Source organism: Leptodactylus fuscus, chromosome 7 (assembly GCF_031893055.1).
Source record: "Leptodactylus fuscus isolate aLepFus1 chromosome 7, aLepFus1.hap2, whole genome shotgun sequence".
NCBI lineage: Eukaryota > Metazoa > Chordata > Amphibia > Anura > Leptodactylidae > Leptodactylus > Leptodactylus fuscus.
This window is the reverse complement of record NC_134271.1, coordinates 97,024,518-97,168,696: the sequence shown is the minus strand read 5'-3', so window position 1 is coordinate 97,168,696 and position 144,179 is coordinate 97,024,518. Positions and strand designations below refer to the sequence as shown.

Below are 144,179 nucleotides of genomic sequence, written 5' to 3'. Positions count from 1 at the left end.
CTCAACACTTTACTTCCATCATCTATACTGTGAGATAATGCTAGGTAAAGACAAGGAGGGAAGATATATTGCCCCTAGGTTTCTCCCATATGTGCTCTAGGGACATGGTGTTGGTAGTGAGGAGCTATGAAAAACAATTTCACTACTGTTTTTTTTTGGCAAAAGCCAAAAAGGCCCCAATCTCTAGTCCATTTTGATCATGGACTAGGTCACCATGTTGGTGAATCTGCTGCACTTGCAGTATTTGCATAAAATGACGCATACACAGAGCTTAGTGTTGGATAAACTCTGGGGTTCTGTATTGTGTCTGCTCAACCCACTCCTGACATTGGCACAAAAAAATGCAACAAAATCTGCAACAAAAAAAGCTGTGTTTCCGCAATGTGGGACCTCAGGAGGATTGTCTATTTTGTTAGTTAGAACTCAGCCGAGCATATTTGTTTTCTTTTTTTGCCAAAGATGGCTGTTTCTACTTATCTTATACTGTAAAATAAAATATAGGCACCCCCTGTTTGCACCCTATCAGCAGTGTCACTGTCTCCATCAATTGTAAACCGACTTTGCCTCTCACTACTGACACTAATCTCTACAAAATGTATATACCAGGATCCCCTTCCAGGCTAAATATGGAGTATCACGAATTCCTGCAGCTTAGCGTAGGTTCACACTAATGTTATTTCATATACGTTGCTCTCATCCGACACAGAATGAGAGCAATGAACATTAAATGAGAGGTGCAGACAGAGCCTCCTATGTCTGGTGTGTCCATCTATGATGGGTGACAACAACAGACATTAATAACGATAGTGTAAACGTAGCCTAACTCTGTATGAATTGTATTGAGGAAAAATTCCACCTTATGATGCTGAAAATAGCCTACTCTAACGCGTTTGTGCACCAGTCCTTGTTCTAGTACTATGTCCAAGTATTTGGATAAGTGTATTTACACTGTGGTAAGTAGCATTAGACTCATTTCCCTACTCCCTGATGGCACTAATGTATTTTAATATTATATAACAAACTACTTGGCTTTAGTGTAGTTTGAGCTACAGGCAACAACACCAGTAGTAAGAAAATACCATTATCACATAACATTATTATCACGTACAGTAAACTGTAAAAAAAACCCATTTGCTTCCAAAGTTTTGTCTGATGCAACGTTGTCTGCAGAGTAATAGATGATATCAAGGTTCATCTGACCGTTGTACATAGAGCACAGATTAGAAGATATAGAACAGGGTACAGCAAACAATCCTTGTATCACCTGTGTGAAGGTTGTAACTATATGAATCACAAAACATTGTTATTCTTACAACTAAATGCAGTGTAATTATATATATGTTTCAAGCTGAATATGATATTACGTGACAAAATGACACCAGCAATATCTGGATATAGCTATGATATGCCTTTATCTTCCAGGTTGAAACTAAAATCATATGTCCATGCTGGCATCTTGCAATCCATTGTTGTCTGGGGAGACAATAGTCCCACTCCAGCTAACTTAAGACGTATCCTGTTGGCTGGAGACAAAGACAATGGACATGGAGGTGTTGGTGCCAAAGTGGTTAAGTATTTCAAAAGATCCAATACAATAGACCAGATCAATGAACAGACAATTCAAGAGAACATCTCTAAGCAATGGTGGAAAAATCAGCTAGGCTGTCATAAAGCATGAACAGATAAATTCAATTAATCCCCAGTACCTTACACACCTAGTGGCTGGGGTGGATGGAGTTCAGAGCTAAGCAAAAGGCTTTTGACAGTGTACCAAACATCATAACAAGGTTGGTGTGCTCAGGTGTAGGCCTGACCATGTGGACACAAGGAGAATCTACAGGGTCTCCCATGCTCTCATGGAATGGCCTGGCACTCCCACAGAAAGTGACATCACAGGAAGTGACATCACAGAAAGCGTCATTACAGGAAGCCACATCACAGGAAGGGGCGTCACAGAAGGTCACTGCCTTCCTGGACGTAGTGCCCTGGAGCTGATGTCACAGGAGGCGGATATCCCAACCAGCCAATCAGACTCATCATTACTTCCTGTAACTGGATTTAAAAAATCTGCACATGTGGAATAAAGGTCTTTTTGTGCACTGCTCTGCTGAGGCTAAAACAGGAGCTTGTACCAACTCTCGTGTGGTTTGAAATCGTCATTGCTAGCACTTAGTCTTTGAATTTGGCCAGCCATAGAGATGAGCGAACACTAAAATGTTCGAGGTTCGAAATTCGATTCGAACAGCCGCTCAATGTTCGTGTGTTCGAACGGGTTTCGAACCCCATTATAGTCTATGGGGAACAGATACTCGTTAAGGGGGAAACCCAAATCCGTGTCTGGAGGGTCACCAAGTCCACTATGACACCCCAGGAAATGATGCCAACACCTCTGGAATGACACTGGGACAGCAGGGGAAGCATGTCTGGGGGCATCTAACACACCAAAGACCCTCTATTACCCCAACATCACAGCCTAACAACTACACACTTTACACACTCAATACCACCTCTCTGACAGTAGGAAAACACCTTGAAACATGTGTATTTGGCACTTGCAGTGAGGAGAGCTTGTCACCAGCAGTGAATTTGGCCATTGTAGTAAGTTGAGGTTGGCACCAACATTTGTTTTGAAAATCAGGGTGGATTGAGCCTCTAACCAGCAGAGTTTGGGCAAATTCATGGTGGAGGGAGCCTCTAAACACCCCAGTTTGGGCAAATTCATGGTGGAGGGAGCCTCTAAAAACCCCAGTTTGGACCAATTCATGGTAAAGGGAGCCTCTAACCAGCCCAGTTTGGGCAAATTCATGGTGGAGGGAGCCTCTAACCAGCCCAGTTTGGACCAATTAATGGTGGAGGGAGCCTCTAACCAGCCCAGTTTGGACCAATTAATGGTGGAGGGAGCCTCTAACCAGCCCAGTTTGGACCAATTAATGGTGGAGGGAGCCTCTAACCAGCCCAGTTTGGACCAATTAATGGTGGAGGGAGCCTCTAAACAGCCAAGTTTGGACCAATTCATGGTGGAGGGAGCCTCTAAAAACCCCAGTTTGGACCAATTCATGGTGGAGGGAGCCTCTAAAAACCCCAGTTTGGACCAATTCATGGTGGAGGGAGCCTCTAACCAGCCCAGTTTGGGCAAATTCATGGTGGAGGGAGCCTCTAAACAGCCCAGTTTGGGCAAATTCATGGTGGAGGGAGCCTCTAACCAGCCCAGTTTGGACCAATTAATGGTGGAGGGAGCCGCTAAACAGCCCAGTTTGGGCAAATTCATGGTGGAGGGAGCCTCTAAACAGCCCAGTTTGGACCAATTCATGGTGGAGGGAGCCTCTAAAAAACCCAGTTTGGACCAATTCATGGTGGAGGGAGCCTCTAAACAGCCCAGTTTGGGCAAATTCATGGTGGAGGGAGCCTCTAAACAGCCCAGTTTGGGCAAATTCATGGTGGAGGGAGCCTCTAAACAGCCCAGTTTGGGCAAATTCATGGTGGAGGGAGCCTCTAACCAGCCCAGTTTGGACCAATTAATGGTGGAGGGAGCCTCTAAACAGCCAAGTTTTGGGAAATTCATGGTGGAGGGAGCCTCTAACCAGCCCAGTTTGGACCAATTCATGGTGGAGGGAGCCTCTAAACAGCCCAGTTTGGACCAATTAATGGTGGAGGGAGCCTCTAACCACCCCAGTTTGGACCAATTCATGGTGGAGGGAGCCTCTAAACAGCCAAGTTTGGACCAATTCATGGTGGAGGGAGCCTCTAAAAACCCCAGTTTGGACCAATTCATGGTGGAGGGAGCCTCTAACCAGCCCAGTTTGGGCAAATTCATGGTGGAGGGAGCCTCTAAACAGCCCAGTTTGGGCAAATTCATGGTGGAGGGAGCCTCTAAAAAACCCAGTTTGGACCAATTCATGGTGGAGGGAGCCTCTAAAAACCCCAGTTTGGACCAATTCATGGTGGAGGGAGCCTCTAACCAGCCCAGTTTGGACCAATTAATGGTGGAGGGAGCCTCTAACCAGCCCAGTTTGGACCAATTAATGGTGGAGGGAGCCTCTAACCACCCCAGTTTGGACCAATTCATGGTGGAGGGAGCCTCTACACAGCCAAGTTTGGACCAATTCATGGTGGAGGGAGCCGCTAAACAGCCCAGTTTGGGCAAATTCATGGTGGAGGGAGCCTCTAAACAGCCCAGTTTGGACCAATTCATGGTGGAGGGAGCCTCTAAAAAACCCAGTTTGGACCAATTCATGGTGGAGGGAGCCTCTAAAAAACCCAGTTTGGACCAATTCATGGTGGAGGGAGCCTCTAACCAGCCCAGTTTGGACCAATTAATGGTGGAGGGAGCCGCTAAACAGCCCAGTTTGGACCAATTCATGGTGGAGGGAGCCTCTAAAAACCCCAGTTTGGACCAATTCATGGTGGAGGGAGCCTCTAAAAAACCCAGTTTGGACCAATTCATGGTGGAGGGAGCCTCTAACCAGCCCAGTTTGGACCAATTAATGGTGGAGGGAGCCTCTAAACAGCCAAGTTTGGACCAATTCATGGTGGAGGGAGCCTCTAAAAACCCCAGTTTGGACCAATTCATGGTGGAGGGAGCCTCTAACCAGCCCAGTTTGGACCAATTAATGGTGGAGGGAGCCTCTAACCAGCCCAGTTTGGACCAATTAATGGTGGAGGGAGCCTCTAACCACCCCAGTTTGGACCAATTCATGGTGGAGGGAGCCTCTAAACAGCCAAGTTTGGACCAATTCATGGTGGAGGGAGCCTCTAAAAACCCCAGTTTGGACCAATTCATGGTGGAGGGAGCCTCTAACCAGCCCAGTTTGGGCAAATTCATGGTGGAGGGAGCCTCTAAACAGCCCAGTTTGGGCAAATTCATGGTGGAGGGAGCCTCTAAAAAACCCAGTTTGGACCAATTCATGGTGGAGGGAGCCTCTAACCAGCCCAGTTTGGACCAATTAATGGTGGAGGGAGCCTCTAAACAGCCAAGTTTGGACCAATTCATGGTGGAGGGAGCCTCTAAAAACCCCAGTTTGGACCAATTCATGGTGGAGGGAGCCTCTAACCAGCCCAGTTTGGACCAATTAATGGTGGAGGGAGCCTCTAAACAGCCAAGTTTTGGGAAATTCATGGTGGAGGGAGCCTCTAACCAGCCCAGTTTGGACCAATTCATGGTGGAGGGAGCCTCTAAACAGCCCAGTTTGGGCAAATTCATGGTGGAGGGAGCCTCTAAAAAACCCAGTTTGGACCAATTCATGGTGGAGGGAGCCTCTAAAAAACCCAGTTTGGACCAATTCATGGTGGAGGGAGCCTCTAACCAGCCCAGTTTGGACCAATTAATGGTGGAGGGAGCCGCTAAACAGCCCAGTTTGGACCAATTCATGGTGGAGGGAGCCTCTAAAAACCCCAGTTTGGACCAATTCATGGTGGAGGGAGCCTCTAAAAAACCCAGTTTGGACCAATTCATGGTGGAGGGAGCCTCTAACCAGCCCAGTTTGGACCAATTAATGGTGGAGGGAGCCTCTAAACAGCCAAGTTTGGACCAATTCATGGTGGAGGGAGCCTCTAAAAACCCCAGTTTGGACCAATTCATGGTGGAGGGAGCCTCTAACCAGCCCAGTTTGGACCAATTAATGGTGGAGGGAGCCTCTAACCAGCCCAGTTTGGACCAATTAATGGTGGAGGGAGCCTCTAACCACCCCAGTTTGGAACAATTCATGGTGGAGGGAGCCTCTAAACAGCCAAGTTTGGACCAATTCATGGTGGAGGGAGCCTCTAAAAACCCCAGTTTGGACCAATTCATGGTGGAGGGAGCCTCTAAACAGCCCAGTTTGGGCAAATTCATGGTGGAGGGAGCCTCTAAACAGCCCAGTTTGGGCAAATTCATGGTGGAGGGAGCCTCTAACCAGCCCAGTTTGGACCAATTCATGGTGGAGGGAGCCGCTAAACAGCCCAGTTTGGGCAAATTCATGGTGGAGGGAGCCTCTAAACAGCCCAGTTTGGACCAATTCATGGTGGAGGGAGCCTCTAAAAACCCCAGTTTGGACCAATTCATGGTGGAGGGAGCCTCTAACCAGCCCAGTTTGGGCAAATTCATGGTGGAGGGAGCCTCTAAACAGCCCAGTTTGGGCAAATTCATGGTGGAGGGAGCCTCTAACCAGCCCAGTTTGGACCAATTAATGGTGGAGGGAGCCGCTAAACAGCCCAGTTTGGGCAAATTCATGGTGGAGGGAGCCTCTAAACAGCCCAGTTTGGACCAATTCATGGTGGAGGGAGCCTCTAAAAAACCCAGTTTGGACCAATTCATGGTGGAGGGAGCCTCTAAACAGCCCAGTTTGGGCAAATTCATGGTGGAGGGAGCCTCTAAACAGCCCAGTTTGGGCAAATTCATGGTGGAGGGAGCCTCTAACCAGCCCAGTTTGGACCAATTAATGGTGGAGGGAGCCGCTAAACAGCCCAGTTTGGGCAAATTCATGGTGGAGGGAGCCTCTAAACAGCCCAGTTTGGACCAATTCATGGTGGAGGGAGCCTCTAAAAAACCCAGTTTGGACCAATTCATGGTGGAGGGAGCCTCTAAACAGCCCAGTTTGGACCAATTCATGGTGGAGGGAGCCTCTAAACAGCCCAGTTTGGGCAAATTCATGGTGGAGGGAGCCTCTAACCAGCCCAGTTTGGACCAATTAATGGTGGAGGGAGCCGCTAAACAGCCCAGTTTGGGCAAATTCATGGTGGAGGGAGCCTCTAAACAGCCCAGTTTGGACCAATTCATGGTGGAGGGAGCCTCTAAAAAACCCAGTTTGGACCAATTCATGGTGGAGGGAGCCTCTAAACAGCCCAGTTTGGGCAAATTCATGGTGGAGGGAGCCTCTAACCAGCAGAGTTGTGGGAAAGCAGGGTAGAGGGAGCCTCTAACCAGCAGAGTTGGTGGAAATCAGGGTGGAGGGAGCCTCTAACCAGCAGAGTTGGGGGAAATCATGTTGGAGGGAGCTTAGTATTAGCAGAATTGTGCAACGCTTATGGTGGATGAGTATGAGGATGCGGAGGAATTGGAGAGGTTGAGTACAGACATGGAGTTTCATGTTGGGGTGCTTTACACAGGTGGGCACAAAAATGAAGGCTCTATCCAGTGGTGGTTCATTTTTATCAAAGTGAGCCGGTCGGCACTCTCAGCTGACAGACGGGTGCGCTTGTCAGTGATGATGCCACCGGCTGCACTGAACACCCTCTCAGATAGGACGCTGGCGGCAGGACAGGACAGCACCTCCAAGGCATATAGGGCAAGTTCAAGCCACAGGTCCAACTTCGACACCCAATACGTGTAGGGCGCAGAGGGGTCGGAGAGGACAGGGCTGTGGTCGGAAAGGTATTCCCGCAACATGCGCCTATACTTCTCACGCCTGGTGACACTAGGACCCTCCGTGGCGGCACTTTGGCGAGGGGGTGCCATCAAGGTGTCCCAGACCTTAGACAGTGTGCCCCTCGTTTGTGTGGACCGGTGAGAACTTGGTTGCCTACTGGAGGAACTGCCCTCCCTGCCGCCAACGTCACATGCTGGAAACATCTCCATCATATTCTGCACCAATTGCCTGTGGCAAGCATTGATGCGATTGGCCCTCCCCTCTACCGGAATAAAAGACGAGATGTTGTTTTTATACCGGGGGTCAAGGATAGCAAAGATCCAGTACTGGTTGTCCTCCATGATTTTGACAATACGCTTGTCGGTTGTAAAGCACCCCAACATGAACTCAGCCATGTCTGCCACAGTGTTAGTTGGCATGACTCCTCTGGCCCCACCGGAAAGTTCAATCTCCATTTCCTCCTCATCCTCCATGTCTACCCATCCGCGCTGCAACAATGGGACGATTCGAAGTTGCCCGGAAGCCTCCTGTATCACCATCACATCATCGGACAACTCTTCTTCCTCCTCCTCCTCCTCCTCCTCCTCCATTAAACGCAGTGAAGCGGACAGATGTGTGGACCTACTCTCCAGCTGTGACGGATCGGATGCTATCCCTAACTCCTCTGTGTGATCTGAGTTATCCCTGATGTCAATCAGGGATTCTCTCAGAACACACAAGAGCGGGATTGTAAGGCTCACCATCGCATCCTCAGAGCTCACCCTCCTTGTGGACTCCTCAAAGACCCGTAGGATGTCACAAAGGTCTCTCATCCATGGCCACTCATGGATGTGAAACTGAGGCAGCTGACTTTGTGGCACCCTAGGGTTTTGTAGCTGGTATTCCATCAAAGGTCTCTGCTGCTCAACCACTCTATTCAACATCTGAAACGTTGAGTTCCAGCGTGTGGGGACGTCGCACAAAAGCCGGTGTTGTGGCACATGCAGGCGTTGCTGGAGAGATTTTAAGCTAGCAGCGGCTACTGTCGACTTGCGAAAGTGGGCGCACATGCGCCGCACTTTCACCAGTAGCTCTGGAACATTGGGGTAGCTCTTTAGGAAACGTTGCACCACTAGGTTGAAGACGTGGGCCAGGCATGGAACATGTTGGAGTCCGGCAAGCTCCAGAGCTGCTACCAGGTTCCGGCCGTTATCACAAACGACCATGCCTGGGCCCAGGTGCAGCGGCTCAAACCATATTGCCGTCTCATCGAGGAGGGCATCCCTCACCTCGGAGGCAGTGTGCTGTCTGTCCCCCAAGCTGATCAGCTTCAGCACAGCCTGCTGACGTCTACCAACGCCAGTGCTGCAACGTTTCCAACTCGTAGCTGGGGTCAATCTAACAGCGGAGGAGGAGGCGGTGGCGGAGGAGGAGGCGGTGGCGGAGGAGGAGGCGGTAGAGGAGGAGGAGGAGGGGGGTGTTCTTCTCGTGTCCCTGCCAGGAATGTTAGGCGGGGAGACGAGGTACACCGGGCCAGTTTGGGAAGCAGTCCCAGCCTCAACTACATTCACCCAGTGTGCCGTCAGTGAAATGTAGCGTCCCTGTCCGCATGCACTTGTCCACGCGTCGGTGGTCAAGTGGACCTTTGTGCAAAGCGCGGAACTAAGGGCCCGCCTGATGTTGAGTGACACGTGCTGGTGCAAGGCGGGGACGGCACACCGGGAGAAGTAGTGACGGCTAGGGACGGCATAGCGAGGTGCCGCAGTTGCCATCAGGTCCAGGAAGGCGGGAGTTTCAACAAGCCGGAACGCCAACATCTCCTGGGCCAGCAGTTTAGCGATGTTGGCGTTCAAGGCTTGCGCGTGTGGGTGGTTAGCAGTGTATTTCTGCCGCCGCTCCAATGTCTGAGAGATGGTGGGTTGTTGTAAAGAAACGCCTGATGGTGCCTTTGATGGTGCAGGAGAAGGAGATAAGACAGGACCAGGGGAGGATGAGGTAGAAGTCAACAAAGTGGCGGAGGCAGATGAAGTGGTGTCCTGGCTCGTCCTCTGGAGTGCATCGCCAGCACAGTCAGCAGTGGCAGTGGCAGAGGCAGAGGCAGTGGCAGAGGCAGTGGCAGTGGCGTGAACGGCAGGCGGCCTTTGTCCTGCCGTTGCTGCCTGCCACTGATTCCAGTGCTTGGATTCCAAATGACGGCGCATTGAAGTGGTGGACAGGTTGCTCTTCTCAGAGCCCCTAATCAATTTCGAGAGGCAAATTGTGCAGACAACACTATATCTGTCCTCGGCGCATTCCTTGAAAAAACTCCACACCTTCGAGAAACGTGCCCTCGAGGTGGGAGTTTTTCGGGGCTGGGTACGAACTGGAACATCTTGGGAGATTCCGGGTGTGGCCTGGCTTCGCCTAAGCTGCTGACCTCTGCCTCTGCCTCTAGCTACCCTTTTTGGTGCTGCACTTGCCTCAACATCCACACTACTTTCCCCGCTTGACATCCCCCCTGTCCAGGTCGGGTCAGTGTCCTCATCATCCACCACTTCCTCTTCCAACTCCTGTCTCATCTCCTCCTCCCGCACAATGCGCCGGTCAACTGGATGCCCTGACGGCAACTGCGTCACATCATCGTCGATGAGGGTGGGTTGCTGGTCATCCACCAACAAATCGAACGGAGATGGAGGAGACTCTAGTGTTTGAGCATCTGGACACAGATGCTCCTCTGTTAGGTTCGTGGAATCGTGACGTGGAGAGGCAGGTTGAGGGACAATGAAAGGAGCGGAGAACAGCTCTGGGGAGCAGGGACAGTTTGGGTTATTGTTCTGTAAAGCTTCGGAATTTTGGGAGGAAGGAAGACAAGACTGTTGGGTAATAGGAGGAGAGGAGGCAGAGTCTGACTGGCTGCTGGACAATGTGCTGTAAGCGTTCTCTGACAGCCATTGCAAGACCTGTTCCTGGTTCTCGGGCCTACTAAGGTTTGTACCCTGCAGTTTAGTTAATGTGGCAAGCAACCCTGGCACTGTGGAGTGGCGCAATGCTTGCTGCCCCACAGGAGTAGGCACGGGACGCCCTGTGGCTTCACTGCTACCTTGCTCCCCAGAACCATTCCCCCGACCTCGCCCACGGCCTCGTCCACGTCCCTTTCCGGGAGCCTTGCGCATTTTGAATTCCTAGTTAGAAATTGGCACTTTATACCAGTAGTAAAAATTGTGGGTGCACGTAACCCCAATATATTCTTTGAATTACCAGTCAGAAACTGGCACTATATGGCAGTAGCAAGAAATGAGGGTATTTGTATTCCCAATATATTCTTTGAATTCCCAGTCAGACAATGGCACTGTATACCAGTAGTAAAAATTGTGGGTGCACGTAACCCCAATATATTCTTTGAATTCCCAGTCAGACACTGGCACTATATGGCAGTAGCAAGAAATGAGGGTATTTGTATTCCCAATATATTCTTTGAATTCCCAGTCAGACAATGGCACTGTATACCAGTAGTAAAAATTGTGGGTGCACGTAACCACAATATATTCTTTGAATTACCAGTCAGAAACTGGCACTATATGGCAGTAGCAAGAAATGAGGGTATTTATAACCCCAATATATTCTTTGAATTCCCAGTCAGACAATGGCACTGTATACCAGTAGTAAAAATTGTGGGTGCACGTAACCCCAATATATTCTTTGAATTCCCAGTCAGACACTGGCACTATATGGCAGTAGCAAGAAATGAGGGTATTTGTATTCCCAATATATTCTTTGAATTCCCAGTCAGACAATGGCACTGTATACCAGTAGTAAAAATTGTGGGTGCACGTAACCCCAATATATTCTTTGAATTCCCAGTCAGACACTGGCACTATATGGCAGTAGCAAGAAATGAGGGTATTTGTATTCCCAATATATTCTTTGAATTCCCAGTCAGACAATGGCACTGTATACCAGTAGTAAAAATTGTGGGTGCACGTAACCCCAATATATTCTTTGAATTACCAGTCAGAAACTGGCACTATATGGCAGTAGCAAGAAATGAGGGTATTTGTATTCCCAATATATTCTTTGAATTCCCAGTCAGACAATGGCACTGTATACCAGTAGTAAAAATTGTGGGTGCACGTAACCCCAATATATTCTTTGAATTACCAGTCAGAAACTGGCACTATATGGCAGTAGCAAGAAATGAGGGTATTTGTATTCCCAATATATTCTTTGAATTCCCAGTCAGACAATGGCACTGTATACCAGTAGTAAAAATTGTGGGTGCACGTAACCCCAATATATTCTTTGAATTCCCAGTCAGACACTGGCACTATATGGCAGTAGCAAGAAATGAGGGTATTTGTATTCCCAATATATTCTTTGAATTCCCAGTCAGACAATGGCACTGTATACCAGTAGTAAAAATTGTGGGTGCACGTAACCCCAATATATTCTTTGAATTCCCAGTCAGACACTGGCACTATATGGCAGTAGCAAGAAATGAGGGTATTTGTATTCCCAATATATTCTTTGAATTCCCAGTCAGACAATGGCACTGTATACCAGTAGTAAAAATTGTGGGTGCACGTAACCACAATATATTCTTTGAATTACCAGTCAGAAACTGGCACTATATGGCAGTAGCAAGAAATGAGGGTATTTATAACCCCAATATATTCTTTGAATTCCCAGTCAGACAATGGCACTGTATACCAGTAGTAAAAATTGTGGGTGCACGTAACCCCAATATATTCTTTGAATTCCCAGTCAGACACTGGCACTATATGGCAGTAGCAAGAAATGAGGGTATTTATAACCCCAATATATTCTTTGAATTCCCAGTCAGACAATGGCACTGTATACCAGTAGTAAAAATTGTGGGTGCACGTAACCCCAATATATTCTTTGAATTCCCAGTCAGACACTGGCACTATATGGCAGTAGCAAGAAATGAGGGTATTTGTATTCCCAATATATTCTTTGAATTCCCAGTCAGACAATGGCACTGTATACCAGTAGTAAAAATTGTGGGTGCACGTAACCCCAATATATTCTTTGAATTCCCAGTCAGACACTGGCACTATATGGCAGTAGCAAGAAATGAGGGTATTTGTATTCCCAATATATTCTTTGAATTCCCAGTCAGACAATGGCCCTGTATACCAGTAGTAAAAATTGTGGGTGCACGTAACCCCAATATATTCTTTGAATTACCAGTCAGAAACTGGCACTATATGGCAGTAGCAAGAAATGAGGGTATTTGTATTCCCAATATATTCTTTGAATTCCCAGTCAGACAATGGCACTGTATACCAGTAGTAAAAATTGTGGGTGCACGTAACCCCAATATATTCTTTGAATTACCAGTCAGAAACTGGCACTATATGGCAGTAGCAAGAAATGAGGGTATTTGTATTCCCAATATATTCTTTGAATTCCCAGTCAGACAATGGCACTGTATACCAGTAGTAAAAATTGTGGGTGCACGTAACCCCAATATATTCTTTGAATTCCCAGTCAGACACTGGCACTATATGGCAGTAGCAAGAAATGAGGGTATTTGTATTCCCAATATATTCTTTGAATTCCCAGTCAGACAATGGCACTGTATACCAGTAGTAAAAATTGTGGGTGCACGTAACCACAATATATTCTTTGAATTACCAGTCAGAAACTGGCACTATATGGCAGTAGCAAGAAATGAGGGTATTTATAACCCCAATATATTCTTTGAATTCCCAGTCAGACAATGGCACTGTATACCAGTAGTAAAAATTGTGGGTGCACGTAACCACAATATATTCTTTGAATTACCAGTCAGAAACTGGCACTATATGGCAGTAGCAAGAAATGAGGGTATTTATAACCCCAATATATTCTTTGAATTCCCAGTCAGACAATGGCACTGTATACCAGTAGTAAAAATTGTGGGTGCACGTAACCCCAATATATTCTTTGAATTACCAGTCAGAAACTGGCACTATATGGCAGTAGCAAGAAATGAGGGTATTTGTATTCCCAATATATTCTTTGAATTCCCAGTCAGACAATGGCACTGTATACCAGTAGTAAAAATTGTGGGTGCACGTAACCCCAATATATTCTTTGAATTCCCAGTCAGACACTGGCACTATATGGCAGTAGCAAGAAATGAGGGTATTTGTATTCCCAATATATTCTTTGAATTCCCAGTCAGACAATGGCACTGTATACCAGTAGTAAAAATTGTGGGTGCACGTAACCCCAATATATTCTTTGAATTCCCAGTCAGAAACTGGCACTATATGGCAGTAGCAAGAAATGAGGGTATTTGTATTCCCAATATATTCTTTGAATTCCCAGTCAGACAATGGCACTGTATACCAGTAGTAAAAATTGTGGGTGCACGTAACCCCAATATATTCTTTGAATTCCCAGTCAGACACTGGCACTATATGGCAGTAGCAAGAAATGAGGGTATTTGTATTCCCAATATATTCTTTGAATTCCCAGTCAGACAATGGCACTGTATACCAGTAGTAAAAATTGTGGGTGCACGTAACCCCAATATATTCTTTGAATTCCCAGTCAGACACTGGCACTATATGGCAGTAGCAAGAAATGAGGGTATTTGTATTCCCAATATATTCTTTGAATTCCCAGTCAGACAATGGCACTGTATACCAGTAGTAAAAATTGTGGGTGCACGTAACCCCAATATATTCTTTGAATTCCCAGTCAGACACTGGCACTATATGGCAGTAGCAAGAAATGAGGGTATTTATAACCCCAATATATTCTTTGAATTCCCAGTCAGACAATGGCACTGTATACCAGTAGTAAAAATTGTGGGTGCACGTAACCCCAATATATTCTTTGAATTCCCAGTCAGACACTGGCACTATATGGCAGTAGCAAGAAATGAGGGTATTTGTATTCCCAATATATTCTTTGAATTCCCAGTCAGACAATGGCACTGTATACCAGTAGTAAAAATTGTGGGTGCACGTAACCCCAATATATTCTTTGAATTACCAGTCAGAAACTGGCACTATATGGCAGTAGCAAGAAATGAGGGTATTTATAACCCCAATATATTCTTTGAATTCCCAGTCAGACAATGGCACTGTATACCAGTAGTAAAAATTGTGGGTGCACGTAACCCCAATATATTCTTTGAATTCCCAGTCAGACACTGGCACTATATGGCAGTAGCAAGAAATGAGGGTATTTGTATTCCCAATATATTCTTTGAATTCCCAGTCAGACAATGGCACTGTATACCAGTAGTAAAAATTGTGGGTGCACGTAACCCCAATATATTCTTTGAATTACCAGTCAGAAACTGGCACTATATGGCAGTAGCAAGAAATGAGGGTATTTGTATTCCCAATATATTCTTTGAATTCCCAGTGAGACAATGGCACTATATGGCAGTAGTAAAAATTGTGGGTGTATATAGCCCCAATTCTATTGCTAGGGGACTTGCAGGGTATTTCTGGGGTGAAGGTGGGGGGGCACACCGTTGGAACGGGTATCGGGGTATATATCGGGTATACGGGAATACACTGACAGTGTATTCCATTCAGGATCCTGGGAAAGCTGGGTTGCGGCGATTGAGCCCGTCAGTGCCATGTTACACTGACAAGCTTCTCCCTGGAATTTAGCTCTTACAAGAGCTGTTGTGGTTGTCTTCTCCTTCCTATCCTAGCCTGTCCCTGCCTACCCAGAATCTAAGCCCTAGCTAGCTGGACGGAAACCTCCGTCCTCGGTGAATTGCAAGCTCAGAATGACGCGAACCTGGGCGTCGCTGTTCTTTTAAATTAGAGGTCACATGTTTTCGGCAGCCAATGGGTTTTGCCTACTTTTCTCAACGTCACCGGTGTCGTAGTTCCTGTCCCACCTACCCTGCGCTGTTATTGGAGCAAAAAAGGCGCCAGGGAAGGTGGGAGGGGAATCGAGTAATGGCGCACTTTACCACGCGGTGTTCGATTCGATTCGAACATGCCGAACAGCCTAATATCCGATCGAACATGAGTTCGATAGAACACTGTTCGCTCATCTCTAGCCAGCCATAGTCACTCACAGTTACTGGACAGGCGAACACAAACGCCCCTGTTTCTGACACCTGCACCAAATAAACATGTTTAGACATAGGGGTGCAACGTGTTTGGCTATTGTGGAAATGCATTTCACAGTACAAAAAAAGTGAATGAGATTTTATTTAACCTCATCCACACACTGTGGGAGAAGAAGCTGCGGAAAATCTGCATTTTAAAAAACACATGCGATTTTTTTTCACTTTTATTCGTGTGATCGCCATGGTTTTCCCTACAGATTCAATAGGAGAAAAACCCACAAAGTTAAACAAAGTAAAACTTGATTAAAAATGCTGCGACAAAAAACACAACTCATTTTCGCTGCTTTTTTTTCTGCATCGTTTTTTAGCTGTGTTTTACTACTTGGTGCCTTAGATTGGGTTTGATGCAGTTTATTTAGGCAAAGCTGGGAATGGAGTGAAAATGAGAAGTTTATAAATTCCCTCCATTTATAATCTGCATATAATGCTCAAAAACTGCATAAAAATCCATAGTCTCAAAAAATATAGGAAGGCATCACTTGTTCCTCTTTTTATCCCTTTGTAATATGCTGATGTGCATAGGGACAACGCATCAAGGGACCTTACATAACCGTAGACGAAAGGTGATGGTGACCAGTTATTGACTGCCACTGGATGTGTCACTGCACCATTTTGTACGGAGGAACAGTAGTAGTGGTGGGAAGACAGTACGTCTTTGGAGTGTGGGAGGAAATACACACAAACACAGGGACAACATACAAGTTCCTTACAGATGTTGCCCTAGACGGGATTCGAACTCAGGTTTCCAGAGCTGCAGTGCTAACCACTGAGCCACCGTGCTACCATGGGCCTTTCCATTTTGATCTATGAGAAATAAACATCCACCACCTCATCAACGTAAACACATCCTTAATAAAGGTGAAAGTGGGCCTAGATATTTATGCTATAACACTTCTGAGACTGGACCCTCTTGTTATACTCTGCTCCTATAATGCAGACCCTAACCTCCGATGTTAGGGGGTATTGTTTGTGTACACATGTCTTCATCTTTGATTATATAGGTAAAGCTGGTGACAATCTTATGAGTACAGTGGCCCCAGGAATGGTGTCTGGCAGTGGCCTATTCCCTTCTGACTAATGAAATAGGCATGCATGCTTGGTCGAGCTATTTATGAACCAGGCGGCCCATACTAAACACATCCCCCTTATAAGTCTGTACCACAGTGCACAAATACAACCTTTCTCTAATATAAAGCATGTTATTACCATACATACACCTGTAATTGATAGACACCTCCTTGAATTACTCCATACCACTTAGTCTATATGATAGGTCTGGTGATTTCAGGCTTTTTATTTTATTTTTTGACGATTTTACACTAACTTGAGTAGAGAAATGAGGATTGTTCTGACATCTGGTTGTAATTTACTTATATGAAGGATTTGTGGGGAAAAAAAAAGACGCAGCTAAAACTGAATCAGATAAGTTTCCAGGACTTTTCGTGCTATGGAAGGAGGGGAGAGGGGGTTGTGGTATTGAATTTACACAGTAATGAGAATAGTGACCTGTATTGGCAGGTTATGTGCTATTTTACTGCCCTATCACTTTCATGGCATTTGTCTATCAATGGGCCATTATATGTTGAGCTGTTATAATGTCTCTTCAGTCTGTTTAGCCTCTGGTGGTTGAGTGCGTTTATGATGTAACATTATATAAACTGTTCCTCTCTCAGGGTCCATACACAAGACATGGTTGTATGCATGAATCCCCTGAGTTAGTGTCAGTGACAGCACCCAGCAAACCAGGGCAGATGCTACCAACACTGGTCTCTAGAGGGCCCACTGTTTAACGGAGAAGTGAAAACATCAGCTTTATGAATAAAACAGCCTTATAGTCAGTCTCTTTCCTTTCTAAACTTGCAGACATCTGGATGCAGCCCCTTGTCTACCCTCTCTGACCCAAGTGATACAGTACTTCTGTGACTGACCTGCACAGAGGCTGGACAGTTGATATGTGAGTGTCTGGCAGACAAGAGATAGATAAACTGTGAAAGTTATACTCAGGTTATTTTGTTTAAAGTTCATAAGTCATTCCATTGTGTGTTTTCTCTGCCCTGAGACTTCTAGTACCGTATTTTACGGACTATAAGGCGCACTGGACTATAAGCCGCATTGCCCATGAGCGCCTTATAGTCCGTCTCGGTTCATATATAAGGCGCACCGGACTATAAGCCGCAGTCCGGTGCGCATTATATCTTATTGAAAGCGGCGGCAGGCAGACTTTGCCAGCGGCCGCTTAACCCCCCGCGTGCCAGCCGCTTCTATTGGAAGCGCTCGGCAGGCGAGGAGGGGCTCTATCAGCAAAATCATGCTGATAGAGCCCAACCGTAAACGTTAGGTTAAACTACCCCCCCCCCGTTTTAAAATAAAAGCCTGAAACAGAATGTCAAACTTACCGAGCGGTGTAGGGTGGGCGGGCCCTCTTCCTCCGATGTTCCGTCCTCCTCCGGCTCGCATGCCGGCTCCCATAGAAATGAATAGGAAGTGTCCGGCAGCCCTGCTGTAACGCCGGCGTGTACGGCTGTGATACACGCCAGCGTTCGGTAGTGTGAATGCACCCTTACGGTGCCTTTTATGTATGTATGGAAGCGGCACGCAGTCTTTGCCGCCGCTTCCATCCATATATAAGCCGCACCGGACTATAAGCCGCACTTACGATTTCTGAGGAAATCGTAGGTTTTTATGTGCGGCTTATAGTCCGGAAAATACGGTACCTCACCTTTGTTATACAGCTGTCTAATGATAGTAAGTTTGTATATATGTAGTTGTAATGTGGTATATTTGCAATAAATGTCCAGATGTCTAAATTGTCACAATGGGATGTGTTGGGTAAAGGTGGCTTCTGTCATGAGACAAAGCCAACACTATGCCATAGTGCCATGGTTAACATTTTTTAACAGAAGTCATAATGCAGATGTGAATATTGTTGAATATTAAAGAGGACCTTTCATGAGTTGGGGCACATGAATTCAGCGCACTGTTGGCTTTCACGATCTGTGCCTCAGGTGAAGAGCTTTCGGTACCATAGCTCTTCACTGTCAGAAGGGCGTTCCCGACAGTCTGTCAGGAACGTCCTGCTTCACAGCAGCGCCTATAGTGGTGCACTGTGAGAGCGGAGAGGAACGTCTCCTCCTTCTCCTGAGAGGTGTTCCTCCCTGGTCTAACAGTGCAGCGCTATAGGCGCTGCTGTAAAGAAGGACGTTCCTGACAGACTGTTAGGAACGCCCTTCTGACTGTGAAGAGCTACGGTACCGGTACCGATAGCTCTTCACCTGAGGCACAGATCGTGAAAGCCGACATCGCGCTGAATTCAGTGCACTGTCGGCTTTCCAGCGGTATATAAAACCGCATGTGCCCCAACTCATGAAAGGTCCTCTTTAAATTGTGTTTTTTTGTGTTAAAGGTTTGCTAGAAAGTGTATTGAGACTACAAATTATAAATGTATAGTAATGTAACAGTATGCAAACATTACCACATTGTCTCAGTACACTTGGGACCCCCACAGATCTAATATTGATGGCGTATCCTAAGCAATTCCATTACTCAAGAAAGGGTTAGGAGGCAACTCCATTACACTCACTTTCCAAATCCCCTGAGGTCCTATTCTGATGGGCCTCCTGTGATCCCCAATCTTTGTTCTTGTCAACAATTACTGCTATGCTGACCTCACCCTTGTGATTAGTAACAGGCTGCTATGGTCACATGTCTACGGCTGTTGTGTATCTGGTTCTTACCAAGAAAGACCCTGTACATGTGAATTCTTGACTTTTTCTGTTGTTTTTGCTGGAGTTTCCCATTTCACTCTGTCACATCAGGTCATTTATCCATTGCATACAATATTGTAACAGATTAAAAGAAAATCCTTTATATGTAACTTAGATAACTGGATGTTCCCGAAAAGGACGAAGTGATCCGACAAACACCTGGAGGCCAGTGACTTTTACCCTGGTATTTCAATCTGGACTCCAAAGTCCACTATAGCTGGGTGAGAGCTGTCACTGTAAATATATCATACAATATCTTCAGGATCGCAATGTACTAAAGAACTTTCCCCTGCCAAGTTTTTTAAGTCAGTGGGAAAAAATGGTGGGAGAAAAAAGAGAGAACATTAAGTATAAAAAGATAGGTGGTCTGATGTTATCTAAGCCCCAATTATAGACAAACAACATGTAACTAAACTAATAATACACAGTTGTACTGTTCATGTCTTCTATTTAGCATATTTTGGAAGACATCCACAGTGCAGAACAAGAATTTAATGAGAACCCATTAACAGGATTGGGACATAAAAGGGGTTGTCCAAGATAACATTAAATTCCTACACTAATCTAAACACCCTCCCCCCTCCTTCATTTTAAATGACATAATTAAGCAAAAATGTATATTTACCCTCATGGGACTACCTAGGGACATTTTCTGATTATTTGGTGATGATCTGTTTCCCCGTTTATGGATACGGAACGTCACTACTCCCCAGCCTCGGTCATACTTACCTTCTTCTTGTCCAGGCTTCCTTCTGCAGGGAACGGCTCTTCCTTCTTCTGTTACGTCTGGCTAAGCATGTGTCAAAGAGCCCAAGTCCCAGCTTTGCGCTGAAGCCGACTCTCCATCTCTATTGCTCAAGCATGGGAGCCCGAAGTAGTTTAGAGATATAGTGAAGGCTACAGCACAGTGCCGGGACTGCTGCACGCTGGCAGAGTACAAAAGAGGAGGAGATGTTCCCTGCAGAAGAAAGCCTGGACAGAAAGAAGACAGGTAAAATATAATAAGGTACGGGGGGTGGGCTGAGTATGTTGGGAATGGCTAGTAGTGGGCGGGATAGCTAGGGAGACAGGGAGGGAGTGTTAGAGAGAGAGGGGGGAGGAGTGAGAGGAAGATAGTATGAGAGCCTACAACTATCATAATGCATTGCATTAGGTAAAACAAGCATGAAGCTACACCTTGTAAACAAAGGCGCTCTCAGAGAAACCCAGAAATCACTCAAAACACTGCTAAAGGTATTTTGGTGCACTTATTAATGCATTAATAGCACTAACATACCTTTTATTTATTTATTTTTTTCCGGAAAACCCCTTTAAGCCACCACTGCAGAAAGACATACTGATTGTGTCATGTCTGTCTTCGTGGGGACAGTGTCTGACTGGGATGTCTAGGGCACATCAATGGAATTGTTTGTATGGGCATGAGGGGCCCCAAAACATTATGCTCCATCTACCATGCTTCACAGTTGGCATGAGATTTTGGCGTTGGCGTGCAGTGTTTTTTTTTTCTTCAAACAGATAGTCATGTATTTCTGCTAAAAGATTCTGCTTTTGAGTAATATACTCACAGGATATATTCCGAGAGGCATTGTGGAATATCTAAATAGTCTCAGACAAACTTGTGACAGCAGCTGTGGCCTTCAATGAGCACCATTCCTGTTTAGTATGTTTTTTTTTTTTTTTTTTTTTTTTAAATAATGGACACATAAATAGACGTGTTTGCAATTTGTAGTGTCTTCAGTTATTATTTTGCTGCAATCCTTAGGTTCTTTCTCAACTATTTCACAATTGCCCCGTGTGCTTGTTGAGTAATCTTAACAGGATTCCCACTCCTAGGTAATGTAGCAACACTCTTGGATTTTGTCCAGTTGGAGACAGTTTGACTAACCATGGATTGATGTACATGAAGATTGTTAGCAATTCTTTATTTAGTAGCCTTTTCTAGGGCTTCTAAAAGTTCTTTGCCACAAGACATGATTCTCTTTAGCCAATCTTACTTAAGAAAACCATATTTGTCAGTAATTAGGTTTATTGTGCCTTTATTTAATTGGCAGAACATCTGTAGAAAAAATGTTTCTTACTTTAACTTATAGAAACACCTTTTCACATACTGTTTCTTCCTGCACGGTGGGTGCCTGATTTTTTGATGGACCTTAAAAATCATACAGAGTCTACCTGAGGATAGCGCTCAGTAGATGTCTGACCCTTCAAGAGTGTTCATGTTTTTTTTTTGTGGGGATAAAAACCCCATATTGCTTGTACCTTGATCTTCAGTTCACTCAGAGCATAGTGTGGATCTCTGGCAGTAGTTTGATGCACAACACTTCCCATAAGGCTCAAGAATGTGTACAGAGCCTCTCCCCAAACTGTTTATATATTATATACTCTCATGCTAGTTATGGCATCAGGACATGTCTTATATATGCAATGTATATACAAAATAATGTCTATGGTTCTGCTCGTCTCTCATCGCATCCCCATGTTAAGTCAAAAGAGTTAACTAATATGCATGTCTTTTCCCTGCTTCATCTATTATGACATACACAGATGTCTGCACTGATACACATACCTCACTTTGTCCAATGAAGCCAGCGAATAGATACACAGAGCTGTGCATGAGCTGAGAGGAGAGAAGTGCCTTTGCAGAGATTATGCTTATGAAGAAGTCGCCAGACCCACTCACCTATTTCTTAAATTCCCATCTCAGCAGCCTCTGTAGCTAAAGACATATTTTACTTAGTAACAGGTAGTGGACAGATTTAAAAGATAGCAGCCCCCTAGTGGCAGGACTTTCAAAATAGTTTTAGGGTGCATTCACCCTAAGTATACGCTAATCTCATTCTGAGTGTAAAACACGTTCAGAATCAGCGCATACAAAGCAGATCCCATTCATTTCTATGGGAGCCGGCATATGTGCACTCCCCATAGAAATGAATGGGCTGCTTTTTTCCCTATTGCTTTCAATGTGATACGCGCCTATAGGGTGGAAGAAGAGATTTGCAAGTCTGTTCAGGATGGGTTATTCTATGAATTGAGCATAAGTTGTGTGAAAAGTTAGTTGTGCTCAACAATAGAGATCTTACTACATTGGTAAGTGTATTACAGTTTTTCTATTTTTTTTTCCAAGATACCAGTTTTGATGAAAATGTCCCAAAATCTGGTGAGCTGAATGACAATGAATCTTACTGCATTCATTTAAGATGAGCTGGTCTTTCCATTGCTTTCAATTGTGTACCGTATCCTTTCATGCCTGACCCCTTGACTGACAACCCAATATTTTAATAATACTAAAATATAATAGAATGAAGGTATGAATGTTCCCATATATGTTCAGCCTTAGGGTTTATGCATAGTGGCACGGAGACTATATGGCTGTGTATATGCTCTGTATAGGTGCCATATGTAAAGAGAGATTTTCCCTAGAAATAATGTTTCCTTATTCCTGTGAACACATGGCGCCAAAAAGGAACATAGAACCATTTAAAATCTGTACGGAATCTGCTGAAAAAAACTCTATATACATCTGTATGAAATCCAAGGCATACAAGAATACAGTAGAGGCTCCATGCACCTCTATAGAATCCCTGTTACATCCTTGTAGAAAAGAGCCATAATATAGCCGTGTGCATGAGCCCTTAGAAATGTTTTTCTTTCTTACACAAAGATCCTTCTCACCTTTCCAGTCCTTGACGACTTATTTTCCTTGCATTGCATCTTCCAACACTTATCGTGGGTGGAAACCGTTGACATTTGTGCTTCCTCTGAAAAGCTCAGATTTTGTATGTAAGAATAGAATTTTTTTTGTGTCTATATAAAGACATTTCCAAATATCGCAGCCTGTGGTGTCTGAATCACTGAGCACCGGCAAGAGGATGTTATTGTGGAAAGTGACAATGTAACTCCCTGGTTTCCACGGCAACATGTTTTTGACCTAGTAATAATAATTTACCTATGTATTTATTTAGTCAATTTCCCTATTTTTATTTCAAGGTCATAACTTGGCCCTGGGCATTCAGCTTTCTGTCTTGTATAATTCCATGTCATCCGTAAACTGATGAGGTTTTAGGATTTTGTTTTTTCAAATTTATTCTAGACACAGTCTGCACTTGTTTCCCATTATTTGCCTGTCATTGGGAATGGACAATAGGGCAGATGCTGTTTCAGAGTCTAAAGCTGCATGCTGAAATTTGCAGGCTTCGGCACTGAAATCTTCAAGCATTCTTTGCTGTTTCCATCCTGATTTTCTGGTGAGACAGTGCTTTTACCAGCTTTTTATGGTGAGAAAGCACTACATAGATGTGCAGTCTTCACATCAGACTTTATTGCACAACTAGCTTGCTGACTGTTTCCAGACTTTAAAGGGTACCTAAGTTTTCACGAAAAGTTCACATTTCTGCAGACATTTGCATTGCAAACAAATACCTGTGAAAAGCCCAAGTGACATAGGAGATCCAACACAGTGCCAGACTGGGGTGTCTAGGGCCCATCGATAGAATTATTACTAGGGGCCCACCGCCAGAACCACTGCAGATCAGCTGTACCGACACAGTGCACCTACAGGTAATAACAATACCATGCTGCTCACCCACCATATGATGTGCACCACTGCACTACCTAAACTGTCCTTACACTATATATGGAAAGTGAGTAGCATGGCTTTGGGAATTGTTAGCATCAACATGACCCATACAACTATAGTACCCAAAACTGCGGTTATGGAGAATATGGTAAGTGAGCAGCACAGTACCCAACATGGAAACAATACAGGGAGCTGCATGTTCTGGTAAACACCTGATCTGCAGGGTCCTAACAGTCTAAGAGCTCTAAGAGATCAGTGGGGGGTCTAACACCTAAGGCCTCTACTGTTCAACTGTTTGAAGGGACCGTGGTGCTTTTGTGAGTGCCCTCACCTTGTTGCTATTTACATCACACAGTGACAGTTATAGTGATATGCTCCACAGTGGCCCCCTAAACAGTATAATATGCTCCACAGTGGCCTACACACAGTATAATAGGCTTTAAAGTGGCCCTCACACAGTATAATATGCTTCACTGTAGCCCCACATGGTATAATATGCTTCACAGTGGCCCCTACACTGTATAATGTGCTCCACAGTGTCCCCCACACAGTATAATATGCTCCACAGTAGCTACCACACATAATATACTCCACTGTGGATCCTACACAGTATAATATGCTCCACTGTGAGTCACACATGGTGTAATATGCGCCACAATGGCCCCACACGGCATAATATGCTCCACAGTGGCCAAACACAATATAATATGCTTCCTATACTGGCCCCAAACAATATAAAATTCTCCTAAGAATCCCCCTTAAGCCGCTTTAGGTGAACCTCACAAAATTCAAAGAATATTCGTGGAGTTCAGCACTCCGATTAGTTTTAGTGCTATTATTATACCCCAGAATATTAGAGGCCCCGGGGAGGTGATGAAAAATAAAAAACACTTTTACTCACCTTACATCATGGGCATTCTCGCTCTAGCTGGCATTCTTCTGCATTAACTTTAGATAGCCTGTCTACCTTAGCAGGCCGTCCCAGCAGTTCATAAGTGCAATGAACACTTCCATCAGGACTGATATCACAACTGATGAGGACACTCTTTTGCACTACAGACACTTCTGGGAGAGATTGATAAATATGGATTCATTATATGGATTCATTATTCACCACTGGATACTGAGCGGTAGTGGCACATCAGACCTGGAAGCAGAGTAAAATTGGGGAACAAAACTGCAAAACATCCAGCTGGGGTGCATTATGTACTGTGTGGACACTGAGGGGGTATTATACTGTGTGGGGGTATTAGGAGGCAATATATTGGGGGTGTTTCTAAGGGGTAGTATTGTGTGGGTGAGCACTAGGAGGCATTACATTGTGGGGAAACATTTTACTGTATGACAGCATATTATGTGATGGTTATAAGGGGCTTTCTACTGTGTCGGGTATATAAAGGAGTGGTATACTGTGTGGGGGTGGCACAACCTGCAAGCTGCTCCATTGCTTGCTATAGTAGTGGTTTTGTACATTTTTTAGCACTTTTTTTTATACTTTAGGGTCTCTAATCGATACATATATAAGACTGACATGTCTATTATTATTGTAGAGGGGTTATCATCACTCCATAAGGAGAGAACCACCATTTAAGTGTGTGGAGTCTTATTAAGCCATGAGCGCTCCACTGTGCAAAGGAACATGGGAAGAATATACTAATCTGACTTCCATGATGTAATTAGGATGCCAGTGCCTCAAGTATGCACACCAATAGAGGGCGCTGACTGAGAATGTGCAAGTCTATCTTCCATGATGTAATTAGGAAGACAGAGTCTCAGTCAAGCAAACCAATAGAGGGCGCTCCCTTTAACATCATGCCGACCTTCTCAGAGGCCTTTGTTTGCAATGATGTTGGGATTATACCAGATACAGTCTCTCAGCCAAGGGCAGCTGTTTCGATGTATTTGCATCTCATCAGCTTGGCGCAAAGAGGACACTTGAGGCACTAGCATCCTAATTACATCATGGAAGTTAGATTTGCATATTCTTCCCATAATATTATTGTAGTAATGATGATATGATTATTTCCCTTTATTTTTAGGGTAACAAGGAAGACGTTAGTTCTCTTATTTGCCGTCACTCTGTTACATATCTTCTGTGAAGGTTTTCAATGATTTTAGTCTTTTTGTACTTGATCTGTTATTTTTTTTGTGATAGAGAAGTAGAAGATTTGGTTGTCTTGACTATTTTATGGTATTTCAACATTTTGTCTTTCTAGAATCTCTCGCCTGACACCTGTCAGTTGGTGAACTAGCACCCACAAATTTGCACCCTGACCAAAAGATGCTACATGCATATGTAAATGAGGTCACGTAAGCCTCTCCCAAGCCCACTGACTCTTCTTGACAAAGAACCCTCACACACCTGAGATCGAGCAAGAAAGTTATACCCAACAATTCACACATACAGTCACCATCTGCTTCTCTTCTGCTGCACTGGATGGGTTTTCTGCTGCCTGTCAATTCCAGAAATCTTCCCTTTATCTATGAATAATGCAGCGAGGACTGGATAAGAATAAAAAACGCTGGTGGAGCAGAATTATAGGAAGTAATCGTATGACTCACTCTGCTTCTATACAGCTCATATATCACTTTGATTTACAAACCTACAAGTGTCATGTATCTAAACTAGAATAAAAAAGCCAATGACGCTGAACATATTGTATGCGTTGGAGTTGACAATGCAATTGCTATACTTAGTATGGCCAGAAAGGAAAACAAAAGAACAAATCCCATTTCAGCCTAGTTGATCTAGAAGAAGGCGCACAATTTCTCAAACACATGGTTCTGTTTAGCCCAATAACAGAAGAAGTTCATTCCTAACCACTTGCGTCGATGAGACTGACTCTGTGTCTCCATGTCTGACACTATTAGGGGGAATTCATCAAATGTGTTTTTACACCACAAAAAAGTTGAAAATCGTTTATTTGCAGGTATTTGATGCCACTCGCGGGTATAATAGTCTCAGGAGGCATTTATGTTCTGGCCTTGTCACTTTTTCAAAAGGGGGCAGGGTGAAGATGGGGACACTGCTTACACCAACCATATTCATCATCACAAAAGGGTGGTAAATGTTAGCAAAATGTATAGATTTATGCATAGGAGCAAGGAAACCAGGAGTCAGCATCTATTTCCTGAGTAGGTGCAGCCTCATCATGAATTAAGATCGCCCTCTGCTGGCACAGGAGACATTAGGAGCAACATAATATGTAGGCTTTAAAGGGGCTCTATCAGCAAAATCATGCTAGGCTATTCAGGCATCGGTAATGTTATATTAAACTACCCCCCCGTTCTAAAAAAATAACCTAAAAAATAATGTGCTCTACTTACGGATCGTGCACGCTGGGTGGGCATTCAGGGTGTGTCTTCATCTTCTTCCCCGCCTCTTCTTCCTCCGATGTCCTCCAGTCCCGTCTTCTTCCAGCGCTCGCTCGCGGACACTGATATGAAAAAACGGCCTGGGCGCATGTGCAGTAGCATGTGGCTTCTACTACAGCTACTGCGCATGCGCTCCGGCTATCACTGTCCGTTCGCGAGTGCCGGAGGAGGACGGGACCCGAAGACATCGGAGGAAGAAGAGGCGGGGATGAAGATGAAGACACACCCTGAATGCACGTTCGGTAAGTAGAGCACATTCTTTTTTAGGTTATTATTTTAAAACGGGGGGGGGGGGGGGGGGGTAGCTTAATATAACTTTTACGGTGCCTGAATAGCCTTTTTAAAGGCTATTCATGCATATGTGGGGCTCTAGCAGCATGATTTTGCTGATAGAGCCCCTTTAATGGATCCCACATTCTGTGTTACATCACATTGGACTCTGCAATAGGCTTATCAGTAGAGCAATACCTTCTCTGTTAGGCTGCATGCACACGGAGTTACGCCGGGCTTGTAAAAATACTCATTCACAGCCGTACACGCAAGCGCTGCGGACGGCTCCCGAACACTTCCCATTCACTTCAATGGGAGCGATCGTAACGCCAGCTCTTTTCTCTATGCATTTTTCAAGCGGAAACTGAACGGAAACCATACAGACCCCATTATAGTCTATGAGGTCCGCGGGTTTCCTTAGGTAACCGCTTTTATGCGGATAATTTTCAGTTCAGGTGGTGCCCAAGTAGACTACCTGAATGCAGAAGTGAACAGGGCCTAAAGCGGAATGAGGAATGGACTCCCCGAGCAGAGACCGAGCGCTAATGTGAACTTAGTGTTCCTATCAAGAGCTTTTCCTTTAATGATAAACCTTTCATACTCTTGTTCTTGAGTCTTCCACATCTGCGAATCTGCTTATAGCCAAATATGAGTCTCTGACACTCCCCCACTCAGTTGTGACTTTTACCTCTGTACCCCTTATAGCCTCACCCTTGACTGGACCTTCATGGTACATTACGACTCAAAGTTCACCTCTGATATCTACATTAACTTAACTATGTCTCAAAGGCATCTAATGGGTATTATTGGCAAATGCTTATAATAGCTTTCCCATCGTGGCACAGTATGGCCTGGCATGGGAATCTAGTTGCCTATTGATTTATATAAAGAAGGATGACATAACATACAAATGAAATAAGCCTGTACAGTAGTGCTTTGCCACCTACATATGACTATCCAGTTCAGGGGCGTAACCAGGGGTGAACCATGGCTTTCTGCTGCCTGAAGCGGACATCAGAAAGCGGACATCAGGGAGGCCGCTGCTCCAGCGGCCTCCCCAATCCACCGCTCGGTGCTAAGCCAGTCCAGGACAGCTTGGCAGTATTCACATACTGCCTGCACGCCCATGGACCCTTCTTGTAGGGGGCCCCATGTGAAAAGTTCGCCACGGGGCCCTACCATTCCAAGTTACGCCACTGATCCAGTTGGAAACTATAACTCTTACTATGGGTATTGGAGAATATGAGGATGATAGTTTCACAAAAGCTGTAGCTCCTCACTGTTGTACTATGTCTGATATAAGTATGTGCTCACGATCAAGTGATTTCCCAACAGTTGGCTCCTTACCAATCACACATTTATAGCGTAGCCTAAGGAAAGGCCATCTGTCTTTAAGGCCAGGGGCACATTGGGCGAGTTCACAGCGGGTTAGCTGCAACAACTTTGCTAGCAGCTAACCCATAGCTGTGTATATTAAGAGAAGAGAGGATGGGACTAACAAATCGCACCACACACTGCAGAAGACAATCTGCAAGTGTAAAAGTATTTTCAGCAATGCAGTGGTTAAAAGTTTGGCCAGCTATGGAGGAATCACTACTGGAAGCCACCGTAAAAACAGCCGATTTCAGCCTTCGCTCACATTTTTGCAAATCACAGCCTCTCAATTACACCTACGGAAATGCTGGCGTTTTCCATATAGATATAATAGAAGCAGAAAGACCACCGAGGAAAACTTTGAGGATTTCCTGTAAAAAGCCCTGCAGAAAAAAATGTGGCGCGTTTCTGCAGCAATCTGACCCACTGCGTTTTTTGGCAACGATTTGAAGCCTGGAGAGTCTAAGGCAGGGGTAGGGAACCTTTGGCTCTCCAGCTGTTGCAAAACTACAACTCCCAGCATGCATACTTGATCTGCTGTTCTCGGATCTCCGATGGAAGTGAATGGAGCATGCTGGGAGTTGTAGTTTCACAGCAGCTGGAGAGCCGAAGGTTCCCTACCCCTGGTCTAAGGGTTCACTAGCAAGGGTTAGTAATAAAAGCTGGTTATAGGATTCCCCCCTCCATTGTAAATGTAACACATATGTGTTCACAATTACTACCTCTCTATTGTTTTTACCATTTGGTTTTTATCCCCATTGGCCAAATGTGCCAGGATAAGTGAACTGAATATTATAAAACTACAGGTAAATTTGCCAGTCATGTTGTAAATCTGAATGAAAAACCCTGTGATATTGTTTGTCACCCAACTTTCCTATAAACAGATAAAAGAAAGACTCAGATAAAAGGAATTTTTACAGCCTAGATATTTTAATCAGGTAGTGCCCTATTTCTACCCAGTGCTGCAGTTGTCAATTTTGTTTTGTCCAGCCATAACCACCCCCTGACCCCATCATACTTATCTGTCTTCATTCTTCCAGGAACGAAGCATCTCATCCTTCTTTTATACCAGTGCCTGCACAATAGAGCCTATTGCACAATTACTGTCAGATGTGTAAAGAAGTCTGTCTCCCACGCATCTGCAATAGTGCTCTGTTGGCTCTATTGTGCAGGCGCCGCAGAAGTCCACAGAGCTGGCGGGACAGAAGAAACTGATCTCCTCCAGCACACAAAAGACAGGTAAGTGTGATGAGATGGGGTGGGGGTGGACTGAGTTAGTTAGGTAAGTAGGGTTAATAGTCTGTGTTTTAGCTAGGGAAACAGGGAGGGGGTATAAGAGAGGAAGGGGGAGGGAGTGAAAGGGGGATCTGGGTGGACAGTTATGGATCATGGTAGTTGTAGGCTAAGACAGCAGGAAGCTACTCATGTAAACAAATGCACAGGATGTCAGGAGCTCCCAGAAAAACTCAGGAATCACTCAAAACACCGCTAAAGGTATTTTGGTACACTTATTAACCCATTAATAGCACTAAAATAGCACTTTTTCACCTGAAGAACCCCTTTAAGGTTCTAAAAGCATTTAACTTGATTTCTCAGCAACAGAGAGCATAGTGAGGGGCACCATAGGGCACTTCTTAGGGCCTTCTTCAACTCTGTGGTTGCCTCAGCCATCTTTTTCGGTGTGGCCTGCTGGGGAAGCAGTATATCAACCAGGGACAGAAATAGACTTGACAGGCTGATCAGGAGGGCCAGCTCTGTCCTGGGGAGCCCCTTGGACCCAGTACAGGTGGTGGGTGACAGAAGGATACTGTCTGTGGTGACCTCCATGCGGGGGAACAAATCCCACCCCATGTATGGGACCCTGATGGGACTTGGCAGCACTGTAAGCGACCGTCTGCTTCACCCCAAGTGTGAGAAGGAGCGCTATCGCAGGTCCTTCCTTCCAATAATAATCTACATCAGACCAAACGAAGAGCTCTCCGCACAGAGAACTAATGATTATGAGGATGACCATGAGGTCTTCCTCTTTCTCTTCTGTTTTTTCCTTAGCTGCCATGGACTCCTAGTATATCTTCTCTTCTCAGCTTATCTGTGTCTACGTCTGTAACATATTACTCTGTATTATCCTGTATCTGTATTACTATGCTGCTGTAACACGCTGAAATTTCCCCAAGGTGGGACTATTAAAGGATTATCTTATCTTATCTTATCTTATAGCAAAGGTCATTACTTGATGCTACACATGCTGGGAACAGTTTAGGGTCTGAATAAAAACACAACAGGTTACCTTTACATCCACTATATGACCTTGCGAAGACTGTAAAAATACATGTCACAGATGCTGTTGACTTCATGTAATGTCTCCGCTGCATGAGCCCTCTCAGACTATTTTCATGGAATAGCCCTCCTACTTATACCCCATTCTTCTCCATCACAGAGCAGAGTGTCTTGGGGATCTTCCTTTCTTGGTTTAGTGTTGCAGTGTTTGTTGGACGACTATAAATGTAGATAAATAGGTAAACTAGAGGGCTGAATAGGAAGGATGTCAGTGATTTCCCTTTCTCTGCCATTCCCATTATGTCACGTCTTTTTCCCCTTATCTCCACAATCCTCACATTACTGTCCCAGTCCTTTAAATCTCACTTTACAGATCAGTTTCTGTGGGACAGCTATTCATTAGTCTTTGTATGGAGACAATGCCTGTTAAATGCTGAGATTTACTTTATCTCACTGTCCTATCTAGAAAAAAAGCCAAATATCTTGGATTCCCCCACCCGAGGAGTGTCCTGCTCTACCAGCCGTACAATCTCATTTAGAGACCATAGCAAATCACAGCATGTACAGTCAGCTGAACTGACATAAACCATGTGATCTTATAGGTTTTAGTAGGAAAAATATAGCTTGTATAAATTTACTATTTTTGTGGTCAATCCCTAACTTGTAATAGGACCAAGTGTAGAGTTCGAATCTCTTCAGGTTTTTCGTTCCACTACAATATTTTTAGAGCAAGTCCTATTTAAATCTGTTGGAATGGAAGATGAAATATTGGAACGGAACAGAACATCAGAACAGACTTGGGCTGCACACTCGGTTGTGTGCATGATGCTGTAAAGAGAATATCCATCATTGTGCACCATTTTTTTTTTTTAATCTTTTTGAATATTTTATCTTTTTTTATTTTTAATACAGCATTCCCTCAAATTACAATATTAATTGCTTCCAGAAGTACTATTGTAAGATGACACCATTGTAAGTTGAGACCAATAGTATATGGAGAACTAGTCATTTGTTCCAAAGACTCAGAAACATCACAATATATTCACTATATATACACTATATAACAATTCCTTACACATACAAGTCTACCAGCTACGCCCACAGTTTAATGTCCTACTCCAGTTGCCCCTAGTTTAATGTCCCCTTCCAGTTACCCCAAGTTTAATGTCCCAGTCCAGTGACAACCACTGTTTAATGTCCCCCTCCAGCTTCTCCCAGTTTAATGTCCCCTCCATCTGCCCCCCCAGTTTGATGTCCCTCTTCATATCCCCCAGTTTAATGCCCCCTTCCATCTGTCCACAGTTTAATGCCCCCTTCATCTTTCCCCAGTTTAATGCCCCCTCCATATGCCCCAAGTTTAATGCTTCCCTCCATCTGCTCCCAGTTTAATGCCCCCATTCCATCTTCCCCGGTTTAATACTCCCCTTCATCTGCCACCAGTTTAATGTCCCCCCTCCATCTGCAACCAGTTTAATGTCCCCCCTTCGTCTGCCCCCTGTTTAATGCCCCCCTCCATCTGCCCCCAGTTCCCTCTCTATTTCCCCCAGTTTAACATAATAAAAACACTGATACTCTGATACTCACCTTTCCTCGTTCCCCTGCCACTCTGTAGAAGTTTCTTCTGAAGTGTTCAGGGAGCTTCAGGTGACATCACATTGTGCATCAGCTCACAAGACTGGAGCACACAGGGGCACAGTGGTGAGACAGGAGCTGTCTACGGACAAAGGACGTGGATGAGTTGAAACCGGGACATACCTCCCGCTGACTGGGAAAGCAGGACAGGACATGGAATCTGGGACTGTCCCACTGAATCTGGGACAGTTGCGAGGTATGGTTTAGCCACATTATTTTATTAATAATAATAATAATAAAAATAATAATAATAATAATATAATAAATTTTATTTCTATAGAATATTTCTATACAATATTTTATTAGAATTTGTTCAAAACTTCTGTGGTGGATTAAAAATAATAGCACAATTTTTTACTTGCACATGACATACTCCACTTATTTAATACACTTTGTAGCAAAATTTGCTCTGATTCATGATGTATATAGATGGCACCAGAGATGTATCTTAAAGCTCCTGGGTCCTAATGCATACCTTCAACGTACCTATTATACTGGTATCCTCTTATGTGGAAGATGGAACTTTGGGCACCCCTTACGACCAAGTGTAAAATGAGAGTGCTACATATAGTTCTAGTTACCTCCCTGCATGGTACAAATCCTGGCAGACAATGCAACCCACAGCCATTTCTGTTCCTATCAGCCAAGGATTGTGCCCCACAGATGTGGTTGAATGAATGTGTATTTAATGCCAACACTAGGTGGCAGTGTTTCCTTAGAGTGTTAGTATAATTGAATTGTGTCCATAGGAAATTGTACATGATGAGTATACCATTGCTATACAGTCAGTAGAAACTGTATGCAACCAAAACCTTACACACCATGTAGAACAAACATTGTGTTGATACCTTTCTAGCAAAAAAATAAATTAAAAATAAAGAAATAAATTGACTTTTTATAGCTTCCCCCAATCTACGTATTTTCTATGAAAGAGCCTTCTAAGCAAATATCAAATAATTCTAATTTATAAGCCATAAATCCCAGGACAGTGATAACATTGTGTTGGAATAAGCTCTATTTGCAGTGGATTTTAACTTCAGAGCAGAAAGCCCAGGTGGCCAGAGGAGAGCTGCAGAAATAAAAGCAACTTCATGTTATCTTTCCCACTGGGGGATGAGAAAAGACCACCCCCCACTGAACATGAATTCAGACTTCACAAAGAGCTCACATGAAGGCGCTACTCTCATTCACCAGAAACTGCTGGAATTTACACTCTCCAGAGGTGAAAAAATACTTCGCAAACTTGTGGAACTTACACATTCATTCCAAAGTGCTAAGTATTGATTGAAAATAATATTGTCATAAACATAGTAATAATAAATAATAATAATGAAAAAATAATAATACTAAAACTAACAATATAATAGCTTAGTGTGGAGGATAATATAATACAAATAGCTATACTAAAATAATAATAATAATAATAATAATAATAATAATAATACTGATTTGCATATTCTGCAGTACTGTACAGATTGTTATTACACACATCACATCAGTTCTTGCCCCGTAATGGGGCTCACAGTATAAATATCCTAATTCTGATAAGAATAATGATAATCTCAGTCAGCTGTTTACAATTTTGGCAATTACAATATCTATGGTATTTATCTATGTATCCACAGTATATATCATATTTATCTACAATATTTACACCTATGTTCCTACAGTATTTCTAGCTCTCCATATTTTTGAGCTATCTATCTATCTATCTATCTATCTATCTATCTATCTATCTATCTATCTGTCTATTTATTTATCTATCTACAGTATCTATCTATCTATCTATCTATCTATCTATCTATCTATCTATCTATCTATCTATCTAGCTACAGTATGTATGTATGTATGTATGTATCTATCTATCTATCTGTCTGTCTGTCTGTCTATCTATCTACAGTATCTATCTATCATCTATCTATCTATCTATCTATCTATCTATCTATCTATCTATCTATCTATCTATCTATCTGTCTATCTACAGTATCTATTGATCTATCTAGAATCTACAATATATAACTAATCTATCATCCGTCTACAGTATCTATGCATAATCTTTCCTATCTATCTATCTATCTATCTATCTATCTATCTATCTATCTATCTATCTATTTATCTATCTACAGTATCTATCGATCTATCTAGAATCTGCAATATCACATCTACCATCCATTTACAGTAAATATGTGGTTACATGATCAATTTTACATATATTTCTCCATCTCCCTATTTTGGGCTATCCATCTATCTACAGTATCTATTGATCTATCTAGAATCTACAATATCACATGTATCATCCATCCACAGTATCTATGTGGTTACATGATCTATTTCATATCCTCTCTCTCTCCCTATATATCCTATGTAATATTTGCAGCTATTAGTACATTTATCCATGCAATCTTGCTGTCCAGTCCAGACACCGCTCTCTATCTGTGGTGTGACTGTCTCCTGGGCTTCCTCTCCGGGTTAGTCAGTGACTAGCCGGCCCCTCACTACCTCTGCTTGCTGCCGCAGGTACTCTTGTTATTTTTTAATCAAGCCTAGAAGAACGTTGACCTAGTTTGAATTGTGTTGTCAAGCCATGTGCTTGTCAATAAAGCTGGTTTGATTCGGCAAAAAAAGCGAGCAGTAAGTGGAGGATAGGCAGGATAGGCAGGACGGCAGGACGGGAGGAGGGAGGAGGAGGCTTCAGAGGAGCTGGAGACAGCAGAGCTGTGAGATCGAGCCCGGGCTCGGCAGGAGGATCGCAGGGAGGATATCCTAATACAAATGACTGCCTGGAACACCTCTGTGAGGGGATTGTGAGGCTGGACACCTCTGGATTACACATTACTCTTCTGCACAAGTTCCCACCTGCAATGCATGAGCCCTCTGCACCATGGGTGATGCAGGAATCTGCTGTATAGCAGCTGCTCAGGGATGGTAGTTTTGCAGAAATAGGGAGTTTGATTGAATTCTGATTCCCTCTTTTTGCATCCCTCAAGATTTGTCATGGCAAAGCTGTCCCAAGGAGCAGGGTCTGCTGAAGACCTCAACAAGATCTCAGATGAAGACCTTCTCAGGTGGAGCAAGGAGGACCTGATCAAGAAGCTGAGGAAAGTGGAGATTGAGAAGATGAATCTGATGGTGGAGCATGGCAATCTAATGAAGGATGTAAACAGGAGGCTGCAGGTCCACCTTCATGAGATCAGGGGCTTGAAGGAAGTCAACCAGAAACTTCAAGATGACAACCAGGAGCTCAGGGAGCTGTGTTGCTTTTTGGATGATGATAGGCAAAAGGGGAAAAAACTGTCCAGGGAATGGCAGAGGTTTGGGAGACACACAGCCAGTGTGATGTGGAAGGAGGTAGGGTCGTATCAGCAAAAACTCAAGGAGCTGGAGTCCAAGCAGGAGGCTCTGGTTAGAGATAACCTGGAGCTCAAGGAGATAGTCCTCATGTTGGATGAGGAGAGGAATGGGGCAGGTTCTAGGAGCTCCATTGATAGCCAAAACAGTTTGACCAATCTAAATGGCGGGTCTGGGGCAAGGGATGTAGGGGATGGCAGCAGTACTTCAAGTACAGGCAGCGCAGGCAGCCCAGACCATCATCATCATCATCATCACCCCAAACCAGTGGAGAATAAAACTGGCACCATCAGGAGATCTGCAGATGACCTTTCTACCCTTCCCCACCACAGAAGTATTCCTAATGGGTTGAATGGTAAGTCCCCAAGCTTCCCATTCAGAGCTGACTGCGTGATTTGTGTTACTCTGGTGATTTGTGTTTGAAGTCTTCAGGATAATATGCATTTCAATGAGAAGCCGCACTTGTATTCTCAGACCTAGTGGGGAAAAATGCAGAAAACAAATATTTTGTCTTTATGTATTTCTAGGCTGTTCTTTCAATAAGGAACAATTGCTGCTCTGTGTTTTACTAAGTTAGGTAACTTGAATTTGTTGACATGTAGGATTCTGAACCCATTGTCGGTAACAAGGAATTATTAGAGATATTAGTCTTCAGAAATTTCATGCTATTTAAAGTTGATACAGCTAAAATCTAATATACGCTCAAAAGTCAGTATATCAGACAGACTTGAGGAGTGTCTAAATTTCGCTGAATCCTAGGCTTAGTATAGACATCTTGTGACTGTATGCATGTTTTTTCAGAACGTCCTGTCTAAGGTTCTTCAGGCTTCTTAATAATATGATGCTGGTCATCCTTGCACCCTTATTTTTAGCTGGGTGTTTGTGTAATATGGCAGGTAGAATCAAAAACCCCTAATTTATCATGCCCTTACTGTAGCTGAATATGTGCACCATATGGATGCAAAAGGTGCCAAACCTAATGAGCAAGCACACATCTCTCTATGGTATCTATAATGGGTCCATGTTTATTCTGTTGCTGGAATTGAGACCTCCTAATTTATAAGCTACAGCCAACAGAGCTGGAGAACCACCAATAATTTCCTTGAGGTTCTCTATTGGTCACCAGATGATCCCTGCAACCGTCCCAAGCGTGACATTGGTGGACCTTGAAGATGAAAAGGTATTGGTCCAAGCCATTTTAATGTTCTCTTATGTGGTTACATTGGACCAGTACATTCTAAATAAATTGTGTGTAGGAAAATTATATTTTAGTGAAGCAGATGTCAGGAAGCAATACTAATATTGAGATGGGTATGGTCATCATAGTTGTCCATTGTCTTGTCATACAGCTAGGGTGACAGGTCTAAAGAGTGATGTAGAGTCATGATGCTGTATTCATGAGAATGAACCATAAATCAGTCATGTAAGAAACATATTACACCCAGGAAACAGCTCATATACAATTAAAGGAGGATGACAATAGGATTTATGTAGAAGATAATGTAGAGTTCATGGCTTAGTCAACCTAAATTCGGAGTTGGCATGAAGTTTTGGTTCCATTGACGTCAATAGTAATGACTTCCTAAACTTAGGAACTGGCAGTCATTTCTCTTAGATTAGTTGTATCCAGATATGTATTCAAGTGTATGCTTGCCTAGATCAGTGACTACAGGGGTGCTTTATGGTGTAGGGGAGATATGTCATAGAGACTTCTCGCGAGTGAGGCAAAGTCATTGGCCTGTCTTTGTTTCTCCTTAGTCCCAAGAGAGGGCGACATAAGCGAAAAGGGGAACTGCAGGCCCTTTGTTCTTGCAGATATTGGGGGTGACCCAGCTGAGACCATTTTAGAAGATGGTGTTGGAGGCTTATGAGCTGCCAAGATTACCTAATAATTGTTAGAATGAAGCTGCCAAAATTCAATTTCATGGTCATGCTCCTTATTTTTAATGGCTTCACGCTGACAGCAGTTCCATCGATTACACTTGGCTCTCCATCAGCTTCAGTGAAGTGGACTACGTGTCCACTCCATTCTAAGACTTAGTGAAGGTCTTGACTTGAAGACCCCACCAATTATCTGCTAGAAGATAACCAATGGTGCTTATTCTGTAAAGCATGTAATGGTAAATCTATTTCTGGTGCCCTGGTTGTCTCAGGCTTTTTAAGTTCCCACAATCAAACACTTTATGACTTGTCATCCCTGAAAAGCCAATGTTTTGTTAGCAGTTGCAAAAGTTCACCAGTTACTACTGTGACCCCACCTTATCAGGTCTCCATAGAGCATCTGTATAGTTTGAGGACCACATTGCTCGGACCCCCTTTACACTAGTGTTATTGGAGCAGTGAAATATCGAGGCATACTACCATCACACCTGATGTTTTAGGATTTTTATAAAGAGTTGGACTTTAAAAAATCAACATTTGAGGAGGTCAGTGTCAAACATGCCATCAACCATATTACTACAGCGGTTGTCGTCTGTGACAAAAGACAGCCTTTTATGTATGTTACTGTAGATTTGGTGTCATGGGATGAGCGCTCTAACTCTATGAAGGTCCTTTCCAAGAGTCTGTTTATATTTGCTTGGTGTCAATACAGAAGATAAGTAGTATACTATGTACATACACACAAGGAAGTAGAGAAGCCTCTGTGAATTCTTCTCTAGGGTGCATTCGTTTTTGTTGCGCAATCCGATTAAAAAGGTCTTATGGGAGTCTAGATATTGAATCTGTGTTGTACCCATACATATGCACCTCTGATTTTAATGTATTGTGTTCCAATGTATGTTGTTCCATGGAATCATGCTTCTAGGTGACAATGCCATGCCTTACTGAAAAAGCATATGGTAGCATGGGGGGGGGGGGTTCTATAATAGGAACCCTGAGTTCTGACCGCCTTTACTGATAACTGCTGTAAGTAAATGAAATATACAACTATTTGCAGCTATCTTATTGGAAGTGAATTAGTCTGTTTCAGTCATTCTCATATTATCAGGTCCCCATTACAGCTCCAACATGAGTTGTCACCCTGCCTTTATAGACAAATTTGCCTAGTTATACATACAGTATCCATTTGCAGTGAAGTTTATCAGATATGTCACCCAACTTTCCCGGAACTGATGTAAATGAGGAATGACTTAGTATAGTTACTGGGAGGAGATTTAGTCATATGGGGGAATAATGGTTTATATTCAATCCATAGCATCTTATTTATCACGTGATGCACAGTACATTTGAAAATCCATTGTATCTTCGCTGTGTGCTGTATATTTCACTACGTGTCAAATAAAACCTTTACAAAAGAGACTGAATTTACCTGCCCGGTCATGTTCCATCTCCACAGGCTTGGCTTTTCACTTGCAGCTGTAAAATACAGTACATCCTGAATCTCAATGACTATCTGTAGAGGTACCATTACCACCGGGATGTTTGCTGACTGGATACTAACCAGCAGTAAACACACATCTTGAAATATGTAGCTGTGATCACTGGAGCAAGTTTCAACACAATGGAGAACATTTTGGAAAAATGCTAAAAAAAAAGTAGCCTCTTCTATGCCATAGTCCTTGCACTTATTGACATTCCTAATACATCAGTATTACTAGTTTTTGGGGAAGTCGGTGGTATTCACTTGGGATTTTTTTACTTGCACAAATATAAATTCCCTATTATAATATGACTAGCAGAAATGCTTTCTTTGCTTGGGCTAGGTTAACTCTCTCCATCTCACATCATCGCAGTGCCAGCCTGAAAATAGGTCCTGGACTCTTTCCTCCACTAGTTTCAGTTTTAAAACAATGGTCATCCAATGCACCCCATTAAAGTCAAAGGGATTCTTCGGACTCCGTGTGTTACAGCTATTTTAGCAGTCCACCTCTTTGTTGTTCTGGTCCTCCAATGGACCAGAGCAACAGAGAGGTCTTCTAGTGTGAACCTCCCATCACATGGTACAACTAAAGCTCAGTTCCTTTCAAGTGAATGAGGCTAAGCTGTAATACTAAGCACAAACTCTATGCAATGTGTGGCGCTGTGTTTGTAATTCCATTCACACATAGTTATTGGGTGAGGATTTTGACGCTGAATCCATGTCAGAATCCAGGTGGAAAAACCGCTAGCGTTTTTTTCAAGGTCCATACACTGTGCTGGAGGAAAAAAACATTTCCTAATTCCTGAAGCGGATTTTTTCTTCGCCAAAATCCTCGCTAAAAAAACTCTGTGTGATTGGACCCATTGGTGTGGAATTTCAGCGCTACAAAAAAAGCCTCCCATTGACTTCAATTGGTTCCTTTTTCTGCTAGCATATTCTGCTAGCAGAAAAAGGAACCCATTGAAGTCAATGGGAGGCTTTTTTTTCAGCACTGAATCTGACACAGCTTCCACACCAAGTTCAGCGCCATTTTCCTCCGAAAATTCCTCTAGTGGAATGCACCCTTAGGCTAAGGCCGAACGGGCCGTATCCTAATCATTGCGGTTCTTTCCGCAGCGCTTTTAAGAGAAAGTTCACAGAGTTTTCCTCTGCGGACTTTCTCTTAACATTATATCTATGGGAAAGCTGCCGGCGTTTCCATAGATATATTTGACATGCTGCGATTTGCAAAGCCGCAACGGCTTTGCAAATCACAGCGTGTCCGCGCTGCGATCTTTTCCGCAAAGTGGGGATGGGATTCGCATGAATCCTTACACATCTGATCTGTGGCGATCACAATTGTTGGATTTGTTGTGGGGGTTAACCTCTACAGCCACAGTGGTTTTCAGCCATGGCATTACAAAAGTTGAAAACCACAGTGGTATCCGCAGCAATAATTCTATACCCGCAGTACAAAACACTTTGCATCGCAAGTGTTTTGGCAGTGTGTGGACGGGAGTTGTTTAAATCCCATCCACTACACTGTGAATGTAATTTGCTGTGGATAACTCGCAACGTGTGACCACGGAATTGAATGAAAGCTTTGGTAGTGGGCTGAGAATCCAGCGCTAATTATACATTGCAGATCTTTCTCAGTGATTCTAAATTACAGAAATTCACAAAATGTACCAATTTGTCGTGCCCTGTTGCTGCATTTTTTTTGAGCCAAAGCCAAGAATGGCTACAGAAGGAATAGAAAATATATAGGAAGCTCTAATACTTCTACCTTCTGTTCAATTAATTTATGGGTTTGGCTTAAGAAAACGCAGCAAAATCTGCATAAAAAAATGTGTTTCTGCAACGTGGGACCTCAGCTTTTAAGGTAGTAAACCATGCAATACAAATGGTCTGGTCCAAAGTTATGGTCTGATCAGGAAGTTTGTACCATATATGTATTAAATGGGGCGACCACCTTCTTTGAGAACAATGCAAACTACACTCAGATTTTTAATTTAAAAAAAAAGGTCTAAGGAAATTTCAATTCACAAAAATGACCATAAAAGTAGAGTATTTAGTCAAAATCCTCACTGCTTTGTGGGAAGACACAAGGTTCCTTCATTGGGGATTGGAGGTCGGTGTTGAGGTGGATAGTATGCGAGCGTTATCTGATTGACACAGGATTCCTGGGGACAGTAGAGTCAGTGTCACCGGTTTGTGTAGGGCTGCAGGTGTCATTCCTGGAATCCAGAAAGTCAAGTTTCCTCCATTGTTTCAAGACCTGCATTGTGTTCCTCAAGGAAGTATTTTATTTTTTTTTAAATAAACACAACAATAGGACTTTATGTGTTTACCTGAGACTCATAGTGTGCTCACTTCCTTCTCTTGTACACCAGCATCTACTACTGTAGTTATGACCTTATATTGCCATGAGGTTGGTGCGTTGTGCAACTTTGCATGTTAGTTTTATTTGTTCCAGGTCCTGCTGTTATTACTGGTACTTGTAGTTAAAGAGTAAAGTAGAATATGACTACTATAACACTGCTTGTGTGTCCAAGAATGTAATTTTTGGGCACATTCACACTACCCATATAAATGTTCATTGCTCTCATCTGCCATAGGATGAGAGCAACAGGTATTAATAGCAATAGAAACATGAAGGAAACTTCTTCTGTTACGTGTTTACTTTGGTAACAGAAGAAAACGTTTTTTACATTATAATGAATGCGGACAGATGATTCTCTATAGGTATTAGTCACTCTTTTGCCATTAATGTTCATCGCTCTGATCCTATTACGGATGAGAGGAATGGAAATTTATATCGGTAGACTGAACTTACTCTTATAATATTGCCCCATATGTATAAGAATAGAACTACTAGTATAAGAATAGAATTACTATAACTCCGCATGCACACAAGCAGGTTTCAGCTGTGAAACCCAGCTGTGTTGGCCGAATTTACCTGCCTGAACAGTAAGTCAGATGAGGGACTCCTAGTATGATAGTTATCTATGCTGCTAGGAGACCCTTCCCCTCAGCGACATACTATCCTGTGCTATCAGTACACGACACTATGTTGCTGGGAGCTAGGGACGCCTAGTACCATAGATTATTATACTGCTAGGAGTCTCTGTCCCAGCGTATTGTTCAGGCCAATAAATCTGGCCAACACACGGACGGCACTGCAAAGCTGTGTTCACATGGTGTTTTAATGGTCAGGATTTTGAGGTGGAATCCACCTAAAAATCATCCTCCAAACAATGCCTCACCATACAGTCCTATGTAATCCGCTTGTAATTGTTTTCCACTAGTGGTATTTTCCGCTAGCAGAAAAAAGAATTGACATATCCATTCTTCAAGCGGATTCTGCCTGAAAAAAACAATGCAATTCAATGGGAGGCGGAAAATCCGTTTTTAAGAAGATAATGCGTGGCCACATTCAAAAAACGTGCCAGAAAATGTAAGGCTCCATGGCTCTTACAGCCTTAGGCCGGGTTCACACAGAGTATTCTGGCTCGTCATTTGGTACGTAGACGCTGCGGGAGGATTTGCGAGCCGTATATGCTCCCATTGTTTTCAATGGGAACCGGTACCGTACACGTGGCGCTATTTTGCAGCCGTGATTTTGCGGTGGCCGCAAAATAGCGCCGTGTGTATGGTACCGGCTCCCATTGAAAACAATGGGAACGTATACGGCCCGCAAATCCTCCCGCGGCGTCTACGTACCAAATGACGAGCCAGAATACTCCGTGTGAACCCGGCCTCAGAGTCCGTGGCGAAATGGCGGAAAGTTGGAGCGTTCGGTCCCAGGGAGCCAAAGGGCCAGGAAACGAAAAGGAATCGAGGCGCTTGTCTAGCTCAAATTCCTACTAGTTTCCTAATGTTGTTCTCTATGCATAATTATTTAACTGCTATACTACCCCTTATCTAAAAGAATATATCTACTATAATACTGCTTCCTATGTAAAAGTATATAACTGCTATAATACTGCCCATTATGTACAAGAATATAGCTACTGTAATACTGCCCTTATGCATATATGGCTACTATACACATGTATAAGAATATGGTTACCATAATAGTGCCCAATATGTCAAAGAATATGACCACTATAATGCTGCACCCAATGGTCAACATTGGGAAGAATTATTGGGACAAGAATTTTCATCTCTTGCTGAAACTGACTGTAAGTCAATAAAAATAAGTGAAATCCAGAAATTCTGGACAGGAACAGTTCTGATGCTGTGACCTAGACTAGGCCTCTGGCTACAGTCCGTCACTCACACGTTGGACCGGTATTACTGATGTCAGTACCTGGTTATAGTAGAGCTACCCCCTCCTCTTGAATATTCTTCTCATTGGTTGCATAACTGTATCGACCTTTGGAATGCAGAGATCAAATACAGCTGAAAGGTAGATAAGTTACAGGACGTGGGGAACATTAGTGAGAAGTAACCTTGAATATATCATAGAATTTGACAGGCTATCCAGTTATGTGCAAATAAGGAAAAAGGAAAGAGAACTATGTGTATTCCAGATCCTCCCCGAAACACTGAAAATCCAGGACACATCTGAGCTGTATTCATGCTACAGTAGATATTGTAGTTAAATGTACCCTAAGGATATGTTCACACAAGTAAAAAATCTGACGTGGAATCCACAGTAGAAATTGGATTTGTTCTTTGAATTTGCAGTCTGAACGGATACGGATCTGCATGTGTATAACACCCATATATGGGGGCTTATCTATACAGGGCTAAACGCATGTCACTTCTTTTATCTCCGCAATGCAGATCTTATATATGCGGCACTACAGAGTCCCCCGACATGGCTATATTATTAAATATTTACATTCTCCATAAACTAAAAATTCTGAAGACTCATCTCTTAGAATGGTGTACCGGTACTCTGTTAGTGTATGTATAATTGTCCGCATTCCTCGTGCCAAACTGTCCAATCAGTGCTATAGGGACACATCCTATTTGCAAAAAGAATGGCAACACCCGATTTGTCATTTTACTCATACATTTCCAGGAGGAATAACAGAGGAACACCACAAAGAAGAATTCTAAGGATCCTCTGGTATTTTTATTTCTTGGGCATTTATTATAACTTGATAGGAGAGAGTACAGGTTCTCTTAGGCCAAAAATCTACCCCAGGTACCCACCCTATATAAACAAATTGAAATGAGGGACAAAACACTGCAACAATTTGATCATACAAATATTTGTGGGAGTTCTCCTTTAAGATAGAAGGGTTAATGAATAATCCACAGTAATTGATTCTCCTTCATTTGCTATAATTCATGCTTCTCTAGACATCAGTATAGCTGGAAGTCTCCCTGCTGAGGCCACAGATTTACGCCTCCCGGAGCTGGCTGCTCTATGTGCGTGCTAGAGACGGACAGACATCCCCTGTGGATTTTACTGATCTAATTTAAGGCTCCATTGTTTTAATCTTGATCCTCTAACCTGCGGAGCATTTGACTCCATTCACTGCGCTATTTACACATTATACACTTGGTGTCAGGATAGGAGGACAAATCCTATAGATCCTTCTCCTTAGCTATGGATCAAACCGTCTTGTGATGTGTGCTTCATAGCTGCTTCCTGATGGCAAGGCATGCAGTGTTGGCTCGATATGTGAGCGGCATCGCCCATGTGAAGGAGTGCAAGAATTTCTAATGTTTCAGCTTGCATGATCCCATACTCATATGAAGGAATTGCATGTGTAACAATTCGCTGATACAGACTTATGACCCAGACCATAGTGATGGTTACTCATCCTTGTTGGTAATTTATCACCATTTTCAATATTTCTGCTTGCTGTCAGTGAATGGGATTATCTTTATTTATTTCAGAAGACTTAGACCCCATGCACACGACTGAGTGTTCATTCAAGGTGGGGTCTATTTTCATTGGATTGTAGAGGACCCTCAAATGCCCACTCAGATGGCACACTTTGATGTAAAGCCTTACACTAGGTTTACACTAGTGTTGCATGGCTATTGTTCTGGTCTATCGGATGACCAATGCAATGGACACTCGGACTCTTAAAATCGTGGTTACATATGTAGCCTGCGTGGATCCCATTTACTTCGTCTGCCAGTTTCATATTGAGATTGCAACAGAGTCTCTGAAAACGTAATACTTTTCAAAGCGGGGGTTTGCTTCAACTATATCCAGTCTCAATTCATCCTTAGCACAAGTCTCTCTACTCATAGTTTGCTATTCTCTATTGGTGCAGCTAAGGCTGGATTCACACCAGCACTTGGATTCCGTTTGGGGATTCTGTCCCCAAATCTGCTTGAAAAATGCACGCAGGACTTTTCTCTCTGCATTTTCCAGGCGAAAACCCCGGCAGCGCAAATGTGAATCTAGAGTAAAATATATCAGACTGTTTAGTTCACATAAGATTACTTGTAGCAACCCTTAGCCACTGTTAGGTTTCATTCACTTGACTTAGGCTTTTCGTCACCCATTGATTTCATTGGGGGTTTCTATTCCCTTCCAATGTCATGGAGCAGTATAGGACCTGCTGTATAATCATTGGAATGGATCAGAGAGTCTCTCAGATGGCGCATTCATCCATGTGCATGGGGCTTAAGGTTTGAATTGGTTGTAAGGGCTCGTTCATATCTGCGCCCGGTCTCCATTCTGCAGGTTTCCATTTCCTGCACAAAACAGAGGTAGGAGACGGAAAGCTGCAGGACTCTTTCTCACCCATTCATTTGAATGGGTGAGAAAGCTGTCCAGCAGTGAGCGTTTTATGCTCTCCACTGCAAAACCGTCTTTTTAAAACCGGACACAGAGTCGGACATGCAGTACTCTGTGTCCGATTTAAAAAAAACTGGTTTCGCGGGGGAGAGCATAAAACGCTCACCGCCGCTCACGGCCGGACCCGGTCTGACAGGTTTCCATCTTCTGCATGCAGAAGACGGAAAAAACAGAACGGACTCCCGGCACTAGTGTGAACCTAGCGTCAGTCTCCCAGTGTAACCCAGAAAATTTCTGTTTATATGTAGCAAACCAGGATCTTAAAATGTGTAAGGAGCTGGAAAGAATGTCTGAAACTTGCATAGTCATAGCCACCACTAGAGGGGGGGCTTCAGACAGCTAGAATTTTATCACTATGGTCTATGTCTATGCAGGGGATTTGGAGCACTGTATTAGAAAAAGTGTATAAATAAGAAATGAATCAGCACAGAATTTAGTATCTCGTGAGCACTTTCACTTCAAGAGTCTTGTAATAGTTGTCTGCAATGAAAAGTTTTGGCAGTTGTCACAGACTATCTTCTCCGCCAGGTGCCATGGATCTGTACTCTTGAGATGTGATGTCTAAGGGAATTTAGGTTTTGGAGAACATTTCCTCATGGCTGATGATATGTACGCTGTCTTCTTCCAGTTTCCTGCATAGCAACAGGATTCTTCTTGTGAGAGTGTCTACGCTCAGTCCCTGCTCTGTGCGGAGAACACCCAGACTTGTCTCTTTTCATTACTGTTTTATGCTATGCCTGCCATAGAAAACACAATGTACTATGTATAGCGTGATCACATCTCCACCTTATCACTCCATGCTCTGCATTCTGCTGCCATGCTGTAGCGAAAAAGACTTTGACCTAAATTTGATGCCCTCCGGTCAAATGGGGCGTGCTTGGAAAATGTGGAATATTAAACAAATATAGTTATATACCAAGTGCTCCTATGAATATTGACAATTGTAAGTACAATGAGGATTTACTATTCTCCCTGAGATTGTCAGACAGCTTTCCTAGAACCCTGAAAGGTAGGTCTGCCTAGGAACATGCTAGGAAGAACTGATCTTTAGAAATCTAGGATAGCTGTGTAGCAAACTTATGTGGTAGCTGTAGTGAAGGACATATTGGTGGACACCTAGCTTACCCAGAAGCAGACACAATCCAGCCAGGATTTGTTGTGGTCAGCTGGCTGTGAAGGTCCGACAACTGGGATTAAGGAGACTATAGTGTTCCTGGGTGCTCATATATAGTGTCACAGCTATATAGGTCCTGTGCATTTAGTCTAGATGGCAGATGCACTCTGCTGATAAAAACCCTTCATCGGTGGCCGGTGAGGGTCCCAGTGGTGAGGCCCCAAACAATAATCCTCTATGAGTTGAACACCTTACATATTTTTCTTCTGTATTGTTAGTTTGCTGCAATGTATTGGGGAAGGGGGGGGGGGGTATTCTTCTGTCCATTTACTAGCAGCAAGCAAAGCTCTTACAAGTGAAACACAAAAGGGCAGATTTATGAAGACCCCAATCTTCATATATCCTTCATTGACGGAGGCCATACATCATCTGGGATAAAGTGATCATATATCTGGTGGGACTGCTATACCCCCTTACAGGAAGGTGTTGGGGTAGTGCAAATGTGAAATTATAAATCTCCCTCAATGTATATTAGAAAGGTGCAGAACTTTTTATTACACATTGATTGAACTTCATGTACAGTAGAGAAGGTGCAGCCTTTTACATGCCAGTGCATCACTCACCATTGAGAATAGATTTACCTGATATCTCGGCCATGCGATCTCTGGGAAACAAGACCCCTTCTTGTCATTCAGTCCATTGCACAGGTTTATTTGGGGCCTCTGGCCCCCTGATCTGAATCATCTATTTGTTCACAAGACAGATGGACAGAGGGAACTTCTAGGAAAACCAAGGATAGTTCAACTGTCTGCTGCAGTGATAGATCCCCTCCGCCGCTGTATCGCTATCATTGCTCGCTTGTTTCACAGATATCATTTTAGAAGGCAGAGAATACGAGTCTTTGTCTTTGCTTTCTTTGCTCGCTCAGATAGCTGGAATGGAGATGAAACAGGAAGCCAGTACATTCTTACTACCTTGTCACTCCATAGAGAGTGTAGCTATGCGTTACAGGTCATACACGATGCAACATAGGCCATTGTCTATTGTATCCAAAGGGAGTTACAAGCCTTTGTCCCTTGGCACCCTGAGTCACAGCTTTACAGTATTTGCATAGAAATGAGGCCATATTTTGAGTTTTCTTTCATCATCCTAATTGCCCTGATGATGGCTTCTTGGCCAGACAAGGACCCGGGCCCCGGCTTTCATCTACCTGTATAAAGCCTTGATTGTGTTAAGGCTGGGTATAGACTGGAAGGGGTACTACACGAGCTCTCAGTCTTGTGGCATTTCCTTCCATATTTTGGATGCTGTACAGCACACTACAGTGCTCATAGGGTCTCCTACCCTGCTTTCCACAGATCCTGACTGGTATATCATTTATCATTGCAGATATATATTCTCAACCAATGCAGACGCTAGTATGGGTTTGTGAAAAGCTGGGTGATAAATTCTGTTGCCACTTTAGTGAAAAACCTTCTTTTATGTTAATATATTAATGACACCTCTTTTTAGGGGTGCGAAGGGTAGCAGCAAAGAAGCTGAATTTGCCACTTTGCTTTGCTAACTACATTGCCCTCCTACATGGCGCAGTTCAGGCGCTTGCTTCAGGCTCCAACAGTGTAAAGGCTTCCACCCATCATTCCCCACCATGTCCAGCCCGATCTTTCTGTGGTGGCTTATTGCACACGTCATTTTATAAAGTGCTGCAGAATATTTGGCGCCGTATAAATAAAATGTATTATTATTTTTATATATTATTATTTGTGGAACTGATCGTTGTGTTGCATATGCTACCTTCTAAAAGGTGGCGCTACAGCAAGCTCTCCTGTTCCACCAAGGAGGAATTATTTGCATATTTTTTTCCCAGAATTCATAGGGTATGCCGGGTCTAAGAAGTTCCTGTACATCTATACAGGAGGCTATGTCTCCTTAATGACCCATTGCAACTCTTCTCACCCATATGCAAGCTATTGCTCTGTCATGGGTTCAGTGTATGGTAATTTATGTCAGAGTATGGCAGCATAATGTAAGCAGTATATGGCAATGTTAGTGTTCACTGTATGGCAATGATATGTAATCAGTATATGGCACTTTTATATCTTTAGTGTGGTAGAATTATGTAAGCCAGACTATGGCAGTGTTATGTATTCAGTGTATAGCAGTATTATACACTCACAGGCCACTTTATTAGGTACACCATGCTAGTAACGGGTTGGACCCCCTTTTGCCTTCAGAACTGCCTCAATTCTTCGTGGCATAGATTCAACAAGGTGCTGGAAGCATTCCTCAGAGATTTTGGTCCATATTGACATGATGGCATCACACAGTTGCCGCAGATTTGTCGGCTGCACATCCATGATGCGAATCTCCCGTTCCACCACATCCCAAAGATGCTCTATTGGGTTGAGATCTGGTGACTGTGGAGGCCATTGGAGTACAGTGAACTCATTGTCATGTTCAAGAAACCAGTCTGAGATGATTCCAGCTTTATGACATGGCGCATTATCCTGCTGAAAGTAGCCATCAGATGTTGGGTACATTGTGGTCATAAAGGGATGGACATGGTCAGCAACAATACTCAGGTAGGCTTTGGCGTTGCAACGATGCTCAATTGGTACCAAGGGGCCCAAAGAGTGCCAAGAAAATATTCCCCACACCATGACACCACCACCACCAGCCTGAACCGTTGATACAAGGCAGGATGGATCCATGCTTTCATGTTGTTGACGCCAAATTCTGACCCTACCATCCGAATGTCGCAGCAGAAATCGAGACTCCTCAGACCAGGCAACGTTTTTCCAATCTTCAATTGTCCAATTTCGATGAGCTTGTGCAAATTGTAGCCTCAGTTTCCTGTTCTTAGCTGAAAGGAGTGGCACCCGGTGTGGTCTTCTGCTGCTGTAGCCCATCTGCCTCAAAGTTCGACGTACTGTGCGTTCAGAGATGCTCTTCTGGCTACCTTGGTTGTAACGGGTGGCTATTTGAGTCACTGTTGCCTTTCTATCAGCTCGAACCAGTCTGGCCATTCTCCTCTGACCTCTGGCATCAACAACGCATTTCCGCCCACAGAACTGCCGCTCACTGGATGTTTTTTCTTTTTCGGACCATTCTCTGTAAACCCTAGAGATGGTTGTGCGTGAAAATCCCAGTAGATCAGCAGTTTCTGAAATACTCAGACCAGCCCTTCTGGCACCAACAACCATGCCACATTCAAAGGCACTCAAATCACCTTTCTTCCCCATACTGATGCTCGGTTTGAACTGCAGGAGATTGTCTTGACCATGTCTACATGCCTAAATGCACTGAGTTGCCGCCATGTGATTGGCTGATTAGAAATTAAGTGTTAACGAGCAGTTGGACAGGTGTACCTAATAAAGTGGCCGGTGAGTGTATAAGCAGTGTATTTCAATGTTGTGTGTTCAGTATATGGAAGATTGTATAAGCATTGCATGGCAACCTTATTTCTACACTTTACAGCATTTTTAATGCACAATTTGTGGCACTGTTATGCGTTCCTCCTACAATGCTTATGTGAGAGCGATGTGCTGGTATTATGTGTTAATGTAAGTCTTGTATGGCACTGTGATTTCTTCACTTTTATATAATCTATATATCAGTATGTTGGCATTATATGATGCTGTTATTTGACAGTAAGTCATGTTGGAGGGGCCCACATGTTTTACATTTGGCCTCAAAAAGATTATTCATTGATCCTTCTCATTATGGTAGCCTTGATCTGTTTTTGGAGGGAACTAGTCATTGCAACCAGAGAGATTTCATCTTTACCTATTGACAGGTTATATATGGGAATGTTTACATACAATCTAATGAACAATTTAAAGATATAGGTCAAGATGGATGGGCTGAAATTCCTTTTTTAGTGCTTCCCTCTCCCCTACTAAGCATATATAATGATAAATTGCAAAGCTGTCAATCTAGATGGATGGTGAGTGACATCTTTATTAGCCAACTAGGGCTATCTTAGTGATGGAGAATGTAGATCTGAGATCAGTCGTGGTCATAAAATTGTATTTAGGAATTTAAATGGATATTGCAAATTGGTCATTTCTAATAAAGCGAGTGTTGTCACAGCTCCAACTACATTACCAGCATTACTCAGAAGCAATTTTGCTTATAAGCAGTAAAATATTTATTTATATCATTTAAAAATACTTGTCGGCAAATATTTTTAAAGCATCTTATTTGGGGGAAAGTGAATCTGTGGCTAAGGCCTCACATATGGAGCTTTCCGTAGCACTTTTCACAGAATGTTGCAGTGTCATACCACAGGCTGTGAGTTTGGTAGGGCAAAATCTTCTGACATATAATCCCAGATTTTGGGAAAATCATACTCACCTCTTTCTCTTTAGCCAGTACTATTCTAAAATTGTGCATTTGTTACGTGCAGATTTTACTCATTGCATTGTGATGAATGATGCTTGCAGTGAAAATCCATCTTATGCTGTAAGTAAATGGAGTATATGGATTTATGGTGAAATCTTGTGAAAAAATGTGTGAACCCAGCCTTACATTGCAATGTTTTGTTCTGGTACATAAAGGGGTTATCCCTTTTATCTAATATGTCTACCTGTCCTAACAGGGTATATAGGATGTTGGTGTGAGTTATCCTCTGTTAATAATATCTTATACATGCTTCATTTCCGAGTACCTTTAAATGATGACGGTCTACTCCACCCAGTGGTGGGAGATATTGTGTGGGAGACAATTTGTGAGTGTACAAACTTGGATCTCTTGTATGAAAACTACCAAGCATGAATAAAATAGTGATTCACACCTCTATGGGAGACATGACTGATTTTCACATAGAGCTTAACGTGTTAATCATTTATTAGGCTCGAAAAGGGTTAAAGAAAAGAATGACAAACTGGTCAGATGTTTATTTGTGTAACGCAGTTAGGTGCGAGGTAGTGAATCATTCTTCCGTATCTGCCACTCTGTATACTTATAGCACTGTGTGACTAATAGGCCACTGGATATTGCTGTGATATATCTTTATTATGACATGCCTAGCAGGTATATTGTGGGAATACAAGGTTGGATAGTACACTACTTTCCAGTCTTGCGTTCCTACCATATTCCTGGGCCTTCATGCCCTGTGCTCCTATATGTTCCTTTATCTCCCCAGTAAAGTGCACACCTCTATCTCTCCAGCCCAGTTCACCCACATTTTTCCAGGTCTACACACCCCTGATATAACTGTTTTGGAGCACCATACGTCCCTCCAGCCCTGTGCACTCCCATTTTCCTAGATTAGTGAACCATCTTCACAGTACTGTGCTCCCCTTCTCTTTTATTGTGTGCTTATCCCTCCCCTGTCCTGTGCACTCACAACTTTTCTCCAATAAAATCGTACAGGCCTGACCATTCTTCTCTCCAGTCTTTTACATTCCCCCCCCCCCCATTACTATGGCACTTAGAAATGTCACCTCTGTAGGTTACTCTCCACCCGCACTTCCTGCTCACATCATTCGCATCCCCTGCAGAAATGATTCCGATATCCACGTGAAACACTTCTATTTTCGTTCACTGGTGAACTTCTCACATCATTCTCATTTCAGCTGAAAACTAATGAGTCATTTCTTTTCATGCCCAACTTTAAAGGGAATGGATCAGGGAGACGGTAAAAAATTAATGCCACGTTCTCATTAGTTACTTCTGCCCATTGATCTGTTTGTGGATTTACTGTTTTCTGCACCTCTGTAATATCAGGTTTGTAAACCCTCCTCTGAATTATTCACTGGTGGAATGTGATTTGGTTTAGTGACTTGCTCTCCACCTTCAGGCAACTTTAACTAGATTAGGGAATTGCATTATGGAAGTGGTATTATCGTTTTATTATTGCATTTCTCCCCATTTACAGATAGGAGCAAAGCCAATAATTCTACTACAGGACATCGGGCTCATACCTGCCATGCAAGGAATGCCAGCTTCGTGTTAACGCTGTTCCCTCTAGGGATAAGATAAAATAAGATAATCCTTTAATAGTTCCACCATGGGGAAATTCAGTGTGTTACAGCAGCATAGATAATGCAATAATAATACAAAATACAAAAGTTCCACAAATAGAGGCATTACAGTGACTACCTTATATTCTAACACTGGAGACTGTAAGAGTGTAGCTATGGGTGCTACACATTCTTCTGGGACGTGGTGGGTTTTGCAGGTCCAGGTAGCCTCACTGTACACTTCACTGACAATATCTAAATGAAGAATTGTATCTACTGCAACCTTTAGCACTGGAGGATTACAAGGTCTACTTTTGTATGGAGATCCATTTATTACAGTAGTTATGTTGGGGGTGGTCACTAGTGAGTCTGCCAGCTGGTGGAAGAGGATAGGCCTTGTTCACATCTGCGTTCGAGTTTCTGCTTGGACACCCCCCCTTCCCGAACGGAAACCTATATGCATAAAAGAGCAGTTACCTGGGAAACCTGCGGACCCCATAGACTTTGATGGGGTCCGTGTGATTTCCGCTCAGTTTCCGCATGAAACATACAGAGAGAAAAGTCTTGCAAAGCTAAAGCCCCATATTGCGGAAATGCAGCTTGTTTTTTTTTGCAGATTTTGCTGCGGTTTTTTTGAGCCAAAGCCAGGAATGGATTGAGCATAAGGTAGACGTATAAGATCTTCATATGTATTTACCAATTCTTTTGTAGTCATTCTTGGCTTCGGCCCTAAAAAAAAAAACACAACAAAATCTGCAACAAAAAGAGTTGCGTTTCACAATGTGGGGTCTTAGCCCAAGCAACATTTTTCTCTCCGCATGTTTTGTGCAAAACCAAGTGGAAACCACACTGTCGCGGAGCAAAGGTATACGTCTTCCTCCGGATGGTCTTTTGAATCAACACGGACGCAAGAGGTCGGGAGACAACAGCAATTTATTGTAATCCACAAAGTTAGTAGCCGGCGGCGGTCACATCAACCGTAATAACAATAAGTCCACAGAAGTCACAATCCAATGATAGCTTTGGCTCCTTGGTCCTGTAACTAAATCCTGGCTCTCTGCAGAGCTGTGCACAGGCCGGCTAACACATACTAACTGCTAGCTACAACTATATACTAAGACTGTTACTTCCTATATCTGTGGGTGGGAAGGGCTGAGTCACAGATCCTTCCCGCCTCACCTATACCAAGGAGAGCAGACTCCCTGTCTACTATGGACAATGCACCATCCAACATCTTCTTGGAGACACTGATCAGATTATCTCCACCCATTGTCCTCACTGGTCCTCACTAGTTAGAGGTATTTGCATACAATGTGCTAACACACTAGACCCTAATCAGCCAACTACACATTGATGTATATAACAGGTTAGAGAATACATTCCACATGAAATATATATTACACATTGCCTATAGTATAGACTCTAACCATCCCGTGACACACACGGACCCAATTAATAGTCTATGGGGTCTGCGGGTTTCCTTAGGTAACCACTTTTTAATACGTGTAGGTTTCCGTTTAGGGGTTCACCAAGCGGACTCTCTGAACGGAAACTCGAACGCAGATGTGAACCAGGCCTTATATGGCAAAATGTCATAGTTATGTATTAGGTTTAGCATGCATAAAATCTACAAACCTGCTTCAAACATGTAAGAAAATTCATTGAGTTTTCAGAATTGCTTCCAATTTACTGTCTCCGTCTCTTGTGTTATTTTTGCTCCTGTAAGCTATGTCTGGCAGGGAATTGTCATTGTTATGGGTAAACAGTCTGCTCTGTCCTCCGCTTCCATGCTGCTTGCATAGAAAAGCTATTGATTCTACACAGAAACCATCTACAATATAGTGAGCGTCAACCTCCCCTGCTGAAGAGGGTGCAACTTCTGACCTGGCACATGAGCCTTTCGACCATCAATAATCTTAATATTTATTTTATAGAATCTGATGTGGACATTTACATAACACTTTTATTATATTCCTTTATGTATGGGTTATATATAGGGTTGTTGGTCACTGTATGTTAGTATTTGGGTACTTTATGGCACCATTTACATGAGCATTGGCTTAAGCTGCTACTCACACACTATACAGTATTTCTGCATTGTATTGTGGTTGTGGTACTATGTTATTTAGGCAACTCTTGAAAGGTATTATGTCAGTAATGAAGCACTGTATGGTGGTTTTGTACATTGTATGTATTTTGTACACTATTTGTGAGGAAGAACAATAGAACAAATAAGACCAAGACGTTTCAAAGTAAGAATTCTCCTCCTTATTCTCTTTCACTTGCGTGTATAATATGACTTTTGCCTCTTCTGCATTTTGGCTTGCTTTAATGACTTCCTATTCGGAAAGTGTGAACAAAGACAGGATTCAGAAGGTGGCCAACTCCTAACCCATGACAGTAACGTAGATAAATACACTGTCATTCAAGAGGGTTATTCTTTTGAGGGATGAAAATAGAAGTAAAAGGACAACTCCAGTTATGACCAAAGGGCAATATGCAATGTCCCTTGAGTTTTTCAGGTTCATTTTGTGGCTTTTTTCTGCCCATAAGTCCACTTAATTCCAATCATATGGGTCAATAAAGCTCAGAAGCTCAGACATGAGGAGCTATTTGGGGGTGACCTTACACTAGGTAGCTGCTGTAACGTGTCTGCCTGTGACATGGAGGGAAAACTATACTTTTACTAACAAAATTACATCTCAGCAGGGATAAAAGGCAAATTTTTTGTTGTCCGGCCAGAGCTGTTTTTTTTTTCTTCCAGAAAAGAAGATGATGGCTTTGATGATTTTGTCTGCCTTGTCTCATATAATAGTCCCTCATGCCACAAAGGTAGAATTGCAGAACAGAAATGTTCAGTAAAATATTTTATTTTATCCATGATGTTCACCTGTACACAGATTGTGTGAGGTATTGTGGTAAATGGGCTGATATACAATACCACATACAAACTGTGCACAGGTGCTGAGCAGCCATGTTTTTCTAATCCTGGAGAGCCCCATTAAGAACAACAGGTAGGCCTGCTTCTTATACAGTAGGGTGGCCAGATCTGTATAAAAAGTGTGGCAATTTTGGAGGTGGCACCAATGAACCAGAACCCAGCAGAGAGATAGGTTAGGGTCATCCTGAATCAAACCATATTTTCTCCTTGTGAATTGGTGCCTTAGTTCCTGTGATATTACTGTTTTTTGGACATATGGAAGTGAGCTCTTTGGAGCAACAGGGGTGTTGCCATTGCTCAATATAGGTGAGTGGTTACTTTCTCATTTCTTCACACAGCTCATTTGCATATAGACAAAAATGGTGATATCTTGGCAATGGAGGCACAATGCAAATTCGTCCTTTGGGGGTATAGTTTAGATTTAGTTGATGGTAATGTACATAACACAACATTTCCAACAAATAAATTACTACTTTTGAGCAAAAAGATTGATAAAGGTACATTTTTTTTTATTGCTGGGCTACTAAAATGGCATTTAGAGACTGTATCCCACTGTATTCTGTCTTTCTATGTTCAAAAAAGCTATAATAAGTTATATTTGCAAACTACAGATCTGACTGATATAGTGGGTTACATCCCGGTGAGCAGTCAGTTGTGGTCAGCAACCATGTGGCGAATGCTGAGCTGGAACAGGAGGTATTAGGGGTGAGAGGGAGGTCACTTGTTAAATTATTGCACCAGAGAGAACAGGTTTCCAAATGACTGAGCAGAGTAGCTAGTCCTGGCCACTGAATTATACAGGAGCACAGAGAGTGCAAGTTACCTGTCTGCAGCACATAGCATTGTGGGAAACTGCTGCCAGTACGCTGTTACATGTGCCAGCTTCACCTACTGCTGCCATTATCTGGGCGCTGACATCGTGACCACTCTGGGTTTTTTTAACATATCAAATCCATCTGGGGTGCAACAGGACGTTGGAAGGGGGGAGGTGCGTAATAAGTTAGGTATGTCATTCAGGACCTTGAGAAAGCTGGGTAACAATTCGTATGTGACCGGTCATGGAGACTTTCCCAGAAACAAATATGACGGGAGGGACAGGACTCTTTTAACATTCAATGCATGTAACATTTCACTGAAGCGAGATTAATAAATCTTTGGCTCGGAGATATGTTAGACAATTGTCATTTGTTTATGGATGGGAAGCCCTTGATGGAGAGACAGTGTTCTCATTGTGGTCTGGAAACGTGATGTTTTTAGCATATATTGCTTGTATAATTCCACTCTGTGGGGAAATTTACATGTAGGTTAGGGGCATTTGGGGTCTTCTGCAATATGGGGTAAAATTACAACATTATTGAATGAATAAGATCACAAAGAGCTATTTTACCATCCCATTTCCTTCCATAAACTCTATCTCTGAACTAAGAACTCAGGTAACATGGCGTGCCTCCTAGTTTTTGGAATTTCAGTCGGTTCCAATCTCTTCTTGAAGCTTAGTCAGTAACTGGGTTCTGCAGCCATTCTAAGTTCTTCTGTCGGTATTATTTAGTCACAGAGTAACCCAGGTTTGACAGAAATAGCCCCTGAATTAAAAACATCTCCTAATACATATAGGAACTCTCTTTGAAATTTACTTTTTACCTTTGGAAAACCATTGCATTCTGTATGACATATTCAGGATTTTTGTTAAAATTTCCTTTTTTTTATACCCAACTTATTCCTCAGCTTTTGTACATGTCTAGGATTGTATGTCTCAATATGCTTGGTGATCTATGGACGACAACAAAATGATCCCAGTTTCTCACATCACTTACTACTGGGCTACCATCATAGCTTCACGCCTTGTCCCTTAGAATATTAAAGGGATTTTCTTAATTTTTCATTTTATTTATGGTAGAAAATATAGCCCCAACAATTAGTCAGAGGCGTAACTTGAAGCCAATGGACCCCAATGCAAAATATGTAATAGGACCCCCAGTTACCATGTGCTATCTATAATACTGATGTGTTCTTATATTATAGAGAGGCTTTTGGCCCCCCTGAGGATCCAGGGCCTGGTAGGGATTGCTATCTCTATACACTATAGCTACCCTGATTGTGTTCTAAGGACAAAGTTGTCAGCAAGTCGTCAGTTCTTCTACAGAGTCACTATAAAGGAGATGAAGCATTACATGGTGATTGCAAATCAAAAGAATATCATTGCAATGCATGGACAAGTTGGGTTCCAAGATGAGCCCCATAGTTACTACCTACCTTTCCCTGGTTCCTTAATACAAGTTTATACATCACTGCTTCACTATTGTGCAGTATATCCAATATTTTGGCTCAGTGTATCATGTGACTCCCTCTATTTTGTAGACATTTGTTGTTTATCATAATGGTGGATACACCTGGATGCGGAGACATTCTCCTAATTTCCTTTGAATAAAACACACCCAGATCACTCAGCCATTTACAAGCAATGGTCGCCCACAGGAAGCTATTTCTCCACATTGTTATTGTGTACAATGGTTTAATTGCCATCTTTGCTTCTTCCCATCATCTTATTTAGTGCTGTCTTGTTCTTGTTTGAAGTTCTCTACTTAGCGTGAATTGCAGGAGGTGACCCATGTCAGTCACATGACCTTGCCGAATGTATGTGCAAACTTTATGGCGCATCTCCTGTAGAGGCTACTGATCAATGCGGTTAGATTCACATAGATTAAAAGGGGTTCTTTGGGACTGGGAAAAAGGTAAAGGGAGGGAAAGCAAAAAATAACAAAAAACTATTACTCACCTGACAAATTCCTCACTACCCCGCTTGTCTTCTTCTATATATCACCACTGAGGTCAATGACTGGGTGTACGGCACATCACTGCAGTAGGAAAATGACCAACAGCGTGGTGACACTTTAGCAGCGGGTAGTTTATGAGGATGGCAATGCTTTTTTTTTTTTTGCTTTTTTTTTTTTCTTCTTCATTTTACGCTATTTCCTCCCTTTTAGCTTTTTCCACCTCTTTATGGCCGGGCCCCAGCTGACGTTTCCATTAAACCTAGATAGTGAAATATATCAATTTTTTTTGTTTAGTTTTATTTTCAGGCAGTAGATTTTTTCTGTATTCTGATTTCTAGATTTCTGTATATGATTATGGGTCTGCCATCTTGCCTGAGCTTCTCTGCACTGGTAACAGCATTTAGTGTTATGTGTTACAGCAATTTCTTTTGTAGCGCCCCATACACATTAGCTAATCAGCCAGTCCTGATAAAATCAACTGAGTTTTGATATCTATAGATACTGTTAATGGCCTATACCAGGGGATGGGCAATCTTTTTTGTTTGGTGTGCCAATTTAACATGAAATATGAGTGTCGTGGAATAATTGTAAGGCTGATGACCCCTAAACTAAAGTCATATAGCACAAACCATAGCACAGAAGTGCTGCCACCAGATACGTCTGGATGTACATGTTCAGCCCCCAATAAGTGGTAAATGTATGCATCCGTTCCATTTTTATTGGAAAACTGCCTGTTTTTTTTTTTTGCAAAAATATGCTTTCATACAGAATAATGTCCCATAATGGCCCCTCCACAGAGCATAATGTTTTATAGCAGCCCCTCCACAGAATATATCATCCCATAGCGGCTTCTCCACAGGGTCTGATGTCTAATAGCGGTCGCTCCACGTAGTATAATGTCCAGTAGCGGCCCCTCCAGACAGTATAATGTCCCATAGCACCCCTTCCACATGGTATAATGTCCCATAGTAGCCCCTCCACGCGGTATAATGTCCAACAACGATCCCTTCAAATAGCATAGTATCCCATATTAGCCCCAATGAATTTTCTCAAAAATTTGGGTTCAGCAATGTTATTTACCTTCTCTGGACTCAGGGGCGGCTGTCTGTTTTCTTCTGCTGATTTGGGTCTCAGGGTCATGACCCCAACATACCCCCTGAGACCCTATCAGCAGTCTCTGATGTCAGGCAGAAGCGCTGAAGAGAACATGGAGCCACCTCTTGAGTCCAAGGAAAGTGAGTGACATTGTTTTTTTTTTATGTTTGGTCAACTGAAAAGACAGCAGAATATATAATAGTAGTTTAATTTTGGACATGTTTGGTCCAATCAAAACCGCTGGGCGAGTTTGCCACCCTCTCAGGGACTTGGGTTGTCTTTCCAGAGAAATATACCATTCCCTTCTGCGTTATTATTAGAAATCTTTCATCCACACTGAATATCAGATTATTTATTTTTATATGACAAATTTTCTGATTTGTTGCATTGAAAACATCAACAAGCATGTGATCTGCACATAGTACACCTGCAGAATGCTCAGATGTAAACTACTCCTTTTTCCTCCTGCACACTTTGCACACTTACTAGAGCCAGTTTCTTAGGAAGCTAAAGGTAAATATATTTTTGGAGCGTGGGAGGTAACTGCAGAGCTGAAGAAGGCAGGATAGCAAGGTAGCAGCAGTGTTCTAGCCCCAACCTATCTCGCAACATTTACGCTATGGGAAAATGACAGAAGAAACTTTAAGCAAACATTGTAACCAGATCCGCACATTCCTGATGTACTCAATGGAAATGTGAAACACAAATAATGTGGGACTGATGGAGACAGAAGATGGAATACAGATCGAGTTCAGGAGAATGATTTTAATGTCTACGCATATTTTTCCTACGTCATTCTATGCTGATTTATTCCTTAACATATCTTTTTATAGTAGGTGGAGCTCAATTTTGTTATATACAGCTTTAAATCGTGCAGACAAGTTGTTACTGTCCATGATAAAATTCTGTCTGCAGACAGCCACCACTAGGGGGAGCCTGCTGTAAACTGATTTATAAATCTTACTGTAATAAGCTCCCTCTAGTGGCGGCTGTAGAAACTCTATGTATATCAGAAAAATGGATCTCTCATCGCTATATTATAAAATATTTTACAAAATGTACCAACACAGACTATTGCATCTATTTAATCTGTTAGTATGCTTTAGGTTTTATGCTTTCATTATGTTAAAAAGTGTATTTTGGGGTTTCTGGCTTAAACGGTCTACGTCAGGGAGAGATGAGTGATGCTTAATATTGCTACAAGTACCGCACCCTCCTTTATCGGATACAGAAGCTAAAAAATGACTGAACGGAACATGGGGTAAGTCTAGATGTAGCACGTTTAGTAAAGGGGAGGTTTTATATTGTGCTCCCCTCCCCCACTATTATACACATTCTAATTTGTCTCGTTGATAGAGACGCTGAGGATTAGGGGTAATGCTGAGTATCATCCTCTGCGGCAGTCGGGCTCCATTCATAAATTCCTCTCAGTGAACACTTTATGCTGAGATGTGGGAGAATACACAACAATAGCTGCCTAAGACAAAGGCCGCATTTGTGTGGGATTTTCGGATGGCGCAGGTTGCCAGCTCCTATGAGGCTGCTCGGGGCCCGAGCCTATTATGACAGTAATTGGATTTTTGTTTGATTGAGCCAAGAGATTTGGAACACGAGTTGGGGGTCAGGCCAGATGGGAAGATTTCACAATGTGAATGACAACCTAAACTGATGATGAAGCAGAGACCATGGACGACATAATCCTGTCACTCAGGATCTGAGGGCAGAGGTTATGCTCAGATAGAATGGGAACAACTTGTTTGTGTATTTAGTATGATTGTAAATGGACTGGTTGAGAATTTTTACAACAATCCAGTAATTTCTGTATAAACACCAATATGGTGGCTATTACAGCCCCCACCCAGCGATTCCAGAGACCGGAATAGCAAATTTGCCTAATCTGTCAGTAGACGGGGATGTATTACTGTATTGCAGGGTACATTCTGACATTCAGTAATCTGGGAAAGTAGAGTGACATCATGACAACCTCTCTGGTCGCTGTCACCATCATTCTTTTTTCTCAGAAATATATGACTATCTCTACATATATATGTACATTAGATATGCTGCATTAGATATAGCCGGCATTCAGTAGCCTGGGAAATCTGAATGATACCTATGCAACTTCATAGGATGGCTAACTGAATGATGTTTCCAAAAATTTGATTTGGCCAACTCTAAAGAACACCTCTAGATATGAGACCTTCAGTTATAACTATCTGTTAATTTGTTAAAAATGCTAGTCTAATCTGTTTCCGGGAAAGTTGGGTGAAAACCTGTCACTACAGGTCCCACATAGGGTTTCCATTCTGCTTTCTAAAAATTAACAATCTTCCTCCCTACACCCCAATCGTTCTTGTATAACTGCTATTCGGAAGCCAGAGAATGCTAGATGACAGGTTTTCTATAGCTTTACTATATAGCTAGCTGGTTTAGTAACACCAAGTTTTCCCAGGAATAGATATGTTTATATTTTTTAGACACTTGCTGTGTTCCTTGTTCAGCTGACAAATTCCTTGTAAGATCTGTGCATATACTTGCTGACACTCATTGAGTGAGACTGAGATAAAAATGGGATAGTAGATAGATCATCAGGATCTTTTTGTACTCCTGACATAAAACATGAGCCAGGCTCCATTTGGTGTCATCCAACAATTGGACTTGGCCCTTTGACCTTTCATGGATTGTAAAATTTGCAGGCGTAAAATTGTCTTCCTTGTGATCTTAGGAGGAGACTTGTGACAGTGCAGAGGAGAGGTTATATAAACATAAACTGAGAAGACGCAGAGCACCTGATGGAAAGAGTCATCCCATATAAATTAGGTTAGGATGACAGCGAGGTCAGGCAGTCTTCTGTAAAGGTGATGGATTTTAGTAGTGTTAGCCTACATAAGCCATGCCTTAAATATACAATAAAACTAGTATCTCTGGGAAGATGTCAGAGTAATTATCCATAATACTAAAGCCTCAGATCTTTAGTACCTGTTGGAAATGCCTCAAATACCGTAAATTGCATAGCTCTGCCACTATGAGCATGACTGCTGCCATGTACGGGGCCATGGTTATAGTTATTCAATAGTTAAACACATGCTTTTGATCTGATGCATTTTTAAATTATGTTGCAAAATACATTGTGTGAACACAGTCAGATCCCTGTAGGTTGTGGTCATCCCAGAGAAATTAAAGGGGAAGTACCTTCTGACTTCAGAGTTCACACTGAAGTCTGTAGTCACTATAGAGACTGTACTTGTATTTCAAATATTTTGTCCGATATGCTTGTGATCTTCAATGCCGGGTTGATCTTCATCTCACACGAATCTCAACATTTTGGGCAGCATCTATATTGACTACTTTTATCTTTACCAAGGTTTTATTATTTCCAAAAAGCTTTGTTGGATTTTTATTATTTGGAACACTTACAGGCACCATCACTGTGTTTAATGACAAAGCTACTTATTGTATATGGGCCCTTAGGTGACAGTAGTACGTCGCACCCAGTATCTTGAAGTGACCAGACCATGTTTACTCATATAACCCAGGTTTGCCTAGTTCTGACACAAGCCCGACTGCTGCTTATTCCAATGTTGTGGCTCTCTCTGTACCCGTACAATCTATTTGTGTATGTTTGCATGGTCCCTTTTATTACCAGGTCTATGTCCAGAGTCCAGGGCGCTTCTGGACTGAGTTGATGATTAACAGAACTACACACAGTTTGTCTTCCCTCATTGTAACCAGCTTACAGGTATTTCGATTACATAAAGGGAGGAAGTAACAGGTTCAGCATTATGTGGATAGAATAACTAAGTGGCTTACATATGACATAATTCCCTTATATATTCCATGACTACATTTAAGCGAATGTCATTGATATATAACATGTCACATGAATACTGGGTTTGAGATTCTGTGTGAATATATTGGCTTTTTTTATTTGCATCTTTTAAAATCTGCTAAGCCGTGTAGGTGCTTATATTATCTCCTGTGTCTGATGTTTTCACCTACGTCATCTGGGTTACAGCTTAAAAGCAAATATCCATTAAAAAGAATAATTGGTCTCTTGGATTCTGAAATCCACTCTTTACTTCGACAGAGGCCTAGACTGCTGTTGTCTATTTTTTCCCTCTGCTCTACACTGCAGCCTTGCTTGTTCAGCATTCCTACCTTCTGCTATGTATTTAGAAACTGTGCAAAAAAGGCAAATTCTAGAAATTGGCACACTTATAACATTATTGAAGATATTGAAGATACTCCGAATATTACAACTGCAAAACCCCAATTTCCCTACAGTACAAATGGACCAAACTTGGAGATCACCAGGGAACCTTAGGGTGGTGAAATATTGGTTCGGTGGAACAGATGTTATCGCCATAATACAGATATTAATATGTTGCCATATCACATTCATCTGAAGCCTAACATGCATACTGTTAATAATGGAGGTGGGGAGGATTTTTATATTGTTCTGATGCCAAGTGGAGGACAAAAACTTCTAACCAGATAAAGAACCTGTTCAATTATGGAAACGTTATCATGGGTTGTTTTATTCAAGATATCACATACAGCATCACATGATTTTTGTTCCTTTGTATGTACATGTGCGGCTATGACGTAGGTGGCCATGCTAACATCTGCAGTATGCTCAATGTTGATTAGATCTTTTACTCGCCTGAGCCGGCGTGACAGATGCTTGAAGCTTTCTCCGGCGTTTTACTTACAGTTAATAACATTTAAAGATATAGGATTGGTCCCATCCATCTTGCTCAGCTCTCAGAGCTCTCGTGGGGCTGGCGTAGTGTTATGGTGAATGCCTTACGGTAATCACTCACTCCAGGGTTTCATTGAAGCTGAATATTTATTCGCCCTCATGTGGTGTTTGCTATTGTACAAAGGCTAATACGGTGCACAGTATTCCTGGCGGAATATGCATTTTATTGTTGATTTTACTCTAACTGAAATAGGTTGGTACACAGCGCCAATGATAGGGGAAATGCCGGTGCCAGACAGCAGTTTACAAGTAAATGGGTTACATTGCTTTTTCAAAAACTAAAATTTAAGAAGAACCATAAGGGAAAAATCAAAAGGGGCTTCAGGGCCCTAAGTATGAGATAAAAAAAAAATGAATTGGATTTCTTAACAATTTCAAGGAATTTTGATCTATTCCATACAGGCTCTTTCCTCCTGCTGCAAGCTATGATGATCAGTCTCATATGGAGGTTGTTGTGGCACGCTCCATCACATTCCATATTAAGCATTGCTTTTAAGTAAGGACACACAGTCTCATGCGGGTGCCATATAGTCTTATAAAGGCTCCATGCATTGCCATACATGCTCTGGGAATAAACACTAAATGTCAGTGCAATTCCTTGTAGGACAAGAAATATATAGAGAGATAGATATTGTTCCAAATATGTAGCCATCAATTGCATGGACTCTTTGTTTCTTCTCCTTTCAAAAGCGGTATTGGAACCCAATTACCACGGGACATGTATGACAAATTGGAGTCTAGGAGTGGTACTGCCATGCCTTACCAGGCATAGCGAAGATTCAGTAAGACATCACATCTTGCAAGGCGAGCTTTATATAGGAAATCTGTAACAAAGATTATACGCTGTAAATATATACTGTAAATATCAGAAATACAATATTAAGCAGTTCAAATATAGACATTTTAATACCAATTCAATAATAGAACTCAAATCACAAACACTATGCCACATATATCTTTAATTATCCGGCCCCCACAGAGCTTGCACTGTGGCACATGGACCTGAACTATGGCATCCTGTAGACTAGACAGTGGAGAAATCCGAGGCATATAGAAAGGTGTGTCCCATAGGCTTCTATCGGTTCTGTACTACAGCGCTATACAACTACAGAACTATGCTATGGCCATGTCCAGGAGCAAATATAGTTGTATAGAGCATTAACTAGCTATATATATTATTGGATTAGATAATATTATTTTTACCCTTGATTTCGACTTTAAATTGTAATAGGAGTCGATGAAATGGATATGCTATCGCTGAAAACAAGTCTGTCAACCAAAGGGTTAATGGTGTGGTAAATAGGGTTAGTGCAACTTTCCGGCATGTAAATGTGAGAGCTGTCAGTCTATGACAAGTATAATCAGTGCAAGTGCTATACAGGAGGGAGGAGGAAGTGCAGAGAGCAAAGGTGAGTTATGTCTCCCGGGGATATGGTAATTTGCACATTCCTGTATGGAAAGTTTACATAAATATTTGTGAGTGTTACAACATGACTCTTCATGCCGCTGAGGCTACAATTTCCATTGATGATCGCTGAGTCATCATAAAAACTGCCTGGACGATCTAGATTCATACCTGCGGAGAAAGTGTTTGCAAACATGTACGTCTCCAGATGTATCTGATGTAAGATGGAGAGGAAGGAAAGTTTTATCCCAACAAGCGATGCAAAGCATCAGCTTTTTTATGTGCATACGTATAGAGCAGTCTTATATGTTATCAAAACAGCATGTATGTTCACATATCTGTGAGGTCATCTTTACATTAGGCATTGTACAGAAATCTCTAAAACACACTGTCCTCTGCAGCTCAGCTAAAGGGGTATGTCGGTAACACAAAGTTACCCACTATCCAAAGTATGGGGGTCATTTGCTGACTGCTGGGACCCCCTCCAATCACATCCCAGCTTGATTGGAGGTTGGATATACATACAACCACCCAAGTCATTTATATGGGAACCAACACCAGTATAGAGCTAGCTTCAACAGTTCCCATTGAAATAAATGGAGCAGTGGTTCACATTTCCGACCTGCTGCTCTGTTCAATCTGGGATACAAAACACTTCAGTTCTCTTGATAAATGGAGGACCAACCACAATCAGCAAGTTATTCTCTATGGTTTGGATAGGGAATCACTTCTTATTACTGGAATAGCCTTTTATAAAGGACCTTTCACCGCTTTTTCCATCAGTAAATAGGCTCCCTTCCACTGATTCCAGCGCAGTTGGAATTCTTTCTCTAACCTCTTCTTTTCCCAAGCAATCAGTGCAGTTAGTTTTGGGGCCTGGTATGTTTCTTAGGCTCTGTAAGGTCAGGTGGATAGAGTCAGGCAGGAGCACAAAAGGTGGCTGGGATTCAGAAGTCCAATTACTGGTGGAAATTGTCAGAGCTCAGGATAACATCCATTGCCTGCTCCTGACACAGAGCCTAAATAACATATCAGGCACCAAAACTAACAGCACTTTTTGCTCTAGAAAGATGGGGGCGAAAGGAAAAAATTCCAAATATGTCAGAAGTAGTGGCACCTATTAAATGATGTAAAGAAATGGACATGGCATAAGTGGTGAAAGGTCCTCTTTAAGCTGTTAGGGGTATATTTTTAAGCATATTGACAATTTCCCGTAAGAACCATCTTAACTGTGAATGCAGCTCTGAAGTATAATACAGGCTATAACTGAGGATCAGTAGAAGATAAGTAATGTAATATATTTACAAAGTGATTAAACTTTTTTATGTAGATTAATTCTGTATATAAACTTTATTTAAAGGGAGTCTGTCACCAGAACCCACCACATCAACCCAGCCCCGTAGATTGATAGGTTAGGGTCACCTGAATCAAACAGCATTTTTTCCTTGTGAATTGGCGCCTGTGTTGGTAAACTCAGTTGCATATTGACAAAAATTGTCATATCTCAGGTTAGGGTCTCTGCTTGTGAACTGGACCCTCCAATGCTATCTGCAGGGCTGGATTGGTATACTGGGTTTTGGAGACACACTCACTTTAATCAGGGTACACAATTCTGCAAATAAAGTGCAAGTGAGGATCTGAACTTAGCTCATGAAAAGAACAGTAACAAACAGAACTCCTGTGTATCCGCCACATGAGCAAGATAGATTCTTATCCCATAGTAGTCAACAATGAAGGTTTTTATTTAATGCCTGTAACCAGAGATCTTGAAAAATTTATCATCATGCAGTGCGTACATTTTATTTATTGTATTACCCCTTTAAATTTACATGGTTCTGTAGAAGGGGTTAAGTCCATGCTCCACACAGTGCGCATAGTTGGTGAAGTCAATCACAGTGGGGTGCTGACTTTCTGTAGCCCTGCTTTTACTCCTTGCAAAGTGGAAAGAATTGGAAATCCAATTTCAGATTGCAATTCCAGGGAGCTGCAGATCTGAGAGCACAGATTTAATGGGAACTTTAGAAAAAAAAAAAAGACATTCAGCCCTTGCAAGTAAAGAAGCTGTCATGTCAGTGTTTCGGAGAACCGTTGCGCCTGCACGTCTCCTGCCGCTTATTTCTATTTTACTGCCGCCTTTTGATCTTGTCAGTCGCCCAATCTGATTAAAACTCAACCGAGAACTCAAAGATTTTCTGTATAAAGGTTCATGTTCTAATCGTCATCATTATTATCTGACAGTGACCCAAAGGAGCTAGCAGTCTAATTTCCATTTGTTAGGTATGCACATATTTTAAGGCCTCATGTGCACACTGTACAGATTACTGTGTCACATGTCTTCTGTGTACTGAAGTATGGTACCTTCACGAGGCACAATAGTCTTCTCTAGTAGAAATATTACCACCTCTATAATGTGAAATGGGTTGGAATATAAAAATACATTATGGGTCAATGGAAAGCTTTTTTGTGAAGCACACAGATCCCAAAAATCCATCAATATCTCTGCAGCGGAGGCACAAAGGGACAACACTGTTTGATTCAGGTGTCTGTACGTCTGGGTTTTGTGACACACTCCCTTTAAATATGTGTGATGTTGGGTTCATGCAGAGTTATATGCATGACAAAGCTACGGCTCTTGCCATGGCACCATACGTGCTTTGTGCCTATTCCTATCACTAGGCTATATTATCACTTTATGATTAGAGGGAGTCCGACTATATTCCATATAGTAGTAAAGGAGAGACAGCAATGTGGTCCTTTCAGTCTCAGGATTGGTGGGATTCTCAGGTCCCACAGCCCATCTTTTTCAGTAGCAGTGATGATCCTATAGGCCAGATTACCCCCAGACTATAAAACGATGGCTTCACTTTAATACTTCTTATTCTGCATCAAATTGAAATATCTTTTTGAATTGGATTTCAGATTACGGATGAAATTGGAGGTACAGCACAGGCTAAAAGTATTAAATGAGTCAAAATTTCTGTAGACTTTTCAGGTGACAGTGTGTGGGAGGGAATTCAGAGTAATGATGACCATATGGTAACACAAAGGTCTTAGTGACTCACACTAGGACTGGAAATCATTACCTCTAACATGTAACATTCTGTGGGACCTCCAAGAATAATCCGGGTCTGGCAAAAAAAAATTTCATTCATTTTTCATTCATTGCTCTGGAATTCTTTATTTTTCTGCATGAAATTAATGAGGGTCTTCAATGGTGGAACATGGCTGAGTCAGCGATTCCTTTATCCAAGCTGTCAGAAACTGGCCATGCACAACGACATGGTACATGCAAAGTGGTGAAGTGTTTCAGCTTCAAATGACCTTTTTCTCTCTTCGCATCATTGGAAGAACCAATTTCGCATACAGCTCATTCCCGTAACCTCTTGTTTTCCATTTATTTTCCAGCATTCATTATTCCTTACTCTATTTTGTTCCCCCGGAGGATGAGTCTTTAGCCGCACACGTTACTTAGCCAGTGTCTTCCCTTTTAATGAGAATTTTGTAGCTTTTTGTAATTGAAAAGAAAAGTCGACGTGCTGGGGGTGGGGAAGGGGGGCTAGGCTGCGGCAGGTCACCCTTGATACAAAAATGAATTTGGACTTTGAATAGGAGACGTGGGTTGAAAGCGGCCCTCACACTGTTTTCATTCCAGTCACTCAAGAAGCATAATCCTTCTAAGGCACCGCACAGACTGTGAAGTTAGATCCCACTGTTAATTTGCCTTGATACCTTCCCGCGCTCAAAGACATGGCAACCTCTAAAAGTTTTCAGCAACTTTTTTTCTGAGTTGCTCAGATTGCGTCTTAATGAAGTTTATGACAAATCAATTTACTGTTAGTAACCTCATGATAGATCTTGGGGCTGACTCAAGAGCAAGGTGAACAAAGCAATTGGCTTTAATGATATTATCCATTTTCACTTGCATTTTGCACTAGGAATTGATGGGTTGGCAGATTGTTGTTGATGATTTGGGGGAATAAACCTGTTGGGAGGGGACCAAGGGTTTCATCATAAGTGTGTCATTTTGTCTAAGGTACCGGTCGGGTACTAGGAGTGGATAGATGAAGTATATTCCTAATTGTGCCCCCAATTTGGTTGAAAGGCCTGCAGAACCAGGACTATTGAGTGGCCAATTTATTGATAATTGGTCCTCTTCTATTATTAGACTCGGGGAAGATCAGCACAAGAGGGAGCAGGTGGAAAAGGGACTTAAAGACACCAGTGTCCGATCTTCTAAATCTCTGACAATTGCACAAAACTATTCAAAAACTGAGGATTGTGGCAATGAAATGACAATTCCAGGAACTGTGGCACCCAACCACTGAACACTTAGATTCATGGCACGAAGACACTAAAGTCTGGAAATTGTGTAACTAAACTACTATGGCCAATGGGACTGGGACATCTAACCTTTAAATACAAGACTAGGACACCAAATTGGGATATAAGGTTCAACACTACTCAAACCAGAGCACCAAACCATTGGATACCAGGTACAATACACTAAAACACTTTCAACTGGAAACTTTATGGACACCAACATACTTGAACATTACTGATTGTGATATGAAACCACTAAACATCATTGGTTCACAAAATACCTGGGGCATGGCAACCGACTAGTGAACACTAAGAGCTATAGAACGAGTGGATTTGCCAACTTTAAGACACCTAACTAAGGCATCAACCCTTTAGACACTGGAGGCTTGTAATATCAAACCATTGAACGCCAGGAACTGGATTTTAAAATTTCTGAATACACATCAGAGATTTTCACTTCTTGCACGTTTTTGTAAGCTCCACTGGAGAAGAGTGGACCATGTGAGCTCTCTAATATATGGTACTTACACCAAGGATTCCTGCCTTTTGCTCATATCTATGAGAACTGTATTAAAATTAATACATTGAGTCTTTTCACTAAACGCGTTTAATCTCCAACTCATTTTCATCCCAATTAATTGTACACCACGGAGGAGTCTACGCAGTGATAACAATAATAGTAATGACAATTATGGAGTCATTTTTGCCAAGGCTGCGGCCGAGCTTGTTATTGTATGTGCTGTGAAAAGACGTCATTGTGCACTTTGGCAGAGAAAATCATTTTATGAAGGAGATAATAAGAAACGTAAAATCTCAGCTTGTAAAAAGAGGTGTATTGGTTTATCGCAGATAAAAGGTAAAGGACTGTTCTCTTCTTAACCTAAGGTCAGGCTTAGTCTGATCACCACTATTTCTTTACCAAATAAGAAAACTTACATGTGTTCATGTTTTTTACTGCAAACAGAAAAGTTGCCAGCATCGTGACCTGGTTGGCGAGTAGATCTTCTGTACCTTTTTGGATTGAGCTCTTCTAAGCTGAAGAAGAAACCAGCGCATGACACCCCACATGCACCTTTTTCAGTTAGCAATTAAAATGGCTTTTATGGTTTTGATTCCAGTGAAGAGTGCCTGTAATTCGCCCGCTCTCCAAACAATCCTCCATTTGAAAGCTGTCTCTCCATTGAGCCTTTGCCATTTTAATGGTGCCAATTTAGCTGGTAGGGCAAGAAAGTTCATTAACAAACTTCTGCCCTGTTTAACAGGCCCCTCACACAAAATATAAAGCAGATTACACAGGGTGGAGGGACATGAGTCAGTGCACATCAACCAACATCACCCCAAGATGTTCTTTTGTTTCAGAAAGTCTACTCAATGTGTTTTTGTGAGTGTCTCTTGTGAACAAGCGTCTGATGGTTTCCCACCAAGGTCTTTGATAAGGCGCTGAATAGGAAGCAGAGGCGATGTGACAACGCGGGCGTAATTTAGTGCCCACTCTGAGCTCGGCTTGGTCAAGGGCTCGGAAAGGAGCAGATGCTGCCATCTCTAGATCATTTGTGGACACACAGTCATGTCTGCATGTTTCCAAGATCCCTGCCGTCTCCGGCCAAAATGAACAATTAGTGTAAGGCATGTGATTCACACATCCGTGCCATCTGTGCCGTGCCATTGTCTGGTAGACAAAGGGACCTGAGAATGGCTGCCTGCACTTTCTAAAAGACAGTGATTAACTCGGGATGATACATCCATTCTCCTATGTGGAGATCTACAGGGCCATAGCTAATAGCAGCAGCACCGTTTTACTATGCCTGTCATATACTGTATGTATGGCAGCCCTCCAGATTCCAGTATGAGTAATACTGGCACATCCCCATAGGCTGAGAAACTATTATTTGCTTCTAGAATTACCATACTTGTTTGAGTAAGCTGGAGGGTCATATGTTCGTGCCAATTTAGCAAGTCCTCTATGATGGTTTTACAAAGTTGGTCAATAATGGATCTGTCTCTGGGTGACATGTTATTGTACCTGGTCATTTTTGTTAACTTTAGACTGGACTATGAGAAAATGAATGAATTAGAAAAGAAATCAAAGTGTTTCTTCCCCATTTCATATTGCGGGTCCTTCAATACACCCCCATGGGTCATCTGCTTAGGACTATATGATCAGTAATTCAATTATTACATATCGCAAAGTATTGCTAAAGAAAAAGCAGGGCGTATAGTCATCACTGGGGCCTATGTCCAACATGCTCATACTTATTTACCCCCAAATCATCCATTTGGGCCAAACGGCATGTGATGTGAGGCCCGATTTACACCTACGTTCGGTATTCCTTTTGGGGACCCCCTGAACGGAATACATTAAAAAGCGGTTAGCTTTTAGTGGTTAGTTATAGTGGTTTCTTAACTAACTGCTTAGTGGACCGGGCCTGAGTGATCATCTTTTAATAAACCATGTTTCTTCTGTGTTCTCCCAGCTTTCATTGATCACAGTTTAATGAGTTTCCCAGCTTATCTAGTAGTCACCAGGAGATATCCTTGCTGTGTTTATCTGAATAGATACTAAGCACTGGAGATGCCCCCTACTCGGAGGTTAATGTCTTCTATCATCTTCTAGGAGATTGGACTAATATGCAGAAATAAGTTCTTTCTCTCTTTACTTGGAAAGGTCAGACTAGGACTGAAATGTTTGGGAATGGAGGAATTTGTGAATGAGAACTGATATGTATTCACGCCTATAAATTTCAGTTGTGAATGCTACACAAAGGACTGTTTGCTATTCACAATGGATTGATGCTAATTGTATTGTCCTGCTGTTAGCGACATGTCACTTAATGGTTGTGGTGCTGTGACTTGTGTAACTCCATCAATAAGGGAGCCATATAACCTAATTGATTTCCTTTTGTTATACATTATTTCTCCTTTGTCCCACAATGCACATCACAATATTTGTTACATTTGTTTTTTCCATGATATAACCAACCTGAGGTAATTTTTCTTTCTGCAAGGCTGCAGTGCTAACCACTGAGTCACCATGTTGCCCCATCTGCCATAGGTATAATTGACATGCTGTGATTTTCCGCTATAAATTGTTTTTCTGAAATGTGTGGATAAGATTATCCAGAATCTGATCCACTTTGCAGGTAATGTAATATGCAATGGGTTTTTTTTTGTTTGTTTTTTTTGTGGAATTTCCGCCACAGCCAAAATGCTGGATTTTTGCAACGCGATGACCTGGCCTATATCTGTGCACTGCTCCATGCCAGGTGTATATGTATATGTGTATATATATATATATATATATATATATATATTGCAATGGAGATAGGAGAATAATCGTGTAGAAACAGACTACCACGCATGTTAAATTCCAGCGTGACCTGTGAAGGAGTACTTTGTTAGTGCTGCTGGTGTTTCATTGTGGTTGCACGTTGACAGCATATCCCAGTGATAAACTATCAATGCCTCTTTAGACCATCCCTTTAAGTGCCTATTATACCATCATTCTATAGAATCTGTTGTGTTAGTTACATGTCTTACTGCACCTTCAAGTCTCCTTTGAGATCTATGTTTTTATAAAGTGAATGGAGACTCCTTGGAATAAAGAGCCAACATGAGCCAACAGTGCGGTGCTGCTGCAAAAAAGGCTAATAAAATTCTGGGATTTATTAAGACAAGCATTGAATCTAGATCAAGAGAGGTCATTATTCCGCTGTACTCTTCCCTGGTCAGACCACACCTGGAATACTGTGTACAGTTCTGGGCGCCTCAATTCAAGAAAGACATCGATATATTGGAGCAAGTCCAGAGAAGAGCAACCAAAATGGTGGAAGGTCTGCAAACCATGTCCTATGAGGAGCGGCTAAAAGAACTGGGATTGTTTAGTTTGCAGAAGAGAAGGCTGAGGGGAGATTTAATAGCAGTCTACAAATATCTGAAAGGTAGTCACAGTGCAGAGGGATCTACCCTATTCTCATTAGCACAAGGAAGTACAAGAAGCAATGGGATGAAACTAAAGGGAAAGAGATACAGATTAGACATTAGGAAAAACTTTCTGACAGTGAGGGTAGTGAGAGAGTGGAATAGGCTGCCACGGGAGGTGGTGGGCGCTCCATCAATGGAAATCTTCAAGCGGAATCTGGATAAACATATAGCTGGGATGATTTAGGAAAACCTGCACTCGCAGGGGGTTGGACCCGATGGCCCTTGAGGTCCCTTCCAACTCTACCATAAGAAATAAGAGTCTATAAGATACACATCGCATTGACCTCATATAACCTACAGTTACATTACATTTTAGTAGTTTTGTTATTGGTCATCCAACATGAAAAACAAGAAGGTCCTATTTAGCTGAATTTGATTGATTTGAACCCTTTCTCCCCATGGTCTACCGCAATTTCTTATGTTTCAGCTGTAATGCGACATTTAGGGCCGTTAAAGCAATGTTCATTTTACATATTAAATCCGACATCTCAAAGGCCGCATTCGAGCCTTGTGTTTTTATTGGCAGATTTTGATTGCTGTTGGCTTGAGATGGGTCTCTCTAGAATCCAATCTGAAATATTATAGAAATGTGTCCTACGTCTTATTTACAGCTGGGAGCGGCACAAAGATGAAAATGCAGATGTTCAGCTAATTAGCCCATAAAATTCTTTCTTTATGGTCATCCCTCTTTCCTTACTGGTCCGCCAGAGCCACGGCTGATTTATCTGGAAAGGAACAAAGCAAATTACGCCAAGAAACACATTACCAGATAAATCAGGGACCATTACTTCAATGAGGTAGCAGGCGGAGAGAAGAGATACCTTAAATAATTGGGAGCCATAAAACGTCTACCATCGCCATTTGCTACAAATCACGAAGCCTCATTTCCATGCTGTCTGTTCACTTTTATTGTGCTCTTTGTGTGAGGTAATGGAGTCAGTAATAGAAGGCTAATCCACCCTCAGATAACTTTAGTTTATTTCTTTGTAGCCTCCTGCAACTTTTACAAATAAACCCACTGAATTATTTATTTATTTTATGTCTGCCTTGTATGTATTCTGAGCATGTTCTTTATTTGTGTTTACCTCATCTCATCCCCACTCACTATAGACAAGGTACAGAGCAGAGCAGATCTGTGTCATATCCAAGGACAGGAAAAAATAAACAAACTTGGCCAGATGACACAGACTAAAAACACCAAAGGAAGTCAGACAGAAAAATAAATCGATGAGGGGCAGCACAATGGCTCAGTGGTTAGCACTGCAGCCTTGCAGGGCTGGAGTCCTGGGTTTGAATCCTGCCAGGAACAACATCTGCAAGGAGTTTGTATGTTCTCCCTGTGTTTGTGTGGATTTCCTCCCATACTCCAAAGACATACTAATAGGGAAAAATGTAGATTGGGAGCCCTATATATGGGGCTCACAATCTACAAGAAAAAATAAATAAATAAATAAATGTAATATGACGTACCAAAAGAAAAGAAATGGGTTGGTGGGGACAAGGTGGGTGGGTTGAACATTGCAAAGGATTATCTGGTAATAAAACACCTTATCAAATATTCTATTAGGGAAATCTGAGGGTGAGGGGGTGCAGTGGTCCACCACTCAAGACTTTTATCTATTAGTCAGAGAGAAGAGGTGGTACATAGAGCATCTTTCACCCTAGAGGAACCATCACGTCAGTGCTCACATGGACAATGTAGTGGTTTAAGTGGAAACTCTGCAGTATTACACTTCACCTGTGGTGGCGCTGCAATGTAAGTGAACACTTGCAGGGGATCACTAGGTTTTTATGCATGGAAACAGCCGGTTGTCAGCATGTACCTGCTGGGTTATATGATCAATTGTGCTGTGGAAAGCAGAGATATATCAGTCCACAACATTGCTCCTCATTATACTGATCTGCAGCGGTAACAAGAAGATAACTCCGCCATACTGTCATCTTTTGTTCTGGGACTTATTATTTGATGTTGATGGAGAGTCGTAGCGGTGTAATATGTCACCTGAGTCTCCGAGGAGTGACCCGCCTGTCTAAGAAGCTGATTGTAAAAACATCTGTTCTCAGACCGTTATCTCTATACAACAGGCTGCATGGAGATGAACCGCCAGCATTGTCTTAGTGAACGTATAAAATGGTGTGTTAAAGGATTTATATGCATGTAAACATGTCAAGAGAGTGATATGAAAAATAATTTGCCCCCTTTTGTATGTCTCTTAGAAATAATATGAATTCTTTATATATGTCAAACACCCTGCATTGCATAAAAGACACATGCAAGGGGGCAAATACTTCTCATATCAGCTACATTTAACAGCAGCCGTTTGTAGATCAAAGAGACTTTTTCCTTTAAATGTAAAGTTGTAATATTTATCCATTAATATCCAAGGGGTGGGTATTTGACTCTGGGAACCAACAGCCATCATTGGCCCAGATTTACTATAGTGGCTACGATTAAATACTTGCGTAAACATCATCTTTGGCACAATGTAGCACATCTGGTTTGGGCTAAAAAATGTTGACATGTTAGACATATGGGTACGAATTCTCAGAAAGTAAGGGTGTGGGTTAAATGCACCACAAGTTTCAAAGAAAATAATTCAACCCTGTAGCCCCATAGACCCCCGATGAAGCTAGTTCATGGCACAACATGTTAGGGGAAGGCTATAGTTTTCAGTTTTAAAACCAATTTGAGGGCTGTATACAATGGTGAGCCTATGTGACTACAATCGATGTAGGATTTAGGAGGCACTATGCTGTGAAGGGTACCTTATTTACACCGACGAGCAAAAGGGTAAGGAGTCCAAAATCAGGTTGTCTGTCGTACCTAGCGACCCCCACAAAGAGCAGAGGGGATTTGTAATGTTTTTGTTCTCAATTTAGACAGGAGCATCATCCTGCGCTGGAGTGGTGTCTTTTTACAAGGTTATCCAATTTTGTGCCTCCTTTGGTACCCGCTCTCCTCTATGCCTGTTGATATATATTTTCAAAGTTTCTGAAGCTGCAAAAATAAAATGCAAAACCTGCACAACAAAGTTATGGAGGCTGCTCAGTGTGTGCTGTAGTAATAACAGTGTTGGCCCGCACCTGCAGGTTAGATGATGTCTATTAGAGATACATTGCATGTATCACTTACAGGACGACGCAGTCTCTGAATGACTGTCTCCAGTGACAGCGAGGGGATTATTATGCAGACAAAACCTTGTATTATTCAGTAACTGACTGAGCCAGGAGGGGAAATTCTTAAAATAACCAAAACCCACACAGTTTATCAGCGTTGTTATATTCTGCATTCATTGCAGTGTATCTGTATAAACTTTATAAACTAGGGCAACGTTTCTCTGTTTTAGGTATTTTTATATAACTACTGAAAGTTGGCACTGTTATATGAGCACTAACATACTGTATAACATACTGTTGTACAGGCAAGACGTCTGGTACTATTATATGGCAGTATCACAACTCAGCGATAACGATTTTCTGTAAGGCCTGCCTTTCTGACAGTGGCGAGATCCTAACTAATGGCACCGATATCTCCAGCATTGGTGCACGTCCCGGGAAAGCTGACAGTGTGCTGAATTCAATGTACTATCTGCTTTGTAGTGGTATGTAATACCACATATCGATGAGGACATGAAAGGTCATCTTTAAGCGTGGATGATCTATGATAAGATATGGAAATAACAAGGAGCCCATATACTGTTCCTGCACAGGGGCCCTCTGCTGTCATTGTCTGCCACTCAGCAGTATTATTTTAGGCCTGGTTCACATCTGCGTTCGGAAATACGTTCGGGGAGTCCTCATGGGGACCCATCCGAACGGAATACTATAATAGGGTCCGTGTGCTTTCCGTGTGGTGTCTGCACAGAACATGCGGACAGAAAAGTTCTTTGTGATCTACTTTCCTGTCCGCATGACTCATGTGGAGACCGCGCAGAAAGCACACCGACCTCATTATAGTCTATGGGGTCCATGTGCTTTCACTGGTCACCACTTGTCAATGCGTTCGGTTGTCCGTTCGGGGGGTCCCCAACGCAGATCTGAAGCAGGCCTTACGTAGCTTTATGTAGGTAGTATATGGTAATATAAACTGTAACATAAAATGTAATATGGCACTGATATTAGAGTACAAATGTATATTGAGGCAAAATATGATTTATTTATTTATTTTTTTCTATTGAGGCAGATTTGTCAAACAGAGCCCTGTCTGTCTGGCATCTTTCTTTATTCACTTCATGTAAATGATGGAAGCTTTCTTCAATCATATTTTTTACTTTTCTAACAGAATAAAAAGTCGTGCCTGTAATACTTTTTGTTCCCTTACAAAAGTAATAAACATGAGTGAAGAAATCTTCCCATAATGTGTTTTACATTACAGTCAATAGTAATGTTCCATCTGCATCTGTCACTCTACTTCCATTAAACTCTCATCTGTCAAAGAATTAGAGTAACAGACATTAATAGTAGTGTGAACGTCCCCTAAATGCTGTGCCCTAACTTGGACCTTGCACTTGGATATTCATGAGAAGCACTGGATACTAAGCTGCCATTAGGAGGTATTGGCTTATAAGTATGGGTTTACATGTGAACCAAGCATCTACCTCAGTGGCGTAACTAGGAATGGCGGGGCCCCGTGGCAAACTTTTGACATGCCCCCCCAACCGACACCGATGACCTCGACCGACCCCCTCCTCTGCACTCTATTATGTCCCTTAGTAAGCCCTGCACACAGTATTATGCCCAATAGTGGCCCCTGGACACAGTATTATCCCCCATAGTGGCCCCTGCACACAGTATTATGTCCCATAGTGGCCCCTGCACACAGTATTATAGCCCATAGTGGACACTCATAAACAATCCTTATACTCTGGGGTCTGAAAAGACCCCAGAGTATAATAATCGGAGACCCGGGGGAATAAAAACATAAAAAATTACTGTTACATACCTGTCCTCCGGCTCCTACGCTGTTTTCTCCGCTGCCGTCCTTCTTCTATGACGTCGGACGTCACATGACTCGGGAAGCAGGCCGGGTTCATGTGACGTCAGAGACGTCAGACAAGTAGGAAGGAGGCCTGGCAGGATCGTGGAGAGGTAAGTAACAATGTTTTTTATGTTCCCTTACCTCTCCCGGTCCGCCGATCATTATACTCGGGGGGGGGGGGGGGGGGGGCACTGCAATGTGGCAGCTGCCTCCGCTGCTATGGCAGTAGTTATGCCCCTGATCTACCTGGATTTTTTAAGTTCTCCACGTTCTCCTTCCCTCTCCTACTCCAAAACAAAACATGCTGATGGGTTAATGGTTTCCTTTTTATTACAGAACCATGACAGATTCCATATAATGTAACATTATTAAAGGATAGATTGTATTATGGTTCGTATATAACAGAGCTATTTTCTTTCCTGCTTTCTCCTATAGAGTGACAAGGTGTAGGGTGGGCACAGCAATAAGGATCCCATGCTACTTACAAGAAATCATGTCAGCAATCAGAATGGCGTCGCCCTTTTCTATGCCGCTCCTGTCAGACACATAACTCACCATTGTGACATAGAAGTGAAAGCTCTTCCTTGCCCACGGCACAGTTGGAAAAATGCCAAGGCAGCCAACCTGTCCTTGACTGTAGTCTTAATCCGTATACCAGAGAAAAGTCAGAGCACTTGATCTGTAGCCCCAGGAAAGTGACTTATAATACATTGTCTACATTCTGATACCAGTGAAGCCACAGGGGGCAGGAAAAGGCAAACTGAGGGTATAATATACTCTACACTGGGATAGATAGATAGATAGATAGATAGATAGATAGATAGATAGATAGATAGATAGATAGATAGATAAAGACAATGTCCTGACTACAAACTGAGAAGGATTACCTGGCCATTATGTGTCCTCTTTTGCCTGTGTTACCTTGAATTCTTCGTTTTATTTGGTAAAGCTGGGTGATAAATAACATAATAGCCATAAGGAATATCTGCAATGTCACCCAGCATGTGGCAATGTCTTCCTAATACAGTAACACTGCCTTGATTTTCTTTTCCTTTCTTTATTACAGTTATTATTTAGTTTTCTTCCCTCACTCTCTGCACACTTGCTGCAATGGTTGCCATGTTGTGTCTCCGCTCGGTGAGCAGTAATAATAGTATATTTGCACAGAGGTCTAGCTAGTCAGCACACTCTGTAATTAGCCGCATTGTACAATGCTGTCTCATTAATTGACGCTACGTGTAATTACACCATTGCCTCTCTGCGTGCACTAAGTAGCGGTAACACAATATTTACCTCATCATAAATTAGGATGTTTCAGCTGCTTCCTGTAAAACAAAGATGAACAAAACTAGTCCTATATCATAATGAATGAGAAATTATCTGCGTCTTTGCATTTGTAAGCCCCCTACCCCATCTTAATAGGTGGCAATTGGAGGCCGTCCAGGAAAGCCATATTAGTTGTCACCCAGCTTCCTCAGAAATAGTGGAACAGAATAGTAAAGGTTATAGAATTCCATAAATTTAATGAAGTGTACTCCTGGCTACATTGCCATGAATATCAGAGTCATACTCAAATTGGCTGCCGCTGCTGTGTCTGTATTGACTTAAGGGGTGAGGCCCAACGTTGCAGAAAAGCAGCTTTTTTGTTGTAGATTTTTCTGCTTTTTTTGAGCCAAAGCTAGGGGTGAATTGAAAAGTAGGGGGAAGTATAAAGCTGGGTTCACACAGGGTTTTTTGGACCGGATTTTGACGCTGAGGCCACCTCAGAATCCGGTCAAAAAAAACAGCAAGCCGCAAATGAATGCCGTTGCAGTGCACTGGCATCCAGTCACGGCATTCCTCTCCGGATTAGGCCCAAATGAATGGGCCTCTACTGGACGGAGGGTCACGCCACGGCGGATTCAGCTGTGGAATCCGCATGAAGACAGGGCAGCTCGCTTCTTTTTTCTGCAAGAGGCAAAAAACTGCTAGCAGAACAAAGAAATGAATGGCTCCCAGATTCTGAGGCATATTCTGTGTCAAAATCCAGTCCAAAAAATTCTGTGTTAACTCAGCTTAAGAACTTCCTATATATTTCCCAATACTTCTATAGCCACTCCTTGGTTTGGCTAAAAAAACAAAACACAGCAAAATCAGCAACAAAAAAAAGCAGTTTTTCCACAAAGTAGGATCTTAGCCTAAGTGTGTCAATGGATATAACCATAAATTCAGCCATGATTTCTTTCAGGACGTTTTATCAAGCAGGGATACTTCATGTATGAAGAGAAGACCTGGTCATACCAAAGAAAGTTCCTGCATTCATGCTCATATCCATTGGGAATCTATGACAATAGACTGACATCCCTACTGTCATAGCCAGAATCCCATACACTTAGCAGGTACTGTAAAATGTAGCGTTTTGTTTTTTTGTTTGTAGATTGTGAGCCCCATATAGGGCTCACAATGTAGATTTTTCCCTATCAGTATGTCTTTGTAGAATGGGAGGTAATCCATGCAAACACGGGGAGAATATACAAACTCCTTGTAGATGTTCCTGGCGGGATTCAAACCCAGGACTCCAGTGCTGCAAGGCTACAGTGCTAACCACTGAGCCACCGTGTTGCCCTCCAAATGTAGCGTTTTTTGTCACAGAATTTCCTCTGAAGCAAAAACGCATTTTTGCAACATGGGGCTTCAACCTTAAATAGGATCTACCCTGAAATTGGTTTTCCCCATGAAATAACAATTTTGGTGTTTCTTATAACACTCTGGTGTGCTATTCTTCTTTATTTCCTCCTGGAGCTATATAAATAAACTAGAAAGTGTTTGTTAATAGTCCTATTGTCAACAAGGTGTGTCACTACATATTCTGCAACAATCCAATGTGTTGAAAATGCCAGACTGTGTAAGGACATGCCCAATTGACAAGAAAAATAGTGGCGGCCTGTTGTCAATTTAGAAATATGTTTACAGGAGGAAATATAGGGGAACAGGACAACAGATCATATTCAGAAAAGGTGCAAAGATTGTTATTATATGGGAACTATTTACTAAAACAGACATGTCGGGAGAGAAGACCATGTTCTGGAGAAATTGCTACTGTATCTATGTGACTGGTGTTCACAGCAGAATGGATTATACAGTATAATATCAGGTGGAGCATATGGGAGGGTATCATTTTCATCTTTCTTTGAATGATTATTCCTAAAATAACTGCTCCACCAGTCTAGTGCATGTATAATGTTCTTTTCTGCCCAGGGAGCCTATGCGTCCTGATAGCAGGATGGGTTTGATGGGTTGCGCTTCACCGGGCCGGCATTTATCCCTCACCAGTGTATTAGTAATTAAGCAATTACAGAAGTAATAGGAGGGGGGGGCACTGGCGGACAATGAGACCATGCTATGTTCTAGATGACAGTACCCTAGATTTGACTACTAGGAGCCAGTAATCGGCTTGGCTGAGTCGCTGGGTCATGTGACTTGGTGTCGCCACATGTTGACCGGATTAACATAGCACGAGGGACACAAAGAGGCTTAATGGTGCGAGTACGACCCAGCCGGTCATTGTGATAACCCTTTGTTTGCTGTTAGAGTTGAGCTCATCATAGTAACACACCATCTATGCAGCATGATTTTTATCAAGGCCTCATCCATATTAGCGGATGTAGCAAGCTGAATTTGTCATTTGGCACAATAATGTTACCTCGGGTTACTGCATAGTTATCAACTGTCCCAAATTTGGCCGAACTGTCACTAATTTTCAGAGATGATCGGAGCAAGTATTGTCCTGGGCATGATCCTCACAATTTGGAAGTGCAGTGAGTGCCTCCATTAGTGTGATATGTGGGGGCAACAGGATGGACGTTATCATGTGTGGGAGCATTGAGGGGGGGTTTATCCCAAGTGGGGGTACTGAGGCCGGCAGTATCATGTATGAGGGCACTGATAAGGCATTATAGGAGGGCATTATGCGATAGGGGGTACCAAGGAGGGCAATGTATTGTTTAGGGGCCTCCACTGAGGCTTTATACTGTGTGGGACAGTAAGTGAGCATTATATTGTGTAGAGCAGTCCTCTTTAAAATATGGAGGGCTGCGCATAGGGAACCTGCCTTTTTTACTAGACAAAACAGATCAGCATACTGCACTATTTTGTCTAGATTTTTGACATGTAAACAAGGGTGTGATATATAAATAGGGTGACTTGTGAAAAGGGGCACGGCACTCCATTCCTTCTCCATGTTAGTCGCATGTTTTATGAATCACTGCCTACGTTAAGTGCCAGAGAACCCATTCACTGTGCCTGCAAAAATGTTCAGATGTTGGCAACTACCATATGCCATGGGTACGAGTACTACCCTACCTCTATGCAGCTGAGTGATCATAGTGGGGGAAAGGACATGTTAAACGTACCTGCAGCATTCCTGCATATAAAGACAGATACAGCAGAACTGAGTTCTCAATTAAGTAGATCTAAACCTGAGATCATGATGTCCTATAGACAATTTTCACATAGGGAAACTAATTACATATTGAGTAGCATGGATCCCTGAAAAGAGGGTCCTCGGCACCCATTTTCCTTTTTTCCGAAATGAGCATGACTCCTGTTCTTTCTAGTCTCACTAGATGACCATTCGAGCACTGCTACAACAACGTCTACAGTATAAATGACTACAAACAGTTAATTCTTGTTACAATAGACTTGGGTCTGATTAAGATTACAAATGTTCTTACAATAACGGACATTAATTGGGGGTGGGGGTAAGTAAGCAGAATTGAGGATTACCCAGAATGCTTAGCATTAATCTTTAAGAATGTCACATTTTCATTTTCCCACATTCTTAATACAATGACAACAATTTATTTAAGAAAGTTCTCATTTTGATGTCTCTTTTGATCATCGGAGGAAGGAAAGACAAGAGTGAAAAAGAATGTGTATGGGAGATGATACTATCCAGATTATCCATATTATCATGGAGGTAGTGAGTGTCTCATTCTTCGAATCTTAGAGAAGTGTCTACCTCCCCAGTGTCCCAGTAGAAGAGAAGACGCCTCTGTTCATGTTTTGCAGTGAACCTCTCATTTTAATGTCAGTGATCTGCATATCTAATAATCCTGGAGTCACCGCACTGTGTACAAGACTGCAAGACTGAATACACTGCCAACTAAAACATCACACACCCACACCCTGCCTATAACTGAAAAGTGTCACCCAAGAGTCCGCTCCTTTTAATGAATACCAACTGTATCTATCCTCTGTATAGTATAAATCTATCTATCTATCTATCTATCTATCTATCTATCTGTCTGTCTGTCTGTCTGTCTGTCTGTCTGTCTGTCCGTCCGTCCGTCCGTCCGTCCGTCCGTCCGTCCGTCCGTCCGTCCGTCCATCTGTCCCTCTATTCATCCATTACATATCTATCTTATATGATTCCATACCTATACCTGTTCCACATGTATTGATCTATACACCTATTCCATGTCTATCTTATTCTCTCTCCTCCTATTTATTCACCCATCCATCCATCCATCCATCCGTTCATCCACACAGTATCTATCAGTCTACCTGTTTTTCTCTAATGCATGTATACATCTCTCCTATATATTCTCTTTGTATACGTTACACGTATATATAACTGAGTTTAGTAGTGGTGTTCTATAGTCCTCCTCATATTATATATGTTACAGATAGATCAGTCATGGGGGACCATATTGTAACCACTTCTGCTCATACTGGTCACTATCCTTGCATATCTTGCATTATGTATGACTGATATGATGGCTCCTTGTGGGAAAGAATTTTTTTATATAAAAAATGGATCAAAGAAAGAACGGTGTTGTCTCCCTTCAAATAGCGCTTTTATTAGATACAGACTTCATGTAATTTTTTTACCTTTCCGTGAAGACATCTCATATTTTGTGGTTTTGTGTGAGGAATCCAAGTCTAATTTTACAGTTTCTTGAGGTTGTGTAGGAGACGTCTTAGCTTTGGCTCTCTGCTCGCTTGGCAGCCATAAGCGTTATTTGTGCAGATGGTACAGGCGTCTGTGTTGTCGTATTTCTGTTTTACAGTTTGTGCTCCTGTGAGCGCTTTGTGACGCGCTTCTTGCCTAGACACACAATCTGCTCTGTATGTGTTTGTTGCCCAGGCTGCAGGTTCCATGTTTTTCCTGTTTTACCAGTTTTGTGAAATTCCCTTCGTCTCTCATCCTATCCAAGAGACTCCTGATTCCCACACCTTGCTTGACACCTTCTGGGGAATGAGGGGCTCTTGCCCCCTAGTTCCTGTTTTTCTGATTCCATAGATACAGTACATACCGGGATATGTTATTTATGTCTTCAGCAAGTTGATATCTTAAAGGGGAATGCTCTCCAGGACAGAAAGAGCCCTGCCCCTTGACTCCTTAACTCTTCCTGGAGTCAGATCTGGAGAGAGGTATCATGTGACCTGTGCTCGGAGGGGAGGAGCATCTGTGATCAGCCATTGTTCAGCTACTTGATTGGCTACTTGGAGGTTATTCAACCAAGTTATATGAAATTATAACAAGCTCTTTGTGATGACTAGAAGTGTGTACCTGCTGGCAGCCATTTTGTGGTAGACCATGTCCATGAGCTCACACCAACTCAATCCCCAAGGCTCTAGTGAAGGTTATAGAACTCATGATGGCCGCTCCTTTGTGTCTGTATAGAGTTTTACAATGAGAAATTTCTGGAGTTTTAGATTGATCTGATGTTCTGTTATGTAGAGTTAATGTGAAACACTACTAGATCAATGACGTCCTATGAAAGGACTTATTTTGCAACTAAAGTGTTGCCATGGCTACCACGGCTAAAATATAATATCAGATTGCAAAGTAGCCTTCACTGACGGATGTAGTAAGCACTGTTTATTCTAGTAGTATAGTCAGATCTATCTATCTGTCTGTCTGTCCGTCCGTCCGTCCGTCCGTCAATATGATCTATATGAGGGTGTGTTACATATATGTAGCTTCCCACTGTAGAATTTTTGATAACTGTCTGGTCACAGATATTACTATATACAAATACAGTTGTGATGCCAATCTTACTTCTGCTGGTACTAGATAATGCTGCCACTCCAAGCCCTGACAGTCCTATTAGGTTGATGCATTTTGTGGCAGATTTCGCTGTGATTTTGACCCAAAGGCAGGAGTGTATTTTAGACTAAGGATCCACATTGTGGAAACACAGCATGTTTTGTTCCAGATTTTGCTACTTTTTTTTGAGCCAAAGTCAGGAGTGAATTAAACAGAAGGGAAACTTCCAAGAGCCGCCATTATATTTTAATCCATTATAACTCCATTATAAGTTACTCCCAGGGGCGAAACTACCGTAGAGGCAGCGGAGGCGGCTACCACAGGGCCCGGGCCATTAGGGGGCCCGGTGACAGCCGCTACCACTGCGTTTTTTTGTTTTTTTTTTTAAATAGGCCGTTACGGCCCCTATTCACTTGCCGATCCTGGTTGGGCTGGGGTCGGCAAGTGACACCGCGGGCCCCACAAATACTATCATTATATTTGGGGGTCTTTACAAACCCCCGAGTATAATGACTGGCGGATCGGTAAAGGTAAGGGAACATGACAAACAGTGTCACTTACTTCTCCACGATCCTGCCAGGCCTCCTTTCTGACGTCTCTGACGTCACATGAACCCGGCCTGCGTCCTGGTTCATGTGACGTCTGACGTAATTTCATAAGAACGCCAGCGGAGAAGACAGCGTAGGAGCCGGAGACAGGTAAGAAACAGTATTTTTTTATGTTTTTATTCCCCCGGGTCTCCTATTGTTTATGGGTGTTCACTATGGGGTATAATACTCTGTGCAGGGGACACCATTGGGGATGATACTGTGTGCAAGGGGCCAGTAAGGGACATAATACTGTGTGCAGGGGCCATTAAGGGACATAATACTGTGTGCAGGGGCCAGTAAGGGACATAATACTGTGTGCAGGGGCCAGTAAGGGACATAATACTGTGTGCAGGGACCACTATGGGGAATAATACTGTGTGCAGGGGCCACTATGGGGAATAATACTGTGTGCAGGGGCCACTATGGGGAATAATACTGTGTGCAGGGGCCACTATGGGGAATAATACTGTGTGCAGGGGTCAGTAAGGGACATAATGCTGTGTGCAGGGGCCTGTAAGGGACATAATGCTGTGTGCAGGGGCCTGTAAGGGACATAATACTGTGTGCAGGGGCCAGTAAGGGACATAATACTGTGTGCAGGGGCCACTATGGGGGATAATACTGTGTGCAGGGGCCACTATGGGGGATAATACTGTGTGCAGGGGACACTAATGGATATAATACTGTGTGCAGGGGCCACTATGGGACATAATACTGTGTGCAGGGGCCACTATGGGGGATAATACTGTGTGCAGGGGCCACTATGGGGGATAATACTGTGTGCAGGGGACACTAATGGATATAATACTGTGTGCAGGGGCCACTATGGGGAATAATACTGTGTGCAGGGGTCAGTAAGGGACATAATGCTGTGTGCAGGGGCCTGTAAGGGACATAATGCTGTGTGCAGGGGCCAGTAAGGGACATAATACTGTGTGCAGGGGCCACTATGGGGGATAATACTGTGTGCAGGGGCCACTATGGGGGATAATACTGTGTGCAGGGGACACTAATGGATATAATACTGTGTGCAGGGGCCAGTAAGGGACATAATACTGTGTGCAGGGGCCACTATGGGGGATAATACTGTGTGCAGGGGCCACTATGGGGGATAATACTGTGTGCAGGGGACACTAATGGATATAATACTGTGTGCAGGGGCCACTATGGGACATAATACTGTGTGCAGGGCTTACTAAGGGACATAATAGAGTGCAGAGGAGGGGGTTGGTCGAGGTCTTCGACGTCGGTGTTGGTTGGGGGAGGGGGCCATGTCAAAAGTTTGCCACGGGGCCCCGCCATTCCTAGTTACGCCACTGGTTACTTCTGACTTTGGTTTGAAAAACTGCAACAAAAACATGCAGTATTTTTATCCTTAGCCTAGTCACTCTTGGCTTTGGGTCAAAAACACAACAAAAGAGGCAACTTTTCCACACTGTGTGGCCTCAGCCACGCACCTCTGTCCGCAGTTGAAGGAGTTCACATCTGGTACTCAGTTTTTTTTTAATGTCACATATTCTGACAATTCCGTAGCTAAACTATTTGGTCCCTATAAGAAATGCCTGGGCCTGAGCTATATAATTCAGGGGTATCTTTTTGGCAGATATGCAGCAGTGTATTCCCCTGTGCAGGTACTCTCACACTGCAGCTGTTCATAGCTTGGTCTTTTGACCTTTTCCTTTGTGAATAGCTTGGCTGTCACCGAACATTGTTGTTTTTCTGGTACCCTCTATTTAGGTGCCAGTCTCCTGTAAAATAGAAGGATGAGAGCCAGACTTTGATTTGTTTGACATGGATGCTCGGAAGTGAAAACCTACAGAAAAATGTAATTACAAGAAAGGAATCTAATTTTGGACATTCCATGGTTTCCTATTGAGAAACATCTGATACGGCACAATATGCAGAATCAGCTATTTCTGTAGCCTCCACACTGTGTTACTCTGCATAGTAACCCTTTATATACAGGTCTTCTTGTCGAGTTGAAGACTGTGTTGTAGCTTTAGAGGAAGCAGAGACTGCAGCTGTGACGACCTAGAGCCGCAGGAGCACCCAAAGGCTCCTTTCCCAGAAGACGTCAGCACTATAAATGGCATTCTGTAGTGGGGATATTTGTACAGATTTTACACAGGGACCAGGGCCTTCAAGCTATGCCTATTAAGCTATAGAGCACATAGTTGTTAATTCATGTAGTATTACATACAATGCCTAAGGCAGAACCAACTGGGTATAGATCCCTGCCAACACACAGACATAATAGCTGCAGATGGGTTGTTATACAGTGCTGCATAACTAGATGGATGAGCAATATCCCCAGATAATGGTGTAATGACAGCCATAACATATATATTTAATTGCAGCACAATGCAGCTAATACTACTAAGGCAAGGTATGCTAGGGGTAAGACCTGGCAGTGTTATTTCATAGCTGTCATAGAAGCCTACATGTAGGTACCTGTCTATGGATTTAATACCATTTACAAAACTGTTGTCCTTGAAAAGTGTCTCAGACTTTTGTCTAAATTCTGATGTTATAATAACTGGCTCTCATATCCACATATTTACTGACATCACAGAGATTCCAAAGAGCAAATTGGTAAGTACCAAAAAATGTTGTAGAATATGACCCACCCATTTACGGAGGCCATACCCACAAAGTAATACACATAGCTTCTTTATTAAAGGGGTTGGCCACTTTCAGACCAATATTGACAAACAAATGTACAATAAAAAGACATACAATTTTCCAATATATTTTGTGTATCAATTCCTCACAGTTTTCTAGATCTCTGCTTGCTGTCATTCATTCTGTTACTTCTAGAGGATAAAACTCTGACCATGGTCATGTGATTTACGGTCCATGGTCATGTGATGAGTACACAGGTGCTGCGCGTTGTAGTCACAGCACAACAATCAGACATATGCCTGGTATGGACCGTAAATCACATGACCATGGTCAGAGTTTTATCCTCTAGAAGTAACAGAATGAATGACAGCAAGCCGAAATCTAGAAAACCATGAGGAATTGATACAGAAAGTATATTGGAAAAATTTATATCTTTTTATTGTACATTTGTTTGTCAATATTGGTCTGAAAGTGGCCAACCCCTTTAAACCCCAAAATGAATATTCACCCAAGATCTGACTCCCTGAAGAAAATCAGACTCCTAAACTAATGTAAGCTACAGACCAGACTCCTAAAGTAAGACTAAAGCTAGATGGCGACTTTGGCCATGACTCTCTTTGTGTGACCAAAGATTTCTTTGTAGCTTTGCAACTCTTTATCTCATGTTACTCACAGTCAAGACTCCAAACCCCCTAAACTAATAGAGTCTCTCTAAATAGAGACTGTAGGTTATATTGTATTTACTTAGGTTATATTTACACTACAATTGTAGTGTCCACTTGCTGTGTGTCCTGGGAAAACTCCTGGCAGCCACTGTACATGAAATATATCTAGCGATCTGATCTATTTACCTGAACGAGCCCAAAAGGACACTCTACATCAGACTGTAATGCATTGATATTCCTTCTTTTTCTCCTGTTTGTACTACTATGCTGCACTATTTCTTACAGAGGCATCCTGCAAAAAAGTATACCATGTTGTGTATATTTTCTTATAACATAAGAGCCACTTAGTGACTTATGCCAGTGTACGGCTGTACCCTTGGCATACACTGTAAGTGCAGTGTGAACAGATCGTTACTCCTCTGTCCTGCAGTATGCAGTTATCTTCACTCCTGGATGCTGTTGCACACATCTGACATTCTTAAAATCTGTCCCTAACATCAAAACAATGTGGTGAATTTACAGAATTTACTACCACACCTGAAAAGTGGTGTAGCAGTTGCATATCTTAGTTGCTCATGGCCCTATGAGCATATCTTAGCTCAGCTGCACTCAATCTGAATTTGCACCTAAGATGCACCATATTATTGGTGCACTGACAGTGGGCAGAAAAACTGGCTTGCGTTTTACCAGAAATCTATGCCAATCCCCTGGCATGTCGTACCTCCCAAGGTGGAACAAAATTATTAAGAGGCCCAAGCCTCTTAATAATACTGGAGTGCCTTGTGCCTGGAAATGGATTGACTTGCATAGGAAATGCCAGTCTTAATAAATTCCTCCCATTAACTATGACGGTGTGTCACTACCCAGGTGTGAATAAGACATAAATGAGAAGAGGCGAGTATCTGTAGCCAGCATGTGACACCTGTAAAATCTACCCTTCTATCCAGAATTTTCTAGGTCTCCTCTTTTCAGGAGTCTCCTAGACAAGTGTACTTATATTATAAAGATTGACAGTAGTCACCTTTTTGAGTTCTATTGGTTAGTCAAACATTAAGTGCCATATGATTGCTGAGCACCTATAGAAAATCTATGTACAGGAATAAAATGGGATTATTACATGTGATGCTTCTACTGCTATTGATCCTAGTCCTGAGCCAGTCAGCACAATTCAAGAACCAAAAAGGCCAAAGGTAGAGCTGACATTCCATTATCCCGATTAGAAATACAGGAGTGCAGAGACCATAAATCAGTATGATTGGTTTTACTTCTAGCATTCCAGCAGAAAGGGGCCGGATGGGTGGCCTCCATGATCAGAAGAGATGGGAATGGCACCATAGATAACATACAGGTCAGCATAACATTCCTGGGAATGCAACTAATCCTTCTCTGTCTCCACCACGTTGGTTGGATATTCCATTTACTTTATGGGGAGACTGTCTGAATCTCTGATGTCTTCCAACCTTCATCCATTCAATGATGGCAGTCACAGAAGGCTACCTCTCCTTGGCTATTGGCTCGTGATATTAAAGTGTCAGCACAGGATGAATAGGGGCGCACTGTCATTAGTGGCTTTGGGATGGATATTGATTTTTTACATTTTAGAAACGCTTTGATCCTACATGTACCTTACAGCCATTACTGTGAGATAATTGGTCTTATTAATTACCCCGTGTTCCCCATGATAATAGGGGATGTGGGTTTCCAAACGTGTTATGTTCTTTGGTTTGTAAATTGTCCAAACACTGGTTAACTATAGGGGTGCAGAGGTAGTAGTCGCATCAGGGCCCTGATATATTCTCTTCTCAAAAAAAAAAAAAAAAAAAAAAAAAAAAAAAATATATATATATATATATATATATATATATATATATGTGTGTGTGTGTGTGTGTGTGTGTGTGTGTGTGTATGTCTGCTTTCCTCCTAAATAAAAAAATAAATATTTTTTTTTTTTAATCGGGTTGTGCATGTTATTGAAATTTAGCTCCAGTCCTTTATACAGTCCTATGAAAAAGTTTGGGCACCCCTATTAATCTTAATCATTTTTTGTTCTAAATATTTTGGTGTTTGCAACAGCCATTTCAGTTTGATATATCTAATAACTGATGGACACAGTAATATTTCAGGATTGAAATGAGGTTTATTGTACTAACAGAAAATGTGCAATATGCATTAAACCAAAATTTGACCGGTGCAAAAGTATGGGCACCCTTATCATTTTATTGATTTGAATTCCCCTAACTACTTTTTACTGACTTACTGAAGCACAAAATTGGTTTTGTAACCTCAGTGAGCTTTGAACTTCATAGCCAGATGTATCCAATCATAAGAAAAGGTATTTAAGGTGGCCAATTGCAAGTTGATCTCCTATTTGAATCTCCTCTGAAGAGTGGCATCATGGGCTACTCAAAACAACTCTCAAATGATCTGAAAACAAAGATTGTTCAACATAGTTGTTCAGGGGAAGGATACAAAAAGTTGTCTCAAAGATTTAACCTGTCAGTTTCCACTGTGAGGAACATAGTAAGGAAATGGAAGACCACAGGGACAGTTCTTGTTAAGCCCAGAAGTGGCAGGCCAAGAAAAATATCAGAAAGGCAGAGAAGAAGAATGGTGAGAACAGTCAAGGACAATCCACAGACCACCTCCAAAGAGCTGCAGCATCATCTTGCTGCAGATGGTGTCACTGTGCATCGGTCAACTATACAGCGCACTTTGCACAAATAGAAGCTGTATGGGAGAGTGATGAGAAAGAAGCCGTTTCTGCACGTACGCCACAAATAGAGTTGCCTGAGGTATGAAAAAGCACATTTGGACAAGGCAGCTTCATTTTGGAAACAAAAATTGAGTTGTTTGGTTATAAAAAAAGGCGTTATGCATGGCGTCCAAAAAGAAACAGCATTCCAAGAAAAACACATGCTACCCACTGTAAAATTTGGTGGAGGTTCCATCATGCTTTGGGGCTGTGTGGCCAATGCCGGCATCGGGAATCTTGTTAAAGTTGAGAGTCGCATGGATTCCACTCAGTATCAGCAGATTCTTGAGAATAATGTTCAAGAATCAGTGACGAAGTTGAAGTTACGCCGGGGATGGATATTTCAGCAAGACAATGATCCAAAATACCGCTCCAAATCCTCAGGCATTCATGCAGAGGAACAATTACAATGTTCTGGAATGGCCATCCCAGTCCCCAGACCTGAATATCATTGAACATCTGTGGGATGATTTGAAGCGGGCTGTCCATGCTCGGCGACCATCTAACTTAACTGAACTTGAATTGTTTGTCCAAAATACCTTTATCCAGGATCCAGGAACTGATTAAAAGCTACAGGAAGCGACTAGAGGCTGTTATCTTTGCAAAAGGAGGATCTATATTAATGTCACTTTTCTGTTGAGGTGCCCATACTTTTGCACCGGTCAAATTTTGGTTTAATGCATATTGCACATTTTCTGTTAGTACAATAAACCTCATTTCAATCCTGAAATATTACTGTGTCCATCAGTTATTAGATTTATCAAACTGAAATGGCTGTTATAAACACCAAAATATTTAGAACAAAAAATGATTAAGATTAATAGGGGTGCCCAAACTTTTTCATAGGACTGTATGTATGGTTATAATTCCAGGCATAATCAATGGGCTGATGTGGAGCTGCTTCTTAGATTTTAGGATACCTTAGATGGCGGTATAATTATTTCCCATTCAGTGTCAGGGTCAACAGAGAAAAATGAAGAACAGCACACAGTCTTATCCCGGGAGATATCCAGCCCTACTGTTGTCCTGTCACCATAGACCTGGCTGCTTCTTGTTGAAGAGATTTACTGTCCTTTCTGGAACCAGGACCTAGGCTATGATGTACAGCACAGAGGACACATCCATCATCACAGCTGTCCTCACACAACTTGAGCAGTAATACCCACCACAAGACATATATTACTTTTTATTACCAGCATCTTCTAAGGGAGCGAAAGCTGAACACTCTCAACAAGCCGAGATTGTGACACATTGATATTGATGTCAGTGAAAAGATATGAAACATAAAAGTTTATTCAATAACATAGCTTTTGGAGCGTAATTTAAAGAAGACCTACTAGAAATAAAAGCCCTTTAACGTACAATGTAGAAAATTTATCTTGCAGGCCAAAAGCCTGAGACTGCACTACTGAGATCCTGATGACAACATGCCTACTAGATTTCTGTTGGATGTAGTACTGACACTGAGACCTTGTGAAAACTGAACTCCCCATTAATAGCAATGTTAGCACATTCTCCCATGTTCCAATGAATTAGGATATACTGAATGCAAACCAGGTGTGAAACCACACTAAATAAGAAGTTGTAGTCAGTAGAAGATGTTAAAAATGCTTCACATTTATGTCTCTCAATATTTTTATTAAAATTGTAAGAAAAGCATGGCACCATAAAATTACAGAATGCAAATCCAAGCAATAGATAACAATGCAATGATCAAATAAGAAAGGTCACAGTGAAAAACATTATGAACCCAGAGAAAGAAGGGGGAGTTCGGAAGGAGAGGAGCAGTGTGCTACAAGGATCAACAAGGGACCCACCCAAGGTCTCCCTTATCCATTACAATACTACATTGTAGCCTATAATTAGCCATTACCCAGTTCAGTTTTAATTGAACCTAGTCAAGGAGAATTGTAGCTTTCCTCCATGAGGTTGCCTCGTGCAGTTACTGAAACCAAAGTCAAAGTGTGATATGATTGTGCACACAGTTTAACATGACCCCAACCTTTTGTGCAGCATCTTCTTATGTACCAGTTGGGTCTTTGGACCTTCTTGGGCAAAAAGACTTGGCTGCTGAATCTGCACCCCTATAGCTACACACCAGCCATACATTTTATGGTTTGCTTATATAGTGCCAACATGTACCAAAGTGTTGAATAATGTTTACCACCACTTACATTGATCTTTACCCCGTGGAGCTCACAATCTATTGTTATCATAAACTATTTTTCCAATGTGCTTTTTTTGTTTGGGTAGAAACCCACACAATCATGGGGGCAACATAGAAATTCAATACTGATGTTCCCCATAGTTGGATTCGATCTTAGGATCCCAGCTCTGCAAGGCAATAGTGTTAACCCATGATTATGTGTGTGTACATAGATGGGTCAATGGGGTGTTTTTTTACCACCTCAATGAAGCGGACAACGATTGCAAACTGCTTGTCTTCTCCTCCAGCATATTCTGCCAGCCATAGGCACAAAGTTTGCTCACAAGAATGTGGGTGCAGCATTTTGGGTTGTTTCATCTCCATATATTTCAGATTCCATTCCTCCCTTTTCGAGGCAGCACATTGGCCTCAGCAATAAAATAAATATTGACCCATCTCCTCCTCTCCTGTAATGAAGACAAAGTGCTGAGCTGAAAGGAGAGGGTCAGAGATTATTAGCTGGAATATTACCAGAAATGTCCTTACTCACTGAAGTATCTGAAGTGATAACGGGTAATATCCACTTAGCATTGAGACGAAACTGAGCTTTCCTAGTCTACATGAATAAAAAAAAGTTGTTTTGGTGCACAGAACTATGATCTTGAGCTTTGAGGTAATAAAAAAGCATTCAGAGTTAACTTTAAAAAAAATCTCATTTAATTTCATATGTATTCCTTGTTGGTTATACATACGCCTAAATATGATATGGGTGGAATTGCCCTTTAAGTGCCTAGGGGCAGCTCAGGTGGATTGCATCTCACTTACATTTCCCACTGGGCTGGAATGTGGAGTGTATTCATAATCTTTATCCCACAGGCTCTTACTTTATCCTTATGTAGTAAAGTATCTTAAGTGACACTTGACCGGTTTAAGAAAGAACTCATTTCTTACATCCCTATGCTGAAATATATATGTTATATTAGAATACAGCATGATATACTGGAGTAACTTCTATATCAGATGTGTCTTTTCCTGAAATAGTTTGTTGAAAACCTAGAAAAGTTATATAGGTATACTTTAACACTTAGTTTTCTGGTAACCAAACTTCCGAACCAACATCTGTAACTATAATAATCCTAGAGGCTGGTCTGTCCAGGGATAATATAGTTACCTTACATGTAATAACTAAACGGTAGACCTGCTCTAAGTTCCGGATTTATTGCAATTGTTTCCTAAGGCCATTCTTGTCATCCTTCCACTTGCTGCAGGTGCCAGTTATAAGTAAGGTACTGTTATGAGCTGTTATCAGATATGTATCTGTTATTGGTAGGTCTATTACCTGCTCTGTTATGTCCACACTGGATTATAATAGTGGTGTGCATAAGGTAGTAGGATGGATCAGAAGAGTAGGGATGTTGTAGATGAGTTGCAGTCAGATGATCTTCTAATAAACGTTGTCATCTGTGACCACCCTTGAGTTCTGGATAAAAAAGGCTCTATGGAGGACTCTGGATATAAGCTACCACTTGGTAGCTGTTAGATATTTCACATCTATCTATAACACATTAAAAGTTGATTTTGGCTGGCTTTATCCTTTGGACTAGGCAAGATGGGACACTGGAGTTGAACTGAAAACATCACTGGAGACCATCAAGAAACCATAAACTTTTCTCTGAGCTCCTGTCCCATGTTACATAACCATTGGCAGTGCCAACTAACCAGTGACCTAAAGCCAACACCTTGGTGTCCTAAATCTTTGTTGCTACTTGAAGCTACTGAAGAGGCTACAATAAGTAGTAAGTGGGGTCATGATGATGCTCAATCGGTATGCCAAGCCATTGAATCTCCTTGAAGGTCTAGAAACCTTGATGCAACTACATCACCTTCCAGTTGTAATTTAGATGTCATTTATTGATAGACAATTAGGCATGAAAACTCATGTAGTCTGACTATCCCAGGTCATATGTATTAAAAACGTAATTTCTTTCTTTACTTCCAGATACGTCTTCCAACTATATCCGTCAATTAGAGACCAAAGTGAAGCTCCTGGAAGACGACAATAAACTTCTGTCACAGGTAAGTAAAAAAATTCAATATTCACTATTGATAGGAAGTGGTATTCATGCTTGTTATGAATTTGTAGCGCCGCGGCCAACGCATTAATCCGTACATAATCACTTATGAGACTTTATAGGGATTACTGTAATTAAACCAGCGAAAATTGATTTTTCTCTCTGTGTCTCATCTAATTTCTTGACTCGAAAAAGATAATTTCTTGATAAGAGCCCTTGTAATCGTCTGAATAATTACTTTTAAATGGCGATTTGTGCTGAAGATTTTCTTAGGGATGTCGAAAGGGCTTAAAATTGTTACCACTTTTAGCTCAATACTCTGTTATAAAAGTATTGTGCTTTTATCAAGTGAACAAAACTTGCCATCTATTCTTCTGTTAGAGGTGGTTAGGTTGTCCATTTTAAAGGCCACTTTAGATGGTCATGCTTGGCATCAAAATAATGGTCTATTTACTGTCCCTAATGTAATTCATTACTGCACTCACCATGTCCATTCAGCCAAGCTGCTGCTGGGCCAGTAAATGTGGCAATAGATGACCTGTATTTTTCCAGTCCGGAAACAGCCAACTGAATCAACCCCAGGCCTTTTCTGTTCTGGCCGAAAAGCAGACAAGCGAAAAAATGAAGAGTATGATATCATCATATGATGGAGAACCTTGCCGCCCGACAGACCCTATTGACATATATCAGGTCCAGTGGGTTTCCAGAACAGTGCTGCATGATTTGCTATTGTTTCTATAAAATATGACAAGACTTCCAATAGAGGCTCCAATGGAAATGTGACCAAGCACTAAATAGGCCAAAGAAATACATTCTGATAAATGTGTACTCACAAATCTTAGCGCTTCTTACAATGCATCGGTGCAAGCAAGAATCTGTGAGCAAATTGGACCCCAAACTAATAGATCTAACACTCAGGGACACATTTATCAAATAACTTGCACTTTTATTTGGCATAAATTTTGCATTTCTGGGGGCTTGATTGCTCGTTGCACTTTATTTATGATGTATTTACATGTTTTTCTATATATTTTTCTTCCTTTGCCACTTTTGCTTTTAGGGGACATAGCCAAAGTAGAGAAGAAGCTTCACTCAAATCCAATGCCAATCAACCAAACTTGTTTATTGGTAGAGCTCTACCAATAAACACGTTTGGTTGATTGGCATTGGATTTGAGTGAAGCTTCTTCTTTACCTGTTAACACGGGGTGGGACCCTAGCTTCATTATCGGGATAACGTCTGTATCCCTTAAAACATAGCCAAAGTAGAGGTTTTTTTTCTCACCATATTTATAACGTGCACCTATTGAAATAGAAAATGCCCTTTCAGTGCTGGAGTCCTGGCAGGGACAACATCTGCAAGGAGCTTATATGGTCTCCCTGTGTTTAAGTAGGTTTCCTCTGTGTACTCCGGTTTCTTCCCACATTCGAAAGACATACTGATAGGGAATTTAGATTGTGAGCCTTATATGGGACAGACAAAGTCTTATAAGCGAAACGGGTGTTGGGTCAATATTATCTTCGGTGTTATTGAGGCGTTGTTTGTTGCTTATACCATGGTGTACATTACACTGCACTTTAATTGCTAGATTTGCACATTGTGCTTGTATCATTGCTGTTGCAGTTGGTATATGGTATTGGGGTGTAGAGGAGCAGCTAGTGGGGGTTACGATGTAGTATTTGTATGCTAGAGCTCTTTTTGGAAGATAATAGCCTTGTTTCTATTGGACACACATGCTCTTACCACCTATGAAAGAGTTAAGGCTTTGTTCCTCCTCTGGCCTGTTTTATAGCCCGTGGCATTATTGACATATTAGTTAGAAAAATGACAGCGCTTAGTAATGATCCAGATAGTGTTGTGGTTCATTAAGACTGTGGCGTGAAACACTGCGGGGTTCCTGCCATATTTCATGTGATTTATGCCACAGCAATACCCGGAAATGTTCTCCAATTATGGATGCTTCTCTTTATGGACTATAGTAAGGTCAGTCGGGCACATAGATAATTAACCAGTGTCCCTGCCCGCTTCCAGTACAGATTATATATGGCTGGGAAAGATTTGTGCCCTTCCCCTTCAGATATGGGGTAATTAAGTCATAAATGGCCCACAGAGTGGTTCTTAATGTTTATCATTAACTAGCTTGTGTCATGTCTCATGGCGCCAACCTAATAAAGCGATCCATCATCTCTGCCCTCAACCATGCATGTGAGGATGTAGGAGGATGATAGACTCACCAGGGTACTTTACATGGTGATAATTCAGGTTACAGTGCCTTTAAGTCTGACTACTGAACATCAACTTGTGATGGCATTTTCAGAGAGCCTCTTCCTGCAGGTTTTATCTGTTTCTAGGAAAGCTGGATGGCAGCCAATATACCTCTACAGTTCTTCCTGTATATTTGATGGCATATCTGCTTGGATAAATTCCCAACCCTATATGACCCTCTACATTGGCTGCCTTAGGTTCCCTTTTTACTTCCTTTGGCTAAGAGGAAGAGTCTAACTAAAATACCCCTCTTTTCCAAATCCCCATGAGTAAATGAAGTGGCAGTATGTGATTGATGGAGAACTATGCTTGGCTTAATAGCCTCAGATACAATATGACTAGTCCACATGCGGCTCCTGTTGAATCAGCCGCTGGAAAAAAAAATCTGGCACAGCCACCCATTGAAAAAAATTAAAGGGAGATTCCAGCCTGTTTTGGAGCTGATTTTGAGGTGGAATCTGCCTCAATATCAGCTTCAAATTCCTCCATGTGTATGGACTCTCTAGTGATGTTAATAGGTAAACCACTGTAAAGACCAGAAACTATTTTGGGTGCCATTTAGGATAGCAAATAATTCTTAGAGCAACATGAAATCTAACATACGTACAATTATCTTTTATAAAGTTTACAGAAGTTTTCATAGCCAGGATTCCAGGTCCTGTTTCGTGGTCCCAGTCAGCAGGTGCTACTTCCCAGATTCAACTCACTCATCTGACTCCAGAGAAGACGCAGATGTGTTGAATACAATGGTGAAGCAGGAGCCATCCATAGATAGCTCTTACACTTCTCCACTGTTCCCATCCCTATGCTCCAGCCCCGGGTGCTTTAGGTGTGATGTGATGAAGTCACTCACATCACGCCTGCAGCTCCCTGAACAGTCCAGGAGAAGATACAGAGCAGCAGGGGAGGGAGGAGAGGTGAGTATCAGTGATTTTATTATGTTAAACTTTGGGGGGAAGGACATTAGACTGGGGGTCATTAAACTGATGGCAGATGAAGCGGGGCAATTAAACTGGTGGCAGATGGAGGAGGGTAATTAAACTAGGAGCAGATGAAGGAGGGCATTAAACTTGGGGCATATGAAGGGAAAATTAAACTGGGGGAGATGAAGGCGGAAATTAAGCTGGTGGCAGATGAAGAGGGACATTAAACTGGTGGCAGATGTAGGGGGCATTAAGCTGGGGGCATAGGGAGGGGCATTATATTGGTGGCAGATGAAGGGGGACATTAAATTGGTGGTAGATGAAGGGGGCACATTAAATTGGTGGCAGATGAAGGGAGGACATTAAGCTGGTGGCAGATGGAGGGGACATTAAACTGGAGACAGATGGAAGGGGGGGGGACATTAAACTCGGGGCAGATGTAGGAGTGGACATTAAACTGGGGTTTAGATGGAGGGAGACATTAAACTGGGTGCAACTTGATGAGTAAAACCATGGGGGTAGCTGGAGGGGGACATGTCTGCCTCTAGTTGGGGCACAAGGAGAGGGACTTCATACTGTGGGGAAATTGGAGGGGAACATTATAATATGAGGGCATATAAAGTTAGGAAATAGGGAAAAGGGTACTCAGCCACTTCCAGGTGATTTGTCCAGTCAAACTTCTCCACTGTTTGTTAATCCCCGACTCTGCACGGATATTCATTCTCTCGGTACGGAGAATTGATAAATTACATCTTGCGATAAAAGGGAATCCAGCACGGCCAGTATTGGGGAATAAAACTTCTTCTTTATTGAAACATCCGTATAAAAAACACTTATACACGCATCATAAGCGTCAGACTGACGCGTTTCGGATCTTATGTCCTTTCTCAAAGCCTGAACACAAACAACATCTCTCTCTCTCCTTTAGTAGGTCCGCTGTCGGGCTAATCAATTCAAATTACCATCACCTGTTAGTATTTCAAGCCTCCTGTCCAGCCGAAAAATATCAGGGAGGATTTTGAAGATGGTAGCGGCGAAATCAGTAAATTGTGCAATTTTGTATCATTTTATGAAAAATCAGAATATGAAAGTAAATAGAAGTTTTTTCACCAAAGATCCATATATATATATATATATATATAGATTGTTTTTATAAGTTTTGTATTTGTGTGCATTAAATGCGGTTTTAATATGTATAGTTTAGCCCATTTCTCCTTCCCTTGGTGGGTTCGGCTGGACAGGAGGCTTGAAATACTAACAGGTGATGGTAATTTGAATTGATTAGCCCGACAGCGGACCTACTAAAGGAGAGAGAGATGTTGTTTGTGTTCAGGCTTTGAGAAAGGACATAAGATCTGAAACGCGTCAGTCTGACGCTTATGATGCGTGTATAAGTGTTATTTATACGGATGTTTCAATAAAGAAGAAGTTTTATTCCCCAATACCGGCTGTGCTGGATTCCCTTTTATCGCAAGATGTAACATATAAAGTTAGGGTGACTGTAGGAACATTGTACTGTGTGGGGGTACAAAGATAAATGGGTGAGAATGGGCGGAGACAAAGTAACAGTAGGCGGGTATAAATTTGTTGCACATTTTGTCCCTCTTTGTCCTTTGAAAGTTGGGAGGTACGCCTAGCAATCAGTGTATAACACTGTAATAAATACAGTTAATAGTGTGTACATTAGTGTACATTACTACCAACCATTAGTGTACAGCTAATGACCTCTAATGGGTTGGTAGAGTCACGATCCAGAACACCTGTCTAAAATTACCCTTCTCCCCACATCAAACCATGTGCTTCCTGTTACAGTCCATTTTCTACATAATATCCATAATACATATTTATCAATACCAGGAAATATATTGACTCTATGTAAAATAGCTGAGTGAGGTGCAATAATTGCGGACCTTGAGGCCCTGCACATAGCCTAAGGCATCACATATTAGAGACTAGCTGGTACCCGCGACTTCGCTGGGTAATGAGGCATAAAGATAGCGGTAGTACGGGTGCTCTTACGGGTAATTACGGGTAGTGCCTGGAGGAACACCATGTGTTACTTCAGCTCCATGGCATAAATGGTTATGGATTATGCACAACTGCAGTTCATTGTATAGTATGTTCTAGGTCCTTTGAAGCTATGGTTCAGTCCATTGACACATTGTATTGTATAATTCCACTAGACATTTGGCTCAGCCTTGTGATATTCACCAAAACTTTGTCAACCCTGTTGCATAATTTGTATTATTGATCAATTGAAACTGACTTATCCCTGTGATATAGTGTCCTATAAGTCCACAGGAGATATGAGTCAGTCATACAGTATATACAGTAGTATTTTTTAGGTCAAGCATAATTTTGTTATATAGTATCCAATAAGTCCACTAAAAGGTCACCCCTTTGACATACAGTGTACTATAGATTCTCTGAAGCTATAGGTCACCCTATGGAATACAGTGTACTATAGGTCTGCCCTATGGCATTCAGTGTACAGTAAGTCCTCTGAAGCTATGGCATACATTGTAGTACTATAGGTCTTGGTCAGCTCTATGGCATACAGTGTAGGTCCTCTGAAGCTATATGTCACTATGGCATACAGTGTACTATAGATCAGCTCTATGGCATACAGTATATTATAGGTCCCCTGAAGCTATGGGTCAGCCATATAGCATACATAATACTACAAATCATGTTGAAGTGGTTGCTCAGCCCCATGGTATACAGTTTCTCATAAAAACTGTGGCACAAAATCCCATTTATCCCCGGCTTCAGCGTCTTCCTTGTTTTAGATAGGATGAGCGGATTTAAGAATCTTCCGCTTTGTCTGGCAAGGAAAGAGAAAAGTGATTTAATTGCACGTGAAGTTTGGCAGTAGGCAGAGAGGACTATTACCATAGCAGCACATTACTTCTGCTTCAGACTGTTATTATTGGGTCAGTCTCTGATGACTGAAAATAGAGCACATTCATCCTGCAAACTCTTGTCCTGAATTGTCTCTTCCTATCCATGTCATGTCTATACAGAGGAGAAAGCGTCTAATGGAAGACTCCTTCCCTGCACGCACCCTTTCATATAATCCCATAATTCATTTACACAAATTTGAGGACAATGAGTTTTCTCGATGTAGTGAGCTCAGATTAATTGCATTTAGATTTATGGTCTTCTAAGGTCCATGGGGTTGGGGGTGCCCTTCAAGATCAGGGATGGGATCATTATTAGTCTGTGATGTTAAACAATGTGACCAATATGGTTTTTCACTTGCTTTGATTTTCAGGAACAGTAACCAAAATGTAAATGTTTGCAGATTTGTGATGACACCCACCAGGCACCTAACGCGCCTCTAGGTCTAAGCCCCGTAGCGCCCATCTGCCCGAGCATACAGGTGACAGACATTGACTTGTTGAGGCTTAACTCATTGATACCAGCAGCGGGGATTGTGACCGGAGATGCTAAAGATGACAGCTGCTCCTGATATAAGAGCGTGCCTCATGTCTTCTGTTTAACTACCCTTATGGGGGGATTAGCAGACACACAAGACCAAACAATCTGTTTTCTCTGTCTGAAAGCCAGGAGGACTCTGAGGCAAAGATAAACTCAGCAGTCATAAGCAGGGGTCTCCATGTCTTGTTAGTCCAGTGTAGAGGACCTCCACTTGTTTGGACCTCCACCATTAATATGCTTTACATAACTCCTATTAGAGCGCAGGGCTGGTTTTAGCAGATGGCAAGCTAGACAGTTACCCAGGGCTTCTATTTCCTAGGGGTGTCACATAAAGACTGGACCCCAGGAGAAACCTCAGAGTGGAGCTTGTAACTCTTCACTGAACCTCCAGTGACTTTACTATTAACCCATCTACAGCAGAAGAGTACCAAACATTTTACTATTCAAGTCTATGTTTTTTAGGCATTATATGGCAATGCTAATTTTATAATTTTATGTGCTAACACAATTGTGCCCGGTCTTGTGTAGGCACTGTGTAGAAGTGGGGTGTAGGATGTGGGGTGCAGAAATAGTCATATTATCTAGTATATGAGTACTGTGTGGGTACTGTACCTGTTCCCCATATCTGGTATATGACTACTGTGTGGGTGCTTTATTGTTAATTATATATACTATATGAGTACTGTATAGGTGCCATGTATGTGCCCTATATCTGCTATGTGAGTACAGTGTGAGTGTTGTATGTGTTCCCTATGTTTGCTGTATGAGTACTTTGTGGGTGCTTTCACTGTTCCCTATATCTGCTGTATGCATAGTGTGGGTGCTCTGATTGTGTCCTATGTAACACATGAGATAAAAAATAAGGTGGCCCATTGGCTTGAAGGTTAGCCCTGTTGCCTCACAGGATTGTGCCCAGTGTACAAATGTGGGGACAACAACTTCCTGCAGTTTGTATGTTCTCTATTTTTGAGTAGATTTCCTCCAGCTACTCCAGTTTCCTCTGTCACTCCAGTGACACACTGATAGGGACTTTAGATTGTCAGCTCTATTGGACAGTGCTGAGAGCAGGGACCAAGGTGAGTGCTATACATCTCTGTAGAGTATTGTCTCCCTAAACAGCTATACACAGATATACAGTAAATAGTCTTTGCATGATCATATCATCCTAAAATAATAACCTGTTTTAACTTCCTGAGACGATCCACAACTCTCTCTTTATATAAAGTCTTACATAACCCCAGTTATTACATGTAGACAAAGAATACATTGTCAGTTCTCGCTTCCACTAATTAGCGCTAATAACTTAATTTTCAGCAAGTAAGAAGAAAACCTGTAAGTTGAATGAATAGTAGGCTAAATATAATAAAAAAACCAGCAGCGTTTAAAAACATTTCTGCTGTCCCTATGTGTTATAAATGGATAATTCCTTATAAAATGGTTATACAGATTAATAGGAATAAGCTATGCCCAAGACAGGCGTTAATGAGAACCTCTAACCTGTTTCCCATGCATCAGCCATATCTGCAAGTTTATGTACTATAGAGGCAGAACTTATGGCTCATATAGGGTTTGCAGAATGGGAGCCCCAACTCAAGTTGTTCCTGTCCACCTTAATCATGGATGGTGGCACCCAGTGCTTGGCTCCTCATCTCTACAAGTACCAGAACACCCTTCCACTATGGAAGAACGAACGGGTGCTGGACAATCTAGTGTAGACTTACATATACAGACACTTCTTAGGTAGAAGAAAGGGCATCTAGTGTCTTTTCTTAGTTAATGCCATTACCTCAGGACAGGAGGGCCAAGGACATGAGTTATTTTCTCTAGCAAGGAGTTTGAAGCAAGAGGGTGAATTAAAGTATTAAGATGGCCAAGGTCATGCCCTCATGTGTTGGTGTGCGTAAATGATGGCATCAATTCTTATTGGGAGGGAAGGGGGCACTATGTTCAGGGATGGGTGCAAGAGTATAGTTGAATGTCCTGGGATGAGTGGATAGAGACGTGAAACAGTATCAGATGGGAAGTGTCCCATGTTTTTTGGGATGGCTGTATAGTGGCATGACTTGTTATCACTAAGGAATTGAGTTTGCTGTCCACAGGTAAACAGGTAAATACCCCGGTGGGCACCAAGTTCTCCCTTACATGGCACAGTTCACTCACTGTGCGTCATATAGATACTCATCGTACAACTTCTTAATCAGGTTATGTGTTAGTATAATGTATTGGGTAGATTATTTAAGAAACACGCACACACACTCTGGGATGACATCTAAGTGCAGAGTCAGGTCAGCCAGTATCTTAACTCCTTTGGCCCCATTTTCTCAAGCACACTTTAGGGGGTCCAATAATCTGTCATCTTGCTGCAAGGTAAGAACCATGTAGCAGATTATTGACAGAAACAATCAGGGGCAAGGGCTAGGCAGCAAGATACTGAATAATACATTTATTTATTTATTCTTTTTTTATGTAGATTGCAGGGATCACAGCGTACTTTTTTTTTCTCCTATCAGTATGTCTTTTATAGAAAGGGAGGAAATCCACACAAACACGGGGAGAACATACAAACTCCTTGCAGATGTTGTTCCTGGCAGGATTGGAACCCAGGACCCCAGTGCTGCAATGCTAACCACTGAGCCACCGTGTTGCCCCCCCTGAATAATACATTTATGTTGGTGACATTTTAGGAATTTCAAAATGAGTGTTAGGGAATATAATAACTGTATTGTGGCCCCCAGAATTAATCTTGCTGCTGGGCCCTAGGTAGCTCAGTCCGACACAGCATGGAGGCAGGAGGAAATTATACTCCACAACCTGGGAAGGGTGCATGGTGTCATTAAATGGTATCCAGAAGTAAGTAGGCCCCATGCTGTGGGATGGTATACATACCTCCCAACTTTTGAAGAACCGAAAGAGGGACAAAATGTGCGGCGCGCGTAGCGCGCCGCTGTAAATTTAGCCCCGCCCACTTTTGTGTTGACTCCGCCCACTCGTTAATTTTTCATGTGCCCGCACACAGTATATTCCTCCTACAGTCACCCGTAAATTATATGTCCCCCTTCTATCTCTCCCCCAGTTTCATATACACCCTTCATCTGCCCCCAGTTTCATGTCCCTCTTCCATCTCTGCCCCCAGATTCATGTCCCTCCATCTCTGCCCCCAGATTCATGTCCCTCCATCTCTGCCCCCAGATTCATGTCCTCTCCATCTCTGCCCCAGATTCATGTCCCCCATCTCTGCCCCCAGATTCATGTCCTCCATCTCTGCCCCCAGATTCATGTCCCTCCATCTCTGCCCCCAGATTCATGTCCTCTCCATCTCTGCCCCAGATTCATGTCCCCCATCTCTGCCCCCAGATTCATGTCTTCCATCTCTGCCCCCAGATTCATGTCCCTCCATCTCTGCCCCCAGATTCATGTCCTCTCCATCTCTGCCCCCAGATTCATGTCCCCCATCTCTGCCCCCAGATTCATGTCCCCCATCTCTGCCCTCAGATTCATGTCCTCTCTATCTCTGCCCCGAGTCATGTCCCCCATCTCTGCCCTCAGATTCATGTCCTCTCCATCTCTGCCCCCAGATTCATGTCCCTCCATCTCTGCCCCCAAATTCATGTCCTCTCCATCTCTGCCCCCAGATTCATGTCCTCTCCATCTCTGCCCCCAGTGTCATGCCGTCCTCTCCTTCATCTGCCCCCAGATTCACGTTCCACCTCCACATTAAACTTACCTTCTCCTCCGCTCCCTCGCCGCTCTCTGCCCGCCTCTCTCGCTGACACATGCAGCTGAAGGAAGGAGCTGACACAGGTCAGCTCCTCGCTTCGCCGCTGCCCGCCTCTCTCCCTGACACATGCGGCTGAAGCTGCTCGCGTGCTCGCTTCGCCGCTGCGTCTCTCTCTCGCTGACACATGCGGCTGAAGCGAGGAGCTGACCTGTGTCAGCTCCTCGATTCGCCGCTGCCGCCGGCTCCTGGCTTGTACATCGCGTCTACAAACCAGGAGCCGGCGGCAGCAGCGAAGCGAGGAGCTGACACAGGTCAGCTCCTCGCTTCAGCCGCATGTGTCAGCGAGAGAGAGACGCAGCGGCGAAGCGAGCACGCGAGCAGCTTCAGCCACATGTGTCAGGGAGAGAGGCGCGCAGCGGCGATGCGAGGAGCTGACCTGTGTCAGCTCCTTGCTTCAGCCGCATATGTGTTCAACTCAGATCTGCGTCCTCTGGACGCAGATCTGAGTTGAAATCGGGACATACCTCCCTCCAACCGGGACCGCGGGACATGTCACCCAAATCGGGACTGTCCCGCGGAAATCGGGACGGTTGGGAGGTATGGGTATATGAAGGCATGGCATGTTATTAGTAGGGCACAGCCTCATATCAATGTATGGCAGGATTGATAAGTATCAAGAAGGAAGTGGAACCCTCTTCAGCACTTACTCATCGTTATAAAGGTTTCTATATATAAGTATGAGTGATCAGTATGTGTCACCTTCCTACATATAGTACACAGATCATACATGAGGATTAGTCCTTGATATTGTTCTCTGGACATATTGTAGTACATGATGTAATCCGGAGGTTGTAAGAAGTTTATGAGAGGTGGGAAGTGACTTGTTGGGCTTAGGTCAGATGTAGATAGGTGGGGTTTATACGCTTTTCGGACAGATACTTATTTCAGTTCTCGGACTCGTTTTCAAAAGAGTGAAAGGGCTTATAAAGTTGTAGACAATCCACCCTGTCCTGTGATCTTCCTTAATCCTAACTGATGTGGTAGATGTCATTATTAGATTGTGCCTCTTCTGACGATGACAATGACTCAACCTGGCAAATAAACAGGATTACAGGCATACAAAGGATATGTTTGTCACAATATGGTTAATACATGGCGCTGCATATAGGGGACAATAACTGGCCGTGTGAGGAGTAATGAGGAGGAACTACACCTATAAAGCGCTAACTTGCTTCCCATTAATCCATTGTCAATGGGGTATGATAAATGCTGGATTATCACAATAACTATGGATTATCTGATGGATCAAGAACAATAGATGAATATTACTCTTAGTAAAGATCCTCCTGTAAAATATTCTGAATTTACTTAGTCTTTTTGGTAGTCTCAGATCTGTGATAGTTGTTATACTATATGTTTATTCATTGTGTGTCGATAGATAGATAGATAGATAGATAGATAGATAGATAGATAGATACTTTACTATAGTTTATCTCTCGTCTAGAAACTGATCCTGAATGCTTAGCATTAAAAGCTCCAGTGCTGCCATAAATAGACTTTTATGTGGTGGGCACTACCATGGTTTTTCAAGTCTATGAGTCAGAGCTGTTTTAACTCATTGGTGGGCACTGTGCAAAGGTTTAAATAGTGGGCCCCCCAGCACCACCACTTAGAAATACTTGACCTGCACAAATTATAATGCCCCCTCAAAGGCTCCCACATAGTATAATGTCCCTTAGTGTCTTTCACACAGTATAATGTCTCCCTAGTGGCCCCAGGCAATATAATGCCCCTCATAATGTCCCCTTCCAGGTTCTCCCTCCAGGATACCCCCCAGATTCATGTCCCCCCACCCTCTGCTTGTCCCCGCAGTGTCATATGTGCCCCCCAAGTTGCCCCCACACTGTCTTGCCCCCTTAGGTTGCCCACACAGTATCATGTCCCCCCACCCCTCAGGTTGCTCCGACAGTATCATGTCCCCCCACACTTTCATGTACCCCTCAGGTTGCCCCCACAGTTTCGTGTCCCACTGAGGTTGTCCCCACACTGTCATGTCCCCCTGAGGTTGCCCCCATATTGTCATGTCCCCCCCAGGTTGCTCCCACAGTATCATGTCCCCCCACCCCACAGGTTGCCCCCACAGTTTCATGTCCACAACTGTATATATCAAAGAGAAAAACAAATGTTAATACTCATCTTTCCCCATTCCCCATACACTCCTCTCTGGTCTCAGAGTCTTTAAAGAGTAACAGGCACGATCTAAGTGATGTCACTACATTGCGCCTCCTGCTCTCAGGACACCTGGAGCAAAGACAGCGGCCAGGCGGTGTAACAGGGAGCAGATGGCTCCCTATGTCATCACTGCAGACAACCATGAGTTGGTGCAGCAAGGACCCACTGCCCTGGACAGCAAATGCAGGACTGTCCCACTGTCCAAAAAAGGCCCCACTACCATAGGGCAAGTGCAACGTTGACCCTATGGGTAAAGCCACCCTGCTATGAGTAAGTTGTGGGTCCTTCCAAGGTCAGTTGTAACAGTGAAGATAGATAGATTTACAACCATACAATATCTACATTTTCTTGTACTCATTCTAGGCATAGGGGGTAGTACTGAACCTCTAATGAATGTACCAGATTTCCATGCATTACAGCCACATGCTTTAGTACTCTGGACATAACCATGACCATCAGTGGTTGGATTTTTAATGATTGTCACTGCTCTGGGCACCTGTACAGAAGATGAGTAGGAAGTTTTGAAATCCTACAAGCCAAATATGACACTTTATAACAATGTACAATGTACATTGGAGTATCTTATGTATAGTCAAATGATTCCTTCATAATTCAGAAACCCCAGGGCTGCGCAGTTTGAGCCATGAAAAAATTGATCCCAAAATTGTCCAGCAACCATGACTCTGTTCCATTACTGTATTTCATTTCTGTCCTTTATTGACTTACTGAATGTAGAACTTGATTGTATCCAGAATTGCTCCCGCGTATGGTTCGTCTCAGTCACTTATTCTCAGACCTTTCTTCTGGTTTTCAGCATTCCAGCCATAGTGAGTTAAGGACATTACGGAAAGGCTTATCTCCATACCACTCAGAATCACAGCTGTCATCACTGTCTCAGTACCAGGAGCCCCTGCAGAACGTGAGTAACCCCCTCTGCTCACTCTCATTTACTGGTGACAAGACCTAGATGTGTGTGTATTGCAGAAGAAGACGGTTCTCCATTCTCTCCTGTATCGAGATGAATATTTATAAGCAGATACAATAGAGGGGGATTTATGCCCCTAAATAGAAGAAGGACATGAATATTTATAACACTTCTTCCCAAAGGCCTACCTAATTTGCAGCTTGAGAATGTATATGATATCATCTGGGTTATTGTTGGGTAAGCTCGGGTTTATAAATGGTTCCCATGTATTGTAATGTCCAAAAGGAGCATTCTATGATGGTGACTTCATGCACCAGGCAATATTACGTTAGTTACATTTTTACATACAGGGAGCATATATACTATGCCAGTATAGTATATTTCTGTACATGGGAGCAGTATTATACTAGTTATACTCTTGTACATAGAGGGTCATTATAATAGTAGTTATATTTTAGCTCATGGGGCAGTATTACACTAGCTTTATTCTTGATGGCCAGTTTTATAGAAGTTATATTATTGTCCATAGGAGAAATATTATTGTACTTATAGTCTTGTTTATAGGGGACAGTATTTTAATTCTTTTTCTACATGGAAGCAGTCTTATACTAGTTATATACTTAAACTCAGGGGGTATTATAACAATAGTTATATTCTTGAACATAGGGGGCTTTATTATAGCGGTTATAATCTTGTATATTCAGTAGGAGCAGTATCATAGTAGTTATATTCTAGTACTCAGAAACATTGTTATAACATTTATGATCTTGTACATAGGGGTGGCATTGTACTAGTTATATGCTTGCTCATAGGGCAGTATCTTTTTGACTTATCTTGTGGATAAAAGGCAGGATTGTGGTGTTAGCATTTGAGTATATAGGGAGCAGTATGATGGTAGTTATGTACTTGTACATAGGAGGGAATATTATAGTAGTTATATTCTTACACATAGGGGTAGTATTACAGTAGCTATATTCTTGTACACAGTGTTAGTGTTATACACTGTCTACCAATAAGTATTTGGACACCTGTGGTCCGAGCGGAAATTACTGCCTCAACTCTGCGGGGCATGTTTTCCACAAGTCCTTGTATGGTGGCTCGTGGTATTTTATTCCATTCAGCTTGGAGACGACAGGTAAGTTCTTTCACTGATTTTGGCCAGCTGCTGCACCCCTTAGTTCGGCGATCCAACTCATCCCAGAGGTGCTCAATGGGGTGCAAGTCTGTGCTCTGGGCAGGTCCGTCCAGTCAGTTAACCTGATTGTCACTGTACCAAGCCATGGTAGACCTCGCTACATGACAGCTGGCGTTGTCATCCTGAAAGTAACACTGGTCCGACCCATAGAACCGCCATAATGTAGGAAGCACACTGTTATCTAAAAATAGTGCAATATGCATTGGCATTGAGATTAACATGCACTGGGACCAAGGGTCCCAGTCCATACCAGGGGAAACACCCCCAGACCATAACTCCACCTCCGCCAAACTTTACTGGGTGTCCAAATACTTATTGATAGACAGTGTAGCAGTTATATTGTACATGGGTGTAGTATTACAATTATGACCGTAAGGGTTGGTACCCCTGAAATTTTCCCAGAAAATTATTGCAATTACACATCTTGTTATACGTGTTTATTTCCTTTGTGTGTATTGGAACAAAAGAAAAAAAAAACAGGAAAAAAAAAGCTAATTGGACATAATTTCACACAAAACTCCAGAAATGGGCTGGAAAAATTGTTGGCACCTTTTCAAAATTGTGGGTAAATAACTATGTTTCAAGCATGTGATGCTCATTCAAAGTCGCTTGTGGCAAGAAACAGGTTTGGACGATATAAAAATCACACATGAAACAGATAAAAAGGAGAGAAGTTGGCAGGCAAGAGCAGACAGGGGGTGTGATTCTTATCTCTGACACTGCTGCTCTGAGCTACACCCCCTTCCTGACGCTACCTTTCTAACATCACAGAGCTTAAAGGGGTTGTCCCATCACAAGGATCCTATCTATACTGCTAGTTTATGTGTATTTAAAGGGGCTCTATCAGCAAAATCATGCTGATAGAGCCCCACATATGCGTGCATAGCCTTTAAAAAGGCTATTCAGGCACCGTAAAAGTTATATTAAACTACCCCCCATTTTAAAATAATAACCTAAAAAAGAATGTGCTCTACTTACCGAACGTACACGCTGGGCGTGCATTCAGGGTGTGTCTTCATCTTCATCCCCGCCTCTTCTTCCTCCGATTTCCTCCGGTCCCGTCTTCCTCCAGCGCTCGCAAACGTGCAATGATTGCCTGGGCGCATGCGCAGTAGCTGTAGTAGAAGCTGCATGCTACTACGCATGCGCCCAGGCCGTTTTTTTATATCAGTGTCCGCGAGCGCCGGAGTAGGATGGGACCGGAGGACATCGGAGGAAGAAGAGGCGGGGATGAAGATGAAGACACACCCTGAATGCCCGCCCAGTGTGCACGATGCGTAAGTAGATCACATTCTTTTTTAGGTTATTATTTTAAAACGGGGGGGGGGTAGTTTAATATAACATTTACGGTGCCTGAATAGCCTTTTTAAAGGCTATACACGCATATGTGGGGCTCTATCAGCATGATTTTGCTGATAGAGCCCCTTTAAGACTTTTCCTAAATGCATTGCTTTATCAAAACTGCTTTGTTTGACCGCTATCTTAATTTATTCACTTCATTGTTTACACTCCGTTTCTATGGCCCTTGGGATTATCTGCTCATTTGTCAAGTGATGTAGCTGCCTGCTCTCAGGGGGGGAGGGAGGGGATGGGAGCAGCTCTGAGCTGTTTGTGTCTTTTAAGTAGCGGAGCTTCTCAGATAGGGGAGGTGAGAGCTCCAGGATTTCTGAGCTCTTATCAGTCGGTTTAATTGAATTTGGCTGATAAAGGCTGAGATAGGGAGCCCGTTACCTCTGTATGTAATGCAAACTGACTCAAATCCAGCTCTGCTACATCAGCTTCATACTGTGGTCATTCATTTACAACAAATGCCGTGCAAGTGAAACCCCGCCCACCTATGTGCCGAGAAAAGCAGGAAGTGAAGAGAGCACAACAGCATGCATGTTAGTGAACAATTGTCATGGGAATATCCCTTTAAATAGAACATCAGGTATCAAAACTAACTGCGCTTGTTGCTCAGTAATGGTGGGAGATAGAGAAACAATTTAATTGGTGGAATTCTTTAAAGGAATTGGTTTTTTAAGGCTTTCTTATTCTTTGGATTATTTTATTTAAAAGATCCAGAACTTTAAGGCACTGATCCAGCTGATGGTTCTTTAAGATCTGCTATAAGCCTAGTGTACGATACCTGACCCTGAGGAAAAGTGACCTTGTTGCTTATTATATGATAGCTTTAAGTTTCTAACATGCAATGGCACAACAAAATGTGCACTGTTTGGTCGCTGTTGGCAACAAGAACACTTTATCTTGGAGGTTTTAATAGTCGCTTTATTCTGAAATGTTTAAAGCACAAATCCAAGATTATAATGCTCTTTACAGAGGCTCTAGGAAGCCATCAGCTGAAATATACAACAGAACAGACCCCTGGAAAGTGCTTCTACTAGACGTAGGAGCATTTTAGATATCATGTAATGGGTTGATGTAATAAAAGCTGCCTAGTGCTTAGACAGTCTAGCAGAGCTCAGGAGGGCTGTGTACACATCTGCATCTCCCATGAGCTCCATGATAAATACATTCATTTATTCGGGATGTGAACGAGGGATAAATAAAACAACACTGCCTCTAGTGGTCAGTTGTCACATTTCAGTTATATGATACCATTTAGTTTTCTTGTATTTGCATTGAAGAGAATCCTTTGTCAAACAAAATTTTTCATATTAGAACAGCCTTAAATATTGCCCCAGTGTTCCCTAATAGCTGGGTTTTATAGGGTATCCAGAGCAAGGAACATACATTGAAATGTATTGAGGACATAAGGGCATTTGTGGCATCTGAAGAAGGCATTTATCAGTGAATTTAGGCAGGCAACTGTAGGGCATCTGATGCAGTAACTTAGGGGGGCATTTTGGCAGCTATGGAGATCTGAAGCAGATAGTTGTGGGACATTTATGAAACTTGTGAAGTGTTTTTCTCACCTTAAACTGGTCAAAGCAAGTAATGGCCTTACCTATTGTTCCCATACCTGAGCTTTCTCTTGCTGAAAAGTCAAGTTCTAAGCAATTAAAACCTTATATTTGTATATGCAAATTTACCATAACTATTTACAGGATGGAGAGAAACTTCATCACTAAATTACATCCCACATGACCTGATTGACATGGCCCTCACTGTCGAATGTCTACCCTACTGCCGGCCACACAGAATGTGATTTAGCATAATGGCCACTGGAGTAACTATAAGGGGTGCAGCTATGCCTTGGATTCACAAGTTAGGTGGGCTCATACACTAGGGCTGGACGAACTTCTTAAATCTCTTTATTTCCTTTGATCCCTATCAGTCTGTGTGTAGTAAATGTATGACCCCTGCCTTCTGATGAGCTAGCATGAAAATATTTATACACAGCCTTCCACTGTCAGAAAAAAAAGCAGTGTACCCGGAGCATGAAGTTAAAAGGGATTATGTGGAGGAAGCTGTGGCACAATAGGGGCCATGACTACTAATTGTGGGGGACAGTTGAAGGGAGTGATGGAAAGCTTTTGTACACAGACATGTTGTGAACAAGTCTGTAAATCTGGGCCCAGATAGAGAAGGAAAGGGAAAAGTAAATGCTGCTAAAATGTATGAATGGGACATGGCTAACAGTTGCTTCCCGCCCACGTGACTAGCTAAAGAGGACCTTTCACCACCTCTAAAAAGTTGAGTTTTCTACATAATTTAATCGAATTTAATTGATGCTGCTCCACTGACTCTGGCACTGTTGGGATTTTTCTTTCGCCTCTACCGTTCCCAAGTAATACGCTATTTAGGCTCTGTACGGTCTGGAAAGAGGTGTCAGACAAGGGTTGTGATTCTGAACTCTGACACTGGCTGCCTCTGAATCACACACCCCTGTCTGACATCGCCCTTCTGACATTACAGAGCTTAAATGGCACATCAGGCCCCAAAACAAACTGCTCTTGTTGCTCACGCTGTATACGTGCCAGATCATTCTCAATGGAGCGCAAGCGTATACGCCGCATTATTTTGCACCCGTAATTTTGCGCCCGCAAAATTACGCGGCGTATACGCTCGTAACTCCCATTGAAATCAATGGGATCTTTTTGAGCGCGCAAAATGCTGACACGCGTATACGTGCCAGCTTGCGCTCTATTTTACATCGTGTGAACGCACCCTAGGGAAAAAAGCAGCCCATTCATTTCAATGGGGAGCGCATGTATGCCGGCTCCCATAGCAATGAATGGGATCTGCTTTGTATGCGCTGATTCTGAACGTGTTTTACGTTCAGAAAGAGTTTAGCGTATACTCAGTGTGAATGCACCCCTAGTGCCAGGCTCTTATGCAGGAGGCACTTACTCCACAAACTACTGGTTTACCCACATTATTATTGCTTAGAAAAAATTATTCCAAAAAATTAACATATGACCTCGACTACTATTCATGGCAGGATAAAGTGTACTCAGCTTCTACTTGGAGTGTTGGAAAGTATGTGATTGGTCAAAAAGGATCTCCTGACCCATTTACTAGGCCATTTATTGGTGATACAATAGTTGCCATCATTATAATACACTTCATATAGTGTCACCCTCTGCTTTGCCTGCCTGCAATTATTGAGGGTGGCAGTGGTATCTGTGCCTATCATGCACCAGGCATGGTATCATTACTATCTGTCTCATCCTTTGTTCACAGATCCTTGTGTTTGCATATTTCGCGTCCCAGCTGCTCAGCGCGGAAATAATCAAGGCAAACGCAAGGGGATCCATCTTGTTACCTTCGCTCCATGGAAACACAGCTCAGTACAGATAACCTCAGTTTATCTAATAATAACATATCCAAGCTAATGCAATATTCAGGATAAAGAGTAAACCACATGTATTTATATCCCATGTAGATGGAAATTCTGTAAAATACGGCTTAGATTTGATGAATATTGGTGCAGCGGATCTGCTTTCGGGCTATGCCTGGTATCTCACCTCAGTTCTTTTAACTTGAATGTGGTGTAGAGCTTTTACACCCCTCAACAAAAGTAGACCTTAGAAAGACACTGGTTATAAAGTATTCCTGTACTGCAGCTCTGCTTCTTTAGGTTGGCTCCTGTACTAGCACAAGCCAGTGCATGCAGCTGATTTCCCCTGCAAATTCTACCAAATTTCATGGTCGATTTCTGACAAACTGGACATTCTCAACTCAATAGTAGAGACCTGTCAAATATCTTAGGGCAAGGAAGGGCATGAAAGAGGTATTTAAAGAACACCAAAGGATCTACAAAATTTTACCTGGAATGTTATTTAGTCACAATTGCATCCCCTGCTGGTCCTTCTAGTACCATTCACACAGAGGAAAATGGTGTGGAATTTCAGCGCTGAATAAAAGCCTCCCATTGACTTCAATGGGTTCCTTTTTCTGCTAGCAAACCCCATGCCCACTTTGCGGTAAAAAGCACGCTGGGACATGCGCCGATTTCCAAAACCGACACAGTTTTGGAATTTGCAGCATGTCAATTATACCTATGGAAATGCTGGTGGTTTCCCCATAAGTATAATTGAAACAGAAAGTCCGCAGAGGAAATCTCTTTTTTGCTACGTGGGGCCTTAGCCTTAACCAAGAATTTTAGCCTAAAAACCCAAAAAGCTTCTCATAGAAACACACTGGGATGATGGCTGGGTTGTGTTGCTGCATTGAAGGAACATTGCTTTGCAGGGATAGTCGTAGAGTTATGACAACACTCTCATTCAGAGGAAATTACAGGCTGTTGCTGATCTGGAAAAGTAAAAATTTTATCAGCAACACGTGAGCGCTAGTATTGAAAAACATGGGGTTTTTATCCCCAAAAAAACTCTCTACTCCTGTCCACAGTCTGTGTCTGGTATTGCAGTTCAGTCTCTTTCACTTGAATGGGGATGAGTCGCTATACCATGTACAAAATGTGAACAATCGGAGTGGTGATACCGAAACAGACAGACTTTCTCTTTTTCTCTGGGAGTTACAGGGGTGCTGAGGTTGCCTTCCACTATTTGAGACTAAATAAGTGAATGTGATAGGTCTTCTCTGCCAGTCATAGAATTGTAGAAGGGATTGCAGGAAAACATTGGGAGACTGGGGAACAACAGGTTAACCTCCGAGATTAGATTATCATATTAGGAAGAGTTTTGACAACTCTTTAAAGCAATAGGCTCCATCCTCATAAATATTACATGGGCCTCTATACCAGAGAGCACTTCAGTGGAGAACACCCTGGCAGATAATGAACATCTCTCATATGGTTAATGTGACGCTTATCTCTGCTCATTTACTGATGGCTGACATAATGCAGTAGCTAGAGAGTCCCTGGTGACTATGTGTCTGTTTCCTGCCTCCTCTGCGCACTTCATCTTATATAACCTGGATCTGTGCTGATGTCTGAGCAGATGCTGCTGCCGTCACATTATCTATAGATCACAGGGTGAACAGATTCACCAGAGAAACACTTGTCGTGTCTTGTAAAAGTCTCAGTCCTTTTATGTACGACTCCAGGGTTCAGATTTATTATCACTATCTGGGTAGTGCTGCACAAAGAATACACTGTATTGGTCAATTTCATAGGAAGCCAATTAAAGGGTTGGCCAGGATTAAAAACAAACATGGATGCTGTTTCCAGAAAGGGTGCCATATCTGTCCACAGGATGTATGTAGTATTGCAGTTTCCAGATTTCCTCTCTCACATATTTACATAGATCCTTTTATGATAGCCTTCATCTAAGGCATAGCTTGAAGCTCCTGGCCCAGGCAGTGCAATTTCTAATGGGTTCCCCACTTACCATTGGCTATCTAAAATACTGGTGTCTACAGGCTTCTGGGCCCTCTTAGGCTCTAGAGCCCTGTAGCAATTGCTACCTCTGCACCTCCTATATCTACACCCCAGGTCTTCATGTTTAGTAATTTATTTTTTTAATTTTTCATCAGGGCACTGCACGGATAACATCTGATCTCTCATCCACCCCCCCTGCTGGATATATCCCAGTAGTGCAGAAGCCAGAAGCTGTTGTGCATGCAATGAAGGTAACCTTATGATTTTTTTTTGCATTTTTTTTAACTAAATGAGTTTATGCAGCAAATACCAAAATACAGAGGATGTTCAGTGTAATGTATTCAAATAGGCGTCAGGAAAACTGGCAATAGACCAGTCATTTTGGTCTATGGACTTCAGAGATTAACCCATATATGCCGTTGGTTATATATTTTTGAGTTACAACAATGGGACTCTAGGCATAAACAGGTTAAGTGTCCCAGTTCATGCAGTGCAGAGGTTTAATGTGCCAGCCCTTGGAGTGCAAAGATTTGGTGATCCAGTCCATGTGTTGCAGACCTTTGGGGCATCCAGTAAATGGGGTGTAGACTTTTGGTGAGCCAGTTTGTAGGGTGGAGGCCTTTGATGATCCAGTCCATGTTTTGCAAACTTTTGTGGATCTAGTCAATTGTGTGCAAACTTTTGAAGAGCCAGTCAATGGGGTGCAGACCTTTGGTGAGCCAGTCTTTGAGGTGCAGGCCTGTATTGAGCCAGGCTTGGGGGGCAAACCTTTGGGGAGTGGGCTGAAGAGCTCTGGTAAGCCAGTCTGTGAGGTTCACAAGTTTATAAACCAGTCCATGAAGGGCAGACGTTTTCTTAATTATTGCAAAATCATGGAAAGAACCTGAATTCCCACTTGTCCAGATACAATCTTTACAGAAACACATTTGCTAATTTATTTACTTACTTTACACTTTCAGTTCACTTTAAACCAACACGTTTTCTTTTGTGTAGGTTTTGGAGGTGCATGAAAACCTGGACAGACAAGCTCCTGACAGCTATGAGGAAGACCTGAGTGAGAAGGAGAAGGCCATTGTACGAGAAATGTGCAATGTAAGAACTGCTAATGTGCTTTGGGACTTGTTATAGAAATCTTATTACCATTTATTTGGATGGATCAAAATAGAAATATTTTAATGGGACTGTCAGTAACTGCGATGTGATTTAATGCCTTTGGTGTATATGAAATGTACATGAGATCTAGAATACTAAGGAACTGATATAGAAAGTATATTGGTAAACTGTAGAACGTTTTATTACACAGACAATTACATTCTGTTTCCATATTGTTCTTGAACTAGACAACCCCTTAAATGTGCCAGAAGCTTAGCTATAGCAGTGTATAGTGGTATTGTGAAGATATCACCCTTGTGATCTCTTGCATTAGTGATCAAAGTTTATTATATATAAATGTGGCAACCAAGTTTTGCGACATAATTTGTGTCTTTCGATACGCCATAAAGATTTGTTATGAGATAGTATTGGTGGGATCTTGGTGCTCAGATATCACCTTTGTATAGGTCACATAGTCTATGACGCCTAAAATGAATCTGAGATGTGCTTAAGGGGTATAAGACCTCATGCACATAACAGTGTAAACCGGCTGTGTGGCAACCACTTACCAAACACATTTCCATGAGACTATTCCCAAGCCCATTTTTTGCTGGTCAGTTTAGCTTTGGCCTTAAAGGGAATCTGTCAGGTTCAAAATGCCTTCCAAATAGAGATGAGCGAGTACTATTCGATTGAATACCTCCCCTGCATAGTTATTGGTGTACTTGGTCGAATACCGCGGGAAAAACTCAATTCCCCTCCCACCTTCCTTGGCCTTGCTCGCTCATCTCTACTTCCAAACCAATAATAGGGCAGTATATGGGCCTTTAATAGGAGCAGAACATCCCTTATAGTCACAAACCAATGAAGCAGAGCAGAGATAAGTATCTATTTATACACTCACCGGCCACTTTATTAGGTACACCATGCTAGTAACGGGTTGGACCCCCTTTTGCCTTCAGAACTGCCTCAATTCTTCGTGGCATAGATTCAACAAGGTGCTGGAAGCATTCCTCAGAGATTTTGGTCCATATTGACATGATGGCATCACACAGTTGCCGCAGATTTGTCGGCTGCACATCCATGATGCGAATCTCCCGTTCCACCACATCCCAAAGATGCTCTATTGGATTGAGATCTGGTGACTGTGGAGGCCATTGGAGTACAGTGAACTCATTGTCATGTTCAAGAAACCAGTCTGAGATGATTCCAGCTTTATGACATGGCGCATTATCCTGCTGAAAGTAGCCATCAGATGTTGGGTACATTGTGGTCATAAAGGGATGGACATGGTCAGCAACAATACTCAGGTAGGCTTTGGCGTTGCAACGATGCTCAATTGGTACCAAGGGCCCAAAGAGTGCCAAGAAAATATTCCCCACACCATGACACCACCACCACCACCAGCCTGAACCGTTCATACAAGGCAGGATGGATCCATGCTTTCATGTTGTTGACGCCAAATTCTGACCCTACCATCCGAATGTCGCAGCAGAAATCGAGACTCATCAGACCAGGCAACGTTTTTCCAATCTTCAATTGTCCAATTTCGATGAGCTTGTGCAAATTGTAGCCTCAGTTTCCTGTTTTTAGCTGAAAGGAGTGGCACCCGGTGTGGTCTTCTGCTGCTGTAGCCCATCTGCCTCAAAGTTCGACGTACTGTGCGTTCAGAGATGCTCTTCTGGCTACCTTGGTTGTAACGGGTGGCTATTTGAGTCACTGTTGCCTTTCTATCAGCTCGAACCAGTCTGGCCATTCTCCTCTGACCTCTGGCATCAACAACGCATTTCCGCCCACAGAACTGCCGCTCACTGGATGTTTTTTCTTTTTCGGACCATTCTCTGTAAACCCTAGAGATGGTTGTGCGTGAAAATCCCAGTAGATCAGCAGTTTCTGAAATACTCAGACCAGCCCTTCTGGCACCAACAACCATGCCACGTTCAAAGGCACTCAAATCACCTTTCTTCCCCATACTGATGCTCGGCTTGAACTGCAGGAGATTGTCTTGACCATGTCTACATGCCTAAATGCACTGAGTTGCCGCCATGTGATTGGCTGATTAGAAATTAAGTGTTAATGAGCAGTTGGACAGGTGTACCTAATAAAGTGGCCGGTGAGTGTAGATATGCAAAATTAGCCTAAAAGTGCCTAAGGGGCGGAGCCTGATTTTCCAGATTTGCTTACAGACAACTATAATACAAACAGAGAGTGCAAATGTCAATCATAGCTAAAGGGCAAACACTGGGCGCCAATTCCTGAGAAGATTTGGAGTAGTTACATATGGCTGGTAAACCAGACCCATCCTTGATATACTTGTGGCTGATTTGCATATTCATAAAAAGTTAATTATCTCTGCATTGTTTTGTGGTCACATAGATAAGCTTCTGCCTCTATTAAAGGCCCCTACAAGGCACAATTATTGGTTAAAGGGACCAACTCCCTTTAACAGTCTCCACCTTCAGGCACCTTGATAACTACATGTCAAGACAATGGCTTTCTTGGTAGAACAAAGTTATTCTCTAAGATAAGTATAAAGCATTGTAAAGTATAATGCCATCCTCAAAAGGCGGAAACATCAAGGCCTGTAACACACTCCAGAAGTTTCCTGAAGAACAGCATCACCAGCGCCGTCTTCCCAGCAGGACTATTTATTTATCTAATAAATGACAATCCTATAATGTTACTATGTCCGGGAGTGGCAGGAATCCCAAACACTGAGATTAAAAGAAGCCAAAGCACAGACAGTGCTTAACAATCCGGCCTGGAAGTGGCCTTGTAGAATACGGCTTGTTCTTCCGACTATCATTAACCCTTCCCATCCACTGCTCTTTTCTCTTCCCGATAATTATAGACTGCAGAAAGTCTCACAAACATTCTCTGAGCGGTAACAAGTAAGGTCATGGTGGGCTTGGTGTGAAATATCCATATCCTGGCCTAAGCATGAACTTTGTCCACTTGGAGTTTACGCTTCCACTTCTGGACCCCTAAATAACTCAGGTTTAGGACGATCATGTTCATGTTCTGCAGGGGGTGTAAAGGTAACTGGTTTATCATGGAGTGGGGAAAACCAAAAACAAGAGCCCTTCAGTGCTTGGTAGCAAAACTCATGGCATACATGCCACCCATGCATGACCATGGACTGAGTTTTATCCACTGGGAGTAAGCAGAATGTATAATAACAAGCAGAGATCTAGAAAACTGTAAGGGATTGATACAGAAAGTATATTGGAATATAGTATAACTTTTCATTATACAAACAATAACATTTGTTTCTCAATATTTGCCTGAAACTGGAAACTCCTTTAAGATCTTGTACAGGTGCTGAAGTTGGAGCAGCATTTGACTAACACGAAGGAATAGCCTTAAGAAAGGCTATTCTTCTCTTACCTTTAGATGTCTTCTCCGCATCGGCGTTCGGTAGAAATCCAGGTTTTCTTCAGTATGCAAATGAGTTCTCTCGCAGCACTGGGGGCGTCCCCAGTGCTGTGAGAGAAATCTCCAGCGATGCCTCCATCTTCTTCTGGAACTCACTCTCCTTGTGTCTTCTTCCGTCCTGGGTTTCAGTCTTCTAGGACTCGGGCAGAGCTGACTGCGCATGCATGGGCCGCAAGAAAATGTCCGCTTACACAAGCTTACTGAAGATTGAAACCCAGGATGGAAGAAGACACAGGGAGAGGGCGTTCCATAAGAAGATAGTGGCGGTGCTGGAGATTTCTCTCGCAGCATTGCGGACGTCCCCAGTGCTGCGAGAGAACTCATTTGCATACCAAAGAAAACCTGGATTTCTACCGAACGCCGGCGCAGAGAAGACATCTAAAGGTAGGAGAAAAATAGTCTTTCTTAAGGCTATTCCTACATGTTAGTTAGAAAAAAAGGGTATCCAATGATAGGATCCCTTTAAAGGGGATACAAAAGTGAGAAAAACATGGTAACTTTGTTTCAAAAACCAGCATTGAACCTGTCCACAAATTTGCGTGTGGTATTGTTTTTTTTCTAATTCTGTGCATTCCCTTTGTACCTATACTACTGTATGTATAGCATTACTGACTAAATCATTAGCAATGGTGACACCTAGTGGCAAAAAACAAATTGATGGTCGCTACATTGTAATGTTATCTCTCTCTTCCAGGTTGTCTGGAGAAAGTTGGGTGATGCGGCAAACTCCAAGCCATCCATCAGGCAGCATCTTTCTGGAAACCAGTTTAAAGGACCCTTGTAAAATGACGCAAACTGGAGGCGTCAGAGGCACTTAAAATAAGGAACTGCTGTAAATATGGCGACTCAAGGTCAAACCTTAAGCTGGAGACGCAATACACTGTATATAGATGTACGACGGAGAACTTGTGTACAGCCAGTAGTTACCTAGCTGGGGAACGCCCCTCTCCCACATTTGACTGTCTCCTATGTAGACCCATGCACGTCCTGCAATAGACCACTATCCTAGAGCTCAGATCAGGGCTCCTCATCCTATGGACTATAACAGCGGCCATAGGTGGGCACCACTAGCTAGATCCATTAGTATTACACACTGGATTATAATTTTGTAACAAGGATTTTTATTTAATGGGATGAGAACAAATCAGGATATTTTTGTATAGAAGATGAGGCTAAGCCCCTTCCCCGCATTTTATGAACTTTCTAATGGATTGATCATTGTAGCTGCTTTATTGATTTCTATTCTGATCAAAATTTGTATTATTGGGAAAAAAAATGAACAAAAAAAAATCTAAACTTTTCAGGATCTTGTAGATTTATATCCCTGTAAAGACCAAAATCTGTTTTTGTTTTTCCTCCAAACTGCTGTATATAAAGTGGACGGATTTCTATTTTGTTACAATGCTGTACTAGATTATGTAGAAGTTGACAGAGAATATATTCATTTTATGTCGGCATATAAAAACTTGTGTATATGTGAATTGTCAAGATTGATTTCTCTATTAATACACATAAGGGATGCTGGAGGCGTAAGGCACACCGCGCCTCATTACTGCACATTAATATACATGATGGGTACTGCTATATTAGGTAGTGCACAAGATTTTCCATAAAAAAAAAATAGAAGTTATTTGCATATCTTTTTACAGAATTTCTAGCATGGAATGTAAGGCTTTAATAACTCTGTATACCTGCAAAGGCAGACTGCACAAGGAGACATAGAATAGCACATAGCGCCCCCTCCTGGCCAACATCAATGACCTCTCACCTCGCCAAGCCGAACCCTGTCCATTACCGACAAAACAACTGTCTTCTATAGGGAACAGATTTTCTGGTATGACTTATATTTCACGTCATGTTACAAGGATTCTTGAAAGGCGGACACTGATTTATAGGGACGATCTTCCATTAGGTGGCGCTAGAGGTGCAGTTTTCCTTTTTCCATTAAACATATTTGCATATTTTTTTTGTTTTGCTCTTTTCCAATGAGGGGATGTGACAGAATGTGCCAAAACCGTGTCGCAAAATAGGATAACTAATAGGTGGCATACACTTGGATTAAACATGACCTGATTTTTTTTTTTTTCAAAAACACTAGGAGAGGATTAGTAAATCTGCCCAACTGTGTCTCATTTCTCGTAGGTAGACTCAGGATTATTGTCCATAATCATATATGCATTAATGCACAATAGAAAATATATTATGTGAGGGCTTATTCACATAACTGGAAAAAATATCCATGTGGCAGCCTACAATGAGCGTGAATGAGTTTATTCACACGTCCAGTTTTTTGTCGAGACATTTTACATGATGGTAAAAAAAAAAAAAAAAAACAGATGCAAATTAAAATGGCCGTGTCCAATAAATAAGTCTGAAATTGGAGCGATACATCTGTTTTTCATGGACATTCAGTCCATGAAATACAGAATGGTTGCGTGCATAAGGCCTGATTGCCGAAAGAATGCCACATATACATTGGCAATGAAATAGTGACATTGGTGTGGCCATGCCTCATGTTTCAGTGTTATCACAGGGTTTATATGAAAATGTAATATACAGTCATGGCCAAAAGTTTTGAGAATGATACAAATATTAATTTTTACAAAGTCTACTGCTTCAGTTTTTCTAATGGCAATTTGCATATACTCCAGAATGTTATAAAGAGTGATCAGCTTAACAGCAATTACTTGCAAAGTCAATATTTGCCTAGAAAATGAACTTTATCCCCCAAAACACATTTCAACATCATTGCAGCCCTGCCTTAAAAGGACCAGCTAACATCGTTTCAGTGATTGCTCCATTAACACAGGTGTGGGTGTTGATGAGGACAGGGCTGGAGATCAATCTGTCATGATTAAGTAAGAATGACACCACTGGACACTTTAAAAAGAGGCTGGTGCTTGGCATCATTGTTTCTCTTCTGTTAACCATGGTTATCTCTAAAGAAACACGTGCAGTCATCATTGCACTGCACAAAAAATGGCCTAACAGGGAAGAGTATCGCAGCTAGAAAGATTGCACCTAAGTCAACAATCTATCGCATCATCAAGAACTTCAAAGGAGAGAGGTTCCATTGTTGGCAAAAAGGCTCCAGGGCTCCCAAGAAAGACCAGCAAGCGCCAGGACCGTTTCTTAAAAGTGTTTCAGCTGCGGGATCAGGCTACCAGCAGTGCAGAGCTTGCTCAGGAATGGCAGCAGGCAGGTGTGAGTGCATCTGCACGCACTGTGAGGCGGAGACTCTTGGAGCAAGGCCTGGTCTCAAGGAGGGCAGCGAAGAAGCCACTTCTCTCCAGAAAAAACATCAGGGACAGACTGATATTCTGCAAAAGGTACAGGGAGTGGACTGCTAAGGACTGGGGTAAAGTCATTTTCTCTGATGAATCCCCTTTTCGATTGTTTGGGACATCTGTAAAACAGCTTATTCGGAGAAGACGAGGTGAGCGCTACCACCAGTCTTGTCTCATGCCAACTGTAAAGCATCCTGAAACCATTCATGTGTGGGGTTGCTTCTCAGCCAAGGGAATCGGCTCTCTCACTAAAAACACAGCCATGAATAAAGAATGGTACCAGAATGTCCTCCAACATCAACTTCTCCCAACCGTCCAAGAGCAGTTTGGCGCTCAACAATGCCTTTTCCAGCATGATGGAGCACCTTGCCATAAAGCAAAGGTGATAACTAAATGGCTCAGGGAACAAAACATAGAGATTTTGGGTCCATGGCCTGGAAACTCCCCAAATCTTAATCCCATTGAGAACTTGTGGTCAACCATCAAGAGACGGGCGGACAAACAAAAACCTACAAATTCTGACAAAATGCAAGCATTGATTGTGCAAAAATGGACTGCTATCAGTCAGGATTTGGTCCAGAAGTTGATTGAGAGCATGCCAGGGAGAATTGCAGAGGTCCTGAAGAAGAAGGGTCAACACTAGAGATGAGCGAGTACTGTTTGGATCAGCCGATCTGAACAGCACGCTCTATAGAAATGAATGGATGCACCTGGTACTTCCGCTTTGACGGCGGCCAGCCGTTTAACCCCCCGCGTGCCGGCTACGTCCATTCATTTCTATGCGAGCATGCTGTTTGGATCGGCTGATCCGAACAGTACTCGTTCATCTCTAGTCAACACTGCAAATATTGACTTGCTGCATTAACTCATTCTAACTGTCAATATAAACTTTTGTTACTCATAATATGATTGCAATTACATTTCTGTATGTGATAAAAACATCTGTCAAACACACATAAAAACCAGAGGGCAGCAGATCATGTGAAAATATAAGATTTGTGTCATTCTCAAAACTTTTGGCCATGACTGTATATAGCTCTATTAATACATATAAAACATAGGTGGGCACCTATATTCTACTATGAAGTGACAATGGAGAATTCATCGTATGGACTAACTGTAAGCATTGAGCTGTAAGGTATGCTGAACCTTATGCTTTATTCACTTGTCACCCCTGTGTATGTGAATTATCAAGATGCATGTGCAAAGAATTGATAGTCGCAGGAATGCACCTTATACACTGGCTATTATATATTAGGTGTCTTGGAGGAGTATGGTGCACTGCACCTCACTTCTCACAAGTGTCACCAGTGTACACTGGATTATTCCGTGTGCTATGAACTGGTCGAGAGAACCCTGGCCAGAAACTAAAGACATTAAGGCGTAAGGTAACCTGTACCGAATGTCTCACTGGTGTCAGCAGTTGTAACCTGATGACAGTCAATACAGTATCTAAGATTGTATGGAATCTACAAATAAGTCATGACAATGTACCCCATGCATTTATAAGAATAGACACATCATGGAGGCATATGGTACACCGAGCCTCATGCTTCACTGATCTGCTTCCATTTATTTTTTGCTGAGAGAATAAAAACCAGCAGGTCTTAAGACATTTCTGAGCCTTAGAAGTCCCTGTCGAGTTTCACTGGCAAGGAATCACAAAATAATAGTCCTAAACAGAAAACTCCATGTTTGTGCAGGAGAAAGGTCTCTTTGTACTTGGTTACCAGATCATGTCTTCCCGGGAATTTCTGCCACTTGATCGGGTTAAGTGAAACAACCAATGTAGAAATGGAAAAAAAAAAAAAGTAAAGAAAGAAGGAACACCGGCAAAAGTTTCTATGGCAATTCTGTAAGGCTTGTGTCTGTGGAAGAGTTTTCTTACAAGGAACCTGCTTGTCTTTAGAGCCAAACATTTGTCTGATGCTTTATTGAACCTGAAACTTATGAAAGGTCCACAAGGGAGATTATATGGGGCCAGAAGAAGGGAGCCTGTCTCCGGAGTACTCATTTGTCTTTTTAGCCAGGACTTTTTATTATAGGACATAGTAGGAAATAGTATGTGTTAAAATGCAATGTGTTATTGAGATAGCCTATGTAGATTCTATTGGATCCACAGAGACAGACACCCAGGTCACGGAAACACCATTTGTCATTCTGATGGGTTCTTTAAAGTGGTTTTTCAACAACACTCTTGTCCACACATTGTATATGGTATTGCAAGGCTCACAATGGGGCTGAGCTGCAATCCTAGTCACAGCCTATGAACAACGGAGGCAATGTTTCTGAAAAAGAGAAAAGGAAACACTGCGATCCTTGACAACCACTTTAAAACTGAACAAGGCTCTTAACACTGTAAGGTGGAACATTGGCCCAAGGGTCATACTACCATTTTGTAGTCTAGAGACTGTAATACTGTTTGGTATAGAGATGAAGACTGACCTAGATCAGTACTAAGTGGGGGTCTTGGCAGGATAAGCATTAGGTCCCCTCCATCTGCTATTTAGTCCCAGAGTAGCCAGGAGTTCTTCATAACTCCCATGTGTAAGTAAAGGTATTGTTCATTTTTGGACATGATCTTGTATATTACCACTTTAGGCTGGTCTTACACGGCTGTAATGTAAGTCCGCAATTGAGGGTTTTCAATTGCGGACCATTTGCGGACACATTATATTCAAAGTGGCCTCTTACACCACCGGATATTTTATCCATGGTGTGGCCGGGCCGCAACCATGGTCCGCAATTTATAGGACATGTCTGTAATGTCCGTGAATTGCGGCACAGCACGGACTCGCCCATAGAACTCTATGGGCGAGTGCGACAGGACACGGACATCTATGTTGTCGATCAGAAACTAGTGTTGCTGATCAGCAACTTGCGGACCGTACATTCAGTACGGTCATCTAAGACCAGCCTTAGGGTATCCGTAACGGCACCATAGGGGAGAGGGGTGTTCTTCCTTTGCTTCCAGTCTCTCAGAGCGATGGTCTAAGTTGAAGAGTACAGTGTCAACAATCTAGAAAACAAGCTGGAAAAAGTGGTTCGCAATGTGCTGTGACAAAAACTAAAATAGTAAGTTAGACCATCAAGACAAGAAGAAACAGTGAAGAAGAACCTGCTCATATAGTGAGGGACAAGAACACACTTGGGGCAGGACAATACTATGACATGAGCACCAATATGACAATATAGGGTCCATACAAGGTCTGCAGAGTTAATATAACTATTGGTAAGGGATAGTAAACTCTCAACTAGAGATGAGCGAGTAGTATTCGAAACGGCAGTTTCCAATAGCACGTACCCATAAGAATGAATGGAGCCGGCCGGCACGCAGACAGGGCCGGCGTCCTGCTGCTTAACCCCCTGCGTGCCAGCTACGTCCATTCATTCCTATGGGTGCATGCTATTCGAAACTGCCGTTTCGAATACTACTCGCTCATCTCTACTCTCAACCCCAAACTAAAAGTTATAATGGGACCATACAAATACCTCAGGATTATAGCTGTGTGAACCTGGCCTAATGGTATGATCATATGTTCACTGGATTGATGTTTTCTTAAAAGCATCCGGTTTTGGTAAAACAAAAAACAAACAAAACCCCCCGACAAAATATTGCACCATGCTGCGCTTTGTGTGGCAAAATGAAATGCATCCCTATGATGTACCGCACCCTTCCATACCCTAAACTTTTCCACCCAGGACAACTTGTACCTTCCTTTTCCCTTATATGTGTGTTGTGTAAAATGAAGGCAATGCAGCAGTATAGCGTGAGGAATGGAGAAGGCTGCAGCAGTCATGTGTAAGGGTAAGTATACATGGAGTTTCTTGGAGGTAGATTTTTGAGTTGGAATCTGTTTCAAAAATACCTACTGGTTCTTTTCAGCTGGAGGAAAAAAGAAGGGTCAGAACCTTCAGGCGTATTCCACCCTGTAAAGCCCATTGAAATGAAAGGGAGGCAGAGGAATCCACCTTAAGTTTTGACACTTCTGACTCCCACTGAAATGAATGGGAAAGTTGGGAGGCTTTTTTAAAGTGGATTCTACCTCAAAATACAACTGCAAAAGCCTCAGTGTGAACATACCCTAAGCAAAGAAACAAATCTATAGACTCCTAGAGGCAGCAATCTATACTGTATATACTCGAGTATAAGCCAAGTTTTTCAGCACAGTTTTTGTGCTGAAAAAGTCCGCCTCGGCATATACTCGGGTCATTACGGTAATTCAGCAATATTATAGTTGTGGGTGCCGGGCCGCAGCATCGCCACACTCCTGGTAGTAGCGTGGCGATGCTGTGCATTTCAAGCTGCAGAAGTACTTACGGTACTTCTGCTAGCAGGCCCGGAACACAGAGCCCCCCCCCCCCACTGCTCTATGACACGCGGGGTGACATGGCACATTACCTCAGGCCCGCACCCAGCGTGTGTCTGCGTTCCGGCCCTGCTAGCAGAAGTACCATAAGTACTTTTACAGTTTGAAATGAACCAGGAGCGTGGCGATGCTGCGGGCTCGGCACCCACCCCAGAGTATGTATGCCGGGTCTGTAGCTATAATGGCACCGCTCTGCTGCAAAGCGGTCACCATGGCAACCCGCACCTCCACTGTTACGGCGATAATGTCGGAATTCATGAGCTCTTACATTACAGTGGAGATGCCCTCCGCGGGTAGTACTGGAAGCCTCCGAGGGGAACCGCTGCAAGGAAGTGGCACACGCCACCATGTCCCTGGAGGGAGCGGGCGCGACCGCTCTCTCGAGTGCGGCCCTGAAGTGCTGAGGGAGATCCCCTGCCGCCAGCAGGAACGCTGAGGCCGGACCTGAAGGAAGACCTTGGTCGCCGGATCTGAAGGGGAACTGCGGCCGGCCGGAGGGGAATCCCCTCAGCGCTCCTGCCAGGGATTCCCCTCAGTGCTTCTGCTGGCAGCCGGCTGCAGTTCCCCTTCCGGTACGGCCGGACGAGGTTCTCATTCAGGTCCGCCTCTCAGCGCTCCTGCCAGGGATTCCCCTCAATGCTTCTGTAAAGGCTTCCCGGCCTGCAGTGCTTTTCTTTTGCAGGCTGCTCTATGCAGCCTGCAAAAGAAATGACGATTTTTGCAATTTTTTTTTTTGCAATGTTAGCATTGCAATGCATTGCATTAGTGATCAGAACCCCTGGGGTTCAAGACCTCTACGGGGTCTAATAAATGCAAAAAAAATAAAAATAAATTTTAAAAAAAGTAAAACATTTTTAAAAAAAGAATTAAAAATTCAAATTCTCCCCCTTTCCCTAAAACACATATAATTAGTATCTAATACGGTTAGTAATGTGATACACATACATGTCAGGTATCCCTGTGTCTGAAAACGCCCGCTCTACAAATCTATAAAAATATTTTTCCTGTTCGGTAAAAAAAAGTTGTCTATCTGCCCCTTCCCTGAGACTGTTTTTTTTTCCCCCCACTGACTACAGCCAGGCTGAATATACGGTATGTGCAGTGCTCCTATTCCATCAGGAAGAGGTTAATAGGAGCACTGCAGATACCCTATATTCAGCCAGGCTGAATTCCAAGTGGGGGGAAAAACCTCCAGTCCTCAAGCTCAGGGCAGACAGACAACCAAAACACCCTTTCTCAGCACCCAGCATCTACTGCACTCAAAAGCCAACCTGACCCCACTGACTATAACTTTAGTGACATAAGACTGCTGCCTTTACATGTAAAACAGGCAGTCATGTGTAACAGATTGAGAGGCAGCAGTCCTATGTAAGTTACAGTTTAAAGAGGACCTTTCACCTCCTGGGGCACATGTGGTGTAATACACCGCTAGAAAGACGACAGTGTGCTGAATCTCCCGTTCTATGGTACCGGTACCGTAGCTCTTCACTGGCAGAAGGGCGTTTCTGACAATCTGTCAGGAACGCCCTTCCTCACGGTAGCATCTATTGTGCTGTACTGTGAGGAGGTGACACTGAGCGGTGATGAATGCCTCCCCTACTCCTGATAGTACTCATCCATAGACGAATACTGGGGAGCATTTCTCACCGCAAAGCGTCATTGCTGGGTGGTAAGGAATGTCCCCTTTCACTGTACAGCGCAAAAGACGCTACTGTGAAGAAGGGCATTCCTGACAGACTGTCAGAAATGCCCTTCTGACAGTGAAGAGCTACGGTACGGGCACCGATAGCTCTTCAGTGGGGGCACAGAACGTGAAAACCAATAGTGTGCTCAATTCAATGCACTGTTGGCTTTCTAACAGTGTATTACACCCATACCTCCCAACTTTTGAAGAACTGAAAGAGGGACAAAATTTGCGGCGTGTGTAGCGCGTCGTGGCAAATTTAGCTCCACCCACTTATGTTGACTCCGCCCATTCTCATTCATTTTCCATGTGCCCCCACACAGTATAATCCTCCTAAAGTCACCCGTAAATTATATGTCCCCCTCTGTCTCTCCCTCAGTTTCATATACACCCTTCATCTGCCCCCAGTTTCATGTCCCCTCCATCTCTGTCCCAGATTCATGTCCCCCATCTCTGCCCACAGTTTCTTGTCCCCCATCTCTGCTCCCAGATTCATGTCCCCCCCATCTCTGCCCCCAGATTCATGTCCCCCCATCTCTGCCCCCAGATTCATGTCCCCCCATCTCTGCCCCCAGATTCATGTCCCCCCATCTCTCCCCCCAATGTCACGCTGTCCCCTCCTTCATCTGCCCCCAGTTTCATGTTCCACCTCAATGTCTACACACAAAAACCACTTAAACTCACCTTTTCCTCGCTCCCCCACCGCTCTCTCCGCAATCTCACTAACATAGTTGTAGGTGCGATGTGACGTCATCACTTCGCGTCTACACAGCCACTAGCCGGAGTGCAGCGGCAAAGCAAAGAGTTGAGCTGTGACAGCTCCTTGCTTTACTCGCATATGTATTCAACTCAGATCGGGACATACCTCCCTCCAACCGGGACACATCACCGAAATCGTGAATGTCCCGCGGAAATCGGGACGGTTGGGAGGTATGATTACACCGCATGGGCCCGAGAACGTGAAAGGTGTGCTTTAAGTCTGATAACTTACAAAGGATAGCTACTTCTCCCTCCTTCTAAAGCAGTCCTGTGCAAAATTACTTTACACAGGACTGCTGTACATGGGGAAGCTACTTGTGCTAGCCCTGCCTACTTGTATTAACTCCGCTTACTTGCACTGAGCCCTCCTATAAAATCGGGCCACTTTTAAACCCCAATCCGCTCCTGATAAGACATGCCAGTATTTCATAGTACAAATTAGATTTAAAAGCAATCACTCGATGCCCATGAAATTAGGACCATAACGGTTCCTGGTGAGTCATAATATGGATGCACACACGTGCCCAATGTTTTAATTGAAGCTTGGAATCACCAGAACAGATAAATGCACAGAAGGGAAGAAGATAAAGCAAACTTTATGAATCACATCAAAGATACAGATACAGTATAAACACCTAAACAAACAAACAAGAGTAGCTAGTTAGTACATATAAGTGGTGCAGGAGGGAACAGAAAGGAGGAGCTGTAAACCTCTGAAACCACCACCCTAAAATAATGAAAGGTCACTTTTATATCAATATACTTTCTTGAATGCAAATCCCCTTGAATATGTATTTCATATCATATAGCAACATCAACAAATCAAGACAGTGCCAGAAGAAAAGCATGTACAATATAAATGGGGTGCAAGAAAGCAAAACAGCAACAACAAAATAAGTGACGTAAAGAGGACCTGTCACCTGGTGTGAAGAGCCCAATGACGGTAAGTAGATGGTGTATTGTTCATCCAAATCCATTCAGTCATTCCAAGGATATAAACACTTTTAGGCTAAGGCCCCACAGGCTGTATCCGCAGCACTAAAGCAAGTTTACATAGTTTTCCTCTGCGGACTCTCTCATAACATTATATCGACGGAAAAGCCGCCAGCGTTTCCGTAGATATAATTGGCATGCTGCGATTTGCAAAGCATTTCTGCTGCGGGCAAATCGCGGCATTTACGTCCTGTGGGGCCCCGGCCTTAGGCTGAGGCCTCAGGCTGGGTTCACACGATGTCTTTTGGCACGTAATGTGCCACGTAGACGCCACAGGAGCTTTTATGGGCCGTATACGCTCCCATTTTTTTTAATGGGAGCCGGTACTGTATACGCGGCGCTATTTTGCAGCCGCCGCAAAATCACGGCCGCAAAATAGCGCCGCGTATACGGTACTGGCTCCCATTGAAAACAATGGGAGCGTATACGGCCCACAAAAGCTCCCGCGGCGTCTACATGGCACATTACGTGCCAAAAGACATCGTGTGAACCCGGCCTCACATTGCAGAAACGCAGCTTCTTTTGTTGCAGATTTTTAGGGGATATTTTCTGCCCCTATTATAGCAATATGGAAAACACCACCATTTCTGTTGGTATAATTGACGTGCTGTAATTTTCAAAAACATGAGCGTTTTTTCAAAATGTAGCTTTTCCGCTTTGGATGCTTTTTCTGTAATGTGTGAATGTTATTAGCCAGAATCCCATACAGTTTGTTGGTAATGTAAAATGTGTTGTTTTTTTCCACTGCGTTTCCATTGCCTAAAGGTGTGCAAAAAGATGAGGAGGTTGTTGTGGAAAAGAAAATACCCAATACGAATGCCAGCAATCCTCTATCAGGCTTCGGTCACACCTGCGTTGGGTGACCATTTGGGAACTCCGACCCCGAATTGCAATCAGGATTTTTCTCTCCACCATTTTCAGGCAGAGACCCGGCAGACCCCATTATAGTCTATGAAGTCCCTGGGTTTCTGCATGCAACTGCTTTTTAAGTGGATCGGGTTTTCGTTTTTCGGGTTCCCAAGTGGACCCTAAGAATGGAAACCCCCAACGCTAGTGTGAACCGAGCCTCACTTGTTAATCCTATAAATAAAACATACAAACTGGAAAACAATTGTGTTTAGGATTGCACTTTAAAATAACATGGGGGAGTGCTGTCACCATGTGGTGGAAATATAATACTGCAAGTTTCCTTATTTTAAAGGTTTATTTTAAAGGCACCAAATTTTCAGTCCATAAGCAAATGCTGATCATTTGATTTACAAGTGGCAAGTTTCATGTTGTATGAGGATGAATGAGTCTGCACATTTCCTGTGCTACCAAAAAAGATGTGTTCAGACAACCATAGAGAGGGTGACGTGATAATGATTAGGAACTAACATATGTATCCAAAAAAAGAAAAACACATGGCCCGCACATCCCAATCTTATACATTGATCTTGTGCTTCTCAACAAATTTTACAATACTGAACATGAGGTTCTTACTATACATACTGATCAAGGTGTATAAGCCCACTAGTCACTTCACGGCGACCTCTTTATAGTGGGTTCTTAGGGTCAGTTCACACGTGAAAACCGCCTAGCTTATTTGTGCGAGGTAAAAAACCTCGAGGAGTTTTTTTGACGCTGTTTTTTGCATTCCACGCGGTTTTTGACGAGGTTTTTGACGCGGTTTTCGCTAGCGGTTTTCGCTAGGGTTTTTTTTTCCTATATGTGCTATAGAAACTGCAGGCGAAAACCGCGCGGTTTTTTGCAAAACCGGTTTTCGCCTCCCATTCACTTCTATGCAATTCTTCAGGCGTTTTCCGCCTGAAGAAAGGTCATGTCGCTTCTTCAGGCGGAAAACGCTAGGAGGAAAAAAAAAGCTAGTGGTCTACATAGACCACCATGTTAAAGGAGAGGTTTTTGAAGCGAATTCCGCTGTCAAAAACCTCCGCTTTGCCCACGTGTGAACTAGCCCTTACTCTACTGGCTGCGGCACTGCACAGCAACCGCAACACGACGCCCACAGGGGGAGTGACCCAGTGGTCTGGCAACACCCCTGCCCCCAGACCAAGCCCCCACGGGCACAGCTCCACAGAATCAACAGACACCATGTGAATAGATCTCAAAAATTCACCTTACCATATTGCCCCAGTCAGAGTACTAGATCTAGTAGATGGGTTCCTTTTTGCAGTCTCCTGCTAATTAAAATGTTTGCCTGATCACCAGCTCGGATAAAAGGACAGTAAAGAACCCATTCCTACAGTGTCAAACTGGGTGCTTAGGGCCCATCAGTAACATTCATTCTGCAGCTTCACTATACGACTACAGGCAAATACTATCTAACACTTGTTTGCAACTTCCTAAAATGTCGCTGAAATAAATATATTTTCCAGTTAGCTGCCTGGCCCCTGCCTCCGTTTCTAATCTGGGGGCCTATCAGTAGTCTGCTGTCTGGCTCTTGTTTGGGATTTGGGTTTTCTTACCTCTGTGATGGCCTGACTCTGCATATGGATGTCTTTCATGATTCCTTCATGGCAGTGTTCATAAGTTGCAGTTATGTTAAGATTTAGGAGGTTTTGTAGTGACTGCAAAGAATCGCAGCAAAAACAGATGTTAAAAATCACAGCAAGGTCATGTGATATATAGTCCATGGCAGAGGCGTAACTTGAGGTGGTGCAGTCGCACCAGGGCCCAGGAACCTTAGAGGGCCTATAAGCACTGGCATCAGTATTAAGATTGCAGCTTCTATCTGGCCCATAACCCAAGGAGACCCACACTAAGGTGGATTATACTACTTAGCACCCGGAACCATCACTATCAAGTATTCGCTGTAGGGATGAGGTAGGGGCATCGGGGAAAAAAGATTGCACCAGGGCCCACAAGACTTTAGTTACGCCCCTGGTTCATGGTCATGTGATGAACACAAGGTGCAAATGTACATATCACATGCCATGGACTATTATTTTTTTTTTTTTATCCAGTACAAGTAAGCAGAATGAATGACTGGAAAGAGATCTCAAAAACCATGGGAAATTGATATAGAAAGTATATGTGAAAATTGGATAACTTTTTATTATACAAGCAATAAAATTTCATGCAAGGTTTGTCTGAAACTAAACAACCCCATTAAAATAGATCAACCCCTTCAAAAGTCTTATTGCAGCCCTGGACCGTTCTGGATTGCTTATGAAATAAAATTCATATGTAATCGCAAATGACCCTGGCGTACAGGATTTCTTTCTTGTGTATCTACAAGAAGTAGGATCCTATGGGAGAACCTGGCTCTTATAGGGTTTGCCTATAAGAACTGAACTGAACTTAAATTATCCTAAGGACAGGTCATCAATATGAGATCGGTGGGGGTGAATACCTATCAACTGTTTACAGCACAGTGTACAGAGCCATCTGGTTTTGATTCCATACAATGGCTCATATTTACTATAGTGGTTACAACTAGACCCTGGCATGAGTGTGATACATCTTACGCACATTAGTTTGAGCTGAAATGTTTCTGGCTTGCTACAAAAAAAAAAAAAAAAAAAAAAAAAAAAATTATTTTGTTTCAGTTTTTGAGCCAAAACCAGGAGTGCATTAAGTAATAGGTAGAAGTAGAAGTATTACTTATGGATTTCCAATTCCTTTTGTAGCCATTCCTGACTTTGGCTCAAAAATACGCAACATAAAAAAAACAAACAAACTGCATTTCTATAACATAGGGCCCTTACATTGCAGAAACACAGCTTTTTTTTGTTACAGGTTTTGCTGTTTGAGCCAAAGCCAAGAGCAGATTGAGTAGAAGGGCGAAGTTCACACGTATAAAAGCCTCGCTTATTTTGACACTGAAAATTCAGCGTCGCTTTTTGTTTAAAGCTGCGTTTCCACAACGTGGGGCCTCAGCCTAGAAAGGTATTTCTTTGCCGCTGCACTACTATAGGAGATGCCAGAGGTAAAGCCAGTAGGGGCTCTCTCTCCCCACTGAGACACCCTCATCCAGGGTCGGACTGGGGTGTCTAGGGCCCACCAGTGGAATTGTTTCTAGGGGCCCACCACAAGGACCCTGCAGACCAGCGATACCGAGACAGGGCAGCTAAAGGTAATACCATCTCGGGAGCCATGCTGCTCACCCGCCATACAATGTGCAACAACATACTACCTAAACCTACTGCTACACTCTGTATGGAAAGTGATCAGCATGGCTCCTAGAAATGTTACCATTACCTGTAGCCAGGCTGTCCTGGAAGAGCTGATCTGCAGAGGTCCTGGATGTTGTATCATCACAGATGTAATACTGATGGCCTATCCTAAGGACAGACCATCAACATTATAAAGATGGATAAATCCTTTAAAGATTTGTCCGGGAATTGGATCAACCCATGTGCCTGATGGAAGGTGTAAAATAAAAAAATAAATAAAAAGCGCCTTCACCTGTCCCCATTGCTCCATTGTCCGCCGCCAGTGTCCATTTAGTCTCGTGCCGGCACCTCCTTGCTGGGAGTCCTGCACCTCATGGGACCACTGAAACCAATCAGATACAGGATTTCCAGAAATGAGGCCATGAGACCGAACGGACACAGGCAGGAGGATAACAGGGCGCTGGGGACAAAAGCTCAATGAAAACCACTGCGTCTCACGTCTGCGCTTAATCTTTAAAGAGGACCTTTCACCATTTGGGGCACATGTGGATTAATACACTGTTAGAAAGGCGTTTATGTCAGTCAATCAGTAACACCCTTCCTCACAGTAGCGTCTATTGCGCTGTACTGTGTGAGGGGGCTTTGCTTACCACCTAGTGATGACGCTGAGTGGTGAGGAACGCTTCTGATCTCACAGTACAGTGCGATAGGCGCTGCTGGGAAGAAGAAGTTCCTGACTGACTGTCAGAAATGCCCTTCTGACAGTGAAGAGCTACGGTACCGGGACCGATACCCCTTTACTGGGGGCACAGAACAGGAAAGCTGCACTGAATTCAGCGCACTGTCGGCTTTCTAGCGGTATATAAAACCGCATGTGCCCCAGGAGGTGAAAGGTCCTCTGTAACATCTCAATATACTGTACATCACACTAAAAGGATAAGACTTAACACAGCGTCCGACAGCCAAAAAGCGCTGCGGGAAAACCCCCGGCGGCAACACATCAGTTTTTCCTGCAGCGCTTTTTTCAGAAACTCCACAGAGGTTTGCTCTGAGGACTTTCTGTTTCCATTATACCTATACTGCAACACTACACACTCATACATATACATTCATATATACTCTCACACACACACACACACACACACACACACACACACACACACACACATATATATATATATATATATATATATATAATTAGCATATACACATTTATGTACATTCATATACCATATATACTATATATACTCACATATATACATACACTCACACATTATTATAGCATACTGTATATACACACACATACCTGTATACAAACATACAGTCCTCACACAGTATACAAGACACATGCTTTAACCCTTAAGTACTATCATGGTGTCTATCATAATGATATGTGTGTGATAGTGGTGTATGATAGACACCATGATAGGACTTAATGGTTAAACAAATGTACACATATACATATTAAACATTACATTTTACTAAAAAAAAAAGGAAAAAATATACTAACATTTGTGGATCATTGCAGCAGCAGACTCCTCTGTCCCCACACGGGCCGGAAGTCCGGGCTGCAGAGAGATCGCTTCTAAAGATTGCAGGGATAGCAGCTGCCCCTGGTGTGCTCCGGAGTCCGATGTATACTTTCCTTATATTAATAGGGAAAGTATAGCATCGGTAGGAGGCCCCTCTGTGTAAGTGTCGGGGCCCTGGGAAACTGGCAGCCGGGCATCTTTAGTAATTACAGCGCTGCCGGCAGCCTGGGGCCCCGAGCTTACCGATCGGGCCCCTGCCACTAGCAGTGCTCAGTTTATCAATGCAAATGCACTGGACAGGGGCCCGAACCAGCCCCTGACCAGTGCTTCTGCATTGAGGAAGTGAGCACTGTCAGTCCAGGCTGGGGCCTACCGGGGGATTCCCCGGTACCCCGGCGGGCCAGTCCGACCCTGCTTATCAACTTATGAATCCAGTACTTGCACCCTCACTGTAGGATTAAGGACTTGCTATGTTATCTGCTTTGCTTAGCAAGTATCTATTCACATGAACCTTGTTCTGCTTCTTCCTTCTGATATCAGCTAAGATCTGTCTGGCAAAAGAGATGTCTTATATATTATTACTGATCACAACTACTGGGGCAAAGCAAGGCATCTTAGCCCTGGACACCAAGGAGGCACCTTACAGCTTAGTCCCCAGATACATGATCTCTCAGAGACATTGCAGTAATATGTAGTTCATTATCTCTTAGCCTGGAAGACTTTATACTGGCGATGTGCTGGACTAGTGAAATCCATGAACTACTAGACATTGCTGGATTTGATATCTTCCAGGGTTGCCATCCTCCTAGAAGTCCAAGATGTATGTTCTGTCTATGGAGACCGTGTTATTAGTTGTCTTTAAAATGAGGTGATACCACTTTAAGAGAATATTAGAGATGGTACTGAAAGATGGCGGCCATCTGAGTAATCTAGTAATATAGTGTACAATATAGAGGACCAGGTAACAGGCTAGAATGACTAATGTGAGCTCCGCCATGTTCTTGTTAGGTAAGTAACTTGTCATCATATCACATACAGCCCGATGATGTTACAATGTAAGGGCAGCAGGAGATGGTAGCCATGACTCCATTATGATGTCACTATTTATCAGGAATCTAGTGTTCCAATTCTGTGTTGCAGACCACTTGCGAAGGAGAAGTGATATATATAGCATCTCTATAGCAGGCTTTAGCGAAAAAACTTTGTTTTTTTTACTCTATTTTGACACTTTGTTGTCCTTCCACCCACAATTATTTGTGGCTACTGGCGACAGCATGCCAAGGCAGCGTAGAACTAGTCGCACAGACAGACATGTCCCGGAAGATCAGACGTGGCATCACACTGAAAGATCTGATAATGACTCGCCCGTCGCCCATCGGACACGGAGTAGACTGTCCCAACATGGGAGAAGGATGACTTCCACACATGAGAGCCAGATGAGGAGGAGAAGACAACCATCTGAATACAGGAGCCGCTCCCCAGTCACAACTCAGCTCCGGAGCCATTCACCTATGTCTGACATTTCAGAAGATGTCACTTCTCACTCTACAGACAATGGACTCTCTACCGATTTGGCCCCCTCACTTAGGAGTCAAGACTCTGAGGAGCATGGGTCATGCTGTATTTGTCTAATGGACTATGCACCCGAGGAACAGATATCCCACCTGGCTTGTACCCATCATTTCCACCAACGGTGCCTGTCCACGTGGATGCAGGAGAGAAACAGCTGCCCATTGTGCAGGGCGACCATACAGCTCCTGGTCCCAGCATGGCTGCAAGATGTAGGGCTCATATATGTCACCAGCATTTCTGACACGGACCATCCGGCCCCTATACTGGTGCATACAGGTAATGACTGGAGAAGCCTCTTCTTCCTGTAGTAACACCAGCCACTCGCTCGCCCCTTTCTTATCCCTCCTTTTCTTATTCCCCAATATTTCTCTCCCTCTTACTCCCCCTTCTTATCACTCCTCTATCTATCTATCTATCTATCTATCTATCTATCTATCTATCTATCTATCTATCTATCTAGTCATATGATACAAGTATAGATAGATAGTGATACTTGGAGTATATAACTATATGGTGCTGTATAGCTATATTATGCTACTATATGGCGGCATTACAGAAAATAATGACTATTTGTGAACATGCTGCACATCCTAACCCCCTCACCCCAAAAGTGTCCCTGCAAATGTTTACAACTATAAGAAGATAGATAGTTGCTCCTGTATCATAAACTTCCTTCAAGATGTCACCCACCACCAAGCTGTCACTCCATCAGACAAGAAGATGAAGAAGCTCCTCCAACATCTCCCCAGTAACTAATGAAATATGCAATGACATGATCGGACATCTATGTAATGTACAAGGAACCGTTCCACTAGGAGGTGCAGACGGCACTGGCCAACAATATGATGTAGTGACAAGTGAAGATCAGAGCTAGTGGACATTGCTCATCACATAATAGTCTTAGAATTTCCATCTCATATTTGCAGAATTCTGTAGAATAAAATCCTATTAGTTGTCCATGATTCTGTATTCACTATTATTTCTCTTGATGTGAGTATTTGCGAGCCTTGTTAAAGGGGCAGGTCCTCGATTTATTAGACTTTTATTAATTCCTAGACAATCTATGAGCAGCTTGAGTTCCCTAGATCAGGAATCACGTAAGGTAATAAATACCAAAAACACATGTGGTAACCAAAAGCAGGGCCGGTTTTAGACAAAGTAGGGCCCTGGGAAAGTTTACAAGTGGGCCCTAAATTCTAAGATACTGTACAACACACTCAACTAATTCAGAAAATGAAAATACATGATCATTTAAAAACATCTATTTTAATCACATTAAACTAATGAAATGCAATATAAACCAAGTACTATTAGGGTCCATTCACACAGAGGAAAATGGCGCTTTATTTGGCGCTGAATTTTCCACACTGAAAAAAAAGCCTCCCATTGATTTCAATGGGTTCTGCTAGCTTGTTTTTTTTCCATGTGAATGGACCATTAATAGAACTTTAAGTATTGTAAGTGGCCATTTTCTTGTGCCCGGCAGACATGCGCAGTTGGCTTTGCCCTAGACTCGAGGCCTAGAAGTTTGAAGCCACCGCTGGAAAAAGACACAGGGAGAGGCCGTTCCTGAAGAAGATGGAGGCGGCGCCGGAGAGTTCTCTCGCAGCATTGGGGATGCCTCCAGTGCTGTTTGAGCGCTGGAGCCCACTCCCAGTGCTGCAAGAGAACTCATTTGCATACTGACGAAAACCGGATTATATACCTAACAGCGGCCCGGAGAAGACATATAAGGGTAGGAGAAGAATAGCCTTTCTTAAAGGGGTATTCCCACGTCGCATACTCACCAGTCTTCGTTGCTATAAATTCTTCTGTCTTCCGGCTTTGTTGCGTCATTGGTGGGCGGGGTCACATATGCAAAGCCAAGCGGCGAGATGCCGCTGGCCCTGCGTGCGCGCTCATAGACCAGTCTAGCCTTCACAATGCGAATACAGACCCGACATCCGCCTCTCTCTATTACAGCGGACGTCGGGTCTGTATTGGCATTGTGAAGGCTAGACTGGTCTATGAGTGTGCACGCAGGGCCAGCGGCATCTCGCCGCTGGCTGTGCATATGTGAATACAGACCTGGCATCTGCTGTAATAGAGAGGCGGATGCCGGGGAGTGTAGACGCCGGCACAAGTGTCTGCATTGGCGGCCCCTTCCCCCCAAAGGTAAACTACCCCCCCCCCCCCCACTCCAGGCTCGCTCCCGTGCACTTAGCCCCTCCTCCCTCCCCCCTCAGAGCAGCAGATAAGTCAAGGGATGTGTCCCAAAAAAATGAATATAGTAATATAGCGGCCAAACAAAGCAGTTTTGCTGAAGCAATGTATTTAGGAAAAGTCTTACATTCACATTAACAAACAGTATAGATAGGATCCTTGTGATGGGACAACCCCTTTAAGGCTATTCCAACGTAAGAGGGACCAAAAAATGACTTTTAATGAGCATGCCATTAAGCCATTGAAGTTTAGGGTCCCAAACCTCTGTATGAAACCATCGCTCAACGCTGGTATCCTTAGGCCTGGTTCACATCTGCGTCCGGACCCCCAAACGGAATACCAAATGCATTATAA

General features: G+C 42.7%; 1 protein-coding gene across 1 annotated transcript; it reads left to right on the top strand.

Moving 5' to 3' along the window:
- The first annotated feature begins 35,369 nt into the window (after positions 1–35,369).
- CCDC85C (coiled-coil domain containing 85C) lies at positions 35,370–124,792 on the top strand. The gene is made up of 6 exons (XM_075282588.1): positions 35,370–36,385; positions 97,289–97,365; positions 110,755–110,859; positions 118,940–119,035; positions 119,778–119,876; positions 124,006–124,792. The coding sequence occupies exons 1-6, from the start codon at positions 35,677–35,679 to the stop codon at positions 124,093–124,095; spliced, it is 1,176 nt and encodes a 391-aa protein (XP_075138689.1). The 5' UTR covers positions 35,370–35,676; the 3' UTR covers positions 124,096–124,792.
- Positions 124,793–144,179: the final 19,387 nt, after the last annotated feature.

Coding starts and splice junctions, on each gene's coding strand:
- CCDC85C (XM_075282588.1), top strand. CDS start 35,677: ATGGCAAAGCTGTCCCAAGGAGCAGGGTCTGCTGAAGACCTCAACAAG. Junction 97,366..110,754: donor ACAATAAACTTCTGTCACAG/GTAAGTAAAAAA, acceptor TCTGGTTTTCAG/CATTCCAGCCATAGTGAGTT. Junction 119,036..119,777: donor CTGTTGTGCATGCAATGAAG/GTAACCTTATGA, acceptor TCTTTTGTGTAG/GTTTTGGAGGTGCATGAAAA.